The sequence below is a fragment of the Hypomesus transpacificus genome, chromosome 11, assembly GCF_021917145.1.
Source record: "Hypomesus transpacificus isolate Combined female chromosome 11, fHypTra1, whole genome shotgun sequence".
Lineage (NCBI taxonomy): Eukaryota > Metazoa > Chordata > Actinopteri > Osmeriformes > Osmeridae > Hypomesus > Hypomesus transpacificus.
In genome coordinates, this window is record NC_061070.1 from 13694531 (window position 1) to 13834661 (window position 140131).

Here is a 140131-nt window from a genome sequence, read left to right on the forward strand (position 1 = left end):
AGAAGTGTTCTTATTAGATGATCACACCGGCCCCTATAGCAGAAATCCTCTCTGCCTATTTCTGACTCTGGTGACATGGATGCAAGCTTTGCCAGGAACAAAAGAAGTGCTTTTGATGTCTCAATATCACTTCTTTTGGCCAGGGGACAGAACCATGGATCATTTTAATGTCTTGTGTACCGGAAGCTCAGGGCTGGAGATCAATGGGATAATGTCCCCCGGCCAACTCTGACATCTTTTCTCATCCACTGTCATCCTTGCTTTCTCATTTCCCTCAATAAGCCATGAGAAAATAGCAATATTAGTCTTCTAGAGCAGAATAATATGATTAAGGCTCTTGCTCACTCTCTACCATCCTTTTGGCTGTTCACAGTGAGCAGACTGAGGTAAACTGAATTAGCCCCAGCTGTTTTTTCCCTGCCTCTGGGGTCTGTCTAGACTGCTGAGGGCCTTTCATCCTAGACATCACTGTTTAGAACTTACTGTAGGTTAACCTCAGTTGAGAGCGGAGAGCGGTCGTACAGGTTGTGGCCTCACTGAAGTATAATTGTCACTGTGGCCACTGTTCCAAGATCAAATGTTAGCCTGTTGAAACAATCTGGAGATCTACATAAATCTGAGCTGTTGACAAATATGTCAAATACTGAGATTTTTCTGCTGAAGCAAATGTCAAACGTCAGAAATATGCAATATTACAGAACAGAACAAAACTTAGGAAATACACCTGGCCATGCAACTATAATCACCAGGGGTGTGTTTGGGCCAAACAAAAGTAGGAACAGTGGTATTTCTGGTCACCCCCACCCAAACGAGAAAAAAACGGTCCATCTTCAGGGTAGATAACACTTTTACATGTTACAGTTATAAACACGAAAGGAAAGGTCCAAAAGCAGGTCTGCAAAAAAGGTTGACAACATACTATATGGGCCCCTCCCCCACCCCCTCTCTCACTACAAATACATATGTCTTGTGTGTCATGTGAGTGCTATTTGTCTTATGTTTACAATCATAAAAATTACAGTTTGAATTGCCCCCAAAATACATAACGGAAGAGTGGCGGCGTCCCAGGCAACCGCCTAGGATGTCTCTGCCTTGAAACACCCCTGAAGAGGAATTGGAGTTCATGATAAGACTGTTGGGCAGATGAAAGTTGTAATTTCTCTGTGCCTCTTAACTCAGTCAGAGAAGTCATCATCATCTCAGTGGGACGTCAGAGTCCCTGCGTCCCCCGTGGTGACGTGCGGCGAGTGGTGTTTGGCGTGGGGACAAGAGCGAGAAGCAGAAGGTCACAAGCGTTGTCACTTCAAATATGTCATTTAATACTTTGTCAGTTGGTAATCCCACGCAATCTTGCACATCTTCTGTTATTTGTTGAGAGCGAGCTGGGGATCGGAGGCGGTTTAGGGGGCGTCAAGGCGGGAAAAAGGTGTAGGCCCTCTCAGTCATCAGGAAATGACATTTTTAGAGCCTGTTAAAAGCTTGATTAGTAAGATTTGACATTTCACAAGGGAAAGCTGTCTCTGACAACTTGTACTCAATGGAGTTAACATGAAATGTGAGAGAATGTGAAAGATAAGGAAGGATTCAAAGACAGACAGAAACAGATATGGCTGAGATGAGAGAGATGGAGAGACCAAGACAAAGAAAAAGTGAAAAAATTGTATAACTACTTGATGTCTGTGTCTATGTCTGTCTCATCTGATTATAGCCTTGGACAACAGCGTCTGCGTACCTGAACTTCAAATGATGATGGGCAGGAGAATGCTCATGCAGTCTGAAATCTGTCTGAGAGGCTCCAGGCAGGAAATATACACTGCAGATTCAGATACACTGCTAAGAATAGAGTGGGCGGAAACCTACATTCTCCATGTCCCCTGTCCTGATCTGAGCATTCATGTGAGTGAATGAGAAGTGCTCTGAGAAAGAACACCAAACGAAGTGGGACAGGAACAAGCATAGGGCTAGGCTGACAATTAAGGATGCCTTGGGACTCAATCTGTGATAACATCCATGTCTGCTCTACACTAGAGCTAATCAGTTGCAGGAGTCATCACAGAGATTGACACAATGAGAGCCATACCAAAAATAACTGATCATTCTGGAAATAATTTGTGAGTGCAAGAATTGTCCTTCTGGTTAAAGCTGTCTTCTTCAGCCTAGTTCTGAGAATGGACAAAATGAAGGCCATAGGTTTTATACAGCTCTACTAAATGACAGACCTGTCTATATTCAACAAAATATACGCACGTTGGTCTAAAACTCGCATGTTGATGAGTTGTCTATTTTAACCATACATCTACGTCTATGTTAGTTCTATGAAACCTGGGAAACACCGTTTCCCAGGCCCTTCCTGGTGCATTTTGGCTTGCCTCCAAGGCACCAGGTAAATGAAAAGTGTGAAATGAGGTAGTGCACCTACGCCAACAAATCTGTCAGGTCGCAGTGAGGGTTGGATGGTTCGCTTTTTCTTCAGAACAACACAATAACATCTACAGTAATTCATTACCAACATAACCATATTCACTAGTTGCACCAAAAGCGCAGTCTTCAGCAAATGTATCTAAAAAAGGTAGTTGAAAAGTGCTAGGGATAGTGTGTAAATATGTATGTACCGTTTAAACTGTTGTGATTTCAGACTTTTACAGAACTGTCTCAGCAGATTGAAGTACTTTTCTACCCTGGTCAAGTGTGTCAGATTTACAAGGTCTGATTTTGAGTAACTTTTACATCATTCACAAGCTTGGAATAATTCAATAATTTATTAGGTATAGCAATGAATATCTGCATAGTTTTCATGTAAATCTTATTTATGTTGTTTTTTTAGCAGTTATTCTGTTTGTTTTGTTTGCAGATTCCAAAAGTTGCAGAGATTGTTTTAGATTTAACAGCTATTCTTCTTGAATGTGTTACATCAGCCAATACAATTAAATTTGCTTTTTTGAGAAATGTGCTTATTGTTGTGTTTTGTCTTGCACATCAAAAGGAGGAACTCTACAATAGTTCTCAGACCCACAGGCTTACAGGAGAGTTATTCTATATTAGTGTACGTTAAAACAGTTGTCATTTAAAATGTTCTGTGGTTAGACAGCAGGACAACCAGACCGACTGTGTCTGCTGGACCAGACACTGAGGGTTAAGAAGGGGGTCAGGGAGAGCTTGAGGGTGCAGGTTAGCACAGCCACCCCCCATGTGGTGCAGAGTGGAGGGCAATGATGGGATGTTGTGCAGCAGATGGTGACTCCTCCTCCACTTTCCCTCCCTTCTTTTCTCTCCCTTTTCTTTTTTCCCCACCTGTGGAGGCGGATGATTCCTCCGCTTCTCTCCGCCCACTTCAGGGACAAGTACGCGGGTCATTTGTCAATGTCGCTTTTAGGGGTCGTCCACATCTTGTCACCCTGGGAGTGTCCCAAAGTCACCCGATGTTCCTACATTTGAATGGGTAGATCAAGCTCAAGTTCTTTCTATGATCGACTCATCTTGAACAGATGACAGGCATGTCCTACAGGCAACTGGAGGCTGTGACAAGGCCCCAGAGGAGACATTCCTCAAGACAGTCACTCCACACCAAGCACCTCAACACATTCTCCTCTCTCTCCTTTCTCTCTCTCCTTCTCTCCTCCTTTGTTCCGCAGCCTGCAGTCATGTATCGGTTCCACTTTTCTCTCCGGGTGAGTAGACGTAGTGACAGGCCTTGAGAGGGAAGGATACACAGTGTCCTTATTCTGTCACCCTCTCGTATGGCTTTGACTGGCCCCCGACACATGCATTCTACCCAGCGCTGCACATCCAATAAATCACTGTCCTCTCCCACAACATAGCAAAAGTTTAGTCAAGGAGATGGAAAATGATCAGCCTTCACTGGGATCTATTTCTGTCCATGCGGTTGCCTCTTTGAGTGCAGGGACGAGCAAGATGAAAGAGACGTTTAGACAGGAAGGGATGCCAGCATCCCTCATTCAGAGATAGGATCATGGCTAGTGCATGTCCTCCCCAGAGTTGACTGTCTTCCTGAATGGGTTGCTCATTAATCTGCACAGCACTTGCTTTCAATGCAGACTGCCCAGCTATCATCGCCTTCCTCAATCACCCCCTTAATCTCCCCAAGTGACAAATGGATGGAGCGGTACGAGGGCTTCTCATCATTTTAAGAAGGGATGTTACAGAGATCACAGGCTCGTTAAAAGGTCAGGAGAAGGGTTACCACTAAAGAGATTAGAGAGGGCCTGGCCAGGCACCCACCATCAACCTGTCAATACAAAGTTTGGTTGCAGTGATGGATATTGGTGAGTTAATAGAATGGGTGTCAGAATTGCATTATTGAACACTGCTGGTGGAAACTGACTGAGCGCAAACTGGGGCTGTGAAATGATTGCTTAGGTGTAAATGGAAACTGATTGGATCGCAGAATGCAATCTTTTTGTCAACATATGAAGCATTTTTATGCAGATATTTTTGAAGCACTTCATTTCTCTATATATATATCTACAGTAAATATGTATATGCTGTATGTTTATTTTCATTTTACTAATTCACACATGGAAGTTCAGGCAAGAATATGTAAAGGGATACGTTTCAAATATTTTATGTTTCCAAATCCCAAATCCTGTTATCGGGAAAGTATTTGTATAATAGTGAGCACATTTGGAAAGATACATGAATAAATTAATGCCTGATGAAAAATTTCAAAGGCTTAAAGTTTTGGTGAGATTTAGTATTATTTAAATAAATATACAATTAAATAAATATACAAGCTAAGACCTGTCACTCTGAACCCTGTCTCCTCGAGCCTGCATGTAAAACTGATTTTGTGAATAACTTAAGTTTACGATCAAGTCAGACTCCAGCCACTATATGTTGATTCAGTTGTCCACAATCATTCCTTGTAACTCTGTGTAAAGACGTTTTAGAGCATAATTAACACTCAGTTCACACTTCCTCGTAATTTTGTTTATTGAGTTTCAAACATATTCTAATAAAAGGTAACAGCCCATTTTACTTCGAGGCTGCTGAAAGCTTTTCCTGAGAAGCCGTGTATATGAATAAAATGACAGTAATATATTTTCAGTGTCATATCTGTCCAGCCAACCATTTCCATCCTCCCAACGTACTCCATTGTTACAGTAAGTTAAAAGTTCATCGTTGTTTAAAGATGATGTAATGTAGTGACCCAGGCCATGAAGACAAGCCAGCTCTAGTTCCAGTACTCTGATCACTTGGAAGGGCCAGCCAGGCCAGTAGGTTGAGAGAGAGAGAGACACAGAGAGAGAGAGAGAGAGAGAGAGAGAGAGAGAGAGACAGTGGGCAAGAGTGAGAGGGAAAGTGGGAGACAGAGTGGGAAAGGGAGAGGCCCTCGGGTCGAGTCCTCAAAGTGCCTGGGTTGCTCTACTTAAAGATCTTTAAATAGGGTGATTCACTAGGATGGCTGAACACTGGCCATCTATCTCTGCTCTTTCTGAGGTATCCTGGGAAGGCCCTGCTGGGGCAGAGCACCATGGGAAAGTGGGCTAGAGTGAGGTGTCGACTGGGCAACTTCTGTGGTGACTGTCTGACTGTAATCCCTGCAGGGAAGTCTGTTTGACCCAACAGCCGAGAGGTCTTCAACAATTGTAAATGCTACACTATGATCACAATTAAATGATCTATTACCTTTGTATTTGTACTTGAGCTTTCTGTGTACTTGAGCTGTCGGTGGCCCCTTTCCCAGAAAAATGCTGCCGTTTCACTGATTAACCTTTTATTTAGGATTGCCGGGCCAGGGAAAAGGATTCACGGCGACAAGACGGAGAAGGCTGTAGCTGGCGGTAGCTAACTGATCTCCAGCTGACGTGGGCCTCAGATGGAGGCTAAACTGTGATGTTGAATGCTGCTCTTCTGTTCCGCAGCTCATTACGCGCCTCTCAATTCCCAGGATGTTTGGCTCCAGTTCACGCGGAGCACTTTGCTGCCAGGAGGAGGGTGATTACAAACGATTTGCTCGACATGTCTTTCTCTCTCTCTCTCTCTCTCTCTCTCTCTCTCTCTCTCTCTCTCTCTCTCTCTCTCTCTCTCTCTCTCTCTCTCTCTCTCTCTCCCTCTCTCTCTCTCTCTCTCTCTCTCTCTCTCGTACTCTCACTCACACCCTTTTACCTTGCAGACACCAAATCCAATCTCCTCGTTGATTTGACTGTGTGTCATATACTTTCATCATACATGATATGATGCTAATATAAAGGTATGGTAAAATAGAAGTAGACTATGCACAAATTATTAGAAATAGTTTACTTCTGGTAACACGCCACACGGCAAGCCGGGCGGAAAGCACAGCATTTCCAACAAGAAAGCCCATGACAAAATAAAGCATCAGTGGTGAAGCGCAGCAACAGAGCCGGAGCAGAGAAGAACATCTATATGTGTAAGCTTTGGTGTGTGTTGTGCTGTATGGATTCCAGTGAGACAGAGAGGTGTTTATGCATTTCTCTGCCAGGGCGCGATGTACTCCAAACCAAGGTGGGCAAATATGTCCTCCTCAGTCTTTGCTGGTAGGAACTCTTTCTGTAAGAAGAGATTTTTGTAAATGTTATACTTTAAGTTTACATTACTGTAACTATCATGCAGCTACACAGCAACAACAATGGTAATAAGATTGTAGGTACATGGGAATTGTTGTGTAATCAAATTATGTTAAGTATTAGTGGTATAAATTATTACAAAAGAGTAAGAAGGTTGTGTTTTGTCAAGGTGAACATTATAGGGCTAGTTTAAAACAATATCCTTCCACAACTGTAGACATTGCGTGACCATCCAGGATTATGTGCCAACAGTCCTCTCTCTTCCAGTCGTTTGAATCCTGACCTTCAACTGAGTAACTACCCTCTATTCTCCCTGACATACCACTATAAGTCGCCTGTCAGAGGACAGCACGTGACAGGTAACATCTCCATAGGAACACCACAACGACAATGCTGACTCACCTTGAGAGTTTGAAAGCCTACAGATAGAGAGAGGGAGGGAGGGAGGGAGAGAGAGACAGAGAGAGAGAGAGAGAGAGAGAGAGAGAGAGAGAGAGAGAGAGAGAGAGAGAGAGAGAGAGAGAGAGAGAGAGAGAGAGAGAGAGAGAGAGAGAGAGAGAGAGAGAGAGAGAGAGAGAGAGAGAGAGAGATAGAGAGAGAGAGAGAGAGAGAGAGGGGCCGAAAGAGAGCTATAGTTCTGACACATCCTGCCCTGAAGTCCTAAACTCGAGCTGACAGACGGAAATGAGGGGAGAGGGAAAAAACAGGCCAGCTAGAAGTGGACGCTAACCCAACCTAACTGGTGGGAGAGGAGAAGCACTCTGAGGCATGTGTCCCGCTATGCTAGTTTGTTGTTCCCAATGCAAACGACAAGAGAGATGTTACAATTTGGTTTGAGGCCCAGGGTGCAAGCTGGGTAAAGGCAGCCAGGACCAGTCCAGGTCTGGCCTCATTAAATATCATGAGATATTGGACGTGAAAAAATGGACGTGAAAATTCACGTCCATTTTTCTCAGTCATTCAGGATGGAGGCACACAGGAGCATCACACAGACAGCACACGCGCACACACACACTGGCAGGAATTGTGTGATTGCTTCTCTGCAGGATAACCTTGCTCCCTCTCTCATAAAGAACAGTACATAGAAAACGCCCCCACAGTTACATTGCATCAAAGTGTGACATCGCCTCTTTCTCCACAACACTCAAATCCCTGAACCCAGTCGCATCCAGCCACTCAAAACACAAATAAACCTTGCCACACAGACTGCAGGGACCAATGAAGTGGCTATATGTAAAAAACAAGCTTTTAGGAGCCAGACCGGCTGGGGTGATTATATACAGTACAGCAGCCTGCCAAGCTAGAAGGCTTTGGCTAACAGGACACCGGCTCAGAGTCTACTGGTCAAAAGGCTCAGAGAAAAGCTCCCAGATCCTGCTAACAGAAAGACCAAAGAGCTCAAGCCACAATCAGCGCTTGACTTTGGCCAATTTAGCCATTGTTCCGGATCAGACACTAAGCCTTCTCAGTGACGTGTCCACTCTCTCCAATCTACCTCAATGCCTCCCTCCCTCCTCCCAGGGGCTCTCTGCTTTACTTACTGACAGTAGAGCACAGCAGACCAACTCAGAGATTAGACCCTGAAACCTTCCACTGCACCACTGAGAATACCAAACGCCGTCCAGTAGTGCTGGAGACAGGTAAAGCTTCCTTTCTTTCGGTTCGGCCGGATCCAGGACCAGTGTGTCATGTTTGAAATGTTGCTTTACACTCCATGGTGCAGTCAAAACAATTTCTACTAACAGTTTCAAAAAGTGGAATATTTTCTTTGTGGAATATAGCTAAAGTGCTTTTGTGTGAGGTGTGTCACAACACTTTAAGCCCCACTCAGAGAACATTTGTCACGCAAAGCCAGGGCCTAAGCATGGGCAATTACAATTAGCTCCATCATCACCAGAGCTCTAAAGGTACTGCACTCAACATCTGACTGAGTCAGTCAAGCTCCGATCAGGAGTGCTTGCTTGGTCCAAAAGCAGAATCCTGTGCATTAGTGTGTGTATGTGAGTGAGCTTGTGTCCTTGTCTCAATAAACTGCTAATCAGATGTGTGTTTCCTCTGCCCTCTCAGTAATTACAGGCCTGCTGGCGGTGAACACATACATTAGCCCGTCAGAAGCATCTGGCCAGGCTCTGCTCTTTGTCACCCTCTTCCCAGCACACAGCCCGTTGCTGACGGATGGGACTGATGGAAATGGCTGGCTGCCACCGGCACCTACATGTGACTCCATGTGTGCGTGTGTGTGCGTGCGTGTGTGTGTGTTTGCACAGTATTTGTCTCACAAGCGCTGGTTGCCACAAACAGAAGTATGCAAAAGCCCAGTGTGAAAGAAACACAAATGTAAACAAAGTATTTTGTAGGTAAATTAACATGACAGAAAGCTAAATGCGCTTCAGGGGATCAGGAACACTGTCCAAACTGTGAGTCAGTTTAGATGTTGGTCACTTCTTAGCTATATTTTCTGTCTTTGAAGCGCTGGCAGAGAGCAGCATGTATCAAGGACGCAGTTGTTTGTGGTGTGACAGAGGTTTGACAGCCAATGATTCAGCACTGAATGAGAGAGAGAGAGTATCCTAATATCATGAAATGGCTGTAAGCAATAACTTCATGCCAAAAATGGGATGCAGCTTTGAAACGAGACTTAACATTCAGCACAATTTGGCTCAGAAAAATGAATGTCTCCTTATTCAATTCATGCTGAGGGCTGAACACCATGCTTGTCTCAAGGAAAGCAAAACAACCAGCATGAACCACCAATTATTTTGCTGTGGCCTCAGTTATCAAATCATCACGGATGCACACAGTTCACTATACTGCCCCAAACCTCCCTTCTCTCCTTGGACAACTATCTTCTTGCTGTCAGCTGGAAGATGCTAGCCTGACTGCAAAGAGAGGTATAAATCCAAAGAAATCTTTTGATTGTCTCTAAGTTAATCTATCTTTATTGCAGCACAGGAAAGGGCTGACAGGGGCAGAAAAGTAGAAGTCGATGAGGCTGCTGTGTCTTCCTCCTGAAATTCTCCGCCCCCACACACCTCCCCCTCGCTCTGCAAGTCTACACCGGACAGCAGCAGCAGAGAGAGAGAGAGATACAGAGATACAGAGAGAGAGAGAGAGAGAGAGAGAGAGAGAGAGAGAGAGAGAGAGTACACGGACACCTCACCAATCAAGCCAGCAATTAGCACAAGCACCATAAAGCACCATCACCCATAAAAAGCCTATTGAGCTGAATGTGATTTTCATTCCCTGGAACTCTTGGCCTGCTAATCAGCTGCTCCGCTGGCCAGTCAGGAGGAGCCAAGCAATCAAGATCTCCCATCACCACCGTCAGAAAGCCACCATTACATTCTGATCCCTTGATTTTTTATCTCTTTGTTTCATCTGCAGTTTATCCCAATGTATTCATAAGCGTAAACATTAGCACACTAACATTAGTTGCTGATTAGGGTTCCCAAAGATAGTCAGACAGCTTTTTAGGGCAGTGTTTACAATGGTCTCAATCATGACAAGCTTTTCGTTCATTGGTATGGAATACTAAAACACTGCCAGAAGACATACATTGAGTGACGTAGATATTCAGCTGGTTCCGCATGGAACATTTCTAATTGATGCTCAAAATATCAGTATGTTGCAACTGGCATCCACCCTGCCAAATTGCATTTTCCAGCTTTTTCTTTCCCATCTTGAGCAAAGAGATTGCTAGAGTTCTCAGACATTTTCAAAATATCTATGAAGTTCTGTGAGGCATTAGAATGTGCTAGCGTTGTGTGAAGCTCTTCTCTTTATCTAATGAGCCTGGGATTTCTGCCGGCGCTCAGTATGGTATAGGCCCAAACAGAGCAGCCCTCTATAGATAACAATAAATTAAGTTTCTCAGCTCCGACGAAGCCCGTAAATAATTAATTGGTTTGTACTAACAAGGCTGGTTTTGCATGACCACGGTTTTGCCTTCCGCACCGTGTGATCAGATGCTGCTGCATCAGCAACACCCTTCTCAATTAAAACAACAAAACTGCAAAATATGAGCTTTGAATGGAAGCTGAATATCACATTTTTCTTTCCATAAGTGGGGAGGCTCACTTCGATGGTTGTTCATACATTAGCATTCCACACGTACAGTACATTCGTAAAAGTTTTGCCTTGTACAAATGAACTTTCGTATCTTGGTGTGTTTGTGGGAGCTGCCTATGGATGTTTACATTGCTTAGGCATTTTTCTTCACATCCTCCTCCTGGCAGGATTAATCTTTTCACACAGAGGGTTTGGTTGTGGGTCTGGGAAATAGATGCGCGGGGTTATGTGTGAGACCACAGGAACAGGGCTCAGGTACCTCAATGAATGTTCAGTGGGCTTTCCTATTAATAAATCATGAGGCCACCTGAAATGGGAAGCTTAGACGGTCGGCTTCATGGGCCACCACGACCGCCATATCAATTAATGCTACATGACAGGCAGACAGGCCTAACACCGGGGCTCTGGTAGAAACCTCTGCCATTCACTTGCATCAATAATGGAGCACAATCCGTCTCCAGAGAAAAAGACAGACGCCCTACTCCCCTCTCCCCTCCTCCCTTCCCCTCTCCCTGTCTCGATCTCTCTCTCTCTTTCTTCCTTTATCTCTGTTTATCTTTCTTCTTTTCACTTTCTCCCTTTCTCTCTCTCTCTTCTTGGCCCCTCTCTGTGTTTCTCTCACCCTCCCTCTTCATTTTGTTCTTTTCCTACACAGTTTAGAACCCCAACTCATTTTATCCTTTTGATAATTCCATAGGAAAAGATTGCAGGTTGCAGATTTCGGAGGGATAATAGCTTGGTTTTGAATTCAGTTTTTTCAAGTCACAAAAAACATTGGTGCAATTGCTTCTAAAAATACCCTTCTCTCCCAGGAAAGAGTGATAATGGGCCCTGTGTGGGCGGATGGGAGGATATGAAGGAGGAGGGGTAGGTGAGGAAAGGGGGCGATGGTGAGAGAGGTTGCACAGAGAGAGGCGAGAGAGAGAGAGAGAGAGAGAGAGAGAGAGAGAGAGAGAGAGAGAGAGCGTGAGAGCGTGAGAGCGACAGACAGAAAGAAACTTTCAGCACGGTGGCCAGATGCTATTACTTAGATTGGTGTTAAAAAACACCAGTGACAAAATTACAGTCAATCAGTTTACACTACCTACCATGCGTTGATGCTGTTTCCTACATTATGAGTTTACACTGCATGTGTTAATGTTTTCCCCTCATCTCTGTATTCTCCACTGTATGAGAGAGTATGGTATAGTATATCTGTGACTAGGCTTATCAGAATCTACCTGAATAACCATTGTATCTCTCTCTGTCTCTCTCTTTCTCTTTGTCATTTTCATTCTCTATCTCTTTCTCTTTCTATGACAACTCTGTCCCAGAGCTTAGCCCTCTCTCTTCGCTCCTTGCAGCCTCTCACAATCTACTCTACAGTGTTTCACCCTGCCCCCCTCTCCTCTCTGATTATACACCGTCCACTCCAACACCTACCCCCAACCCTCGTACCATTCCTATTACACCACCCCTAATTGTTTCTCTGACCTCTAAAGAGAAAAGAGCCAATCACACACTGCAATTGTAACCAGGGAAAAGAGTGTCCATATTTGTATTGTTCCCCTGTCACCAGGGCTGTCATTTCATTGGTGGAAGGCGACAGAAGGCTCCATGTTCAAGGAGATGTAGGAGGATGAAAGGCATTGTAGGAAGATGATTGTGAGGGGATGTGAAGATAAAGAGCCTGACAATCATCACATAATAGATACATATCTGGGCATGCTTTGTGACCATGGAACACTTTAATTTGTTCAAAAATGGCATCTCTTGTGGATATAGGAAATTGTTTCACTGTCTTCATGCATGCATAAGTACTTCATGCGCATGTCGTTTTCTTAAAAGTACTGACATCTAAAGTAATGCTCAAATTGATCTGGAACCATAAACATCCTATGACTCCAATCCACATCAAACTGTACCGATACTTCTATTTACCTCTTCACGGTAGTTCAAACCTAGTTTCAGCTGTCTGCGCAAATCCCTCCCAGTCCCTCTCGCAGAGTCCCAGCTTTGTGACTCGTCAAAACCAAGGGATAGACCAAAGAACACGTCCAGCCTGGTGTGTGATCAAAGCAAATCCCTTACATAGGAAAGTCCTTGAACCAGTCCTGACTGACAGTGAGCTGAAACATACACATTTTTGCTGTGAACAGTCTCTTGTCTTTTGAATTGCAATGTCCCAGTTCTAAGAAGGAGAGCGAAAGGGTTCTAAACAGTCTTGGGACGAGGGTCTGTTGCCAGGCAGATGCACATTGAGACACAGTGCCAATTCAGCAGCCTGTTCCTCATAAGTAGCTATCTAAAGGTGGGGGGCAAAAGTAGAGCTTTAAGAGACTAAGGCAAGAGATTCCACTAGCTAGACTGTGTGTGTATGTGCGCGTGTTTGTTTGTGTGTGTGTGTGTGTGTGTTGTTTATGTCTTTACTGGAGCTAATGTATGTGTCCATATCCACTGTACCCTGATCTTGTACAAACTAAACATTTGAGTATCATTATCAAAGCAGCCTGAAAACAGACCACACACTGAGCTCTAATGACTAGCTTACTGTTCATAGAGTACCCACTAAAACCCACCACTTCTGCAATAATCAATGACGATTCATGTTGTAATCCTTTTAGTGTGCTTAATGAAATGGTGCATATCACTGGCACAATGTGTCACAACACTGTAGTCCTGGGGAGAGCAAAGGATGTCCCTGACATCATGTCTCACATGTAGGGATTCCAATGAATCACCATTCTGAAGCATGGTAAAATACAGGGGAATGTCAAAGGGCAGATATTTGTATTCATGTGTGTGTGTGTGTGTGTTTGTGTGTGTGTGTGTGTGTGTGTGAGAGAGAGAGTTTGTTGCACAATTGTGCGCGTGTTTGCTGACCTGCCTTTCTCCACTCAGAGTTTGCTACTCGTCTGGCTTTCTGATGAAGTTCTGCAGAGCTCTATTCAGCAACAAAGAGAGACAGCTTCCTGTGTAATCGCTATCTGCAAGTCTCTTCTTCCTACAGGCACCTTTTCAGGGGAATTATGCACATGAGATATTCAATGTCAACACCCTGAAAAGAAAGCTATGGAGGCAACTCCCACTTAGAAATGTATCACAGCCTTCTAAGCTCATCCGTTGAAAAAGCTTAAGCTCCATTCATTCACTTCAACGTATTGGAATTCAGGGGAACAGATATCCCAGGATACCAAAAAGAGATGGAAACAAGTCGCAACCTCTCCTCCTCATCCCTGTTGGTAAACGCTAGAGCAACGCTGGAGAAATGCAAGAGGAACGCCCGCGCTCCGCAGCTCTGACAGCTCCCAGCATGCATTAGAGGACAAAGACCCCATCCTCTACGACCCACCTGTCTGTCTGGCACAGCTTGAAGGGGTGTGTTTGTTTATCCATGTGTGCCTGTTTCTGTTTGTGCAAATGCAAGCGTGCGCGCCTCTTTATGTATTTCTTTGGCTGTCCACATCCGCGCACGTGCACTTTTTGAGAGCGCTCGTGCGCACGCGTGCATGTGTGCGCGTGTGTGCGTGCATGTGTGTGACACCCTGAGGGCCGCTGTGCCACCAACCGCTAAATTAAACCTCTCCTCCCTTTTCTCTCCTTCCAGGGAAGGACTCCCTTCCAGGCACTTCTCATCCTCCCTGCAAACACTGCCTCCCCGCACCAGCTGGGGAGCGTTCACAAACGCCAATCCCCAAAGCCCAGTGCAATTGCCCCGTTATTGTCCACTCATCCGCTGCTCAGAGGATGGAGGGTGGAAGGAGTAGGAGGAGGGGGAGGAAGAAGAGGAGGAGGGGGAGGAGGAGGGGGGGTGGAGAGGGAGGAACAGAGGGAAACAGGACAAGTTGTGAACATTGCACTCTCTACAACAGGCAGCTCCCAAACAGTTTGTCTCCAGAGCACTGGAAAATGAAGACGAAATGATCACTGGAAAGTGAGCATGCAGTACATCCTCTGTCAGTACATGCTGTACTGTCTAGACAGATTATTTATACCAGCAAAAGTCTGAAGTAATCACACCAGAATCACTAGCAGCACTAGCAGCAATTCAGCTCCAGAGGTCCAGAGTGGAGAGCTGGAGCTGGGTAGCACTCCAGACAGGTGTTGAGATGTGGTGGTTCCTCTGCTCCAGAGCCCCAACCAGGACATCCACACCCCCAGCCCTCTGACCAGCACCTCATTAATCACACTGTTACATATGGCTTTGAGTAATTACCCTCTGTGTGACACATACTGCTGCACACACACACACGCACACACACACACACAAAACCGCAACAGACTTTATACACACCCCAGTACACGTCCACACACAGTCACATGTAGCAACACAAAATTGGAGGCAAAATGCATTCCCGTTCAATGCAAAATCACATTACCAGAAACACATTTGAGTGGGACAGACTATTGTATTGTGCCATGCACAATGGTACGATGCAAGTCTACTGGCGCAAACACATCTTCACTCACATACACAGACACACACACACGTACACACACACACAACGGCAGGGAATTTCAAGGGTAGAGATGCTTTGTTTTGGAAGGTGTTGGACAGGTCATGGAGCCCTCCTGCTTGGGGAGAGAGTCAGTCTGTCTGTGCCTGATGAAATCCTCCGCCTGTCCTCATTCATCAAACCCACCACACATATTAATTATCACACACCTTCAGCCTAACAGTAGAGGACACACACAAGCACGCACACACGCATGTGCACACGTTCATCTTGCACTAACGCTTTTACACACAGACACACACACACACAAATACACAAAGGCACATGCACACACCACATCCAACAGATATATACAACAGAGTGCATGCGCTCACTGACATCACATTGGGTGGATATTCACACTGCAAAATGGCTTCACAGCTATGGTATGTGTGTATCATGATGATGACGTCCTTCCTCCAAGTCATTAGTTGCTTCACTTCCTGTTTACCTGTAAGTCGAAGACAATTTCCCTGAGCTCCAACTTATTGGTAATTGGGATCAAATCGTTAGAGATAATTTAGCTTTAATCTTTTTGGAGCCTTTCATAATAACATGGATGAGCCATGCGTTTAGCGAGAGCTCTCTGAAGCACATTACTGGATTTAAGTCCACCTAATGATCATCTGGTCCACCTATGTCCTGTGGTGGAGACAAGTGCCCTAATCAAACGACAATTTCCATCTGCGACTTTGCCCCCGTCTCCTTCACACCAGTCACACGTAGAGCGCGGACTCTCTTGAAAAAGACTGGTCAATTAGAACATCCGCAGATGATAAAAGGGTGGTCATCTCTCCCGTTAATGAGGGTTTTGCTGCCTAGTGGGGCTGGACTAAGAAGGCCCTCCTCCCCAGCCGGCTGCAGAGAACAGAGGGAATAGTCAACGATCTGTACCGGGGGTGGCAGTGACAGAGACAGTTAATTGATCTTCATTACCTTAATTATGGCTGTAATGTCATGGCGAAACTGAGAAACAGGTCACACTGTTGAATGATTCTGTCTGCACGCAGCCTTTTAAACTAGCTGGCGACCTTGAAACCAGCACGCATATATCTGACGGAGTCCAAGGGAGATTAAGTGAGGCAGGTTGGGTATAGGAAAGTGTGTGAGGGTAGTTGAAAAAAGTGTGTGCGTGTGAGTGCGTGTGTGGTGTGTTGGGATGCTTGCCCATTGTGGCGTTAACATCTCAATGAATCGAAAAGTTTCCCACCAACTTAACCAACAACAAACATAAGTGTGTGTGTGTATATGAATGTGTGAGCATGTGTGTGTGTGAGAGGAAGCGAGAGACTGTGTGCGTGATGTGACCGAACTGTCGTCGTGTGCACGGATCACTGCACCGTCAGCGCGCAGTCTCTCTGCCCTTGTGTTTGAATAAACAACGTCTCCTGTGGCATCTCCTGTATAATATCTGTCAGGGAGCTGCCCGCCCTGGCATCTCCACGCCCTGACCCCTGTCCCCCGGGAGGGGGGGGGGGGGGGGCTGACAGGGAAGCGCTGGTTACGGGGCGTCCCCCTGTCGGTCAGCCTGGTGACACGCCTGGCGCCTTTGTCCTGCTCCTCACCCTGCTCACACTGCCTGCCTCCCTAGCCCCGACCACGGAAGGAGGACACTGCAGGGCTCTGGGAGAGAGGGCTGAATAGCCTACTAGCCTGCTAGCCTGCTAGCCTGCTAGCCTGCTAGCCTGCTAGCCTGCTAGTCTGCTAGTCTGGGATGCAGGCTGTCATCTTGGAATCTTGTTTTATGGGGAGGCTTCGACTTGCTTTGTGCACATCAGAAACGGTACAGAAGAACATTTCTTAGAAGTTTCTGTCTTTGTGGAAACGAGCAGGAATAAATGAAGAGGCATCATCACAACCTTCTCTTTCATCTGCACCTTGGAGTGTTCTGTCATAGCACTTCAGTTACAGGAGATAATTATAGTATTTACAGGACAAGAACACGACATGATGTAAAGTGAACCTGAAGTGTTCATAAACTTCACTAATGGTCTCATCACGTATCATAAATCCAGACGTCAAAGTCCTGTCCAATCCAACAGTGTGCACAATGTAGGACTTAAAGAGCTCTTTCTTTGTTATTCTATGTTCATGATAGATTATTTGGCAGGCACTCTCCAAATAAATGTTGTCACTATTCTATATAGTATAATTAGTTCTAGAATTAGTTCTTGGTGTTACCAAGAGAAATTCCGTAACTCTGCATGTGCAAATGTAGGGCTCATTGGATATCAGGATTAATGAGACGTGCCATGAATTGATTTATATAGCTTTATCTTCACCTTTTTATTTCACCTGTTGGGTGAAACGAAGACGCTTGATTTCATTTGGAAATGTGTAAATGAACTCTGTGCATCCCCGAGCAATTAACTTCCCCTTAACACGCCACCTGCATCTGATATTGAAACAGTTAGATGGATTTGATTCACTTAGCTGATGTGTCTTTATTGCTTTTCCTGTCCACTGTGTATCTGTATGTGTGCACGCGTGGGAGCTAGTGTGTGTGCAGTTCAAGTGTGTGTGAAGTGCGTGTGTGTGTGAGAGAGAGAGCATGTACTGTCTGGAAGTGTGAGTTTCCATTTGTTTGTGCGTACACTAAATTATCCTCTCTCGCAGTGCTGTAATTAAAAATGTTGCCCTTGCACCAATATCAAGTTTCTGTTCACTCAGAGAGGAAGCACATATTGCATAAAATAAGTCAAGATAATGTGTGTGTGTATTCCCAGCCCTAACACTGCAGTGTAATCCCTCCAATAGCTGTAAGGACAAGGCTGTGCTGTAATTCACCTGCTAGATTCATAAACACGCAGTCTAGAGAAAGGCACTGGAGATAATCCCACCTGAAACTGCAACTGTTCGAATCACAACTTGCCTTTTTACCCAGCACAAAGTCAAGATGGCTTTTTCCATTGCCCTCTGTTTCTCTGCCTTGTCTCTCTCTCACCCATTTTCTCACGTTCAAAATATATATATTTTAAATAATTTTAAGGTTTAGTGCACTTATTAAACTATTGCTCAAAATAATTTAGTGATTACAATTTGGTGTGTGTAGAGGGGGAGCACTCAAAATCCACTCTCTAAACAGTCCATAAACATCCACATTATACACAGAAACCCACATACACACACACAAACACACAAACGTAAACAAAACCAACACCAGAAAAGGTTATTTTCCAGTAGGCTAATATAGAGTAAAATAATCCCAAACCGCCCTGCCATACCCCAGTGATACCGAACATAATATTGAATGTGTTGCCTGCATAGGAACAAAGCTTGATTATAAGAAATGAATGTACCACATATATTGTAAATGTCTTGGTCTGAATATAGTAACTGTGTGGTACAGTACCTTGGTCTTGTCATACAGAGCATGGTTATCAAGAAGCATGTTCCTCTCCAGCCGAGCAAACCTCCTCAGGTCTCTCTCAAACTGCTGCAACGGAACAAAGAACCAACGGTCAGTTTAGCAACTGTCAACTGATTTGACTTTTCAGCCCACATTCGTTTTTTCTCCTCCCCACCCCAGTGGAAGACCCCCTCCTACCCTTGAACCTCTCCAGCCAAGAAGGGCAAAGGCGTAGCGGTCTGCAGGTGGGGCTACCAGGTCCACCCTGACCGCTCTCCAGCCGCGGGTGTCCCCCGAGTCCTTCTGCACGCCACCATCGACCTGCCCGGCCTCCAAGCGCAGGATCAGGAAGCACTTCTGGAAGTGGTCCATGGCCTCAAACCTGCGACAGGGTAGCTTGGTCATGTCGAAGGTGGATGGCTGGTAGTCTGAGTAGAGGAGGATGCCCTGTGGAGAGGAAGAGAGAATCAGAGGGGCAGGGACAAACCACCACATAGTCTCTTTGTGAGCACGCATTACATTTGCGACACAGTATTTGGCTAAAACATTTAGCATTGGGTACTATTGATAAGGTGGCGTGATAGCGTACACTATTTTAGTCCTGCAACAATGCAGTTGAATACTAAATAGGTTATTTGAGCATTCGTCCGTCTTGAGCTTGTGTGCAAGTGTCTTGTTCTTTCACATTTCTAAATGTAGAGGAGACTGAATAATCAGTTTGAAGAAGACTTCTTTAAATTGTCAAGTCTAATTTCAGCCTTGAGCTGTGAACGTCTGCTACAGTGTACCCTCCCAGCTGATAGACTCTACTCTAGCTAAATGACAACCTCCCAGTCTCCCTTCGTGGGGGGGCAATCACATTCACTGGTAAAGGGTCCCACTTCATGTGCAATGAAAATCACTTCCAAGTGAGACATCAGTGTGTTCAACAGGGAAAAAAGCGATGGTGTGTGTGTGTGTGTGTGTGTGTGTGTGTGAGAGAGAGAGAGAGAGAGAGAGAGAGAGAGAGAGAGAGAGAAAGACATGTCGAGCAAATCGTTTGTAATCACCCTCCTCCTGGCAGCAAAGTGCTCCGCGTGAACTGGAGCCAAACATCCTGGGAATTGAGAGGCGCGTAATGAGCTGCGGAACAGAAGAGCAGCATTCAACATCACAGTTTAGCCTCCATCTGAGGCCCACGTCAGCTGGAGATCAGTTAGCTACCGCCAGCTACAGCCTTCTCCGTCTTGTCGCCGTGAATCCTTTTCCCTGGCCCGGCAATCCTAAATAAAAGGTTAATCAGTGAAACGGCAGCATTTTTCTGGGAAAGGGGCCACCGACAGCTCAGAGAGAATCTGTGGATTGATTTCCTCTGGGTATTTGCCTGGCTGATTATTCAGCACCACAATCCCGAACCGTTAAAGCGATTAACATTACAAATTGTCAGTTTAATTCCAGCTCCCACCATAATTGTTGGGGTACTGCCCTCCTCTGCTGACCATAAATTGGACTATCTCTCCTTAAAGAGCAATCATTTGTAAGAAAGTGCAGCCTTAACCACTTCTCCTGTCTGATGGGACAAGGGGGTTAATCATGAAACATTAAACACCGTTAACAGGTACCAGCCAGTCGTGTCCATTCCCCTCTCTGGAACTTGTCAGAGAAAGACTGATTCCCCAAAGGCAAGGGGAGGAGAGGTGACGATGGAGTCATTAACTGAGGACAGTGGTGAGACTGAGTGACATGTGGGAAGCGCTCTGTGGGAAGTTCCAACCTCGACCGTTTTACGCCACAAAGCTCAGCTCATAAGGTTTGCCAGCTTGTCTTCAGAACTGAGACCCAAATCCCTGATGTCGCACGTCCCCCACCCCGGAAACCCTCTCCTGTCTGCAATTACAGCTAACCGCTCATGTCCCACCTGGATAGGCAGAGATGATGTGGTACTTCAACTCACACCATCACTCTGTATTGACCCCTGTCTTTTTCAGTGGTTACAGTTCAAGGGCACTGATATTGTCAGCTTTACTACACTGCAAAGAAAATACTTCAATTCTAATGACACACTAATGTTACTGATACTCTTAAACAATATCTTTTGTCTTTATCTGATGAGTTGTGCACGACTCACTCTTTCTGATGTTGTTAATGTGGGTCACTTGTTATTTGGGGGAATCGTTTTGGAGCATTTCTGGCTGAGCAGTTCCTGGCTCTAGCCTTGAATCCTGAGGATGCAGTGAGCCTGGAGGATTAATGAGTTAGCGACAGTTTTTACAGTCCATTAAGTGTCTGAGCATGGACGCCCTTCATTGGATGAGGCCTGCCGCCGTCTCACAAATCCACCGTAAAAAGGAGGATGTCTCAAAGTTTTCGTTTCAGCAGTGCCGAGGGCTGTTTAAGCGAACGATGTGGCGTAATCGTCTCCTACGCAGCAGGTAATGTCAGCGAGCATCTGAGAGCAAGCTTATTCCACCAGAACTGTTTACAGAAGGAATTACAGAGGCGGACACCAGCTAGATAATCTTTTTCCAGGGTTTGTCTGTGAGAGAAACACACACACTGAGACACACACACACACAGGCAATGGAGGCAACTTGCCAAAAAGGTCAGCCGTCAACTTTTTCTTCTTAAAAGTGTGACTGTCAAACAGGAGATGAAGAACGGTCCCACGACCACCTGTCTCAGAGGACAAAAGGAATGACGGTGGAGGCTCAGTGATCTAATGTCACATTGGCTGCGACTCAGAGCCAGAGACTTCAAACCCTGCCTTCAAGTTCCAAATTAGCGTGCGTTAGCAGGGTGTGTTTGAACTGTGCTTTTCCTTTGATTCAGAGCTTTGCCCAAGTGGTCGAAACTGATTGCTGAAATTAAAGCGAAGCATTTTTGTGAAAAGCGCGTGTTCTGTTTTTTAACCATCCGCTGCAGTTCAGACGTGACATTGGATCTCATCAAACAACATGACAACAGTATGTAGTCTGTCATCCCCTAGCCTGTTTGGGCTTGGCTCTTTCACTGGCTCAGTGATTTATCCACAGGGCAAACCTTGGATGTCTTACTGCTTTAGGTTTATGTTTATAGGTTCATGCGTTTGAAACCTCATTACATTCCTAAGGCATATCCTCTTCTATAAGTCTGATGTGGAAGGCACTGCATGAGGAAAAAACACTATTATGTGATACTATAATAAAATTGCACATGAGAAGGTACTCTGTCAACAGTGGATGGCAACAGGCATTAATCTAGTGAGTGTCTATGATTGGTGGAAGTTAGATATGGCATATCCCTCTCAGGCTCTGGGTTGCTGTTCCCAGGGCAAAACCGAATCTCATCCGTCTACCGCAGGAAAGAGGGTGGTTGACCTTGCTTGTGCCCCCAAGTAATGCTTTCATAACCAGCAGGGGTATAAAAAAAAATGATGAGGCCCGTTTTTACAAGGACATTTCCAGATGGATGTATTTTTACCTCCCTCCAGGCAGTACAGAAAGAAAAAGCGGCCAGTGATATTAGGCCTGGATGAAGACACGCGGGCCCCTAGGGGCCTGATCGCAGATGACAAGGTTACAAGACTTAGAGTCAACCTCTGCTACATCCACTCAATCACTGGCTTCTGTGTGGCTATCCCAGTGGGCCTCTCAAATTTCCAAGCTCCTCCCCCAATTCTAATTCCTCCAGGACAATGAACCCCAGTCTCATCAAGCCGACCACCCACCCACCTCCCAGGATGGAGCATCCATCAACCCTGAAGCCTGCCCTCCCCTTCCCCCTGGCCCACACGATGCCAATCCCCATGCTTTCCATTCGCCAAGCCTACAACAACACTGCCAACCCGCCCTCCACCTTAACAACCCTACCCACTCTCTTCCAATCTTACCCCCTCCACACCCTGCCGGCCGGCCCATCCACCCGAGCCCTCGGCCGCCCAGTAGAAAATAGGGACCAGAAGAGGCTGTAAGCTGTCGAAGCAGGGCTGCGTTAACAGTGAAGGTAATTATCAGCAGGGTGGACCTCTGAAGGGAGCAGAGCCAGTGGGTGGGGGGGAACCGGGATGACGGAGAGGGCCCCCGCAGCCAGACATGACTGCTGTGCTCATCATCAAACACTTGTCTGCTACCAACCCCCCACCTCAGTGAGGGTCTCGAAGGGAGGTGGTGGTGCCAAATGAACGCCCCACCACTCTCTCTCTCTCTCTCTTTCTCTCTCTCTCTGTCTTTCTCATTCCTCTGTTGTTCACTCTCTCCATCGTTCACCATCCTCCGCAGCTCTCCTTCTCCGAAACCCTCCTCTTGCACACATGGACACACCTGCTTCCTCTCTCTCTCTCTCTCTCTCTCTCTCTCTCTCTCTCTCTCTCTCTCTCTCTCTCTCTCTCTCTCTCTTTCTCTCTCTTTATATCCATTCTCGCTTTCTGAATTCCATTAATGTGTCTCTAACTGTCCCTCGTTCTTCATTTATGTTCAGACGTTTTCTAAATATGAACACATATCTTTTTCCACAAAGTGTTCCTTCAAATATTCTTCTGGGATATTCAGGTCAGTCACCCAAGCTCCTTTCATCTCCCCACTTAAAAAAAAGACCGGTATGCTTCTCCATATTCCAAGTCCTGAATATTGGAAAGTGTCCTACTGCTTTCATTACTTAATATAATATGAGTCCTCAAGTGTTCTTTTCACCTCTGTGTCCCAATCTCACACAAAAATCCTTCTTTGTGGTGCAGCCTTTAGTCCTCAGCTCTATCCTAGTTACTCACACAAGGATCATTTGGATTCTACTCTGTATTCTCTGCATTGGATACATATCCATATGAATGAGTGGCTTTAAACTTACTTTCTGCTTCAGTCTGTCCATGACATTGAGTAGTAGACCCTCCTCTTTGTCAGTGTCAGGTGTTGTCAACAGGAAGTCCACATCATGGCCGTAGTCCTTTCCCCTGAGGACAGAGATGAACCTACTTTAACCCACTAGGATACGATTCCACAAGGATGTATTTAGTCACAGTGGTTGACTGTTAATACAGTAAAATGGCAGACTGGCCATTAAGAGCATTGAGCATTCTAATGACTTTGACTTTTTTTCATTCTTCAAACAAGCTATTTGTCCCGCATCGTTAATTTCTTTAAGCTCTCTTTTTGTTGCCTCAGCTGTCACAGCCTTCACTTTTTAGGAGGATCATCATTTTCCTCTTGGATGAGCATAATAAAGAACATTCACACGGAGCACGAGTGAGAACCGAAAATGTATCGGGTCTCTGTCAGCAGAACCAGAGCAATGGAGAACTGGAGATCGACATGAGTGATTATCTCATACAAAAATGTAGACCCTTGCAGAAAAGGTCTGCTCTGGCATGATGTGCTTATCTAACATGCTTTAAAGTTTTAGCTCTGATGTAGGATGTCCTTGAATTGTAGACAATAGGGAAATGTATTGTTCCTACGTTGACCCGAACTCCCCCAAGTCCTCAGATAACCTGTTGAGATCAGTACTGGAGGTCCTGTTTTATTGGGACTCTGTGGAAAATGCCGAATCCTGGGAACCTGCTAGTCTCTGGCTCAGAAGGCTTCAGCCGCAAGGCCAGTTCACCAGACATGAAAGAGAACAAAGTACACTGATACAAAGACGACCTGTGACTGTTGAATTTGCCCCTCAAAGGGTTCTAGTCTGGTTATTATCCCAGGTTCTGATTCAGTGCATTAGAGGGCCGGCCTCCCTCTCTGAACCTGGGCCTAGGTGGATCTAGCTAACCCGGCTGCTGGCTGCCAAAAGCACTGAGGCGAGGATACAGTTGATTCAACCTGATCGGCCTACTTTGATCAACCGCAGCGCAAATCATGCAGTCATAAGCGTTGTTCTCATGGTTAGGGACACAGCAAAACGATGACAAATAGGTCTGGCGTGAAAACAAATTCGATTTTTTATGCCATGAGGATCCTTGTTTGATTTTGCCTGTCGTCCATTCCACTATGAAATTGGGGGGAGGGATTGAGGAGAAATATAAATGGTGACAGATGGAGAAGCTTCTAAACGTCAGTGGACTGAGAGTGCAACAACAGCCATTGATAAAAGCTCCACAAAAGATGCTAAAGCTAACACTAAGACTCTGATGTAGGTGTTGTATTCGTTTCCTAGTTTGATTTGTCCTTCAAGAACTGTTTAATACATCCTTTTATCTATTCTGCTGCTCTGTTACTGAAGTCCTTGAGTTAGAATGCATGGTCACAACTAAAATATTCTTCTTCCCACTGAGAGACGCAAAGCACTGCATAAATGTGTGTCGTGAATATATCCATAGCCAAAGGGGAGAACTGATCAGCATAAATTCAGTTTACCTACAATAAACTCCCACAACACCAAAGTTTACTCCGAGATGATGTGCTCTCTCTTGAGTTCATCAGGTGACAAAGGATCAGTCACACCAAGGAGAACAGCTTCTTCGGACACAACCAGAGTGTTTTTTTAGAGCCTCTTGTCTATTCAGATGCTTCCTCTAAATCAACCCAGTCAGCAAAAAAGGAGATGACAGCATGTCAGACTTTTTCTCTCATGCAAAGAGATGTTTTGGGGGTTTTTTGCTCTAAGGGTGCACAACACAATGTTTTTATTTAGCTTCCTCTCTCCAATCTCCAACCTCAGAAAACTCCAGAAATACTACTGTGGATTTCTTGGAGTTCAATCTTCTGGACTTTTACCCTGCTGTACCCAGACATGTCGGCTTTGTTCCATTTCTCAAATAGCGACTTCCTACCAAGTTTCAGAGCCATCTCCATGTCATCTCATTTGTGCAAAGCTGTATTTACCGGCATAGCGTGAGGAGAAATTGTCAATGATTTATTGTTTCAGTGCAGAACATATGAAATATAGATGAATATTTACAGGTTTCAGATGACGGATGATGGATGAATAATATAAGACAAAATTGTCTTGCTATGCTTTCAATTGTATAAAGAACATTTTGAAATAGGGCATCTTGTTTCTGGAAATATGGACAAAACTATTTAAGTGCCTACTACCTTGTTGTTTCAAGATTTTATGGAATTTGATGTGTCCTACTCCTGCCCTCCATTTCCCTCTCAAACAATATCAGCATTCTCAAGGCTGTCACCCAAGCAAGGAAAGGTAAAGTAATGTCTTGTAATGAAAAAAAATTGCTGAGTGTAGAAATACGTTGACTAAAAAGAGACTGTGGGAAATGAGAGTAGAGAACACTGTGACATGACGGCCATGATTTGAAGCAAAGAAACACAGCAGTCCATTGACACCTCATGGTCCTTTCACACTCTGAAGTGGCAGAAGCTGCTTCCCCTCCTGCCTATCTATTTTTAATCCCACTACCAAACTGCTCTGAGCCTTGTCACCCGCCTTTCACAGCAGCTGTCCTTTCAATAAGGCTAATGTCACAGGCATCAACAAATCCTTGATACGCTTTTTTAAAGAAGTGGGATGGTTGATAAAGTTTACAGGAAGGCAGCTGACTTGAAGAAACTTCTAGGATGGCAAGTTACTGCTTCTCTGTCTGCTGTAAGGAGAATTTACTTTTTCCTAAGGCATGTTAAAGCTATATTTACACATGAAAGGTGCTTTTAAGATATTTCTCGCTTTAAGCAAAACCTTCTAGCCTAACTGGGAAAATTTCAAACCTCTTAGGAACGTTTTTACAAAATGCTGTTTTGATTTTGAAAAAGGAAAGAAAAAAGGTTTAGATATAAGTTTTGAATGACATTAATTGAAGCATACATCATCATCAAATATTACACGTTTAAAAACACTTGTAATGAGAGCGTACACTGCAGTAATCTAAGTGCTTCAGCAACCTTCTAAATCTCATGGGTTCAATGATTATTACAGACTTGGGTCAATTCACTCTGAGATCATCTCCATAGCAACATACTCCAGATGCAAATCAGTCTTTGTTTAAGGCTCAGTAAATGTGCACCACATCATATCAGATTAATTCATGTTTCTCTATCTTTGTGTGGGAAGACATGATCTCTCACCACACAACAATCCTCTATCCATAAATCATGTACAGCAGCACACATTCCAGTACGGTTGTCAAAAATCTGCGCCCATTTTAAATCACTTTTCTCACGTCTCACTTTGCCTTCTCACTTCTCTCTCTCCTTTGTTTTGCGAATGTGTTATTTACACAATGTCCAGCTCATCATGTGAGCTTGGAGTGGGTGCGTCTTCCAAGTGTTTGTAGAAAACGATGCACAGTAAAGCGGAGGGAAATTTTTCACACAGACGTACTTGACAAACTTATATAATTAGCACATCCTTGTCCCTCTACGTTTCCCCTTATAAATATACTGCAGTGTTTTGATAATTGTCGGAAGTGTCAAACAAAGTAACAACAAGGGGTTGTGATGTTTAAAAGACAGGAAGCAGCAGGACTGCACCCCCCCAAAGGGAAACAGAACGCACTTTCTTACCAGCAGACGGCTCCTGAATTATTAACCTCACAGCCATCGGTAACGGCTCCATCTTTATAACACCATAGAGCCGTGTGGCTCATGCTTAAAACTCAGGCGCAAAGCACCCCACATAAAAAGCACCCAACAAATAAAGAAGGCATGATAACAAACAACTTCTGTTAGCTGCTTTACTACGGCAACCATGGTGAAAATGACATTGTAACATTGCATCTGTGAGTTTCAGCTGCTCACTATAATTGCTTCCTTGGATGTCAAAGTTTACTGTACTACGCACAGGTTTATTTCTTGCAACAAATGTATGAAAGTCTATAAGAGGGCTGTCTCTACAATGCATCTGCTCAACTGTCAGGACATCCAGAAGAGACTGGAAAGTATCTTAGGGCAGAGTTGATTACACTTTCAAATTTGTTTAGACTAATTTGCTTAGTAACAAACTCGAGAGGCCTGCAAGAGCCTTTCTTCAGCTCGCCCACTCACAAATCATCATCACACATTTGTGTTCTCTCACACACTCTTACTTTCACCTGAGTGTGCATCCACATACATGCAGGGCCATTAGAAACAGCGAGGGGATGTACCAAAGGATTGTGGGGAAGCTCACAAGACTAATCAGTGCAATTAGCTTGTGTTTGCATGGCTGCAGCTAAATACAACACTTGTAATGCTCTGGTTTGATGAAACTTAGGATATAGGGAATGCCAGGCTAAAGTCCGTAAAGCAATCAAGTCTTGTACAGTACCTGCTAAAGCCACCTGTCAGAGCCAAGATGCTGTCTGATGCTATTCCACGGACAGTTTCCTCAATGATGATCCCCAGGGCTTGAGCCTCTGCCTTACTGACAGGCCTGGAGATGTCTTTATAATACAGGAAGCCTGGAGGCAGAAGACCATTATTAGACTATGAGCTGGCTGTCAATCACAGTCATTTGCATTTGCACTGGCCATTGGGGAAGTTAGCCAGTTAGCATAATGTACAGTATAACCATGGTAGGTATGTGCTTATACTAAATACAGTACAATATTGTATTTTACAGTGTGACAGTATGTGTACAGAATTGCAAACCTCAGTTTATTTTCTACCATGACACCATCCACACTGTTTTACCTTAGCGTATACAAAAATAAGCCCTTCATTCTACTTGTATGGCTTTTCCACTATGATGACAGGGCTGATCCTCCACATTCCTCAGTACCTCCTCCACTACAATGTTGACTCTCTTGGAGGATTAAGTGACAGTGACACCTTAGTCAGTAATCTAGCAGTTCACCCTCTACTGGGCCCTGTCAACCTGTAATCCAATTGTGCTCTGTATTCTTTTTCAAGGGGAATCACCAGGGGTCATCTTTTGGTAAACATGTACTTCCTCTCTCTCAACTCCGCAGGTAGTTTTGAGGACTTTCTTTTCACATCCCTACCGCACAACAACACCTGCTTCTGAGCTTCTGATGAAATTCTACTTGCGTGTAACAACAACCCCCATAGAGCTGTTTGGCATGGTTCCATAGTGCCTAAGGAATAATAGGTGGGCACTGTCTTTCTACTCCAATCTGAAGAGCATATGTTACGGTCCAGAAGACTGCAAAACCTCCCCCAAGGAAAGAAGAACAGAAGACACGGTGACATTTCTCCATGTTGCCTCAATAATGTGACAAACAAATCCTAACTCTGAGATTGAGAGTCAGGACACCCGCTTGCTCTTTACGCTGATGGGCCTTCTGTCTCCAGTTGATGGATGAGCGTGTTGCCTGAATCCCATGACAAGCTTTACCCTTTCTTTATTTTGGTCTTGTCCAATCCCCTTGGTGATGCTTCACTGTGTTAGCTTCCTTACTGCCACCACCTCTCATCACACAGACAAGATATACAAGCAACTGGGGAGTCAGAGCACCTAAGAGGCACTACCAGTAAAAGAAGAGGCCGTGGCTGAAACTCATTTGCAGCCAATGACTTGGAACTGCTGCCATGATTGTCTAATCATTGCTGACATTTATTGAGAGAGAAGTTTCCTGCTTGTGTGGTTACCAGCTCTCTGCATCCTGTTCAAGTGAAGGTCCGGCTGGGCCAGAACTTCCTGGAAGGAGCGCCAGCCGGCACGGTACCACTTCTCTGCCGTCTTGGGTCCAACTCCAAACACACTGGTGAACAGCTAGAGGAGGAAAGAAAGGTCCATAGTCTAATGAGGGAGTCATATGGCTGAGCGGTTAGGGAATTGGGCTAGTAGTCAGACAGTTGCCGGTTCGATTCCAGGTTGTGCCAAATTATGTTGTGTCCTTGGGCAAGGCACTTCACTACTTGCCTCGGGGAATGTCCCTGTACTTACTTTAAGTCGCTCTGGCTCTGGTAAATGACTTAATGTAAATATAAATGTAATGAGAAACACAAAACAGCAGTGTTTCAGGGTTCTCTGGAAGGACATGTAAGCTATCGAAATAAGGAATAAAAACCTATGCAATGTCTTAATCACTCAGCAGTCTTGTTAAGTACACTTACCTTGAGTGTTGAATATCGTTCATCACTCAGTATCTCTTCCACTTTCAAGGAGCGGCCAAATGTAAGGACTTCCTGTGAATAAAAGATGGCACACTGTGGACCTTACCTCCACACTGCCTACTAAAATAATAGTTTATTTCCTACAATATCTGTTTCTATCGGGATCCCAGTGATAGATAACCCCCTTACATCAAGTGTTCCTCAGATGGTTATTTTGTTTCTATAACTCTCACATATCTCACCTTGGTTCAAGGCAGTGTCAAGTGTTAACAAAGCTTGGGGTGATATTTACAGCCATTAACCGACAGCCGCTTAGACTGTTTGTTTTTAAAGGGTATGGTTCCCTTCGTAATAGTCTCTTTCTCCTCTCCAGGGAGCACCGCTAATTTGTTTGTCATGTTTTAAGTGTCTCCATATTACATTTATCAGGAAGGTAAACACAGGCCACAAGAGACTGTTGGACAAGCGTTGCGATTTATCTTGTGTTTGTTTGCGTGGGGGTCAGTGGATGGGTGGGGGGCTGGGGGGGTTGAGGTTGTTTGAGGAATGTTTGGGTGGTTGCAATGGGAAAATGCTGAATACTAGGGAGAAAAAGTGCACCACATTTAATGCAGCTGTGATTGGTTTCACAGAGAATCCCATACGTCTGTGAAAGGTGAATTGAGCAGACGTTGTCCACATCAGTAGACCGACATTTACATTTACATTTACATTTATTCATTTAGCAGACGCTTTTGTCCAAAGCGACTTCCAAGAGAGAGCTTCACAAAGTGCATAGGTCACTGATAATAACAACAAGATAGCCCCACAGCATTGCGGGTAGTCAAAGACAAGAAGTACATATTGTGAACAACCAAAAAATAGTGCTAAAGGGAAGAGACCATAAGAGCATGTAGTTAAACAAGTTAAAATTACACAACATTGATCTCTAAGTGCAGGTGTACCTGTAGGAAAGCAATAAAAATAGGATTAACTAAAAAAGAAGAATACAACAGTTTAAATCAGCTACCACTAACCAACAAGAGCAACAGTCTAAGCAAGAGTCATTGTGACATGTTTCTTTCACTTTCACAGACAGTAAGCTTATGAGTTTCCTTCACTACCCGATGGTGCATCCACTCATTGGTTATCAACCCTCAAGCCATGATGGACCTTACTGCTCACACCACCTCTTTCCCGGAAGGGGAAGCATACTTCTTGAATCACACATTCACTCTAACATCCCTGCTCAAAATGCATTTTCTTTTTTTTCTTCTTCCCTCAGATGTTCACTCAACAATGGTCCCAGTTCTGTCTGTTGACTGCTTTCCTACTCACTTCAATGTCCATGGGTTTGTGTTTTTTTGTTTTTTACTTTTTCTCATTTTGGTTAAAAGCCATACTTCATATCACTCTTGTTTGTAGTTTAAGATTCCAAAGAGTGACTCTGAAAGCCTTATCGGGGCTTGTCACTGATTCCTTCTTGATGTGAATTTTAAAAGGAACGTTTCTTAAAATTCTGACTTCGTCCCAGACATTTATGAGGAGAAGGTTAAGTCCACATGACAGTCAGGCCACAGAGAGCTTACCTTGTTCTGCTAGTGTACTGTGGCTCTGAATTCCATCCAAGTAAACACTGGCTGACACCTTCCATGACAGCCTGCTATTTCTGCCCAGGGGTGTGTGAGAATGGGACTTGTGTTTACCAAGATGTGACAGTTGTTCTAGTGAAGGGCATTATGTGGACTGTGTGTGTGTATGTGTGTTTGAGTGTGTATGGGTGTATATACAGTATATGTATGTCTGTATGTGTTTTGTGTGAGTCTGCATGGACAGTACGTGTGTGTGCGCTTTGTGGTAGGGCTGACTTGCAGCGCATTGGGCACGCCCTCTTAAGGGTGGGGTGTATATATACGTCGTTCCCACCCAACTGAGTAAATTGTTTGAATTGTTTGGCGCTTGTTGCCCGTGGTTGTCTGTTGCCGGAGGAACACTGGTAGGTTTCATTTATCTGTTGTCAGGGGGATTACTATACAGATCACTTGTATCAGTTTGCTAGCTGTGGTGTAACACTTGTAAAAAGCGCTTGGTTAACGCAAACATTTAAATCTGTCACTGCAGCGACATAGGAAGATCTGATTGCAGACTATGGGTCGTGTTTGTGCTGGCGCATCGTCCTGTAAGTCGTAAGCATAGTTTCTGACTGTTTCAACCATGTAAAGTTTTCATTGTGAATATTATGTGCAAGTATTCATGTATTGTGTCTTATCCAGGAAATAGGGTGACCACTGTTTTCCCTTACCTTAATTTGTTTTCGTAATCATAGACTGTGAGAGCTACCAGCATATTTCTTTTAGATCGTTGTTTCCTTTTGTTTGTATGAATGTGTTATTTTTAGTTAACTGCCATCTGGGTGCTCCCAGCCTTTGGATATATTAGGCTGGTGTAACCATTGTGATTACCTCTGACATTGTGTTTAGATCCCCAAACACATTTGTGTGGAGTGTGTCTAAGTTTGTCATATCACGTTGTTCTGGATTCGGTGTTAGCCTACTTGCATTGAGTGTTTTGTGTGATTTGCAGTGTTATAATCCAGATCGTGTTGATTGATATTGGGGATTGGTTTGGTCAGACTGTGGGGTTACTGGTTACTCATAGCCTGTATAACCCGGTGGGGAACTACTTTGATGGCAGTGTGTGTATTATTGTTTGTAAACTTATTCATCAGTGACCAGATATTTATTAAATAAAACGTACTGTATTTTGCTACATCTGCCTCTGTATAGTCATTCATTTGATTAGCCTGCGTCCCGTGGACTTCATGATAAGTGACAGTCAGGGTTTGTTACAGCTTGTTAAAAAGAAGTGTGTTATTGAATGGCTTTCTGTGTATGTGTGCAATGTATTTGTGCGTTTGCTTGCTAGAGGTTACATCCAGGCTGTAACGAAGAGTGGTCTGAGCAGGCATTGACAGATGTGTGGATGTGGACTCACCTCTATGACAGCCCTGGTGTGTTCCCCCAGGCAGGGGAGGCCTTGCGTGGCCTTCAGACTGTCCACCCTCCAGGGCAGGCTCTTCAGGAGAGAGGAGGCCCTTTGGAATGCCAGGCAGCGGCCCTGACTCTCACTGAACTCGTAACTCTCTGCCAGCACCTCAAAGGCGTCCTAGAGGAGAGACAGAGAAGGAGGAAGGAATATAGACGGCAGAGAAAAAGCGAGACGAATGGAGGGTAGACAGAGGGGAGGGGCAGCACAATTAACAAAGCGTTGTTGAAGAAGATAAGATAGATTGTCAGTGGAGATAAAAGAAGAAAGAGATAGATAAGATCAGTGATTTAGACTGGATGCAAACAAAAAGAGAAGGGGGGAGGGAGGGAGGGAGGGAGGGAGCATGAATGAGAAAGAGGTGTGTTAGCTGTGCACTCACACATCAGATGCACTGACCCATGATGGCAGGCACACAGAAATCAGAGCACACAAACCTTCACTCTCTCTCTTCCCTCTCTCGTTCCATCTCCCTCTCTCTGGCTTCGGCACACGCGGGTGTCTTCCGGGTGATCGCACGAAAGGCACCAGAGAGGAACTCGTCATTTTCCACTTGTTCACAGTGGGCTCCCCTGGGGGAGGAGGGGGGTCACAGGAATGGACCTCCCCCACCCCCCAACACCCCCCCCCCCCCTTCTCCAAAGCAGCACAGTGGTTCAGCGAGAGAAAGGACAACTGTCAGGAGTTTTCTGTTTTGTTATTTTCAAAAGCTGTCTCCATGGCCTTCGGGGGAGAAGTAAGGCTTTTATGCATGAGCTGCCCCAGTGGACCTGCTGCTCAGGGATGGGATTCTGTCTGGCTCACTGCTACTGTACCTGGCTCTCTGAGGCATTGATACCACACACACAGCCAGGAGATGGCCAAGCACTGATACACGGAAGAGGTTCCTGTTTGATGCACAGATTGAGATTTGCATAATATGTAAATACCTGTGGGAGAGTTTGTGTATCTAGGATAGGGATAGCTCTAGGGTGAAGCTTAGCCCTACACTACCCTCGCAATGTAATAATACAAAACATGCTGGATGGAAGATCTAATTAAGGCAATATCAAAGCACCTCAGGCTGAAATGTTGACAGCTCACTTTACATTGGTTTCCCAAGGAACCGCCAGCTTCTAGTCTGGCAGGAGAGCTGAGCAGTTCTGTGTGTTTGTCCTTCCCTCTGTGGTTCTGTTCTGACATCCCTGGCACTGACCCACATCATGACCGGACCAGAGGAGCTTTGTCCAAACATGCTGTCTAGGGTCAGTGTGCCAGCCCTTAAACCCGGCCCTGCAAGAGAACCGCTGACCCGTTCACTACCCCTCGCAGTGAGAGCACAAACCCAAACGCATGCATCTGCTCGTACACACACACACATACAAATATGCACGTTCTGTTCATAAATGTATGCCCTCCTGCACACACACACACACACACACACACACACAGACACAGACACAGACACAGACACAGACACACACACACTTGCAGCTGTGGCCCCCCTCCCAGTGTGAGCTAACGAGGAGAAGCAAGCCCTTAATTGGCGAGGTGAGGGGGCACCCTCCAGCTGTGTGGGGATGCTCTGAAGCCTCGATCAGCCCGGAGGACGTACACCCAGCTAACCACTGGTCCAGACATCTCCTGCTAGAGCCACACCACAGTGGGAACCAGGTGGAACAGGCGTCGCAGGCTTGCGCTAATAGCTTAGCAGGTTGTCGCCAACTCGGTCCACCATGGAGTGCCACCCGTGGCTAGCGAAGACAGACGGCCCTGGAGCGTAGCAGCTAGCTCGCATGGGGTCCTGCGGTTCTACCGTCCTGTAGGACGCCATGTGCGCTCAGTCAGACAGTGATAAGGTAACCCAAACTCCCAGAGTGATGTGGCCCTTCCTCAAAACAGATGAGCTCCAGACCTGGGCCATGTCGTCTCCCACTCGGCGGTCGGCCTGTCAGCTGTCAACACTCTCCTCTTCCTGCAAAGAGCCGGGGCGAGCTCAGGGCACATTTGCATTCATCTCATTAATGAGTAATAAAGGTTGGTGGGGATGAGGATGCATGGAGTGTTGATGTGGCGTCCCAGTTTACCACCCACCGCCGTGCAATGTGTTTGAGGCCAAGAGTCAGTCATCGCTGAAGCCATCCTGACTAATTACACATGGGTGGATGTGGATGGGGGAGGAGGGAGCGTTCACTCAGAACAGGGTGTACTTGTTCATCTGCCAATTCAGTGCACCGCCATGATCCTACTGTATGACAAGCATGCTGTATGCACTCCAAACCAAAGTGCATTAGTTGTTCCTGATGTAAATCATGTATTTTATGCATGCACCATGCCTTTCATGAAAAGGTCTGGTGTCTCATCTCCTCTGTCGGATGTGCTGTACAGTAGAGGGTGGCTGCTTGCTGAAGCTGTGTGTTGTAGCTCGACAGAGTGATTGGATGGGATCGACGTGATTTAGCTGAAGATCAGTTTAGAACACGGGCATCAATTCATGCTAGTCTGTATCGATGTGCCGGACAAGCACCACACGTCTTGATGAAGGAAAACAGCTCTATATCTTAAGTCCTCTCTTTCTCTCTCTCTCTCTCTCTCTCTCTCTCTCTCTCTCTCTCTCTCTCTCTCTCTCTCTCTCTTTCTCTCTTTCTGTCTCTCTCTCTCCTTCTCTTTTCTTCTTTAACACTTCTCTTCCTTCCATCTTTTGCTCTTTCGCACCATTCCTCTCTCTCTCTTTCTCTTTCTCTCTCTCTCTTTCTTATCTCTCGGCGTCGCTCCACGCGGAGCCCTTTGTTTGCTCCTCCTAATGTTCGGCCCCGCAAGATGAGTAAGGATGACATCACCCCTGTCTGTGCCAGGGAGAATGAATAGCAAATCAGATCAAGGGTCGTTTTACAACGATCACCGATCAATAATCATGTAGTTCCTCGCTTCATTATGGCGATACCACCAGGAAGATCCTCTTTGGTTTGGAAATGGGTGCATCTCTGGAGACACATGGAACGGGATGAGTGTTGTTTCACTCAGTTGCAATAACCACAACAGCTAAACATCTCCATGGATGGTGTTATCTGCCTGGAGCTTCCCCTCATTCATTAGCGCCAAAGTAACACCAGAGGTCTTTGATGTAGAGAGAGGGATTATGATGAGTTAATGATATGACTGGGCTGGGTGATCACGGTGGTCATGCAGGGGAAAAGTATTGGAAATGGAGCACCCCCTTGTGTGTGTGTGTGTGTGTGTGTCGTACATGTGCAGTCGCCGACTCCAAAGTCATAATGAAACAGATGCCTCTGTAGACAGTGGGTAGGCTCTGCTTAATAACCCTTACAGGAAGTCATCACCAAGACACATCCTCCCACACAGACACACTGAAGGATTGATGTGATGTGTTTGGAACAGTCCCATGCAGTACACTAAATCCTCCAACGCTGGCAAGGCTACTGTAGTGATAATAGTGACAGCTCATTAAACATCCATTCCATCTTCTTCCCACAAGAAACGGAGTAAGTTTCTGTTAAGAAGGATGGTAAAGTTTGCAAGGTTTTTAGAGCCCCTTCCATCAGCTGACCATGGCAGTTGGATATTTCTCAAGGACTCAAAGTCAACCTTCCTGCAGAGGGCATTGGAGTGCCTCTTAGAAGCACAGCCAGATAACCTGCTCCCCCACAGGCTGTTGGAAAATGTGTGCAGCTCACCTCCATTCCCCCTCCCTCCACCCCCCCCCCCCCCCCTCCCTCAACCCCCCCCTCCCCCCTCACCGTGGCATGGCCACTCGCTGCCCGCGGGCCAGATGGCTGAGAGACAAATCCATCATTGTTTGTGAGGAACGTCACGTCCATTGCCCATCTCAGTGTTGCGTGCCAGTGCTCAGGGTCACAGCCCATGCCAGCCTGTGTGCCAGGCCTCGTGGGCACCACGACCGTGGGGCCGTCATTGTGGTCCGACCTGCAGATGCTGCTCATTTGGAGGATTCACATACCTGATGCTTTACAGCATTTCTGTGTGAAATGTTTCACACACCCCAGTTAGAGGAGAGCTGGTCACAATGGGTGCTCACTCACACCCTTGTTAGGGCAGAAGATGGATGTGTGTGTGTGTGTGTGTGTGTGTGTGTCTATGTGAGTGTGAGGGGTACATTTCTTACTGTGAAAATCTTGTTGTGGTTTTCCATTGTGGTCTTCCTCTGACATGCATACTGAGAGACTGGGGGCACAGCTGGTGGCAAAACATCTGTAAGTGTGGGCGACGTGTCCTGTGTGCAAAAGGAAAACCTTACTCAATATGATGGGACTCAGGTACATTCCAAATACATGTGCTACTGTACTTGGAAATACATGCCCACAGCTGTTCAGTGAGGATATCATTCAAAGTTCGAAACCTGATGGTTTGACAGAAGTATTTAAAAAGTCTTCAAAAGGTTGCATGCTATCTGTAGCTGATGACAGACAGTTTGCAGAAATGTCCCTGTTTTCCTGGGGTTAAAACTTCCAACTTCAAATGGAAGACAAAAAACCTTGTGCATGATTCTAACCTCGTGAAAAGGTCAGCATTGACTGAGAGGTGCGAAGTTGAATGGGGAGTTGAACTCTTCTTTCACCTTAATATTGACTGCAGTTTTATTTCATTGGTCCTGTATTAGGTATAATTCGCTTTTGGATGAAATAACACATCTTTCACACATTTGGAGGCCAATTTATGACTGCACCTTTGTACATTTGACCCATGGTGTTTCCCAGGCAATACACCAATGACACTCATCTCACAGTCTGCTGGCATTGAAATCCATTTCACTACCTAACCTGTAATATCAAGTATTCAACAACCCATAATCCAATTTGCTTCCTGGAAATTGCTTTCTCATTCCATGGAGAAATTACTCCCCGTTTGTAATGCATCAAACGGATTACAGATGTAATATTAATGTTCTCTCAGACAATTAAACACCACAATAGAACATTCTGTCTCTGAAAATGGCACATGGAATGTTCCGGGTGCCAGGTTAAACAGAAGAGGAAGATGAGAAGCTAATGTCACCTGTAATAACACACCCTGCTGTGTTGATGGAAATAAATTTAAAGTAGGTGATAAGGGTGTTATACAATATTGCAAAGGGTTGGCACCTTCCGTACCTCTTGGCTAAATCAACCATAAAGAATTAAAAAATCTCATTATTTATTCTCAGCCAGAGGCCTTTCTCTCCCACTTTTAAAGGAGGGATTCAACACATTTAAAATTATATCATGGTACTATTTCACATTTTATGCCAATCATGACAGAAAATTACAGAGTTTTTTTTGGTACTTTTCCACCCTAGTGCTGCAGTGGTTGATTTGTATTGTGGATTGTGAGTCCAATGAGGTAAGCTGCTCCTCTTCAGTATGCAGGGGCAGTTTGAGACGGGCCTGCTCCAGATGGTCCTAGCTGTTATGGCGTATGGCATGGACTGTGTGAAGGTAAGAATCCGTGGAGCTTTGAGCTCTAAAGCAACTCCATGGAAGACAGCTCCACATGTTCCCTAAGGCCTTCCTCCTCTTTCCCTTTCTCTGCAGTTTGACTCAAGGGACAGCTAGTTTTAACTTCCATTTTGTATTCACACTATAGCCACTATGCTCCACAAACACTGTCTCCACAGGGACAGCTGGGCCATCTGTGTAGAAGCAAAACTGGATGAGTGATGCAGGACCCTCTCCTGGCCCCGGCCCACTCCTTTGACGAACCGCCGGGACAGAATCGCCTGTCTGCTCAGGTTAATGCTATTCACACTGGCGCAGAGGTGTGCTCACGCAGGTTAATGAAATCCAGGCAGGGCCACTGAGCAGGGTCAGGGGTCACAGGGGCATCATCTCTCCTACAGGGGGCACTGTGATGTCAGCAGCTCTAAACAGAAGATTGATGACAGCCATCTCACCGAGACACATGGTCTTTTGGCTGAGACCGTCTCTCTAAACTCGCAGCCATTCCCTCGGCAGTATCTCATTCTGTCTTCTCACATTCTCCTGTCTCACTCCTCATATTCCACTTCACTTAAGCAAAACAGGTTGTCTGCAAGTGGTGGCTTAATGGAAATATTACATTTCAATGGGTTTAATACTTTATATTCTCCCTCAGTCACATGTGGCCTAGGAATATTTATGAGCTGCATTTTGGATGTTAAGGAAAGCCGCTGGGGAGAGTGAGAGAAAACCCTGTGTGGGTATTATTGTATCTCTACACAAGCCTCTTAAATAGATTTATAACTCATAAAAACTATCTATTGGAAGCGCGGCCGACGTAAATGCCACGGTGTATTGCCTTGTTCACTCCGGAGAGAGAATACATCACTGTATAAGCAGTGAGACAGTCTTCCGGTTACCTTGGGCGATGGGTCGATAAACGTCAACATCGCATCGTTAGTTCCGAGGCTCTGCGACACAGCCACCAGAACCCCCTTTGCTGTGTTCCAGTTTTGCGTGTCATTTAGGGAAGCACCCTCGGCTGCCCACAGAAGGAACAGGGCAGCATGGGATACGGTTGAAGGGGGAGGGGGGGGGGGGGGTTGGTGCGGACACAGGATCCCACAACTCTGTTGACGGAGGGTCTTTGGACAGACTTTCAACGAGCACCACTGGAGACTATGAAAGACGAGAACCTTGTGTCTCCATTTCGCCCCGCAGAGATTGGATATTGACTGTCCATCTCCACTAAGCAGCATATTTCTCTCCTCTTGACCCATATGTTGAAGAGGTCCCCCTGGTGCCATCCAAGGGAAGCGTCAGTTAGCTGCCCTCTCTGAGCTCTGACATTGTGCTGACAGCTTTATTTGGCACATCCCAGCCAAACGGGGCGTCCTGTGGCTCCTGTATTGTGGCAATGTAAGCCAGAGGATCTCAGATATCTTCTCTCACCATGACACTGAACACTTGAAGCCCTCTTACAGATGTACACACACATTCACCTAATGAATGCACCAAAACATATATATCAAACATTTTCTTTGCCAACTTCTTCAATTATTTCACGGTTCCTCCTTCTCATATCCGAATTCTTTGTTATGGGTCTTGTGAGCCTAAACTATCTACCCAATCAACACTCACTTTAGCACTTTCCACATAAGCGGATATTACTCTTCTGCTGCATATTTACATCCAGCATAAGTGGTCATTTCATCCTATATCCAGCAACTCTCACAAAAAGAAAGATCCTGCTGGGTTTATAGCACCATCTACTGATCATTATACAGCCAGTTTTATGTTACGGTTCTTTTTCCAGGACATGCCTGTCTCCCACACACATGGACAAACACATGCTGAACACACACACACCTGACTGTGTCGACACTCATTGTGCACTCAGGTCCACTCACCTGAATGTGGTGTCGGATCTCCATGGTGACAGGTCTGCCCGCCTTCATGCTCTCCGTGAACCAGGCGATGTCTAGTACCTGCATCCTGGAGACATCCCTCAGGCCGTGACCTTTAAGCCACGCCCACAGCCCTGTGGCCCGGTTGTTCTCTGCCACCACATGGGTGACCTCATCACTGCACAGGAAGCAGAAAGAAAAGGTTAAAGGTCATTATCCGATGGATATTACTGACAAAATTCAAGATTTCTCCCAGTTTAGTCTGGATTTGGATGAAAAAGATGCAGTGAGATCAGCCATTCATTTTCACAGTTTCACAACACAGCACTTTTACCCTTTTTACCGCATCTGTGTGTGCAAAGAGATAAGACCTTTCATGCCTGTGTGTCTCCATAGTTCAGTCGTGTTGAACTAAGATATCAGAACTCCAGAGGAGGCCCTCTGAGGCTGCTGCACGGCTGGGTAGCACACACAACAGGCCCCCAGCAGCGCTCAGAGCCTCCCCCAGCTGTGTGTGAGTCGAGGCACAGCCAAACGCAAAGATCCAACCGGCATATCTCACTCATCTCTACAGAGACTCTACAGAAGCCTCTTATTCCTCACACACAGAAGACCCTCTGGTGTACCTCACTGTGGAAGCACTGTACCAATCAGAGCACCCGCCCATGAATTATTACCCACTCCATGGTCCTCCACTTCCTGTCTCCCGGTGAGGGTAGAACAGTGGAACGACTCTCAGGACATCCCAATAGGGAAGACCTCTCAGAGAACAGTGGCTAATTGGCCGAATCACTGGCGAGACTAATCTTATGTCTGCTTTGTGTTCAAGCCTGCGACAAGCATTTCACCAACCGCATTTAGACAAACATCCTTGCCACAAGATTTATCACAAAGAACTTCCACACGTAACTATTATTCATTGGTTGTTGTTACCTTGTTGACTATGACAATTTGGGACAGACGTTATTCACCGACACCATGCAGCCTGCTTTTCTGAACCTTCAAAAACTGTAACCGCTGAACACATGTTACACACGGAACTAGAATACACACACCATGCTTCTCAAACTGTAAGCCTAAAATTGTCTCTTTTCTATGAATGGCAACCAACAGTGAAAGTAAAAAAGGGTCTGGACATGTAAATGAGCCAGCATGCAGAGTTTCTCCAGACTCAAGGTTCCGGAAACAGTGAGACCCTGAGTCCAACACAGGGAGCAAGGACAAGCTAAAGTCAACAGGCTTCAGACAGGGAGAGCTGTGGAGAACTGGGCAAAGAGCTGTTCCAGTCTGTGTCCACTGTTCCCACCCCACTGAGTGAAGCAAGCTATAAATCAGAGTGAGTGTGTCTGTAACAACATCTAAAGTGCATTTGAGTGCTTGCTCAAGTGGGCATGTATGTGAGTGTGTGTGTGTGTGTGTGTCCGTGTGAGTGTGTGTGCGTGCGTGGGTTCTCGTGCCTGCATGCGCACACTCGACCATATGTTCAGGAGAGAGAGCCTCTCTTGTTTGTGTGGAAGAATGTGTTTATCCGGGGGTGTCATCAAGTTGCAGCTGATATCAAATTGTCTGCTTGCAGGATGTCAGTTTGAGGCGGCCACGCTCCACTTCCTGTGGTTGGTTTCAAACAATTGTATCAGGCCGAGTGTAACCGTAGGAGAGCTCAAGCTGTGTTTCTGGGAAGGCTGCCATCCCCAGGCTGGCATGCCGCCGGCAGCAGCCCCACAGCCTCCCCAACCCAAGCCTGGACCCCCCCCTCCCTCCCTCCCGGGTAGTCCCACCGGTGGGTCGCTACAGCTGGGTCTGTCCAGCAGAACTCAGAGAGCTGGGCAAGCTTAGTCCTGTATCATTTCGGTCCAGAAATTCACAGTGGATTCCTGTGAGACCCTGTTGAACAGGAGCACGATCAGCTGCCTCGGATGACCCTGAAGATGCAGGGTTACAGGGATGGAACCCCCCCACACACTCCCCCCTCCCCAAGCCTCTGCCTGCAAAGATGTTGTTACAGTATGTAAAGATATCTTTAAGATACCGAAATCAGGCATCCAATTAGATTTATTTTCCCTGGATATGTCAACGATCATTTGAAAAAGTCCCAAGATGAATGGGTAGAACATAAGAACATAATTCCAGGACCGCCAAGCATGGAATTGAAACTGATGTTTAATCGCTTAAATTGCTGGTCCTACCTGAGAACATCTTCCACTCGAAATCCCTTTGACCTGGCCAGACTGGACAGGAATGTCCTCCTGCTGCTGCCCATCTTCTTCTCCACTAGGTACAGCACTTCCTCCTTAAACTTCACTTGACCCTGACTCTGGGCGCCAAGCTCTGCAGGCCTCTGCCTCTTCCTTACAAGTTGTGATGATGAAGCTCGGAGCATGTCTCCAGATGAAGGGGAAACAGGAGCACTGTCGACCTGTAGGTTTTTCCCTCTTCTAATTGTGTCTGCTGTCATGCTCTACGTGTTTTTATATCCAGGAAAACACCCTCTGTGGTAAAACCACAGTTGTTGGTTTTCTCCAGTCTAGGACAGAATGACAGTTGGAATGAGGTCTGCGTGGTGCAGGAAAAACCACTGGCAACAGGTGTTAATGATTTGGTGTTCATCACATTTCAACTGCCAAAATAAAATGCCAACGATTAAATGTGGGATGATCTGAGGACAACTTAATGATATTTCAATAGTGACAGCCTACTGTGGATACAGCCTCTGTTATTGGAAGTCCATGGTTCCCCTTTGAGCAAAATCGAAATGAGAGAAAACTAATCAAAAGAAAACTTGACCTCTTATTGTAGCTCCAAGGAATCCCAATTCTGGACTTGGAGCGGAACCAGATATGAGGGAGAATCTGGGGTGCTGGTCACCTCAAAAGACCCTCACAGCTGTCTGAGCACGTCCAGTCCACCACCCCTCTGCCTGGATAATGTCCAGCCTGAGTCTTTGACCATCTGTTCCACCCCTTTAATTAAGCTTCTGATGGAAATCGTCCTCAGCCATCCCTGCAGATCTGATGGACCTATATAGAAGCTTTAGATCCATTGCCAATTAATAAAACCCGTTGGATAGATTGATGGTCAACATACAGTATGTACTGTCTGTTCTGTTCAGTTCTGAAGCTTCAAAAATGGTCCAGAGCCCTATGGAGAACCTGTGAGCTGTTCCCATCACCTAACTGATAACACAAATGAGAACTGAAAGAAACCACTTTCAAGATTGCTTCCTCTTCTACACAGCTAATTGGACAGGCATTACAACTTTCATGTGCAAACTAAAGGGCTATAAAATAATAAATGTATACTATGAGGTTACTTTTAATCACTCACTGGGTGTCAATGAGTCGTGACTACAGACTGTGTAATTCCTAACTTGAATGTCTGGAGAGTGTTTTTAACTTTGCAGTGGGTTCTCACACATGAACTGCTACAGAACCCTTGTACAAAGAAAATCTATTTGTCTAAGAGTCTGGGTGTATACCTCTTTGTGTGACAGAACATCATTCAGCCACTTTGCCGCTCTCAAAAGGATGATGCTGGGCGGTTAACTGATGTCACAGGCCAAACTCAGTCTAATTGCTTGGCCACTTCCACCCAATCGCTCAGCTGTGTGCCATGCTGGCCTCAGTCCAAATGGTGGTCTGATGAAATAGTGTACCGACACAAAGAAGGCACAGTCTACTACGTTCACCTACTACGTTCACCCCAGCTTTGACTCAGGTGTCAACTATGGCACCAGAATCCTCATTAACCTTATCTGAACTGTGTTGCCATCTAGCATGCTGTCTTTGCAATCAGCTGACACAGATGCAACTTGATCACTGAACAGGAGTCATTAGAAATATCCACATTGATACGGTTTGTCATGATATGGGATTGTAACACTGCACTGATCTGTGTGAACAGTATCTGAGGGTTATCTTCTGTTTCCTGTTCACATACATCATGATTGTTTTAGAGCCATGTTTGCCAACTAAAGTTAAATTAGGTTAGACCCTTCTAAAAGACAAGTGTGCAGACAGAATTGGTATTTAATAAATACATTTAAATGTTATTTTAGGGGAAGTTCTTGCTTCCTATTTTGTATTGAAATGTTTGTACCGAGAAATAGAAGAAGCATTAAGAAAGAGACACACAGTGACAGAGGTGGGTGAGAAAGACAGCTCACCTCTCATTGTGGTTAGCTTACATAGCTAAATAAAGTGAGCGGGTCAGACTCACTCTTCCTGTCCCAGACAGCTCAGCAGAGATACTGTACAGCCGCCTCTTCATAAACAAGAATGAACGTGCCAACCAGGAAGGAATGTGAGGGCTTGAGTCCAGCTCAGGTGTCCTTGTTGCTGTGTCAGGTGAGTGGGCCCAGGGTTCCGCTGTGTGGTAGTTCCTATGGAACTCAACATATTTTTTATTCATATTTTATTCTGGTATGTGCTCCATAGACAGACTTCTCCTGTATCACATAAAGAGTATGATTGCATGAAAACATGTTGTTTTTAGAATCAAATGGAAGACTGTGCCGTTACAATTAAAAGACTGAAAATTGATGGACGCAAACTATTGGTAAGTTGTTTTGTACACTGTTTTTCAGGAAAACATTCTTAGAAAATTTCCTCAACACAATTGTTAAACTGCAAACATTATTCGATAGCACAGGGCACATAATTATGGTTGACTTTTGGCCTTGTTATTCTAATGGTTTTGTTATTCTAATGCTATCAAAAAAAGACCAGAGATAATTCCCATGCGTTTTTTAGCCCAACATGCCCTCGGAAGGAACAAAATAATTGCAAGCTCCTAATGCTGGTTTTGGCCAGTGCTGCAGAACAAAACACAAATACTTATTCTTTTTCTACTGTCAATTAACTTTTTCTTCCAGAGTGTTGAGAGGGGTAGAGAGACCAATGATTTTGGTGCTGAGGTCCTCCCCAAACCCTCAGGATGTAGGCGTAGAGTAGACGCAGAGTCCCAGCGTATGGGGGTTGATTTTAGACAGCAGCGTCCCAGGTCCCACCACAGGGTCAAAGTGTGGACTCAGCAACCCTTTCTAGATGTGATTGGGACTTGGACAGACTCTCTTCAAAGCCATGTGAGAGCCAAGCGCCAAGGCCATGCAGAGTGAAGCTTCGAGGTATTCAGAAGGGTGGTTTTCAATATGCAGGACTGGTTGTGGGGCTTGGGGCTCTTGTGTCTCATTCAAAGAGCAGAAGAAACTGTCCATAAATAATTCATAGAGGGAGAGAGTCTATGAGGAGGCACTGGGGCGAAATACTTGATATTTAATTCAGTGTCAAAAGGCTAAATCAGATTTTAGGCCTATGCTTTTTTCCTTCCTGTAAGAGGATGAGTTGATCAAGCGTGTACCCTGCGTTGTGAAGCAGGTGATGGCTTTAATACCTAGGAGTCTGACTGATTAACAGATGTTTCAATAAAAAACTGCCAGTTAAAAAAGTTCACATCGCCAGAAGCCCACTCCATCTTTGTAACAGCGCACAGCAGTGTATGGTTCACTTGTTGAGAGAAGGAATTCATATTCTACAGTATTTACTGAACCATATTGTCTGTTAACACATTAAATAGACAGATGAGTGATCCTTAACAGTAACCTACATCCAAATATCTTTGCATTATTCAAATAAGGTTAACCATCTTAGGGTCAGGACAAGTAACATTTCACACCGACTCAGAGTAAGAACACAGGAAGACCATTAGGAACCTTTCTTTGAATAGAGGAAATAAATGAGAGAGAGCAAATGAGGACCGGGGACAATGAATTATGAATGTCAGGAAGAATACATTATTTAACAGGATTCAAAGCATATTTTATGTTAATCATTTTAGTTTGATTTCACCACGGAAGTCATGGCAACTGCCTCCTTTCAAAGTAAGTTGTGACAATGTACTGTAGACTGAAAAATACAGAGGGATGAGATACTAAAAAGTACTAGTTAACAATGACAATAATTACCCTGAGGTGGGGGACTATAAAGGAATATGAAACAAAGCAATGAAGGTCATTCAATTTGACTGTAAAATTAAAACGGAATGTTTTATATTTTTTGTGAATGTTTACTGTGGGTTGTTATGTGTCCATTGGAGATATGATGCCATCTAGTGTTGGAGGTGATACAGTCATATATTGCAACCATTTTTATCAACAACTAAAAATGTGTCCTGGTTTAGAATTGCATGTATCAAGTCATTTTGGGGGAATCTTTCAAAAACATTATTTTAGTTAACAGTTTATTTAATCTGTTTAAATTTGAACAGAATCTTTCCAACCATGACTTGAGCAGTTTCAGTCTTATCCACCAACCGTGAGTAACAATTTCTTCTGTCTCTTTTTTCTCTATTCTATCTTTTTTCCATTCGATTCACACGACTCTTACTGTGCGTTCTTCCAATCCTTGTTCTGGTTCCCCTTTGTATGGTTAATAATAAACCGTTGCAATAAGGAAGTTGCATAAGTATTTCAAATGAAAGCCTCTTACAGAGGGTGACAGTTTAGTATCGCAGGTGGATTAGTGGTTGTGTTGTTGTATTATGAGCTTTTTCTGTTTAATCTGATTGACCGGAGATTAGAACCTTCATCAGGAACTTTCTTGTTTTATCTGTGACTCATTGTACATTCTTCCTGCAACAACCATAGACCTGCAGATGTTTTATTCTGATAAACATAGTAGCATGAGTCATCTCCCAAGGTATGTGAAACACAAACACACATGTGACCAGGGGAACAATAAGACAGCATTTCAATTGTGAAACTGGTTCTTATAATCCTTAATGAAGTACATTGTCCATACGGTGTGCACAAGTGTCCTACTCATATAGTGATACAATGTTATGCTGGCCCTTTAAGATTTATAAAACATATTTTTTTTTTTTTTTTTTTTCAACACAATTGGAAATCTACTTCAAATGTACTGATTTTGTACAGTCACATACTTGACTGCTTCAATGTGTGTTAGTATAGAATGTTTGTAAGTACACTTTAAGCATCATGTTTTTTGCTGGGTTTTTTTACCTCACTTCTAGCTATAGCTTTATTGCTTTATAATGCTAAAATGTGGCCTATGTTTTGGTATACATACTATATGTACTATTGCCAGGTGGTTTGTCTTTTTGAACATTTGAGGACCTTTAAGGGTTGAGTTGGAAGTTTGTCATTTCTACATCTGCAATGCGAACACATACGAGTGGTTATCACTCCCCCGTTCAGATGTTTCTCATTCTCACTCGCTCAACTTGTTTCTCAAGAAGCATTTGTCATGGAGATGTGTTCACTGTGTCTTCTACTGTATCAGCAAAATAATGTTTTTTTTTTACAAAAACCTGTCCTACTTTACACCGCAAGACATTGTGCTCTATCCATGAAGCAAAAGCAAGCATGATGCAGGACTACTCTGTCTCTTGCAGATGTTCTACTATTTGAAGAGTAGCATGGGCTACTTTATGTAAATACTCTTGTTTGACTGCCATTCAAACAAGTCTCTAGTATCTATAGTGCTGTATAGCCACTTCATCAGATGACAGACTGTTCATCCCACACATGAGTGTAGGTGCAAGGTCAGCAGCTTTTTAAGAGCCGCAAGTGAGTAACACTTGGATGGAAAAACACATACAAATGTTGGTGTGCTCTGTGTGGTACAGTACAGTTTTCTGATCATCGGATCATGGCAGACTGAGAAGGACAGAGGGAAAAAAAAAGTGATTGTTGGTGTTTGTCTTCCCGTCCATTGTTAGTCAGGGGTGACAGAATTGGGTGTGTCCGGGTGGTAAGTCAGAGCAAACTGCCTGCTGAGTTCAATTAGATGTTACAGAATCTGTGGAGTAGAGTTTACATGAGGAGCTTGCATGGGCATCAGCCTTATTGAAATACAGTATGGAGATGTTAAGCAGACTAACTGTTCCTGCAAGTAAAAAATATCGGTAAGATCTATTAACTGATACTTATGCCAGAATAGTCATTTTAACTATTTTAATAGTTATTTCTGTGCTTATGGGATTTTAATGTTAATACTGTTTGAGTATTCATGTGTACATTATAAAATATGTTTCTTGTCAAAACATACAGTATTACATTGTACTTAGATTGACTGTTTGTTTCAACACAGATGAAATTGTTAGTTACACAAAAAGGTAAAGTAATAGGTGGGTGGCAGAGACTGTCTAAAGGGCGATGACAGTACACATTACATGTCTTAAACCTGTCCACTTGGCTACATCAAACACTTGTAATCATGTGTGTCTGCCTGTCTGTTTTGCGCACGTATTTTTGTCTCTTTTTTGTCTCTGCGCACGTATGTTCACAGAAACCCAACTTTACAATTATGAATAATATGACAAAGTAGGGAATTGTGTTTTACTTAATGTAGACACCAGTTATCTTTTTATCGGTTAACTGATATTGCAGATAAATACATTTCCAGATCTGCACAACATTTTATTACATATTTGACAATTATCACTTAAATGGCTCACGTTTGTGGATACCTTAGAAGGTTTATCATGTCACTTATGTTTTCTAGACAGCTTCAGAAGATGGTGCAGGACATCAAGAAGAACGATGGCAGTATTCTGGACAAATTTAAGAGGTCAGTCTCTATATATAGAAGTTCACATTTGTTGTGAACACATTGCTTAACATCATTTCTCCAATGCTCATCGTGACACATCACATGACACATTGTCTCCACTTCGGGGTATTTAGTGTCTTTGCAGTACTTCAAAAACCCTTTCTGCTAAACTTTTTGTCATGGAAAAAGGTAATTCCTCTTTCTTTAAATGTTTCATGAAGACACCTTGAATAAGGACCCTGTCTGAAAATAGACTAAATGAAAGTACTTCAACCATAAGTTTCCACTTAACTTCCCTTAAAGAGAAACCAATCATAAGTTATTGCATTACATTGGATGGTATTCTGACATAACAGGTAGTTGACTTCTTGCACACAATTTGATACTGTTACAGATTAAAAAGTAAACCTGCTCCAAAAGTACCTGCAAGAGACTATCCTGGTAAGAAGATTTTGGTTGGCACTTGGCACATACGTCGATGATTCATTGATCTTGAGTGTCAGTCTGCACAGAAAACACACAATCAACATTATTCAAATAGCTGATCTGTCAATGACCATGATCATCAGTACTTTGGGTCCAGAAGGTCGTTTTCCTCCCTCTGAAGTTGCACATTACACCTTTCACTACACAAGCAGTCTCTCGTTCACAGCTTGTTGGGCACTGAGTTTGTTGTCCATTATGGTGTAGCATGTTATGTAAAGTATGGATACAGCCTGCAAGGAGAGCGCAAACAACTACTAAGGGATGAGTATTCTCAATCAGGAAGACTGGCTAAACATAGCCAAACTTTATTGACATGTGTGTTTACAGGTGACCAAGATGACCACTGGTCTGATGATGAGTTTGTGAGTATTTACACAGGCTTTTAGACTATAGATCACATTCTCCATAACTGACATGACTATTCATTGAAACCTTGTGGATCACCTCACAGGAGAGTGACACGTACGAGGATCCACAGGAAGACCAAGATGACAGCTATGAGCCTCCTCCGATTCACAGGGTCTTCACCCCCAATCCCTCCAACACCTCCTTCCCAAACGAGCACTACCTCGGTCAGTACCTGTACACAATTAAAACCCCTCCAGCAGAAATGAAAGCTGTTTTTTATTGATAATAGTTTCCAATCTGATTTTCTTGATTTTGATAACTGAGATCTTAATGAATGGATCCCAAGAGTTTTAATGTAAAGTACCCTCTTCTCGTTATAAAGAAAATGCTATCTATTTAATTATTTTTTTAATGACCATAGTAGGTAGAAAATCAAGAAGAACTGAACCCAGTAACTCAAACTGACAGACACAGGGTAGTATTGTGTTATGCAAATGCTGATGTCCTGTTTCGACTTTTGCTTCTCTTTTTCAGACAGCTGCCACCGCAGGCCAAGTCCCTCACCCCGGAAGCCCACCGGCCCACAGAAGACCTCCAAACCCCTGCCGCCAAAGCCTCAGCAGGCAGACTGCGATCATGTAATTCTAACCTTTTTTTTGTTGAAAAGGTGTTGGGTAGCACACATGGAGTTTCTATAGCGCTGTGAGATGCTGCATATTTAGGAAACAGACAGTGACTTGAGGCTAACAAAATATTTGTTCCCTCTGTCTCCAGGAAGACAAATCAGAAAGTGAAGAAGACAATTATATTGAACCCACAGAGAAACCTGCAGCTCGTAAGCAATACAGACGAATGATCTATAGACAACAAAACTATACAGTATGCAGCACGTGCCTCACTGATCTCTAAATGCAAGTGAAGCAACTAATGTAATGTATTAATTAAACAGACACAATTCATCAAAGTTATGTAACACCAGGAACACGTGTCAGCCATGTGTTTTCACTTTTCACTTTCTAAATTTGACGTGGAACCTTTTATCAGAACCTCACATCCATGGAAGGACCAGAGCAGTGAGGAACAGTTCCTCTCCCAAGCCTCTTCCAGAGAAGCCAGACTCTGGTAGGTCTTAAACACAAAGCTGACCAGCTGCCTAAAACATCAGACAGTCTGAGTCACAAACAGTTTCTCAAAACTGTCTGTGGTGAGAAAGGGCTAACTGCTGAGCTGTGCTTGCTCCAACCCTAACTTGTGACGTTTAATTATGTTCCAGATGTGTATGAAGTCCCAGGCTTTGAGGTGAGTCTCTAATCCAGCAAAACCGATGGCTTCTTTAATCGTAGGGTGAATTGGTAGTAAGGTCTGTAGAATTGTTCCTGACTTCTCTTTTTTGGGGGCATTTGTAAAGGAAGACACTCCAACAGCAAGCAGGTCAGTTTTTGACATAAATATGTTCATAGTTGATTTGAACATTATGAATATTGATTTTCACAATGGCTTCATGAAGTTGACCGTCCGACACCTTAAGTTTGTTGTTTTGATGTTTGCTTTAGTAGACCCTCAGGTCTTAGAGCTCCTTCACAGACTCTACTACCGAAGGCCAGCCCCAGGTAATAAGGAAAATGAACAATAATGTCTAGACCAAGAGCTTTTACGGTGTTACAATAAATAACATGACTGTCTCCGCCTAGATTGCATATTAGGAAACCGCAACTGTTTCCCGCCAAAGTAAGTGTTTTGTTTGACAAATGAGAAATCTACAATGAGATGAGTATAAGTTTAAAAAAATATGTAAAAACATGAACTCAGCAAACCTGAATCCTGCAGAGGATTCATGTTTATTCTATGTCATTATCCAGGTACAGCAGCCAGAAAATGATGACTATGAAGTTTGTGACCGAGATGATGGTACGTGTAAACGTGTCCATTTGAATTACCAACATCTTGGAAGATGTTCTAAATGATTATTTAAATATTTCCACTTGGACTCCAGCCAATGTTCTATGTAAATCTCTTCTTTTTTTACCATGATGAGAAGCCAAAAGCAGAAGCTTGGTCATTTATGCCATCTAGTGGATGGCTGAGAAAGGGAATCATTTGAACCACATCAACAACAGGGTGTGATATACACTTATTACATGAACATATTTTCCTGTAGACGTTAAACCCAATGAAGAACCTACACGTGTTGCTCCAAAACCACTGCCCAGAGAGCCGTATGTATTCTTCACTTATAAATGACAAGATTCTACGGTTTGGAATGTTCAATACTAGAAATGTGATCTAATGAAGCCTGTCTGTTCTAGGCATGCTGCAAAACCCTCCATCTCAACAGTAGGTAACCATTAAGACCATGGATAATTAAAATTAATATTTCGTTCTAAATAAAATGAATCCATTTGGTTTGTTTGATGTTTACATTTACATTTAGTCATTTAGCAGACGCTCTTATCCAGAGCGACTTACAGTAATTACAGGGACATTCCCCCCGAGGCAAGTAGGGTGAAGTGCCTTGCCCAAGGACACAACGTCATTTGGCATGGCGGGAAATCGATCCGGCAACCTTCTGATTACTTGCCCGACTTCCTCACCGCTCAGCCATTTAACTCCTACTACATTAATGTTTATGTATGTTTATGAATTGCAGAAGCCATACTTACCACCCAGACAGCATGAAGGTAACTTGAGAGATGTAAAATCTAGGAGCTAATTTCTGAAATGATACTGTAAAACCTGTGATTATTCTACCTGCCATTTTGCTCAGTGTCAACACTTCCCATGAGAACCACTAGTCAAACACCCTCCACTGCATCACTGCCATCTGAATTCAAACGACCCAAGTGAGAAATCCTCCAAAATCAAGTCTGTCCACTGTGCTTGTGCCACACACAAATGAGATGACTAGCTTTGAACATTGTATTGTGTATTTACACACTATTTCCAGAATGCTTTGGCTTGGTAAATGTCATGCTGAGTGTGTTTTGTCTTCCCCAGGATTCCTCTGCCACAGCTGTTTAACTCCCCCAGTAAGTACAGACCTGAGGAGACAGGCATCACACTGACTCAGCAGGCTCCCAGTCACTGCCATAACCACTGCCTTTCTCAGAGACGCAATAAAGCTACTATATAGACCTACGTTTTTAACATAAATGCCCCATTCTTAAATAAAGTTGATTGTTTTGTCGTTGTACATGTTTTCTGATTCCCAGAACACAGGGTAAAGTTGCCAGAGGAAAAGGTTGCCAGAGGAAATGTGTCTATAACTGAAAATGGGTCAAAAGACGATGAGGTAATCAGAAACCGACTATATTTGAAAACAATTGATTTTGGGTGTTAGGTAACATGTCATGAGTGATGTCGGTGTCATGAGTGAATATCTGTTGAGCTGTTTAAGAGCATTTTTTTAGTGGAATGTTAGGTGGAGAACATTAGTGGACCAGAGTCTGAACCTTCTGTCATGTTGTTGTTTGTTCCAGGGGGCTGATGTCCTAAAGAAACCCTGGTACGCAAGTGCATGTGACCGCAAGAAAGCAGAGGATGCGTTGATTCGCTCTGATAAGGCAAGATTTCTTTTCCAGTGAATACTCAATCTGAGAATGGTGAAAGGTAGCCCAAAAAAATTGTATTGCAGTATTTCAGTGGATAAAAATGGCACTCTATAAAAGCTTATGTAGACGGGGTATTTTGTGTGTCAGGATGGGTCCTTCCTGGTGAGGAAGAGCTCTAGTCAGGACATCCAGCAACCCTACACACTGGTAGTGTTCTACAATAGTAGGGTCTACAACATCCCAATCCGTTACATCCAGGTGTCCCAGCAGTACGCTCTTGGGAGGGAGAAGAAAGGAGAAGAGGTATGTCATCACTGCACCGATATATAATAGGTGCTGGATTGGAGTACAATTCCTGCATTGAAAGATGTTGAAATATTGTGACTTTATCAGTGATCTTCCTCTCCATCTGTTCCCCAGCGTTTCAGCAGTGTCTCTCACATGATAGAGAACCATCAGAGGCATTCCCTGGTGCTGATTGACAGCCAGAGTAACAGCAAGGATTCCACCAAACTGAATTATGTGGTGAAGCCCTAGGCAGATGTTTAGTGCCATTGCTGAACAAACTGGACTCAATGCTTTGGAATGATTCTCTCCCCATCCACTGAGTATTTTATACATCTTAAATTAACAGTAATGAGAGTGGTGCTTCAAGATCCAAAGTTTATGGGATTCAACTAATAGACAATAAGTAGAAATGCAGTATTTTGCGTTAAATGAAAGTCTTAAGTGTTTTTTCAAAGTGGACACCAACACACATTAAGTGATCGTCATATCATTTGAATGTATTTATCTGTACAACATGAAATACTATGAGACGAGCCTGAACAAGATTAAAGCAGTCATTGTGTAAAAAGAAAAGGCCAGGCACTTGGTGAACTCAAATATTCTCTGGTCAAAACTGCACCTCCAACTCGACAATACTTGCTTTGAGAGATTGCACTGTGAGAGACAGATACATAGTCTAGATATTAAAGAAGATAAATGTGCTACATTAATTGTTTTGGATGCATCATCCCAAGGGACTTTACAGTAGGCCTGAGGAATCATAACAATTGACTCATCTGTATGAAGATTGTCATAGGCTGAATAAGGTGAGGCAACAGGAAATATTAACTGTCCCTTCTTAGCGCAATTACAAATCAAACTTATGATTATTTCAAGTCACAATTGTAATTTCCTTGAGAAAAATCACATTGTAGAGGATCTGTCTGCATTTAAAACCAGCTTTTATACAATAACTATACTCATCCAATGAAATTACAGACCAGAGTTAAGCTTTATAAAAAAGTATTCTTTGGACTGCTCCTGCTCCTATTGCAAGAATAACTTCCCCTGCCCCTCAACATATACCCCACATGAGTAATACTATACTAGAAACAAAAACATTTGGTATGTATTCAAATAAAAACTATTCAATGGCCAATCATCTGAATAGTACAGAAAAAGCCTATGGAATCCTATTTATACTTCTTCTTTGTGTAGCTTAGCAATACAGGAAACCAAAACAACTTTCCAAAACACATCTGTAACATATACACATAAAGACAAAGTATAGCCTACCCGTATACAATCCCTATATTTAATCCAATCTTGAACTCTGCGATAGAACCATATACAGTACAGTGTATGGGAGAGAATCCTCATGCTAGTTTACTGAAATCTACATATCATAGCTTTTAGACATAATACAAAGAAAGGGGTGTCCATCCCATAATAAGTTGATACTATAGCTGGGAACTTAGTCAAGGGGTAAACAACATGTCACAAAGATTTTATGTAGCCTATAAAATATCCTGAGTACGGCTCCATGCTGTCAGACCTCTTGTGGAGACTGAACTTATTTGTGGAATTGTCTGTATCATCACTCGAGAGGTTCCTTTGGTCCATCATCATGTTCACAACTATTCATCGTAGTGCAGGAGCACTACATCTCTCTGTCCAGTGTTGGTGACATTTTACGTTTCACAGCTCCGCCTCTTGCTTTCCATCAAATGTCTCTGACCATGACAGATCCACATCTCCTGGTTACTGAAGACCCTGCCACAAAACCAGCAATCGAACTTCAAAGGGGGATTGGTGTTATGGGAGTCTGCATCAACCACTTTGTATTTTTTCCTGCTCATCTTTTTCAGCTTCAGTTTTAGGATGAACCTCTCTTTAACTGTATTCTCTGGCAACATACATCGTTGAGAAGGGCTGCAGGACTTTGTTGAGTCACTTCCCCATGCCATCTCACAGTCCAGGGCTGATAGAGCTTTCAATGTTGATCGTGACAGCACCACCTTCTGGACCTCTCCTTGGTACCTGTGGACTACTTGCATGATATTGGTAACCTCAGGGATGTCTGTGTCTGGATGATTCAGCACTACCACTGGTTGGTCTTCATTTGGTCGCTTGATAAGTTGAGTCGGGGACAACGGCAGTAGCTTTAGAGTCCTCTCAGCATGTTTTGGGGCTGGCTTCCAATGGTGCATTGACACTAAGGCCTCCCGGCCTGGGCTTTGGCTTCTTGAGGTTTTGTTGGCTTTTGAGAATGGTTCGGGACAACCGTCTGAAGACGTCCCACTTGGTTTCTTTGCAGTGACCTTCTGCTCATTTGGTTGTGGCAAGGATACAGACATAGTTTCATGCAAGATGTGGCAAGGATCGTCTATCAAATGTGTTATACCTGTCAAAGGAAAGGTGATAGTACTTAAGTGTTTTTAAGTATTAGAAGAACAAAGGCCACATTCTACATACATGTGCAAAACATCTGTTTACTTACCCTTGGTCATGACAACCTGAGGTTGTGTGGTTAGTTCATGGTTTGATTTAGCTTCATCATTCCCATCCTGGTTACCTCTTATGTTCTTAGGACTCAAATTAGTGTTTTGAATCAGTGCATTCTCAACATGAGAATAAAGTTCACTGCGTTTTAAGGTATCTGAGGAAAACTTGGAATTGGTCTGGTTCTCAACTGCAACTAAACTGTTCAGGTTCACAGTGGTGCATCCTTCAGATGTGGTGTTGCCAACGTCTGTCTCAAAGGAAGGCAATCCCACCACTATTTCATGATGTGCCCTGTTTTCTGATGAGGACATAACACTGTGAACAAAATGGTTCTCGACATCCACCATTTTGAACCCCATGGCATTTGTAGTGCAATTGTGAGAAACTGAAGTCATATGTTGGGCCTCAAGGACACTGAAGTCACTCACGCTAAACTGACCAGGATTTGGGACTGGGCATTCCCTTTCTGTCAATTGGGATGAAGCTGTGAGGGCTTTTAAGATATTGAGTTGGTCAGCCTTGGTTTCTTTGGTCAATTTCAATCCACTCTTTTCTGTCAGTGCTCTGTGTAGAAATTGCTGTTTTTCCTCTAAAGTCATTTGGGGGTGGGAAAAACTGTGGTACTGTTCCAGCAAACTGCCCCCTACCACGAGGGAAGGACCTTGTGATGTCCACTGCATTTCCTTTACTGGGTCCTTCTTCAAAAATAGCTTTAGTCCTGGTGGTGGTTTATTTACTATCTTTGGTCTGAACGCCTTCCTCCTCCTACTCCTTTTCCTGTTAGCTAAATGTGTCTCATTGGTAGATTTTTCTTTCTCACTTGTCATCTTTGTCAACTTCAACTCCTCTGTCCTCTTTTCACAGATATTAGCATTCTGAGGTTCCTCAGGGTGTCGTCTCCTGTAGTCGCCATGTTCTTTTTGATCAAACCTCACTCTTTGATTCTCACCATCTTCCAGACTTTGATTGCACCCTGAAAACTCATTTTGAAAGAAGAGAGATCCGGGTGGGTTAGTGGGTTGGGTAAGATGGAGATCTAAATTAGGCTGGCATGTTTTTACGTGGGCTGTGGGACAGAAGACCTCAGAGCATGTTTCTGCAGGTAAAGTGTTTTGCTCTTCTAAAGGCATAACATTTAAAATAGTATCTCTTTTACCCTCCACCATTGTAAGCCCTATTGCCTCTGCACGATTCTGAGGCACATAAATCTTGTTTTTGACCATTAGGACAGTGAGATCATTGCTAGGATTAGATACAGGGCCGTTTTCGGACATTTGACATTGTGGAACATTTGAAAGTACAGTCTGAAGAGCTTTGGTCCACTTCTCAGTACCTGATTCTGCTACTACAGACCTCTCTAGAAAATGCCTGGACTCCTCCAAAGCTGTCCCTGGGTCAGATAGCTTGCAGTACTTATCCAAGAATTCTTTTCCAGGCAAAGATAGGCAGTCTTGTGACATCCAGCACATTTCCCTCGCTGCCTTTCTTGTCATTCTCTGCCTTGGTCTGGGAGTCGAGCCAATCATTGTCTCATTAATTTTTCTCATTCTTTGCTTGGATTTCTGACTTCTGTCTTCTCCATGGACAGTAGCAATATGCTTGGTGATAGTACAGTTTAGAGTTGATTCATAATCACAGAATGGACAACGGAGGGGTATTTTTGTTGCTTTGATAGGTTCTTTGCATATCATATCCGCATGACCTGACTGACCACCATTGTCACACATGGTCAAGCAATGTAGGTATATGTGCTCTAAAAATGCTCCCACATCACTTACAGAGAATTTGCACCTTTCACACAAGTACAGGCCTTTCACTTTGTGTTGCATATCCAAATGTGTAGTCAGCTCCGAAAGAGTCCGCTGCACATTGTCATTACATACGACGCAGCTGGCAAAAGTGTCCTTGTGGCCTAGAACGTGAACCTGAAGACAAGCGAGTTCATGTGTGTTAAATGTGCACATATCACAAGGAAAAACGGGTGTACTTGCTTGGTGCTTCAACTTAAAGTGTCCCAGTAAGCCTTTAGCACTAAATGTCTTGCTGTCCTCACACTCAGAGCACGTGAACCTGACAATATCTCCCATGGTGTTTATCCAACGTTTACTCTGTGTTGGCTTACAGGCAGATGTCATTTTCAATAAAGTCTGTTTCATGTGTTGTTCTCGATCCTCAGTTATCTTCATTGACTTGTGCTTATCTTCACTTTGCATAGTTGGGGGCTGATCAGCAGCCTTCCTGAGACGCAATCGATTGTGCCAGTTACTATCCTCTGCAGCAACTTTTTTTTTTTTTGCAGTATGGACACCACTTTCAATCCCGGTTGAATCCATGGCAATTGAGGCTCCTGTAACAAAAAAACTGGGTCGTCAACAAAAGTAACAAAAGTATGCAAGAAATATTATGTAAGAAAGGATTTCATTTAAAGTCCCATTTCATTTCAGCAATTCCACCTGTTGTTACAAGCCTACCTTGCAATGGGTGTTTAGGATAGTTAATTAATGATTTATTTCACTCAAATTGGATTTTAAACCAAATTCAGAAACATAAATACATGTTTAAAATTCCTACATTTTCAAAAGTATAATGTATCCTAAATGTATGTCTTAACAACTATAACAGCAAGGATTTAATGAATAGTGACACAAAATGGCAAATGAAATTTACTTTGTTTGCTCTGCTGCCATTTCTGTGTCGCTTGCGTGACCAAAACAAAGTGGTTATTGCCTTGAACTTAGAACAAACGCATTGTAGTTTATGTAAGTTTTCTAAATGGAATATACTACGTCACCCATATTACGAAACCTAATACCCATCGATTAAGTTAGCGTTATTATTTCGAATAACTGTAGTCCAGACATCACACTTAGTTGAATCGAATTAAATAGCCTACTGTAGGCGGATGAGCTTGATGTGAGAAAACAGCGCGTCAAACTATGCATGACACAAAGTTCGAGTTACATCGCAAATGAAATATGATTTCTCAAGAGATATCTAGTATGCATCCTACTTCAAAAGCATGCTTAAAACAATATTTCCACACTTTGTGGTATTACCTTTCCTTGGTGAGGAGCTTGACAGCTCAGCGAGTGGCAGCCATGATAGTTTCATCCGGGGATTACACTAAACTGTAATTCATCTGAGTGCCAGAAGAGACTGACTAGAGCGCATCACTGCATGTTCCCATGCCACAGAGAGACAACCAAAGTGGAATATGGGACTCTTACTATACAAATTGTATTTGCATAAATATTTTCTGGTAGAGGAAGAATGTGTTTGACAAATGTCATGTGACTGAATTCTTGAAAGTTCAAGCATGCATGCCTGGAAAAAACCTTCGAGGTGCAGTGGCCTGTATAGGCTTTTATATATTTTATTTTATAAAATCAGGTAGGCCTAGGCACTCAAAACCATAAACCCCGAGTGATAGGTGTCTAGAGTAACTTTATATGTAGGCTGTGTGCAATAAACTGTGTTATGTATTGACACTATTCCCTGAATATTGACAGAGATCTTTTCCGAGGCTATTACCAATCTGAACCACGTCTGATGGATCCCCTCCAGTGATTGGATGTATCTGGATTCTAAGGGGAGGTTCCCTTAGCAAGAACTAACAATATCGGGACGCTTTCAGGTTCTCCCTCTTTAACCTGTTTTAAACAATAAAACAATATTTAATGTCAATTTAAAGTGAATCCTACTCTAAGACCGTAGCTACATGTGCGACGTGGGTAAGTTGATATGTAATGGAGTTGTATTCAACCTTCCTAACTTCGGGGATTTTTTTCAATTTCGCCAGCCCTAGTGTAGGACATAATCCATTCTCTGGAAATCTGAATCTTGAAAATGTGAAAAAAAAACTTCCGTAGACTACTCATCCATGTTGTCAATGTCCTCCATTGTTGAATGTTAATTTTTTAAGTTTGACTTCAGCTGTTACGCCCAACAAATTGCATTTAATCAAATTAGGTGCCTATAGGTGCCTATAGCTTTATAGCTTGCGAGTAGCCAACCGAACTTTGAGATTCGCTTTGGCGTTCATTTATTGTTCATCAGAGATTCAGTTAAATGGAGCTTGAGGGGCAATGGTGGAAAGGACAACTTGCCGGTGACATTTACCAGGCTCTGCGATACAAAGTAAGTAAATATAATATAAGCTGTGATTAATACACAACTCAAATCAAAAACAAGCTTCTGACGATCTATGTATACATTGATTTCAGGAGCTGAAGTTGCCGTCTTACAAATGCCAATCCCCCCAGCTCAACCTCAGGCGCTATTTTGCTGACCTTATTGCCATCGTGAGCAACCGCTTCAGGCTGTGTCCAGCCGCTAGACACCTCGCTGTCTATTTACTCGACCTTTTCATGGATCGCTATGACATTACAGTGCAACAGCTTCATATGGTGGCACTCTCCTGTTTGCTTTTGGCTTGTAAGTTAGTTTGCCAGTCATTATCAAGAATACAGATTTCTATTTAAATGCAAACGCGACACCATTGCCTGTTTCTCATGTAGTAAACGCTCCCGCTTTTACTCTGCAGGTAAGTTTGAGGAGAGAGAAGACCGGGTGCCTAAGCTGGAGACGCTGAACAGCCTGGGCTGCATGAGCTCCATGAACCTGGTGCTGACCAAGCAGGGCCTCCTGCACATGGAGCTCCTCCTGCTGGAGACCTTCCAGTGGAACCTCTACCTGCCCACAGCCGCACACTTCATAGAGTACTGCCTGTCTATTGCAGTCTATGAGGGGGACCTCCATGATGGCTGGCCCATAGGCTGTCTGGAGAAGACTGTATCGTACATGGCCAAGTATGCAGACTACTTCCTGGAGGTCTCCTTACAAGGCAAGGGCTCCATTTCATGGGATTTATGTTTATGTGATTATATTTATACATATACACACATACACACAATAACTGAAAGGTTTTCAGAAAGGACGAAAATAAAAAACGTTTTGAAACTGACTAAGACACAATTGAAAAGTCTGTGGCTATTGTGTCCCCCCCCCCAGATCACGCGTTCCTGTGTTTTGCCCCATCGTTGGTGGCTGCAGGGTGTGTGGCTGCCTCCCGCATCATCCTCCGCCTGTCGCCCACCTGGCCTCAGCGCCTGCTGCGCCTCACTGCATTCACCTGGGAGAGCCTTGTCCCCTGCGTGGAGAAGCTACTCATGTGAGTCTACAAAACATGTTTTCAATACAGTAGTTTAGAATTTTGTGTGTACATTCATGCGATTTTAAGAGACGGAGCTAGTGTAACTACTTGGTGGTTTTGTGTTATGTTTTAGTGCACATGACAGTGATATGAAGGAGGCCACCAAGCAGAAGTGCCCACCGGCCGGTCAGCAGCCTGGTCAGACTGTGTACCACAATTCTGGCCAGACGGCCCCAGTGGCTCAGTACCTTCACCTGTCCAGTGTCCAGTACCCCCAGCAGACCCTCCAGCCTGTCCTCGCCCCAAGCCACGGCTCTGCCACCTACCTCAACCACTCAGCCAGCCTGCAGGGTCCTAATGCCCCTCCACATAGCCACCCCCAAACCATCTCTGCCACTCTGGACAGCAAGGCTAACATTCCTAACAGGGCCTACCAAGTCAATATGCACTATACATGTGCTGCTCCTTGCTTTGACAGATGACCAATATCCAAAAGGTCCCGGAAGAAGATGGCAGACAGGATGTAATCCTTTGTCATTCAAAAGGCGTGTTTTTAATTTCACATGATAGATATTTCACTTAGTTAAGCTGATTTCCAACTTGGATAACGTGTCATACACAATGTGCAATAATATTACTCTGCTGTATGCTGTTGCTAACCAGCTGGAGTTTTGTTCCTATCTAAAACAAGGTGACTGAGTTATACTAAGCACATGTGTTTTGGGCAGATGACAGACTGATCACTACAAATGCTGCAGTTACTGCAGCTGTATTTAGAACCAACATCAGTTCTATATCTATTGATGCCAAGTTACCTCAGTGTTGAACGTCCAGTGTATTATTAGACTTCCTCTGTGTCACTGTGACGAGTATTTATGGGAATATTTAGCAATTTTTTTCATGGTGGGATATGTACATGTTTTTGCACAATTTTGCATTATAAACCTTTGGTTTTTCTTTATTTATGAGCAGTGTAATTTTGACGTTAAATGAATAATTTTGTTTTCTGGTTGATTTAATGAAAGTTTCTTTCTGTGAGTGTGTCATGTTAACAACTTTAAAATCATAGAGATGTAGCCTCGTGAGTGCTGTGCACTTACAAGACCGTTTATTTTATTTTATAAAATGCAATTTGTCAGTGGTGCCTTGTGTCTTTTATTTTGACGTACTAACACCATCAGGCGAATGTCATATCTATGTGTGGCTCTGAAAGCGCACATTATGTTGGAAAAAAAATCTCCAAAAGCAGAGCTTTTTTAATATTTAGGAAATGTGAAAACAAGCACTGGACTCTTGGTGTTCCCATTTGGCTGGGGAGGGCTGAGACACCTGGCCTACCTCTTATTCTTGGATCAGTGGAATTACATTAGATACTGTAGATCCTGAGCTAAACTCAGATAACCTAGAGACTGTAGATCCTGAGCTAAGCTCAGTTAACCATTGTAGGTGATGATTTTCTGTAGTCCCTCACTGAGGATTATAGAAGGCACCGTGCTGGTGTTTCACCAGCGTAGCAAGGAAGATCCAAACCGACAGGATGTAGTTAGGGTATGGGTGGACGTAGATACCCAGGGCGAACTCTGTCCCAGGTATCTCTGTGCTGTGGATCCGTGTGTTGTACACTGCCTCTATCACTGAACCCATGTTCTGATAGGCCAGCTGGATAGGAAAGCCAGACACCTAAAAACACAAGGGATCGTTAGGAGATTCTTCTCAATGACCACCACTTAGTCTGACTGATCTTATTTAGGCCGTTTCCTCTTGCAGGGGTTTTGTCTTTGGTTTCAGCCTCATAACCTTGTAGTTCTGCATGCAGTCCAGCAGGTCGTCCATCTGGGTCTTTATGGAGGACGAGGAGGCAGGGAACCTCTCCAGATGGGGCAGGAGCATGGAGAGCTTGGCTGAGCAGTGGTGGCTCCAGCGTGTGGGGTGGGGTCTCCTCCAGTCCATCACACAGCTCTTTAGTTTAAGCTCCATCCTGGGGTGAGACGGGTCAGATGCACTATGTATTCCACAAGTAAGGGTTCATTCGTGCCACATTGTGACTGATGTTGACTTGGCAATCATTCTTTACCTTTTCTGAAGCTGCCAGACCAGGTCCACATTGGGTGGATGATACCTGATCTCTTGTGGCTGAAAATGATAGTGAGGTTCTATCAGGCAGTGTGTGTATACAAATATGTAAGTGTGCTTCAGGCCATCTATGTATTTATTGAATGAATGAACAGGTACATTAGGAAGGTGGTAGAGGACATAACCCATGTTGAATTTACCACAGAAGATGATTCCTGCTCCCAAGCAGTATTGAACAAAGGTCTCCATGTGGTGTTTTCTGAGGTGTCGAACGTAAGGACACCAGTGTTCACTGCCCGTCGGAAGTTGAACCACACCTGAAATACTTTTCAAAATCAGAACTTACAGAACAAGCGTTTTCACATGACAAAACACAGTTAAATGTCTATAGAGTTAAATAGAGAAATGGATGGTGTACACATTGTTGAAACGAGAAATGAGCAGTCTTGGTAGGTGTCTTACGTTTTCTCCATTGACTAAGCAGTCCACAGAGCGCAGGGGACAGAAGGAGTCTGAGGACTGGTAGTGTTTTCCATCTCTAGGGTTCCACAAGGTATAGCAAGCATGCTCCTTGGTAAGGACATAAGCTGTCTCCCCCTGAAAATGCAAGTTCTCTTTTGACATAAATCGAGAATCCTTCATCACAGTTATCACATGCTATACAATGTACAATGTGGTGCCTTTGTATTGTGTTTCCTAAAAACCTTGGAGCGTTCATCCTACAGGGTCATTGGATGTTGTATTGCATAACGATCAGATAAAGAAACTCGTTTGGTTACCTCCACGACTGATTTTCCCAAGACAAGCCATGCCTTAGTGTGGAGATGACAGAAGAAGTTGCACAGGAGCACAGCCAGACTGACATGGTTTCCTGTCACCCACTTCAGGCATTGCTGTCACAGAGACGCATGGGCACAAGATTAGAATAGGACTATAACTGAATAGATACAGAACATTCCAGAATGTTTCCAAACTGGTTTACCTCGGATGTGAACCACATGTCTCCACAGTCTCCAACATCAGAGGGGAACGGCAGGACAGGAATCAGGGACACAAAAGCTGCTACCCTCTTCTGAAATAAAGAAAATGTCATTTGATAGTTTTCATTCAAGGTATTTAGGCCATATGTGGATTGAGCACTTTCTGAACTTGAGTTGAACAATGTTGTGGTAGATCCTTACTAAAACAGACATGAGACTCCCTCCAGGGACATCCTGTAGTACTTCCTCTGGAAGAGGAAGTGGCCTGAAAAACCTGGTAGCCAGGACCAGTCTGCCCTCACTGCTCATCACCATGGTGATGACACGCTTCCTCCCTCCAGCTGCATCTCTGCACTGCTTCTCAAAGTCAAAGGTCCTGTCCAGCAGCCGGTCGTCCTCCTCAGTGGGAAACTGAAGATGGACACGATCAAGCAATAGTGTGGGAGAAGTTTGGAGACAAATAACATTTTATAATGACTGTACCTGCCAAAGTTGTCTCTGATCTTCATCCTATATGAGATGAGAACAAATATTTCATTAAAATATGAGGTGTATGTATGTACAATGTGCCCTTGTTTAGTTTCACATGCAAGCACGTTACTGTAACAATATCTTGCCTGTAGCCTGGTGGTGGTGTCTGAACAGAGCGAGACGGGTGGATCCAGGGCGATGAACACATCCAGGAAGCTGTTGTTTTCATCCATCTGGATCTGTGTACCGTCCTCATGAGGAAAATCCTCCTCTGGCCAGGTATAGCCCAGCAACATCACAGGATTACAAATTCTTAAGGTCTCACACACCTGTCCCAGTGCACAACAACAACATGTTTGGTTGGATATCGTGTTGTTGTCCACTCATTCCTGAAACAGTGGTTTGTGTGTGTGTTTGTGCGTGACCTTCGACTGCTGCAGTAGAGTTCTGAAGGGGATAGTGACTGAGCCCAGCCACTGTCTACCAGAGAAGCCCTGAGTGCCACAGCCCCTTAGTGTACTGCTCTGAAGTTGGATGGTATCGTGTACAGCAATGAAGGCAAAGACATGGGCACAGACAGAAAGACCAAGAGCTGTGATCAGAATAGAGCGATGTTACGCAACGTACTCCACAAAAGCACTCATGGGAAATCAACATGAAAGCTTTTTGTAAGTAGCTCAACTATGTGAGTCATTCCAAGTCTAGTCCTGTGAGCTTAGAAACTTTAGTACCTCGATGACTTGAAATGAAAGCTCATCAAACAGATTGATGACAATGTTGTCCAGTATTTTGGAGAGACCAGCTCGACTGTAGTCATTACCTTCGGATCTAAAAGAACATGTTGTTTGGGTTTTAACTGGATTACAATACATTACGTATAGATTAGTTATGGTACAGGGCTAGTACATAATGGTGTGTTATACTTCAACTGCAGAGAGAACTCTTCCCTCCAACAGGGGCTGGGTCCCTGCTCAACACGGCTCTCATAGGTCGTCTCCTGAAACCTAACCTCGACGAAGGGCTGAACCTGAGCCTGCCACAACCATAGAAGACGCTCATCTGATCCATGCCATCAACTGATCATGTGACAAACTGTCCATTATGTGCTTGAAGATAGGTGGTGCAAATGGCATCGAAGGGTTAATAATGAATAGGGTGTTGCTTTTTATAAAGTAATACATCTCACTCTTTAGAATCTTGTAAACACTGAACTATCTCGGTATCCTGCTGTCGTAACAGTCTGTATTACTTTAGAAACTCTTAAGGTGGGTTGTTTTACCTGTGACATCACCTTCTCTGTGTTGCGTCTGATGCTGTGACTACTGCTCGTCAGACCACAGCATGAGCTCCGTGCATGCATCTCCCTGAGGGGCAAAAGAACAGAATCACTCATACCTGGAGTCTCGGTCCAGGACTGCAGAAACGGAACAGAAGGTGGCTAATCACTTGAGGTGGGCTTGTAGCCGAACGGGGAGTCCCCTGGCGTTGTTGACTGCAATGTTCATGTTCAGGTTCCCATTTGTGACAGCGGAGGGGCTGGTTTTCTCACTCACTGCCCGCTTCGAGTTCAAAGGTCGTGCTCGTCGGAACATGTCCCAGTTGAAATCTCTAGTGGGGCGGACACTGACTGTGAGAACAAATATTGTGATCTTTAACAAAGGCTAGGACTAAGCCCCACTTGAGTGGTTGGGATGAGGGTTAGTACTCTGTGCTTCCTCAGCAGCTGTATATGGCGAGACATGATAAAGGGCCTTGACAGTCTCGATGCTCACATGGTTGAGTCTTCGGCCTGGTGCTCCTGGACAATATCAGAGAACTTGTATCTCCTCTTCAGGGTCAAAAACCTTTCTCTGGCTAATCTGAGTATCTTAAAAAGTCAGAACAGCCACGTGACAAATCATTTGAAATGGTAAAATGTAAGAAATCCACTAGCTCTGAGCACTAGCACTACCTTTTCCACGTTGCAGAGAGATTGTGTTCTCTGAGATGTTATATAATCTTCATCCACAACGGACGAATGAGAAGAACCATCGTATCCCTGTGTACATAGGTTTTTGAGTTACAAAAATGCAGGACATGTGACAATTCAGAGAAACAAGTTAAAACCAGTTAGACAAAGCAGCAACGCCAGCGTTAGGGTTGGTTACTTGGAGCATGTTCTCTGTGATGTCTCTGTCATGAAGAGGGACAAGCTTGGAGGACACAGTGCCCGGGGCACGACAGTTCCTGAGTTGCAGAAGACGGAAGCGTCTTGACTCGTCCAGCTGCTCCTCTGTGGTGAAATCAAACTCCTCCTCCAGGGGGCGAAGACGGAAGAAGCCCAGCTTTCTGTCTCTCAGATCACAGGCCTTCTGCTCCAGGACACAAGGACATGTTTCACTGTACCACCTGTGCTTCCTGTTTTCAGGCCTTAGAAGGTATTGTGAGAAGGACTTGCTTTGTGTCACCCACCTTGAGAAGTTCGGAGAGGACCGTGTTAGCAGGGTGGTTGGGGTCAAACTGCAGATTTCTGATCCACTGCAGACGACTCTCATCGTCATAGGCTGTCAGGGCCCTGCAAGCAACGGATCATTCTCAGAACTCTGGAGAGAGCACCAAGGAGGGGCAGGCCTGTGGTTGGAGTAAGAAAGGCCAACTTTGTGGTACACAGAATGGGATGTTGAAAGTCACCTGGTGCAGCTGGGTTGTGTTGATGTGACTGCAGGTGCCAAAGGGAAGCCAGTATCCCCCACAGCCCAGGAAACACTATACATCAGCTTACCAGATGTCAGGAGATACATCACAGGCTCATTCTCGTCTGGTTTGAATGGTAAATCTGCAAGAAGCCTCATTTCCTCAACACCTCATCGCAGTTGGCTTTACACTCACTAGCTTCTCTATTGCCTTCCTACAAGGTAGAGAAGAACTCACTGCTTCCCACGCCCTCGTAGTGAGACCTGACCACCTGGTCACTGCTGAACTCTGACCTCTCCACACAAGCACTGCTGGACACCATGTTCCTGTTTGGAACGGGAACAAACACCTTGGCCAAAAGAGTGCATTTACTCCTTATTGTCTCATAAATCTGAAAACAAGGAAGTTGGAACATTGTTGAGCTTCTTTTACAATACGCCTGTCAGCTGATTCCACATAAATATCCTTCTGATACCTCCAGGGTGATGTTTTCTGGGTTTGTGCATGTCTGCAAGTTGAACATTTGTTTGATGTCCACTTTGAAGTCATTATTTAACACTGCTATCTCAGAGGTGGACACGTGCTTTCCGTTGTAGAAGATTCTGATTGATATTCTATGGTGCTGCAGCTTATTTCTCCTCTCTTTTTCATCACTGGAAAGTGGAAACACACAGTACAGTAAGAGATGCACATGTATTAGCTAACACCAAAGCTTTCTTACTGAACTGGTAAGAAACAAATCAATAGGATTTATAGCTTGGCTTTCCCACCAGGGACATCTTGAGGTAGGAGTGATCACAGCAGTCCTGGTAACAACAGGAATCAGGCCTGAGTGCTCGGGTCTCTGACTAACAAAAGCCTGCACTCGTGGGAGCTGTCGTTCCTCATTCTGAGTCATCTGGAGCTCTTGACACAGGATTTGCTCCTTGAATGTTACGTTTTCATCTGTATAGACCAATGGCTGGAAGTGGATGTTTATGCACAATTGCAGTAACTCAGCAACCAAGACACACAAACAGCACACTACTATGACAAACATGTTATGTAGATTTGTATTACCCTGTCGGTGTCTCCCCCTCCGTGGGCTGAACTGTTAATGCACCTGGGTTTCTCTCTGTTCAGAAGAAAGATTCAAAGATACGCCACCGTTATAGGGTTTCCTTCTGACGTGAGCATCTTCTACTTCTACCACCATGGTAGTACATCCAAACAGGAAGGCGTGTACCTGTGCATCTTTAGTTTCACAGTTGTGCTAACAAAGCCCTTCTTGTCCCTGAGGGCCTTGATGCATTTCCAAGCCTCCATCATGTTCCTCACCAGGGCAAGGTCTGTCTGCCTCTCTTTGTTAAAAGCAACACTGGTCTTTCTATAGAGTGAAAGAGAATTGCCAAAGCAAAATGTCAACAGACAAATTTAATTTGAAAAATCGAAACATATCGGTTCACATAAAATGCCGTCTCACCTTAATTCCTTTCTTAATTTCTTCAGTTTTGAGGGGGGAGCTGGAGTTTCATTTCTTTGTCTCAAAGCTATTTCTGACTTCTTTAGTCCCCCTAGCTAACAGTGTGAGGAAGAAAAGTAATGATATACTCTATAATCAATAAGTAATTAAACTTTGAAGTTAACGATTTCCCTAGATGAATGAACATCATGAACAATGATGCACCTTATCCTGCAGGGAGGTAGCGGTGTCCATTATCTCACGAGCTTGGTAATGCTCATAGAGATCCAACAGGCGTTGGGCAAATACATGTTCAGTGCTGAACAGGGGATGGTGGGTGAAAACCAGTTCAAAGAGGTTGATGTCAAGCTGCCACATTCCTTTGCACCCCTCAGGACTGATGGTTGACACTGTGTTTGTCACAGGCTGTCCAGAAGCATGGTGTTACATCCTTTTGTGACACACTTTCACCACATCCTTGATCATACAAAAAATCTAATGCTGTTCTATGACAGAGCTGCAACCATGAAAAGCCTCACTTTAATGTACACAGTGCTTAGACCAGGAGACTGGCTTGGGAAAGGGTCATCTACTTTGCATCTCCAATGCTTTTGTATTGGTTCATGCAGAGCCAACATACAACCATTTTCTCCAAACCAACTCTGACCCTAAAGAAAAAGAACATATGTTATATTGACCTAAAGGAAATGTATATTGACAGAACAGAGTGCATTTCAACCTGTTTTATCATCAGGTCCCTACATACGGTAGATTCAGGACTGAACTACAATCCGGTAGCATGCACACTCTGCATTCCTGTGCTTATTTGAACCATTGTGTTATCTTCGGGTCATTGTGACCGTTCAGTCAATGTGACCCCCCACATGTTGCAACAACTTTGCCTCATACAAAAATAAAGTGAAGTGTTTTCTTTTAATGGTCATTGTGACCCGAACGCAGCACAAGGGTTTAGCGTTGCATAACATGGTTTCGTAATCATAATTCTAAAGAGAACCATGAAAAGGCAGCTCAAAATGAGATTATGGCCCAAATGCATTTTATGTAACATGTCAGTCCACCTTTGTAAAATGGATTTAAATGAACTGGAACATGAGTCGTTTTGTTGTTTACAAGACCTTTTCTTGCTGTATTAACCGATTCTCCATTTTATTCATCATCTTCCATGGCACCTGGGGCCTCGCACCCACATACAGGCCTTCATCCTCGAGGAAGCGGGGGTTTATATTCCCTGGTACAGTCCTCATCAAGCGGACTGCATTCACATGGATTTAGGTACACCTATCAGCCTGAGATCATTTACATTGCAAATACATTCCAAAACACACATCCCAATTCACAAAATGGGACAAAACTGTGACTATATATCACCTGGTGAATCACTAGGCACAAACAGCAGTGTTGTATCTACTTCAAGATTCACAACTTCACCAGGAACAAGAAGACTGGAAGACTCCCCCACTTCCTCAATATGGATGACACTATCACTTCCTGTCTTTGTCATAATTAGAAGGGTATACTTTACTGTTTGATGACTGGTCGCAATACTATGGCAGGGGTATCTCATAACCCAATTACAAAGTAGCAAAATGTGAAGTGTACATGTATGAGAGAAACTGAAAGTGCTGGTTATAACTGTAAGTTACCTTTTGTAATGTAGTGTGAGACTGTTTCTTTTTTGGTTTGTCAGGATCATAAGAGAAGAAGTGAAACGCTTCCTCCTCTGAGTATACCTAAAAAAAGAAAGAAGGCATGCCACGTTATGAGAACTAAACCTTTTGGTCAAACTTGTAACGCTAAGTTAAACAATACAACAACAGTACCTGCTTGGCTGTATTCATTGTCTTTGACACTTTTACTGCCACATGTTTAGTAGAATGGGTCACAAATTTGAACTCCAAACTATATAAAATCCCAATTGAACTGAAGTACTGTACCATAAACTTAAGCTTCCAGATGGAGTAGCCAGATAACGTTAGAAGTTCAAATTTGCTAGCTGCAGTTGTTAGCCTGTTGACAATTTGTTTGGCCTGTTAAATATGCTTAGTTAATTATAGGTAGCCTGGCTACCTAACTTCTGAAAACAAACCTGTTTATAGTTTTACCAGCTAGCTAGCTACCTGTGAAACGGGTACTATTTATGGTATTTGGCTGTATCGCAATACATTTTATCTTGCGCTAAAAGCTTAGCTAGCTGTACTTGCGCGGGCAAAGTGTATCTGTCGTTCGCGACCTTCGATGGCATGCGCTTCACATTTCAGCACCTGCACACCGTGGAGAGCGCCCACAGATTATTATGGTTCTGATCAAAATGCCAGCTTCTTGATCACCTTCTTGACCACCTGTAGTCACGGTGGAATTTACACATTTTAATCTATAAAGTCTAGAAAATGTATAAGGCATCTTAACATTAAAACGATATTATCTACTCATTAAGGACCATTAGCACATTATGACTTTACTTATTATATCCAAACGTTGTCCGTTACTTCATATTTTTACCACATTGCAATTTCAATTGCATAAATTCAATGTCACATTTGCTTTGTTTTGCAGAGGCTAGACTGAGTGATATGTAATGCAGGTTTTTTGGCCGTCTAAAAGTTTTGAGAGAAAAAAACTACTTCCTGTCAGCTTTTACTTCTTTACGGCTTCCTTTTTGAATGTGGACTTTGATTGGCTATTCTGATAGCTTCTAACCAATCAGCCGCCGCCTGCTATGGAGAAAGGAATAAATGCAAGATGGCTCCTCATATAAAATCAGCCTCCTGGGTTGCTCTTTGTGAACAACAAAATTTTTCTTTAATACTTATCAGATTAAAGTTCTTATCTGGGAGTAGTTCTGAAGGTTAATTCAAGCTTTAAAGTGATCTATGGTTGAAAATTGGCAATAAGTTGCACAAGAAGTTACTGAAGAAACAAGAGGGACTGCTTTGGACCATGAATTGGTGAACGCATTTAGGCTGAATCCGGGCGGCAAGACGCACCAGCAGGCCCTACATGGTTCTCCCTGTTGAATGCGGAACGCATAATAGCACATTTAAACTGAAAATTTTGTCATGGCCGTATCTCGGTAAGATTAACTTGTATGTTGATCAAAAATAAACTGCCGTTTTGCTTACATTGCTCGATCAATCGCATTGTGAGTGCCAACAGCTCGCTTGCTAGCGTAGCTAGCTACCATAATTTGTCTCGTACATGCCTTTGCCATGTTCTATGCTAGGTAGGGCCAGGGGTGCTACTCATGTTGTCATGGCTTCTTTACTAGCCAATAGCTAGTTACATTAGCTGCATGTAGTACTGTAAAGGCCATGCTCGTTGCGCTTTACATACCACTATATCAGCGCATTGTGAGTGAGCGGTCAGAAGGCAGATCTAGAAAGTTAAAACTGTATATTCGATTAATTATGATTATTAGGCTAGTTAGCTAGCTAGCAGGCATAGAGTAGCCTTGTGAAACATGTTTTTTTACTTCAGAGATCTTCTTATTAAACAACTTGTTTTCCGTAGCTATGATTTCATAGTGCATCGAAACGTAGAGTTTTCAGCGTTTGTGAAAATTGAAGAACCGGCGTTTGTATTGAAGTGGTGACCAGTGACGCTATGTAGGGGAACTGGGGACAGTCTCTGCACAGCCTTCACTAATCCGATCTATTTATAATTACAAACCTGACCGCTAATGACAAGTGATAACTAAGTAAGCCTAGATCCATTGATCCAGTAAGAGAGTTAGCACTAGGATAACTGTTCTGAGCTACCTCAATGTGTAGGGGGGTTTCACATTGCAGCAGAAGAGTAGGCTGTGCCGGATTGTGTTAAGCTATAGCATGAGGAACTGCCTTACTGAAAGCCATTCATTTTGTGGGGGAGTTTGTTGTTGTCAATATTGAGTTTGTTTTACTGCCGAGAGAATTCTTGGCCTTCCTATTTACTTTTTGTTATCAGAGTAGCAGTATGCACATCCTGTTCCATATTTAAAGTAGTCACGCCTGTTTTTAATGGAGCATACTTGATGCAGACAGAATTCATCCACAGGTTGAGGATAAAACATGTCTCATTTGTGACGGATGAAACAGTGTAGCGTTGTTACCTAATCCTCCTTTTCTCAACATTTTCGCTCATATTTTTCTCATCTCTTCCAAACTAAGGCTTGATCGTTTGTTCATCCTGTTGGACACGGGGACAACCCCAGTGACCAGAAAAGCTGCTGCCCAGCAGCTGGGAGATGTTGTCAAACTCCACCCACATGAACTTAACAATCTCTTGGCCAAGGTGAGTCGATACCGAGGTGTCAGCTCCACACATGCCCCTCCCATGATGCCTGCAGGCATCATACCCTCTTGCGTTCAATAAAGCGTTCTCCTTTTTTACTGTGTTGATCATAAAACTAAGCTAGCTTACTGTTTTTGAACAAATGGACTGGTTTGTTTTTCTGTGCTTTGTGCTGTCAGTCACACTATTATACATTCCCCAGCTTCCAGCATCTTTGACAGTTTTGTGTGCCAAAGGTCTTGATTTACCTGAGGAGTCCAAACTGGGATACACGCATTGCAGCAGGTCAGGCTGTGGAAGCCATAGTGAAGAACATCCCTGAGTGGAACCCAGCACCCAAACCCAAAGAAGGTGAGCCACAGGCCCTGGTCATATTAATTGCCATCCGTTCATATTCTGGACCAAAAGAAACAGAAAAAGCTTGATGTTCCGTTAACCATAATTTTTATTTTTTGGAACCAGTGAAAGGCTTTTATTTTAGTACCTAGGCCACAGGAGTAAGGAGTAGGTATGTACAAAAATAATAAAAAACTGTCTACTTCATCAACGAGTTGTTATACAACAAGGGTGCCAGTTGAATGCATGTGCGTAACAAGTGGGAGATGGTTTCGATGGTTACGAGGCACGAGGAGTGTGGAGGAGTAGGGAACCAGAGTTTGAAAAGGCTCCAAGTAAATTCTATCATTTGAGCAATTTGTTGGGGGGCACATTCCCAATGTAGCAATAAAACATTGTTAATAGAACATTTAAGGTCTTGCTGGAGTTGACCAGGAAGGTTGGTGTAAGCATGTCATAAGGCTCCATGAAGAAGCTGTTTTGATTCCAAAAGTTCATTGTCTTCTATATGGTGGTATGCATAAGCATACCAGTCCCATTACTCAGGTGATGGGAGGCAATGGCTGTTGATGAATGTTCTAAGTGCTCTGTGGGTATGCTCTCCTCTCCGATCGTTCTCCAGAGTCATGTGCAGACTTTTCCCCTGAAGACTCCTCGCCTGACCGCCTGAGTTTCTACCGGTTTGATATGTCCCGGCTGCTGAAGCACGGTGCCTCCCTGCTCGGCTCTGCTGGAGTTGAGTTTGAGGTCCAGGATGACAAGGCGGGTTAGTATCCGGCATGGATTTGAATAGAGGAGGAAGGATTTTGCCTTTTGTTCTCTCTTCTCTATTTGAATGCGAAATTGCTGCCTGTTGTCCTTTTGGCACTCCCTGCCCTTTGGTAATGACTTGTGGCCTATACTTTCTCAACCTCTAGAACTCAGTCTGTCTTACCTTCTTTCTGAACCAGTAAGGATGTCTGGTCCCACACACACAAGCATAGGGAAAACATTCGTACTTTTTATTTATTTCATACAAGACGGTACATGCATACAATGCAGAATACTACATGTAACCTACCAACATTTACCCATTAACACGTACGCGTACTTCCTAGACCTGGTGAGTTGTTCTGGTCCATAAATGCCCAGGCCTAAGCCTCCCATCCCGCCTGTCCTTAGGTGAGGTGGATCCTAAAGAGCGCCTGGCTCGCCAGCGGAAGCTGCTGCAGAGGAAGCTGGGGCTGGACATGGGCGCCGCGCTGGGCATGGACACGGAGGAGCTGTTTAACGACGAAGACCTGGAAGACACCTGCACAGCCAAGGCCCCGGGGGGCAAGGCGTCCGCCTGCTCCAGCTCACGGAACCACGTGGTGAGTCACCACTGGCATCCGGTGCTTTCTACAGCTGCCAATGAGGACCCGAGTGCTCCCGAGGAACATTTTAACACGCTTCACCTCATGTGGCACCATAGACAATTTTTTGGCTACTGCAGTCTTCCACTTTCACATAAATTAGTTTTGTGTCGGATTACAGAAATCACAAAATGGGTTGATCCTGAACATTATTCCCAGCACAAAGATTTTATTTGCTCTTGGGAGAAGCAGTGTAATGTTTTTGTCTGCTTGGTGGACCTTTATTTTGGCCAGCAAAGGTATGGAAAATGAGCGAGTGTCCAACTCTTCTGGGTTCGGTAGCCTGCCTGAAGATTAGTGTTGGTGTCCCACAGTGACTCCAGGTGTATTTAAACTGCCCTAGCGCGAGCTGAATTACCAGGCCACGTGGAAACAGGCGTGACCAGAGAGCAGCGAAGATGGAGAGATCCCCCCCCCCGCTGCTGTCTCTCTCTTTTGCTTAGGTGCCAAGTCAGGAGATGAACTAGCATGCGATGCTCTCGCTACTGTTGTCCTCTTCATGGCCCCTTAATTTCGTGCAGTCTTCTGATGTGAAATTCTGTCAGGTGAAAGGCGACGCAGAATGTCGCCCAGCTATTTTAGTGTGGTTTTTGCATCTCGTCTTATCAGCTCGACCAGATGTGAAGCCATAATGGCTGCCTTTGTCTTATCTGCTTCAGTGTGACGGGTGTGAACGTTGCTCATGCGCCATCTACCCAACGTGATGGGATCTTTAGTTGTAGCTTCTGTCTCCAAATTGGCAAAGCCAGAAACGGAACACGCCCAGTCTTTAGTCTTGCTCTGCTTTTTTTTTCTCTCTCTCCAGCCCATGCAAGCTGCAGAGTTGATCGACTCAGAGTTTCGACCTGGCATGAGCAACCGACAGAAAAACAAAGCCAAGCGGATGGCCAAGCTGGTTGCGAAGCAGCGCTCTAGAGACCTGGATCCCAACGAGAAAAGGTAGCTTCAGTTTTTAAAACGGCTTTCGAACACTTTTAGCTTCTTTCGTTTTGTATCAGCCCATTATGTTGATATAGTATTGATTATTTAAGGGTGTCATTAATGTACACCTTCCTCCCAACAGTAATGACAGTTTTGAGGGGGAACCTGAAGAGAAACGCAGGAAAACGACAAACGTTGTCATTGACCAACCGGCAACTGAGCACAAAGTCTTAATCGATAACGTTCCAGATAATTCCAGTCACTCCGATGAGGTAAGCTGCAATGAAAATCCGAGGACCCGCGAAGAACGCCCAATGGCAGAAATGTTTTAAATAACCTTCACATCTTTTAATAGTACACCTTGTACAAGTCTTCAAAGGAGCTGTGATATTTTATACCTTTATGCTTCATCTTTGCCAGTAATGCATAGCTAGCAGTAGCTTCAGCAACACAATCCCCTTTCAGGAAGTCACTTCAAATGTATTGCCTGCTTTGTTTGCAGACCCAGGAGTGGCCTCTGGAGAGCTTTTGTGATGAGCTGTGTAACGACCTCTTCAACCCCTCATGGGAGGTAAGAATCTGGGCCACCTTTTCAAAGTCCTCCTCAGTCCCTTCCAAACGCCAAAAGCCTAGGTTTCCCCTATCCATGACGAAGATCTCCAGGACTGCGGTGTTCGAGCGGACTGTGTGTTTGTGTGCAGGTTCGTCACGGCGCAGGCACGGGCCTCAGGGAGATACTGAAGAGTCAGGGTGCGGGAGGAGGCAAGCTGGTGGGCTGCACGGCCGAACAGGTAGGTTCCCCACGGAGACCCATAACCCCCCTCTCCCCCGTGTCAGAAGGTGTAACCTTTTGGACCCTTCCCCACCCAGATGTCGAGGCAGCACCAGGAGTGGCTGGAGGACCTGGTCATCCGGCTGCTCTGCGTCTTCGCCCTGGACCGCTTCGGAGACTTTGTGTCCGATGAGGTGAGCCTGTTCTCCACCCCTACGGAGAGGGGATTCACACCGGCTGAGGCTGGCTTGGCTTGGTATCTGATCCTCTCTCTTTTAGTTTCGTTCTCTCTCTCATTCTTGCTCGCCCGCCATTCCTCCGCTCAGGTGGTGGCTCCTGTCCGAGAGACCTGCGCCCAGACCCTGGGCGTGGCGCTGCGTCACATGACCGACGGCGGCGTGACCATGACGGTGGACATCCTGCTGAAGCTGCTGACGGAGGACCAGTGGGAGGTCCGCCACGGCGGCCTGCTGGGCATCAAGTACGCCCTGGCGGTGCGACAGGTACGACGCTCCGCCCTTCACACCGCCTGCGGGTGGTGGTGGTGGTTCATCAGCCTGCGTGAATCCAGAAGACGAGTCTGATCCCTGTTCTGTTCTGGTCTCCCTCCCAGGACCTGATTAAAGCTCTGCTCCCCCGCGTGCTCCCCGCCATCACCGAGGGCCTGCAGGACCTGGACGACGACGTCCGGGCCGTGGCCGCCGCCTCCCTCATCCCCGTGGTGGAGGGCTTGGTCCAGCTGCTGCCCAACAAGGTGTGTGTGTCCCTGCCCCCCGCCATCCTGTCACTACCTGCTGTAATGGTGCTGAGGTTCACTGGGGTTGAACCCCCCCCCCCGGAGACTCCAGAATGCTGTTCCTGAGTGTGTGTGTGTGCAGGTGCCCTTCATCGTGAACACCCTGTGGGACGCTCTCCTGGAGCTGGATGACCTGACCGCCTCCACCAACAGTATCATGACCCTGCTGTCCTCGCTGCTCACCTACCCTCAGGTCCGGCAGTGCAGGTCTGTGGCCGCACACGACACACTCGCACCACGCCTCTGGTCCAAGCTCTGTCGTGGACCACGTGTATGCAGGGTGCTGCCTCAAACATGGACCCAAAAGGGTTTATTCAGGCAGTCATCATTTGTTTCAGGCACAAGCCCTGTTCCATAGAACGTACAGATTTCTTGTTACATTTTAATACATTGCATTGCTTTTACTATGAATCATAGTAATCATCATCGCGAAGTTTAAACAATGTCCTGGCATGGGTTTGTCAGCGCATATCTCTCTCAGTAAGCTATGCCTTTTATGTAGTGGTAGAAGTAGCCCTGGTTGAAAACATGGCACACAGTGTTTGTACCTGCAAACGTCACTAAGTAGCACTGTTGCTGGTGGTTGTGTCCTCCAGCATGCAGCAGTCACTGACGGTGCTGGTGCCACGAGTCTGGCCCTTCCTGAGACACACCATCTCATCTGTCAGAAGGGCCGCACTGGAGACACTGTACACACTCCTATCAAAGGCTGACCAGGTGTGTGTGTGTGTGTGTGTGTGTGTGTGTGTGTGTGTGTGTGTGTGTGTGTGTGTGTGTGTGTGTGTGTGTGTGTGTGTGTGTGTGTGTGTGTGTGTGTGTGTGTGTGTGTGTGTGTGTGTGATGATGTGAGGGTAATATGCTTATGCTAATAGGTATAATGATACCAAGCATGGGTTTCTTTGTTTACACCCAAATTACTTAATGGGATAGTTCACCCCAAAAATACATATCTTATCACTATGGGTAAGAGGGTGAACTGTCCCTTTTAATGTATACATAGACTTGGTCTAATTAGGTGAGTTGGGCCTCACCTTTGTTCAGGTGGTGTGCGTGGAAGTTGTAGTTTCAGTCGGTGTTGTGTTGTGGTCTCCAGAGCTGTGCGCTGTGGCTCAACCCCATCCTGCAAGACATGCTGCGCCACATCTTCCAGTCCTGTATCCTGGAGAGCAATCAGGAGATCCTGGACCTCATCCAGAAGGTGTCAGAACACACGCACACACACACATACCTACCTCACAGGTTGTTAGAGATTGTTCAGGCTCCAGGAACACCTTGATTGTAATGCAGTGTGTGTGTGTGTTGCAGGTGTGGACAGCTCTGCTCCGCCAGGCCCCCCAGCAGTATGTGGTGGCAGCCAGCTGTCCCTGGATGGGAGCCTGGCTGTGTCTCATGATGCAGGCGGCCCACATCCCCATAGACCTCAACATGCTGCTGGAAGTCAAGGCTCGCTCCAAGGTCAACATTCCCACAGCCATGTTGACTAATGATCAGAGCAACAAAAACGATCGCTCATGCTTTTCATGACGTATTCAAATCGAATCGAGGTCAGATATTGAACCCCTGGATATTTCCTCGGGTGTGATAGGAGAAGGCTGGAGTGAAGGCCCGCCAGGGAGTGTGTCAGGTGAAGGAGGCGGTCCAGGAGTACATCGCGGGGGCGGAGACTGTGGCGGAAGACCCCCTGACGAGGGACTACGTGGTGACGAGGGCTCGCCTCATGGCTGCCAGGTTAGTGTCTCCTTCACCACCCACCCTGCTCACACACTGTTAACATCTCTCAATGGGGTCTGGCAGAAGCCACAGCATAGTTTGGATGGCTATTGAGTTCACTGTTCGGTTGAACTAGCTTGACTCCAAGGGGGTTACCTCAATTCAATGCATCACCACTCTCTCTCTCTCTCTCACTCTCTCTCTGTGTGTCTCTCTCTCCCTCTCTCTCTCCCTCTCTGTGTGGGCAGGCTGCTGGGGGGGCTGTGCCAGTGCATCTCTGACCCGCAGCTCAACGCGTCCTCCCAGGAGATCCGCCCTGCCGAGTCTCTGGGCCAGCTGCTGCTCTTCCACCTCAACTCCAAGTCTGCCCTGCAGCGCATCGCCGTGGCCCTGGTGCTGTGTGAGTGGGCCGCTCTGCACAAGGTGAAGCCCAGCCCCGCAGGCTCATCGCCTTTCACTTTTGTGTACCTTTTTGTTTTTTCATATTTGGCTGTTCTTTGGTAAGAAACAAACACTTTGTGTGTACTGGAGCTTGTGAAGCTCGGTTTTGAGGAGATTGGCAATTCAGTTTTGATTCCACATTACTGTTATTGTGGAATGACCCAAACACGTAATTGTTCCTTTTTTCGGTCATTCCACCACCGTTGGATTCACTCCTTCTGTGTCTCCCAGGAGTGCCAGGTGGTGTCTGCCATGGTGCAGCCACGCCTGCTGGCCATCCTATCAGAGCAGCTGTACTACGATGAGATCGCCATCCCCTTCACGCGCATGCAGAACGAGTGCAAGCAGCTCATCAGCCTGCTGGCCGACGCCCACATTGACGTGGGCGAGCGGCTCAACTGCAGCGTGTTCACCATCGACCAGGCCAACGAGCTGGTGAGGAGGGCAGACACACACACACACACACACATACACATACTCAATCATCGCCCCAGTCATGCATGTGCCAGTGTTTTTCCGCTGAGTCAAATGAGGTGGGGGCTGAGGCTTTGTTAGCATGGCAGATGCTCCTTGTGTCAATGTTGACTATCTGCTCCCACCTTTGCCACTCTCATCTGGTTGGCTGAACACACCAAGGGAACAGCTGCTGATAGTTATTGATGGTCCCCAGGGCTGGCAAAACAGTTCACATGAATGTAATTACAGGTAACCAGTGTTTCCCACAGACTCAAAAAATTTTTTTAACACTATTTAGGCTAAAACACGCAACGTATTTGTTTAGCTGCATTTCCTTTCCCTGCTCTCCCTCCGTCTCTCTGTCACTCACGCGTCTCTCTCGCATACGCACACAGTCACAACGTCGGCACACGTTTGCAACGATGCGTACCTACGCCGTTCTAGTAAGACAGACAGCTATATCAGCGAGCTTTCAGCATTAGTGCCGTAGCTAAAGGTCTAGGAAAGTTGAGGCTACTTTTCGCTAGGTACCTACGGACATGTTTTAATCTGCTAGACAAGTGGGTTCCCCTTTGTTCTTTTGGTGAGCAGTCTCAGGAGCCATACTTACCCGGCGTCAGGGAGCCAACCAGTTAAATTGCTTAATAATCTGTGGGAAACACTGGTAACGCTTCCCAAATCACTAATGTCTTCCAGTAACTGGTTCATCCGACAATCGATGCTGCACGTGCATGCTGAATGTGCCCTCACGCAAGCATGGAAGCACACTGTCCCACTTGCACACTTACTCACACTCTCTTTCCCACTCGCACTCTCTCTTTTTCTCTCCGCCACTCTCGTCTGTCACTCACACTCTCTCCCCCCTCACCTCCCCCAGGTGACCACCATCTTCAACGAGTCAACCGCGGGCCTCAACCTGCACTCCAAGCAGTGGCAGCCCCTGGACGGCAAGCGGCAGCAGGCCCAGGCCACGGTGGGCGAGACCAGCGCCGAGTGGCAGCAGCTGCACCTGCGGGTGCACATGTTTACCGCCTGCGCCCTGGTCAACCTCCGGGCGCTGCCCGACAAGCTCAACCCGCTGGTGCGGCCCCTGATGGAGGCGGCCAAGCGCGAGGAGAACACGCTGGTCCAGGGCTACGCCGCCTCCTTCATCGCCAAGCTGCTGCGGCAGTGCGCCGGGCGCCAGCCCTGCCCCAACCCCAAGATCCTCAAGAACCTGTGTGCCTCGGTGTGTGTCGACCCCCTGCTCACGCCCTCCTCCGCCTGCCCCGTGCCCGCCACCCTGGAGGCAGCCAAAGGTGAGGACCACACCCACACACACCTCATGGTCTCGTGTCCACAACAAATGATATTGTCTGTCTCTCCACATCCTGGACGTGTATGAAACACTTTCCGTAAAATCAGCTTAACTCGGTTTACCGTTTTATTTCCTCTTTCTCTTCCCTCCCCCCCCCCGACTGCTAGCTGGTGCCTCTGAAAAAGACTGCTCTCATCACATGGTGAACAAGACCAAAGGCATCATTACCTTGTACCGCCTCCAGAGGGCAGCCTTTGCCATCACTAGCAAGAGAGGCCCCGCCCCCAGGAACCCCAAGACCCCCACCACCGAACTCCCCCCCGGCAGTACAATCACCACGGAAACAGACGAGGTATGGGTCCTACATGAAGGGGGGGGGGGGATTTTTATAACGTTTGGCTTGTTGAAAGATGCTAACGATGTTCTGTGGGTGTCTTACTTCGTATTATTTCAGAGTAAGAAGCCGTTCTTGGTTCAGAGGAGAGGGGCCGAGTTCTCCTTGACGACGGTAGCCAGGCACTTTGGCCCCGAGCTGACCAGCTCCCTGCCCTACCTGTGGGAGACCATGGTGGGGCCTCTCAGGGCAGTGGTGGACGACAACCAAGGCATCGGTACGGCAGCCACCGAACCAAGTCCCAGTTGCACTGTCCCGAGGACTTGACTCAATTTCCCCCATCATAAAATCACGTGTGTGGTTATTGAACACTGTGTCCTGAGAGTTTAGAGTGTGTGTGTGTGTTCCAGATGTCCAGGGGCAGTTGGAGCGAGGAGATGCTGCCGCCCAGGAGCTGGTGAACTCTCTGCAGGTTCTAGAGGTCACTGCAGGGGCCATGGCTCTCCAACTCAAGCCCCTGGTCAGTTCTGCTTCTAGAACACTTCTCAGGGACCCTGAAAGGGTTATTTAGTTTGGAAGGGTTCTTTAGGGTCCATGATTTTAAGAGTGTCTAATAATAGGTTTTTAATGACTTGCCTGGTTAAATAAAAACATAAACTTGTCAGAAGCCCTGACCAGGTGACGCTAACGACCGTGTCTCCCCCTCGCCAGCTGCTGGAGCACCTGCCGCACCTGTTCACCTGCCTGCAGCATCCCTACACGGCCACGCGGCACCTGGCGGCGCGCTGCGTGGGTGTGCTCAGCAAGATCGCCACCCTGGAAACCATGAACCTGTTCCTGGAGCGCGTGCTGCCGTGGCTGGCCGACATCGAGGACTGCACCAAGCAGGAGGGCGCCATCGAGGCCATGGCCTGTATCCTCCCTGGTGTGTCTGTGTGGAGGCATGGGGTGGCTGGGTGGGTGGGTGGGGGGACGGGAGGTGAAGTAGGACTCCTTGACCCGGGCCCTCCCCAGGTGTGATGGAGCAGCTTGACGTGGACATCGTGCCCTACATCGTGCTGCTGGTGGTGCCCGTGCTGGGCAGGATGAGCGACCCCAGCGACAGCGTCCGCTTCATGGCCACGCAGTGCTTTGCCACGCTCATCCGTCTGCTGCCCCTAGAGGTAGACACACGCACACGCACTCTCGCTGCACGGTACTGTCACAAATCTTAACGCACATAGTTATGCTCCTACACTAACTGGGAAGTTGCCGTTCAGAGGAAGCTGTAGTGTTTCTACCAGAGGGCGGTGTTTCATGTGTTACATGCAGAAAATGGCAGGGAGGTGTGTGTGTGTGTGTGTGTAGGCGGGCATACCAGACCCTCCGGCGATGTCGGCTGATCTGATTCGTCAGAAGGCCAGAGAGCGCCACTTCCTGGAGCAGTTGCTAGATGCCAGGAAGTTGGAGAACTACAAGATCCCTGTCCCCATCAAGGCCGAACTCAGGAAGTATCAACAGGTCTGTACGGGGTGATGGAAACTGTTTGTGTGTGTGTGTGTGTGTCCAAATGCTTCTCAATGACATGACCCCCGGAGGTCGAAGACAAATGAGGCGCTTGCTTTTAACAAGTTAAATAACTCTGCCAGTGATTCAGCACTTATGTGCTCTTCCATCTTCTCCCTTATGGTTTTGCTGCCAGCCTTTACAAACTCGTTTCTGCTGTAAAGGCTAGAGCCAGGAAAAAAAGGTGGTGGTGGTGGTGGGGGGGGGGGGGGGGGGGGGGGGGGGGGGGGGGGGGGGGCTAGTGTACTGCTGACAGTACACCAAATGGCTTCTGGTCACAACAAATCTAAAGTAGTGGAATAGATGGGGGCTGTGCTGTGCTGGCTGCTTCTAGAGTTGGCAGCAGGCAGTGGGCTCTCTGGCTGGGCCTCCTGTCCATCTCTGTAATGGAGCTCTGGGAACAGGTTTAGACACTGGGCCCGCTCCCTCCTCATGGAGCCCAGCAGAGCTGCAGCGCTGTCAAGCTGGATGGGCCCCGACACGCCCTGCCCCCCCCCCCCCCCCAGGACGTGGGCGTGGGAGGGAATCTGCCGACACAGCACTCCCTTTCCAAGGAGACATGCATTAGCTTGATGTAAACGGTGATGTCAAACTGGATATCCCACCGCCGTCCCCACTGTCCTTGGGGCGTGACATGATTCCCTCGGCGTGGGGAGTCGTCCACATGAGGGCTGGGTGGCGTGGGGAGCGTGACGAGGCTGTCTGTGTCCTAGGACGGGGTCAACTGGCTGTCCTTCCTCAACAAGTACAAGCTGCATGGCATTCTGTGTGACGACATGGGCCTAGGCAAGACCCTGCAGTCCATCTGCATCCTGGCTGGAGACCACTATCTCAGGTACACCCCGGCACCGTACACACACACACACCTGCATTTCAACTACACACTGTCGGCGTATTGAATCAAATGTTCCTGTCATAAACACAATGTGTGTGTGTGTGTAGGACACAGGAGTATGCCAAGACCAAGGCGCCTGACAGCAATCCCCTGCCGTCCCTGGTGGTCTGCCCCCCCACGCTCACGGGCCACTGGGTAGATGAGGTGGGCAAGTTCTGCACTAGAGAGTTCCTCAACCCCCTGCACTACACCGGCCCCCCCACCGAGAGAGCCCGGTGAGACACGCACGCTGCTACTGCCTGGAAGTGGATTGGATGGGAGAGACCTGTTTTTAATGACCTTTTTGTTTTCATATTCAAGGTTGCAACACCAGGTGAAAAAGCATAACCTTATAGTAGCTTCTTACGATGTGGTAAGGAACGACATTGACTTTTTTAGGTATGTATATTTTCTTCATTATGATAAAAATAATTAAAGATATTCATTTATTTTGGGATACTGGAAGACTTTTGCATGTTGTATTTTCTTTGTGCGTTTCTAGGAATATCAAATTCAATTACTGTATCCTGGATGAGGGTCATGTGATCAAGAATGGGAAGACCAAGCTTTCCAAGGCCATCAAACAGCTGGCTGCCAACTTCCGGATCATTCTCTCGGGAACACCCATCCAGGTGGGAATAGTGGTTCATGTTGAACTTTGGTTTTTGTTGTACTTTTTTGTAGTTTAGATTTGATTATGTCTGCCCGTACACCAGCAGGACTGTATGTTAGTTTGTTTTTAGCATTTGGATCCTAATCTTTATTTAGGACCGCAATCCTCCTGAGGGCCGAGTCCTGCCTCAAATCAATGTTGGCTAATCTGTTTTCTTCTCTGCTCTAATTAGAAGATATACCACTGCATTACCCTCGGTGGCAGTGTGTAGGAAATGACTTTCCTCAGACAAAAGGCCTTTTGTGTGAGGTTCCTAAATGGCAAATACTGGAGGCGTGTTCCATCCTAAGAGATCCTTTCTAATCTTTAGAATGTAATTGGATGATGTGACCGATCTCCTTTCCAGAATAACGTTCTGGAGCTGTGGTCGCTCTTTGACTTCCTCATGCCCGGCTTCCTGGGTACCGAACGCCAGTTTGCCGCCCGTTACGGCAAGCCTATCCTGGCCAGCCGCGATGCCAAGAGTTCCTCTCGGGAGCAGGAAGCGGGTAAGATCTGAGAGCGAGTACTAGACTCGTGGTGGTGGTGGTGATGGTAGGAGTTGTCTACTAATAAGGGGAGCTTCTCCTGATGAGGTTGTTGGTAAATGCTGGTGTGCTCCTCCTCTCCTCAGGGGTTCTGGCCATGGAGGCTCTGCATCGCCAGGTGCTGCCCTTCCTCCTGAGGAGGATGAAGGAGGATGTGCTCCAGGACCTGCCCCCCAAGATCATCCAGGACTACTACTGTAACCTCAGCCCTCTGCAGGTAACACCCTCCTCCTCCCTCTTTGGGCTCTCCTTCCATCTACTCTTCTTCTTTCCTGTCCCCCCCTATCCAGTTTGCAACCCTAACCTAGCCCCTCTCTCTGTCTGTAGGTTCAGCTGTACGAAGACTTTGCCAAGTCACGAGCCAAGGTCAGTGTGGAGGACACCATATCCACAGCCTCGGTCGAAGAGGTGGAGAAGCCCAAGCTGAAGGCAACTGGACATGTCTTCCAGGTAAACACACACATAACTGCCCATTGCTGGTCTTTGGCCCATAGACACCTATATATTTTAATAAGGGAAAAATATATGTATTTACTTTGAGTTACTTTGGTTGACTTCTCCCCCTCTCCAGGCCCTGCAGTACCTGAGGAAGCTGTGTAACCACCCTGGCTTGGTCCTCACGCCCCAGCACCCCGAGTACAGACGCATCACAGACCAGCTGGCAGCTCAACACACCAGCCTCCGAGACATCCAGCACGCGCCCAAACTTTCTGCCCTCAAACAGGTACGGCACTGTCCTCCTCCTCCTGTCTGTGCTGACACACCATCTCACTTCAACCCCCCCCCCTCAAACCACACCAACCCTTACACATACAGTGCCCTCCAAAAGTATTGGAACAGTGAGGCCAATTCCTTTATTTTTGCTGTAGACTGAAAACATTTGGGCTTGACATCAAACGATGAATGTGAAACCAGAGATCAACGTTTCAGCTTTTATTTCCAGGTATTTACATCAGGATCTGATGCACAAATTAGAAAATATCACCTTTTTGTTCGAACCCACCCATTTGTCACGTGAGCAAAAGTATTGGAACATATGACTGACAGGTGTGTTTTGTTGCCCAGGTGTGTCCTATTACATACATTATTCAATCAATAAATACCACTGAATGTCTACACTCAGGTTCAGATTGGGTAAGATAGGTTTTGTCTATGCAGACTGTATTCAGAGGTGAAAACAACATGAAAACCGGAGCGCTGTCTTTGGGTGAAAAACAAGCAATTGTGAGTCTTAGAGAAGATGGAAAATCAATCAGAGACATTGCAGAAACATTGGCCATAGCCAGTACAACCATTTGGAATATCCTGAAGAAGAAGAAAACTACTGGTGTACTAAGTAACAGACGTCGAACAGGTAGACCAAGGAAAACATCAGCAGTTGATGACAGAAACATTGTGAGAGCTGTAAAGAAAGACCCTAAAACAACTGTTAGTGAGATCAGCAACAACCTCCAGATGGCAGGAGTGAAGGTATCACTATCTACTGTTCGCAGAAGACTTCATGAACAAAAGTACAAGGGCTACACCAGAAGATGCAAACCACTCATTAGCAAGAAGAATAGGAAGGCCAGGCTGGAATTTGCCAAAAATTACAGAGATGAACCTCAAAAATTCTGGGACAAAGTTTTATGGACTGATGAGACAAAGATTAACTTTTACCAAAGTGATGGAAAGGCTAAAGTTTGGAGAAAGAAAGGAACTGCTCATGATCCCAAACACACAAGCTCATCTGTGAAACACGGTGGAGGTAATGTCATGGCTTGGGCTTGCATGGCTTCTTCTAGGACGGGCTCATTAATCTTCATTGAGGATGTAACACATGATGGCAGCAGCAAAATGAACTCGGAAGTCTACAGAAACATTTTGTCTGCCAATTTAAGGAAAGATGCAACCAAACTGATTGGCAGAGCCTTCATCATGCAGCAAGATAACGACCCAAAACACACTGCCAAAACAACAAAGGAGTTCATCAGGGGCAAGAAATGGAAGGTATTAGACTGGCCAAGTCAATCTCCAGACTTAAACCCTATAGAGCATGCATTTTACCTGCTTAAGAGGAGACTGAAGGGAGGAACCCCACAAAACAAACAACAACTGAAAGAGGCTGCAGTGAAAGCCTGGGAAAGCATCAAAAAGGAAGAATGCAAAAGTTTGGTGACGTCAATGGGTCACAGACTTGCTGCAGTTATTGAAAGCAAAGGATTTGCAACTAAATATTAAGTCTTATTCACTTAAATATGTTTTAAGTATATCTGTTCCAATACTTTTGCTCACATGACAAATGGGTGGATTCAAACAAAATGTGATATTTTCTTAGTTGTGCATCAGATCCTGATGTAAATACCTGGAAATAAAAGCTGAAACGTTGATCTCTGGTCTCACGTTCATTATTTGATGTCAAGCCCAAATGTTTTCAGTCTACAGCAAAAATAAAGGAATTCGCCTCACTGTTCCAATACTTTTGGAGGGCACTGTACGTCACTTAGCAATGGCTTCTATCTTTTGGACAGTAGAGTGTCTAGTAGTGTAGGTGAGTTTTTTTTAATCATCCTAAAGACCAAATCTCTCTCCCACCGTTCCATCCTCCCAGTTGTTGCTGGACTGTGGGCTGGGGGCCGTGGCCTCGGCGGAGGGGGCTCCGGAGGTGGTGGTGGCCCAGCACCGGGTGCTGATCTTCTGCCAGCTGAAGAGCATGCTGGACATGGTGGAGCAGGACCTGCTGAAGCCCCAGCTGCCCAGCGTCACGTACCTGAGGCTGGACGGCAGCGTGCCCGCGGGCATGCGCCACGCCATCGTCTCCCGGTGAGGCTGGGTGGGAGTGAGACCCAGGAGGGCTTCTCGAGGGCTACTCACTGTTGAAAGCAATTTTTGTGCGCCATTTTGATGTCGGTTTTTCCCTACTTACTGTATATCTGAACTTATTAGATCTTTATCTTGTTCACTCCTCCCTTTCTCTCTCTCTCTCAGGTTCAACAATGACCCGTCCATAGACGTGTTGCTCCTCACCACGCATGTGGGAGGTCTGGGTCTGAACCTGACGGGCGCAGACACCGTGGTGTTTGTGGAGCACGACTGGAACCCCATGAGGGACCTGCAGGCCATGGACCGAGCCCACAGGATAGGACAGGTACCAGAGGATGGCCCAACACACACACACACACTTACCTTGTCTCATTAGGCTGTTCACACACTACTCAAGGGGATTCTGGGTATGAAATCTGCTTGTTTCAACAGTCTGTTCCCAAAATGTAATGTGTTAAAATGCATCAAAGATGTGTAGTGATTACTTAAAGCTGTGTGTGTGTGTGTGTGTGTGTGTGTGTGTGTGCGTGCGTGTCCTATAGAAACGTGTGGTGAATGTGTACCGACTGATTACGCGGGGCACATTGGAGGAGAAGATCATGGGTCTACAGAAGTTCAAGATGAGCATCGCCAACACGATCATCAGTCAGGAGAATGCCAGCCTACAGAGCATGGGAACAGACCAGCTCCTCAACCTGTTCACTCTTGACAAGGTCACTATTTAGATTTTATTATGTACGTTCTTACCAAATTCAGACACATTCCGTGTGTGTGTGTTCTAGTTCCTTCTCTAATGAATCACACTTTCTCCAGGGGGAGAAAGGGGAGAAGGGCGAGTCTTCGTCAACCTCAGCCAAGGCCTCCATGAAGTCTGTGTTGGACGGCCTGGGAGACTTGTGGGATCAGCAGCAGTACGACAACGAGTACGACCTGGACAGCTTCATGCACTCCCTCCAGTAACCCACACCATGGGGACTCGACAGGCTCTTTTTGGACTTTCATTGGATTCCCGTCACACACACACACTCAGCTTGGCTTCTTGTCTCTTGAACCTTCCCCTTCCAATCCCAGCCATGTTCAGTGTTGACCCAGCCCCCCCTATTCTTAACCCCGTCACCAGCCCCACAACCAGGTGTCTCCGGAGCTTGTTTTCCCCCTTTGGTGGGGAACATGGAGGTACTGGAGGGACTAGGTTCCAGCTGCAGCTACATGGAACACCTACATCCTGAACCTCAAAGAAACCGAAAGTCTTAAAAAGCCCTCCCACACCCACTTCTTGTCTGCTGGAAAACCATGTGTGTGTGATTGAAAGGGAAAGGGAATGCGTTGTGGTGAACCCACACAGCCCTGGGCTGTTTTGTAGCTGGCTACTGAATTGGGCTGTGGGTTATAGACATGCTACGACTACAATAATGGATGTCCCTCCCATCCTCTCTGGTGGTTGGCTCTACTCATCCCTGCCCACGCACAGTCACGTGACCCCCCCCACCCCACCCTCCCTCGTCACCACAGCGACATCTGATCACTGAAAGATACGTCTACAGAACCCTTGTGAGAAGTGGCCACTGCACCAAAGCAGCGTTACAGGGACTTCACCGTGGGGCCCAGCCAAACCCGGCACCTTAGACTCCTCGCTTCAAGTGTTTTAGGAAAAATGCAGACCTGTAAATATTTCAGTAATTGCTGCTTTTTGGTTAAACTGATTGAATTTGAATAAATTCTTCAGACCTTTCTGTTGTTTTTTGTTTGTAACAACCTCAATAACACCATCAAACATACTGTATTACTGCCAGTAGAGGGTGTGGTCCTGTACTAACTGGGATGGGTGTTGAATAACTAGCAGAGCAGAACACTGCTTACGTGTAACATCCTTGAATAAACTGTGTACTTTTCCAAAGCCATAAGTGTTAGTTCCAGGGTTATTCCTATAAGATTGAGGTGTTTGGGCTACACAGGAGGCACACCAGGTGTCCAATCTGGATGTCTAATGGTTTCACAGCGCTGCGTTGGCAGGTGAGGATGTGGACATCTGGTGTAGCTGTGCAGTGGGACTCGTAAGAGAACGTGACAGTGGTGCAAGATAACAGCTTGATGCATACAACGTCATATTATTGCATAGCACAGAAGTTTCATCTGACTTTGCCAATAGCAAGGTTTAACTTGCATGCAAATGTACCACACTACGGGGACTCATTCTCATCGCGTAAAGCTGTTCTCTCCAGATCTGATATGTTTGGATAGAAACGCATGCAGACATGCCCGGACACGTCCACCTCAGAGTCTTGAGGTAGAGTGGAATAAGGTCACATGGGAGGGGAAGAACTATCTGGAATGGAATCAAGCCAATAACGATTTTCTTTCACTGACATTCTGCAGTAACATATTTAAGTGTTCATATCAGTAATTACAATTGGCCTCAGGTGTTTCCTAATTAACCCGACTTGAGTTGTCAATCGACATGTATAAGAGGTAGAGTTCCTATCTCTACTTAGATGATCAGACACCCCACTCCAGACAGAGGGTACACAGAGATGAAAGGTGGAAAGGCCATGCAAAACACGACAATGTTTCACAGCGTCATACAACTACGTTTAATAAGATTTGCTTATTAGTACAGAAAAGGGGAAAGTAAGGTAGGAACTACAAACTTAAGCAGTAGTAAGCATTAGCAGCATAGAGCTCCATGTTATTTTTTTTATATCACAGTTATACTGCAAAGTCAGACAAGCAAGTCCAAGTCAACAATCTGAAAGCCTTGTCAAGATAGAACCAGTTATCAAATCAAATTACAAACCTAAAAATAAACACAGATAACATAAAAAGTACATCTTAAAAAGTGGTGGGTTGTCTGTGAAAAAAGAAATATTGAGCACTTTTTTCTTATATATCTATATGCATAGATATATATATACACACACACATATGTATATATACATATATATCCTGTTTTGAGATCACATGATGAAGAGGCCTACTGTTTACCTACCCAGAGAGAAACGTCCATGAAGCAATAAGTGAATATACAGTGTACTAGCCAAATCTAGTGTTACATGAAATAGAAGTATCTATACAGAAGATTATATGAAAATGGCCTCAATCACCAAACACGATCATCTTTCTATTGAACCTTTGCCCTCTATTTTGCACATTTACAGTTGCATGGGTTTTATTGGGTATAAAATGTTTACTTAGCAAAATAAAAAAGGGCAATAAATTAACAAATACTTAGTGGTATGGTATAATACTGACCCTCGAGAGAAAGCAACCATGAGATTAGTATAGGAGACGAGGAGTAGTAGAACACCACCTGTGAAAACGTGTATAAAAGGCAAGCTAGAAATAACATTCTCAGATAAGCATTTTAATTTTTCTTTTATCTCTTTTGGATGACCATGTTAGAAAGAGAGATTCCATGACATCATGTCGAGAGCATGTATCCATCAATAGAAGTGAGGGCACATGAGAAAATAGAGGGTTAGTGCGCATCTTGGCCAAATAGGTTTATAGGTTAGGGCATTTGTAAGCTAACCATGTCCATTATGTGGTTTTTATCTTATTAATTTTGTTGGTGGGGGGGGAAGGGGAGCGGGGGGTTTAACAGCAGGGGCAGAAAGCTCTAAATTAAAGAGTTTGACCAGTGCAGTTTTTCTGACTAAGGTCCACAAACACACCTCTATCCATTAAACTATGCAGTGATTCTGAACATTTACATTCATACTTAAATACAATCACACCAATCGACATGGCCAGATGTACCCACAGGGGCAAACCCACTATCACTAATTCAAAAGGGGGGAGGACATGCAACATGAGTGAATTATCTACAAGTTTGATATTTCCCATTGAAAGAAGTGTTGTGACATCTATCATGGTCATACAATGTAGTTTACTATACACATTGGGGTTGAAGTACTTAGTAGTAGTTGCAGAAACAGTAGGAGTGGCAAGTAGTGTTGTACAGCTTCCATAATATAACATACTGCATACCATTCTCCATACTGTCATTTTATTTTATTGCCCATTTATTTGTTTACATTGCCAATCACTTAACATTAATAACCAAATGCTTATGTGTTTTTTTTTCTCCTTAGATCATTGTCACACCAATGTAAGCAGCATCAGCGAGCTAACACATAAAGCTTTGCATTTCAAAAATCTAGACATTTTAGTAACAATATTACAAAGGTTTTTCAGCTTCAAAAAATAAGTGAACAAACAAAAAAATAAACTTTCTTAAAGAATTAGCATCATAAAATTAATTTATTCCAAGTAAAAATACAAAATAATATTAATGACATTGACCAGATATGAAAGTCTCCCCCACAAATAACTATTAATGGTTGAGAAATAAGTCTGTAAAGAAAATACGAAATAAAAATGAAAATATGTAAATATGTTTAAATTCTTTTCTTTTTTAGCAAAATCTCTTAAAAATAATGAAAAATCTCTCAGTACAAAGGCTACATTACTACTGGAAGGTACTAGCATGTAGAGTAGGTAAATACACAGTAGAAAATGATTTTAGTGAATCACAATGCTTGCAATGAAAATAATTCTGCAATAAAGATTTATGCCTCTTTTTCTTTTTTTCTTCTTTTTTACAAACAGTACAAACAGTATTGCACATTACAACAAAGAATCAAGGTTCCTAGCCTTAAAAAATGGGACTAATTCAAGTCTTGCGTGAATAGAAGGCCACCATTCAATTGATGCACCTTGGGGGCTTTCGGTCAAGTTACAGGTGAAACACTTGTATTTTTTGTTTTAAAAATAACATTCTTTTCTTTCCATCATCTGCTCAAGGACCTTCAAAAGTCTATTTTCAAACAATGTCAGGCTAACAAATCAGGGTATGTTGCTTTTACAAAACAAAAGGGAGCACATACTTTTAGGAAACATAAAAAAGTTTTCTTAAAAAAATAACATGAACAGAAGATTTCTTTCACAATTCTGGTCAGCATAGTAAATGATTGATTATAAATATACAAAACAAGGGAAGTATCTTCAGTTGTTTTCTCTGAGCACCTGATAGAGCAGATATTTCTATAGATCTCTTACTTGAGAACTTGTGTTTTCCTTGGGTCACTACCGCTTTTAGGGTTGTTTTGGGGCACCGTATTGCCACGGTGATCCGACCAGTGGGACACACACTAACCTCCTCTGTAATAAGGTAGACTCTGTACTTCAGCTAACTATATCATTATATTAAAGTTATAAAGCTCTAGCTCCTTCAGTTGATGTTTTTTCCAAAAATAAATCTTAAAATAAAAGCAAATAAGCATGATAAAAATAAAATCAACCATCTGTTAAATCATTTCTCTCGAATAATTAAATTAATATATATTTTTTTATCTGAATAAACTTACTTTGAAAATATCAATTTCTCTCCTAATATATTTCAAAATTGAGGTATTGCAAAACATCATGTCAGTCAGAAAGCACACTTCTCCTTTTTTCTTTTAACAAAAAAAATTGCTGACTGTTGAAAACTGTCCAGATACAAAGAGTAGTGCATAACAAAATGTCTATCATAGAGAAGGAACAAACATAGAAAACCCTTCTGGGCGGGGAAAGAAATTTCACAAAAAATACCCAGAATTCACTTTCATAGGGATACTTATTATTACTCATTGTTTGCCTCTTTGTAGTTTTTTTTTCTATAAGTAAAAAAAGTATCTTCTGTTTAGTTTTGATTAGTTTTCTTTTACCAGAAACAGTTTGCGACTAAAACCAAGAGAGTACGACTGCGGGGAGCCAGCACGGGACAATCACGGCACACAGAAAGGGGGACGACACGTCTACTCGCAATGATGTAGGAGGATCCAGATGGATTGTCCACAAAACTGCTAAAACCAGTGTAACTTAGCCCCCAACTCCATTGATTAAACCCGAGCCAACTCCAAATTCGACAGCCAATCCTAAGTTTGTAAGTGTTGCATTTAGATCTCTTAAATGCCCCCCTTTGCTCCCACCCTCCCACCCTATGCAGTAGCGTCGCAGCCCATTCAACTGCACCCCATATACCATAGGTTTTTAATAAAAAAATATGTCCACCATTTTAGCAGGTCATTTTTTCTACTTCAAGCTTTGCAGGAAAATCTGGATAAATATGGTAACCCAGCTAGCACACATGTTCTGGCAATGTTATTACAACTCCGTAGCCGTGTAGTGAGAACATTATGTGCAGGCTGAGGAGGAGCTCTGTTTTCTAAACCACAAGTCTCCAGTAGCTTTAATGTTGTCTTTGCTCTCTCATCACTGTCTTTCTTCCTTTTTGCAATGACCACACAGATGCAACGATCTACCTTCCACCTCGAGGCCTTGAGGGTCACATCAGCTTAGTTTCACCTGGGGTCTCTATGTGTTGGTGGTTGGTACAAGTTGAACAAGTGAGCTCTTTGGTTTTTTTGGGGGGGACACGAGCTTACGCTTTGTCAAAAGGTGGAGACAGCAGTTGTGTTTGTAGGTCAAGCTCACGTTATTCTGTTTTGCAATTCATGTGTTTGGGTCATACTTTGCGTCAGTGTGTGTATGTGTATGTGTGTGTGTGCATGTTGGTGAGTGTGAGAGGGTGTGTGTACTTGTTTGAATGTGAGTACAAGGTCGTATATACGTGTGTACACACTAGCTATGAAGTTTCACAGGACTTCTATGTCGGACATCAACAACAGTTAAAGCGAATCACAGTTCTAGGCATACTCAGACCTAACTACATACGGTATAAAAAATTGCACAATTATATTAACAATCACTGCAAAAGGTACTTCACCTATCAGAGTTTTAAATGGTATCCTACAATCTAATTGGATTGATTATAATAAGGTTGTTTTTTTCTCATCTGGTGGGTGTGTGTTAATCACCGCCTAGCGGTGCTGAGACTGTCTGCTAGCACTGCCCTGTGGCATCTCAGCCAATCCAGTGCTGCCAGACCATCTCACTGGAGGCGTCTTTTTCTTTTTACCAGTCTTCCCTGTTAATTCCAGTTCCGTGCTAGTTATACGTACATCTGTGTTGTGCAAACATGGGCAGAATTGAATAGTAGACATGATACTGAAAATCTATTGCATGCAGCAACCTGATTGAAATAAACATGCAGTTAGGGGCGAATCCCACCCCCCACCAAACTAGCCATCATATTCTAGGAGCGCCCCCTCCTCCTATGATAGCTTGTCATCCGTTAAAACTGGGTGCCATTATAGTTGTTTGAACACCTTAGCCTGAATAAAGTACTATGGTATCTGGTAATACCATGGGTTTAGCAGCAAAAGCTATTGCAGCATTACATTTACATAACACTAAAATAATGTTATTACAAAAATAAAGACCTAGGAATTATAAGCAAATAAATCTGATTGCGCTCATGAGGTTTTAATTACTAATATTTCAAAATGGAGAGCAAATATAGCCCATGTTATTTCAATCGGAGCTTCTATGGCCCACACTACTGGATAGTTGTTAAATCTTGCTACATCTTACGCCACCTATTGTATTTTTCAGTATGCATTAATTTATTTTGCCTTTGGTAATTATTCATACTAGGGGCAATATATTGTTGGAAAATAAGTGCATGCTCCTTTCACATGAAGCGTAATTATCTATATAGATAGATATAAAACAAAACAATATACTTTTTACAGATATATGTACTGTATAGTTTCATCTTGGGTCTTACAGACACACTAACCCACCCAGAATTTGAAAACAACCAGGTTTGGCTTACATACCAGCTCATGTGTGTATAGTGAGTTTTGTGCCAAAGTGCAAATTCTAAGCTGATAGACTTTCATGATTCATTTCCCCTCCTTATTTTCAAGGGTACACTAGACAAAATAGTTTAGAGCGGTGTGGTTTGAAAAAGAAATACCTATGTATTTGTTCCTATCCTTTTAGCTGTTGAAGAGGTGGGGGAGGAGGGAGCAGAGCGGATTGGTGGGTACAGGGGGTAGGGAGGTTCTCAGCGCTGTCCCTGGTCGTGGGGGGCAGGAGGGGGCGGTTTGGGGAGGTGACCAGGGCAGGGCTGGTCCTGGCCCCCTCAGCTCCAGCGGAAGGACACGTGTCGAGGGCGGTCCCCCCCTTCCTTCACCAGTGGCTTGTGGAACTCTCGACCAGCCCGGGAGTGAATGCTGGCCCAGCAGTACTCACAATAGTACTGCAGGCAAGTGACATTGGCACAGAAGAAGGGGGCAAACTTGCCTCCGCACCGCGCCCCCTGGCACTCGTCACACATCTGGTCATCCAGGACGTACGGCTTCACCTCCACCTGAGGTCAAAGGTGAAACAAAAAAATTATTTGTCTTCTCTTTATACTTTCAAGTTTTTTCCTCGCAACCAGGAGTCAACTTGCTATCAGGTCATGAAACGCGTTTGATCTTTCCTGCTGTATCGTTACATGGGCCGCTGTGCTTCACTGACCTATTAGTCCATTTTCCGCTAAGCACTTGGGAATCAAACCCATCGCCTTTCCAAACCAAAACCGAGCTCCAACACAGAGGCAGGCTCCTCCCACACAGAGGCAGGCTCCTCCCACACAGAGGCAGGCTCCTCCCACACAGAGGCAGGCTCCTCCCACACACGGGAGCACTGAACCTGACCATCAGCCGAGGATCAGAGCTGCGTAGTCATGGCGATGCCTTGGAGAGAGAGCGAGGGAGGAGGAGGAGGAGGGGGGGGTGCAGCTAGTGGAGGCGTCTCCTCCGTAGCGTGTCATGACAGTGTAATGACGGGCTATCAGACCCTGCATCAGCAGCTTCCTTCTCCACTTAGCTCAAGGGGAACAAACACCACCCCCAGAGCTCTACAGTCAAAAGCCCAGGTCAGGAGAGGACAAGGCCGGGACAGAGGAGCCACCAGCACACCTGGGCTGTTAACAGCCATCATCACCTCAGTGAAGAGCACAGAGGGGCTGGCCTCAGACAATAAGAGTCTCACTTGTTCCATCATTAAGAGCCATTTACAGTTAATGGAGTGATTGTGGTCCCGAAGGACGATTAAATATAAGTCCTGAGTTGGGGCACTGATAACAATGTAATAAGAAGAACGTTGAGTGCTTGCTCACTAAGAACCTGGGGGTGGTATTTGAGTAGCTCAGGGTTGTAGAGTGCATGATAGTGGAAAAGAGGGGTCCGTCTAGAGTAGCCTCTGGCCTCGCTGCCTCCCCCCTCCGCCCCCCCCACCCCCTCTTACTGGCCCCTCAGCCCCAGACCATTAAGGGTATCAGTAGAAAAAAATTCTCTCTTGCTCTTTGGCCCTCACACCATGGTTGTGGCTGGGGAATCAGGATAATGAGGCACTGCAATGCAGAGGAGATCTAATCTATAGGCCATTAAATGCCTCATTACTCAAGTCCACGTCCATGACATTTGCCATTATGGGAGAGCAGAACTAGGATCTGCAGTGTAGCGCCACAGAACCAAAGTTCTAGTCAGAGCGAGGCCTGTGGTGTGATGACAGCCAGGAGGAAGTGTGGACAGCCTGGCCAGACAGAGCCTAGGATCCCTGGCAGACGCCCAGTCTTGGTTGGTTACCGTCAGCCACGCACTGCTGCTGCAGCTATAGGCTAGATGGCCAAAGAAAAGCCAAAAATAGCCAGGCAGAAGTGGATATATACATGTATAGGAAACTCCTATAATTAACTAAGCCCACGTCTGCAACTTAAAACATCCGTCAGCCGTCCAAAAGCCAAAGGCTGCCGTGATTACATGGAGGACTGTTGGAGACCAGAGGCTCCCTGTGCTCCAGGCTTGGAGCTGGATGGTTGGGTGGAAACCACTAATGACTGTTGGATGGATGGATAGCGAGGCTCCACCAGAGGTTTCGATCTACAGCAGCCTGTAGGACCCAGCAGAGGATTCAGGGGAACCCTCTAGGGGACAGCCATTGAGAACACAGTGGCCTATGACCTCACTCACCCGTTTGTCAATGTCGTTGTGCTGCAGCTGAACGAATCGAGCGCTGATGGCAGCGATGTAGCTCTGCTGATTGGAGAAGGCCACACGGCCCGCCCCCTTGGGGTACTTGAGCTCTGGGTCAGTGTCAATGCCGGCGTAGCAGACTCCCCCATACAGCCTGTCCATGATCATGGCCAGCTCCACTAGGAAGGACAGAGGAAGGAAGGTCTACATGAAAGAGATGTGGAACTTTTTTTGTGTGATTGATGATTTCTATCATTGTCTGATTCATCATCATCTGATTATGGTCTTTCCCTGGTCATACTAGCTTAGCTCACGCCACAGGAAGTTCATCACCGAGCTTCTTGATGTTCTCGAGTTCATCATTGGGTTTCTTGAACAACACTGATTATGGCAAACAGCCTTTACGGTATGTGCTTGCCTCGTGCCAGACGTGCCTCAGTTTTCGAAAGCACAGGACAGGAAGGAGACATGCTTCCACCAATCTCTCACCTGCACGCAGAGGCCGGGGCACGCCCCCCACAAAGATGGTCTTGCGGGGGTCCAGGGGCTGAGAGCCGTCCATCACAAAGTCACTGTCACTCAGGTTCCAGGGGCGGATCTGGACCTGGGACCGGGGGAGTACATTTGTCATGAAACACGAGACAAAAATTCGACAGGAGTAACCCCCTCAAAAAGACTTGCATTCTATTCAATACATTTGAATGTGGCCAATAGGAGTTTAGAAAAACACAAAAAACTTGTGAAAAAGGGGGAGAAAAAAAAGACGGTTCTATGGTGGTTACTCACTGGCTTGTCCTTGATGGTGGGGCTTGACACACACAGGTAGAGCTTCCCGTCTTCTTCGATGCAGGCGTCTATCAGGGCCTGGACCGAGGTCTCCTCCTGGAACAGCAGGAAGGCATACCCTGGGACAAACAAGGGAGACACACAACAGAAACATCTCTCTTACAGTCGCTGCATTGTACGGGTTTTACAGTCAAGAACTCATGATCAAGCCTCAGCTTCTAAGCTTAGGGTCTCTTAGCGGGAATCGGGTTTTTTTCCATAGTCATCAGTCTTTACACTAACTGCACTGTGCGATTTTCCTGTTGTAAACTTGTGACTAGGCACGGGAATTAATTCCGGCCCAAAGTGTCCTCTCTTGACAGCCATAGAACTGCAGTCCCAAAGATCATCCATCTACTCCCCAGCCCTGGTTCATTTCCCAGCTCCCATAAGTCAGCTCAGCCCTTTCCACTTGAGCTGACACAGCTAAGACTGGCCCACCATTATAAAAAAGAGCCATGCAAAATTGATCAGGCTATACTCTCCAAATCTTTTTGAACGTTTGGGGCCTGGGGAGATTGCCTCCCGCGGACGGCTGAAGGAAGGACAAGGGAGATGGAGAGCACCTCGGCGTGCGTTATCAAACGCTGCATTATTCAGGAAGAGAGTTTGTCTGAGGTCATTCTGTCGGTTTGGGAGAGAAAGACTAAGTTAACTTATGGTGGTGTTACGTGTGGCTAATGAACTCAGCATACTGCCATTTTGGAGCCCCTTCATAAGTAGCAGGACAGGAAATTGTAATGTAGGGCAGGACAGGGTCAAATTGGGCAGGGTAGGTTGGATAGGAAAGTGCAGGACAAGACATGGTAGAGCACGGTAACAAGGCAGGCCAGGGCACAACAGGGCAAGGTAGGACAGGGCAGCCTGTGCAGGCTCACAGGACACATGGTGCAGAGGCCCCCGCTGTCTCTACCACGAGTCCCAGGCTCTGGTGTCAGCTGGGAACGGCTGCTTTAAGACACGCTCACACATACGACACTCGCCCTGCATTTAGACACGCACATGCACCCCGAGGCACACGCACACGCCGCTAGTGATGGAGGAGAAATGGGTAGAGCGGAATGTGCAACTGTCATGTGTTAAGAGTGAGCATTCCTGAGTCTAACTGCAGCAGATGAAGAGGGGAGGGGGAACTACTGACTCAGCAGACGCAGTCAACTGTGGTATGAGGGGATGTCTGTGTGTGTGTGTGTGTACAGAGAGAGACAGAGAGAGAGACAGAGACAGAGACAGAGAGAGAAGGGGGGGGGGGTGTAACGCAGGTGAGCATGCAAGCGTGTCTCTTTGGCTAACATCTTCCCGTTTTTCAGTGGGGCCTTGTCTTGGTCATCATCCCACCATGGTACAGCAGCCAAGACACCATTCAAGGAGTCCACACACACACACACACACACACACTTGAGCATGCACCTATTGTTGTCAGAAGGTGTACATTGTGTTTCTGGTGAGTCTCTCACACGCAGTCCTTTTTATGCACACACGTCAGAGTGACGTCACTTCCCTTTTCTCCCCCCTCACACACACACATACACCTTCCCATCGCTGCCTGCGTCAGGGCAGCGATGGGCAGTCACAGATCACACAGCCCCGGAGGTCAATGCTGTAGCTAGACATCAGTGACATGGCTGGTTAATCACGTCAGAGAGGGAGAACAAAACCGAGAGAACGAGACAGAGAGAGAGACAGAGAGAGAGACAGAGAGGCATAGAGAGAGAGACAGAGAGACAGAGAGACAGAGAGAGAGAGAGAGAGATACACACACAAAGAGACAGAGCAACACACTAACAAGGGTACAACGGGAATCACAGAGGAAAAGCACAGTAAACAGAGTACATCAAGCCTGTAATCGACTAAGTGGCTGAGCACACAGGCCTGTAAGCAGATGCACCATCCAGTGGAATGCACACTCGTCACTGTCCAAATGGCAATGTTCTTGCAGAGCACTAAGTCACTTAAGTCCAAAACCTGGACTGAAAACACCCAGTTCAGCCACACAGCAGTATAAATCACATCAACCACAACCCCTTAGGAACAATTTGTCTAAGTTTCCCTGACATTGGGTAACTTGGGTAAAAATGGCAAATCGGGATAATGGAAACAATGTGCAACTGTGCATCCCCACTCCCCCCCCCCCCTCCCTCCAGCAAACACAAGTATAGGCTTCCTCAGAGCCTGCCCGCTTCATTACATAAAGTTTGTCATCAGGGGGTGGGGTCATGTGGTCTTGAGCTCACATCCCCTCCTGAAAAAGACTGCAGTCTCAATAAGTAGGATGAAAAGGCAAACGGGAGCCAACAACACAGCTAGAGTAGGGAACAGCGTGTTCCATCCCAGGGCAGTAGAGAGAGAGGGGGGGAGGAAGGGGGAGGAAGGAGACTGGGAGGAAGTGGAGGAGGTGGACAGAGAGAGAGGGGAACACAGGACAAAGTAGAAAGAGAGAAACACCAACAAACAGCATGAATGACTGCAACAACAAAAAAAAAGAGCGACTCCAGAAAAGCAGCCTACGCAGATGGGAGAGCAGAGGAGACGGAGAGCAAAGGAGAGAGGGGCCGCACGAGGAGAGTGAGGGAGAGAGGGGCCGCACGAGGAGAGTGAGGGAGAGGGAAAAAAGTGGTGAGGGAGAGAAGAGCGTGGAGCTGGCACAGGGAGACAAGGGGCAGAGCTGGAGGTTAGAGAACTGGAGGAAGGGGCTAGCCTTAGCAGCTAAGTGAAGGAGGCAGTTCTTGGCTGTGGGTACTGGTACACCATGTTCCCTCTCAGAGTCAACTGTATGGGATTAACTTCTGTCACCTTCCACCAACTCCAAGGCTATCAAAACCAAATCTGAAAAGCACACACTCTGAGCTTACGTCAGAAACCATGCCATTCATTATGCAATGGTCCGTTACGCAGAGAACAAAATGGGTAAGGTTACTGGGCTACAGAGCAAGGCTGGTTCTATCCGCTCGCACACACACACATGCACACGGCTGGAGGGTTCTGGGACTCAGTCCATGCCCAGTACAGTGCTACTGAGCCTTCCTGTTTGTGTTCCTGTGTCTCCGTCAGCCTTGCGCAGTGCAGGGGCTTACACCCTGGGACGAGGAGAGCAGATCTGCAGTGGCTTGTGCCTCAGATCTCTAGAGCTTTGCTGCTGAGCTCCCTCCTTCTCGGAGGGGAGAAGGAAACCACACTGGCAGCGGCAGCGTTCTGCAGCATGAAGAATCCTGTTTACAGATTAAAACCTGAGTGGAGGACGGCCTCTATGGTTCCGTAGCCAAGAGTGACCTCACCGACTGTTTGCCTCACGAACGGCACAAAGAACGGCTTGGACTCACCGAGGAATGACACCGGTTACCTCAACCGCAATTAGGATACAACTTGACCCTTATTTATGACGCACGATGTCCAGGACTTTAGGTTTATCGAATAAACCAAACGTCTCTGCCATGTTCTCAACTCCATAGCTCTCTGAGGTCGACCTCGCTATTGTCGTCGCCATTGAACATGGTGCTGTTCCCTTAGATCCGGATTTAAACCCAGACAACAACACACAAAGTGTGACAATGTGGTACAGTGTCGTGTCTGTTGAAATGAACAGTGACGCGTCCTGATCAGGGCTAATCTTCTCAGGAAACACTCTCTCCTCATTTAGATCCCCGCATTACGCGAGGGAGAGAGGACCCTCGATTTAAACAAAGGACCGGGATTTCCAGGGACTATCTAGAATATCTAGGAACAGGTGGGATGATGATGAGGAGAAAGAGCTCCCAACATAGTGGAGCAAAAAACACACAAGCCAACATGCAAACGTCTCTAGTCTGGAAGCTGTCTGACAAGCAGACTCCCAGCCTGGCCACTGATGTGCAGTAGATCTTAATGAGAGGTAGGAGGAGGGATGAAACCCAGCAGACAAAACCACAGAGGGCCGTAATTCTGCCTCCAAATGTAAACAAAGGAGGGAGGGAGGGACAGAGGAGGGAGGAGGGGGAAGAAGAAGACACAAACATCTGCTTTTCTAAAACAAATATGGGGGCCTGAGGCATTAAAGCGTGACACGGTGAGAGGCAGCTGAGACAGAGAGAGATGAAATGAAGCCTCACTAATCATCTCAATCTGGAGGGGGGTCACTGGATCCTCCACAGCCGAGAGAGCTGTGAGCACAGAGGGAGCCAGACACGGGCGCTGGGACCCCCCCTGACCTCGGACCAGGCTGGTGCCCCTGGCCCTAGTGCCAGCCAGCCTGCCTGCCAGGGTAGGCCTAACCACAACCCCAATCAGAGGCAGATAAGCTCCCATCATTCAGGCTCCAGCATGAGGACACTTTAGGCTAAAAGCAGACGGTCTAAATCCTAGAAGTGCTTCCCCTCCACCACCTCCTCCCCCTCTCTACCTCCATGAGGCCACAGACAGAAATAGCTCGCTAGCTTTCGGAGCTCACCGCTGCCAGGGACGTCCAGACTGGACTAAAAGAGCAGGTGTGCTCAGGGGCTCCATGGTGACCAAGCCCATCCATCAGGGACGTCATGGGACAGGCACGCAAGCAGAGAGAGAGAGTGGGTGAGGGTCTGAGAGCGACGGGGTGGGGGTAGCCCTGGGACCAGGGGACCTAGGTAGAAACGATGCAGTGGCCCATGAACTGACCTCCCAGCTGCCAAGAGAGGATTGTGTCTGCCAGGTCACCAGCTGAGAGCCGACTGAAGACCTCGAGCTTGATGGAGCATGGCCTGGCCTGGGGAGCCACAGCATGACTCATCCATAAACTCAAAACAGAGTTTCATAATAGTATGGAGACACATAACTGCAGTTTAAGTACATGGCAGGATGGAAAAGTGACCAGCATCTTTCCATTTGGTCAGTCTGGAAGGACATTTAATAGGACGAGAGGAAGATGACCTCTTGATGTAAATCCCACATCTGCGAAGCACCAGCAACCGACCATGTGAGACACACACACACACATAATCATGTGCATATGGGTTCTCACAAACCTCTATGTCATTAGCGCTGAGAATGCTGCCATTGGGCGCCAGTCCAAACTCTGTTGCTAACGCTAATGTGCTGAGTTCACACTGCAGCATTAGCATTGCACAGTAAACATGAGTGTTCAGCACTTTCACTTGGCTTCCCACTTTCTACACAGGAAGAGAGTCTTTTATTAAAAGATGTTGGTGGTCGCACGGCACCACAAACCATGTGGGTGCTAACAACGAGAGGTGGTTTCCTTTCGGCTAACCAATGTTCTGCCCCTCCCTCCTCTAACCGTCCCCTTACAAGGCATCCTCCAGTCTTCTGACTCATTCCCCTAAAAGGATGCCACATTTTCCCTCTTGAGCTTTGGGTTTTGTGAAAAGAAGTGCCTCCACCACCCAACCCCACCCCCCAAATTATACAAATAAAACAAGGAAGCAAAAATATTGGAAGATGGAGGGAGGGAAATTGGCAGAGTTTTCTCAGCTTCTCCAGATGCAGCATATTACCATCTGCCTGAGGAATGCTAACTATTTCCAGCCAGGCTTTAATAGCTTCCCTAATATGACACAGAGCTGGGGCAAGTGTGGTCTAGCTAGGCCAGCTAGGGCTAGTCTAGAGTGGGCTAGCTGGGGCCAGATGGTCTAGGGTGGACTAGCTGGTCTAGGGGGGACTAGCTGGTCCAGCAGGTCTAGCAGGGGCAGCTGGTCGAGCAGGGGCTAGCTGGTCTAGGGTGGGCTAGCTGGTCTAGGGTGGACTAGCTGGTCTAGCAGGGGCTGTCTGGGGTCATGTGAGGCTCTGAGGCCAGAGGGCAGTGCCAGATGAAAGCTCTGCTCTGGACACCTGTCTAAATGAAAGTGAGGAGCGCGGGCCTGGAGACACTCACCCTCCCAAGGTATCCTCCAATCACACAAACACTCTCCACCACCTGGTCCCAGAGCTGCGGGCTCTGGAGGACCATGCGGGAGACCTAAGTGTGTGTGTGTGTGTCCTTGTCTGTGACTGTGCATGTATATCCCTGAGATAACTGCAGGAGGCTGTTTCAATAAGCAGACACCTCTGTGACCCACCCCGGGTGATACAGGAATTCTGGGTAACATGAACTCTAGTACACACAACTGGCTGTGAAAAACACCAGCACTCTGTTCTCTACTCTGTAGCTGTGGACTCTGAGCCGCCCATTAGATAAAAAGATGGACAAAGAGGGAAGTTTTACCTTTAGGTGGAAAGTATGACTTGCTCTCCGCTTTGTGGGGCCAATCCACCACCAGGTGCCCATAGCGACGGAAGCTGTTGGTGATCTCATCTGTTGAAATGGGGACACAGATAGGATTGGTTCATTTGGTCCTGAAAGAAATTCACCATGGCAACAATTCATTACGATACGCATGTCAAGCAGGCTGACTAGAAAATAGTCTATGCATACCCAGACAGTGCATGTCATTACTGCACTGCAGTTTCTATTTCAGCTGCGCTTTGCTCAACATGACTCCCTTCTTCTGGGCTCATTGTCCTATGGAGACTCATTAATATTTCAAGAGGCCATGGGGCAAGCATAGAGAGCATCGTTTTTTTTGTGTGTGCGTACGTCTCCCATGAATGCCACATTGAGCAAAGTCACCATTCCAGATCCCAAGTGTCCTTACCGCCTCAAGCATTCTTCCCACTGTGGGAACAACAACCATCACACATCTGCTGCCAGACTAGCAGCCTGCTCCCGGCCAGAAACCACCAGGGTCTAACCAGCCTACAGAGCCAGGGACCCAGTTCTCTCTCTGGGATACAAAACACACATGCCTCCCCCGCAGACAACAGAACCAGCAGAGCGGGCCTGCCGTCCCAGATCTGGCTTGCGATTGGTGGAGACGTACCTTCGTCGATGTCTGGGGGCAGGCCTCCGACGAACACCTTCCTGGAGTAGCGCTCCATCCTCTCGCCGTTCTGACAGCGCGTCGGGGAGTTCAGCCCGGGGGTCAGCGAAGGATCCCCGTGGCCATCGTCGAGGAAACCGTCCTCGAAGGGAAAGAGGGATGAGCGGCCTACGTCGGAGAAAGAAGAGAGAGGGAAGTCGGCGGGACAGTAGAGAGGAAGAGAGAGAGGGAACAAGGAAGGCAGGAGGTGGGTGGGGGGGGGGGGCAGATGGTATATGGGACAAAGGAAGAATCCACATCAAGTGTTATCACAGAGCCACAACAAACAATAGCCCACTTCTGTAACATGCTGCATAAGCCCTCCTTGTAATTCACATGGGGTATGTCCTCCTCACTGCCCCACCCCTAACCAGTCCGATCCAGTGTCTGTGTCGAAACCGTCAAATAACATAGAGTAGGAATAACAAGGGTATTCAATTCTTGGGGATAGGATGGAGGAACAGCGGGTGGAACTGGGGAGGGGTGTAGAGAGGACTGCTACAGGCCACAGCCCATGGAACCGTCGTGTTGAGATGGTGGTGCAGTGGTATGGATGTGGGAGGTGTACACGCCTCTAGGAGCCCATCTCCATAAGCTCAGTGTACTCGGTGAGCATAGTGTGTGTGTGTGTGCTAATGCAGGGCTAACCCAGTCTAAACATCCTTAAAAACGTTTAAATACAGGCACAACGTTGCAACACAAGTTGCAAACACCAACCACAGCTTTCCACGTTAACGATCGGCGGAATTAGTTGAACACTCCACAATCAGAGGCATGTCTACAACAGCAACCATTGCCATTCAAGACACGAATCATCCTTTCTGAGTCAGCATACTTCCGCAATCTTTGAAATGGTGGAAGGAACACTATAACCTGGGAGCCGTTTGAAAGATGATTGTTAGAAGTGATCTGGATTTGTTAGTTTGGATCATGTTATTCATTCAGTTGGGCACCAGCTATGCTTGTGAATACATGGCGGATCCACAAACAGTCACAGTGATGCCATACATGTCACAGGTAGCACAATGACTCAGAACAACAGAGAGAAAACAAAAGCTGTACAATTGATTTTGTTTTCCTCACGCTCATTAAGCAAAAAAATAAATTAATAATGAAAATCAAGATTAGGCAATTTTATCATCCCCAATCCCAGACCTTATTAAAGGCAATGATGAAAAAAACAAAAAAACAAAACAAAAGAAGCGTGTCAAATTAATATGATTTCATCCAATCAAGGCTGAGATGAAAGCAGATGGTGACATCCCATTAGGACCCCCGGGCTGGAGAGAGATGCCTGTGTGGCAAGCTAGCTTTAATGTTGATTGATCCCCTTTTCAGTATGACAAGCAGAAACCCAGAGAAGACTCCACACATTACCTCTTCTGCGGCCATAACTCCTGGCTGCTTGTGTTCACAAAAAGAGGGAGACAAAAAGGAGAGAGAGAGAGAGAGGGAGAAGGAGAGAGAAACAGAGGGGGAGAGGGGGGATGAGGAGAAAGAGACAGAGACATGGGTTTTGTGGGTAACACAAACCAGAAACATCACCAAGGCAACAGTGAAACCACAGACAACCACACCTAACCGGTCGGTCGGCAGTGGGGGAGTTATTATGGTCTGGCCTTGGCCAACAGTAAACCTGCAACACCTAACCTGGTAACAGGCTAGACTTGTGTAGGGAAGGCGAGGTTAGTGCAGAGAGGTCTGAAATATGTCCAAACATGACAGACTGTCTAGGCTGTAATCCAGCTAGATTATGTCATTGCCGTTAAAAAATGCCTAATAGATCACATATTCTCATGTGAATATTCATTACTATGATGGAGATCACACAATTGAATCTAAATGACAGAATGAAGGCTGCAGCAGCTCTTGCTGGTTAGTCATTATCATGGACTGGTGAAACATTAGAGCAATTCAGAGGAGAGGCCAGGCGTGAGTGGAAACTTCCCACAGGATAAGGAGGAATGGAGCGAGGAGGACTGACTGGCTGGCTGGCTGGCGGGCAGGACAGGGACAGCACTAAAAGGGGAACTGGAGAGTACAGTAGAGTGACAGTGCAGGCCAGATCCTGATCTAGACAGCAGGACAAAGGTCTCACCACCCATAGTGACAAGACAGACACCAACGTTCTCTCTAAGGACTGCATCCAAGTTGGGAAAAACGGTTTGTGTGCGTGGTCAACTCTTCCTAAATTAGATGAATAGAAGTCTCACAGTGCCTCAGACAGAGCACACAACAGGTAGAAGAGGATCCAATCCCTCCAGACAGCGGGGGGACCTCAGACTAATATACCCTTTACAGACTCTCTCATAGTCATGAGTCACAGTGCAGTCATCTCCTAAAACCAATATGTCTCTCTATTGTGCCCATGTTATTGTGTGCCTACCCCCTCCACCTCGGCTCTGGAAGGAGATATTGTCTCCAGAACTCTTCTCTCACTAGTTTTTCATTAAACCTCTCTCACCCAGCCAAGACCGGAGCGCCACAATGTTCCACACTCAGAGCTCTCTCTGTCACTCCTCGACGTAAACAAAGGCGCTTAGCAACGACAGGGATATGGTGGAACGCATGTTCTGTGAGAAGTGGTGGTTTGGTAAACTGTGTCGGTGGGGCCGGAGAGAGAGGGAGGGAGAGACAGAAAGGGGAAAGGGCAGTAACACCTCTAATGAGGTAGGGAAGACTTTAAAGAGTCAAATGGAGTCTCAGTGGTTCCTCAGGGCATGACGAGTGGATGTGCCCTGGCGGAGCCTGGCTTCAAAGCATCTGTCACACAGAGGAGGGGAAGGCAGGCCTGACTGGAAGATGTCTCCTGTCCCTCTCTGCAACACTTCAAAAGAGAATGTTACCACTGGATCCTCCTCGTCCATCTAAGCTACTTCAGACGGGTTTTTTCGAGACCGATGAGAGCAAAGGTTTCATTGCTGGCTCCATTCATTTGAGTCCAAGGCAGAGAGGAGGAAATAGGATCAACTGCATGAGCCCCCATCCCCAACCTCCGAAGCCTGGCTGTCTAAACCCATCACCAGCTACAAGCGGGAGGGCTTGCTCCAGCTGACTGCTGAGACGCTTGCAGCTCTGGGCCCCGGCATAGGCCCACTTTAACTGCCATAGAATGCGTTTCCCTTCGGGGCCCATGATGAAAAGACGAAACAGAGAGCTAAAATGTTCACGTTGCCGTCAAGCTGTGACAGCAGTGTAGGGAGCTCCAGGAGGGCTTGCTTTCTTATTAAGATGACAGATCCCCTGCTTCCTGTCCTCCTCTGCCTTTTGCTCTCGCCCTCCTCCCCTTGCTCTCTTCTTTTCTCTTCCTCTCACATCCATCCCTTTACTGGGAGACTTCACCAGGCAACTGAGGAGAACCAGAGCCCTACTTCCAGATGTGTGAGCTTTAACAGTCCCAAGCCTGAAGTTTACATTAGGCCGAAGGAGGAAGCCTATCCTCCACTCGCGGCCACTGGTGTGAGGGAAGGGGGGGGGGGGATGACACACTTCTTGAAATATGAATCTCAAGCTTAGGAGAAACACTTGCTTCTCTCGACTGGCCTCAACCTGAGGCTGCGCTAGGCTCAACCCCATGACCTCAGGAGCCGGGCAGAGTGTTTTCAGGTCTGTCCCGTGTCTCCATCTGCTAGCAAGGCCAAGGGGGAGGCTACTCTTACAGGTTGAGGGTATGATGTGGTATTCAGATGACTGTATGTCCCCCCCCCCTCTCTTGGGGTCTATGCTGGGTTTATCGTGTCAGGAGGGTAACACCTGGCAGGGGGCAGGAGCCCTAGCCTGGGTGGGCAACGGCCTCGTCACATCACTGCCTCGAATTTTAACGTCACTGTGCGGAACGTCATGTTCATTTTGTGTTTTATGGCACATCAATGGGTAATCATCAAGCAACACAGTAACATCAGTTGATTGTTGCGCTAGCGCTGAAATGAAACCTCCACACAGTGTATCCATTGATACTGAGGGGACACAAGGCATGTGGTGGTGGGGGGGTGGGGGAGAACAGAATAGTTTTTGAAGTCATACTCACTGTTCAATGGCATGATGTGGTCTGCTCCGGGGTGGTGAAAGTTGAGGCCCATGCGCCCTGGAGGAGAACAGCACACTGGAGATTAGACTCCTATCTGTTCAGCAGCTCGGCACAGTGCTCCACACTCACACCAAGCCCCTGTTCAAACACGTAGCATTGCCACATACTTTAACGAGACATAGAAACCCCAACGTGATGTTTTATCTAGAAGACCATACTGGGTGCGACTGGGGTGTTTGTTTTTGAAGTACGCTGCACAGCTGAGCTGAAACAGCCCCGTTCAAAGACATCCACAAACAGAAGGGTGACAAACAGAAGGGTGACAAACACGACGGAAACAGACACTTCTCTCTCCCTCTGTACCTCTCGCTCACACTCGCTCACGTGTCACAGGCATAAACAATGGAGGGCTTACAATACCAAGAATTTTACAAAGCAGCCATTCTGCTCTGGTGACAATGTTAGAGTGTCACAAGGCCCCGTCTGTGGTGCGCTGCTGTGTGTGTGTGTGTGTGTGTGGGGGGTGTGAGTGTGTGCCTGTCAGACATCACAGCCTATCACCCAGCCCAACCACAGTACACATGGTTATTAATGTTGTGCCAAGATCCTACAACAGTCAAACTGTCATGTCAACCGCCTAGACCAACACAGCGCCGTCAATGAGACGCACCCTCAAACCTTTCAAGTGCTTTTCCTTTCGACGTGCCTAAACTGGCTGGTTAGCCACACTCAAAACATAGACCTATCGTGAAGAAATGAGAAATGAGGCAAGCACTTGGAGTGGAGGATATTTTGACATCCATTACCCAACAAAGAATCTGAGAGGAACGACACGGCCCCTGAACTGGGTGCAGGTTTAAACCCAGAGCTTCAAGACCAGCTGCCATGGCCCAGCTCCTGGGGTCTCTCTACAGGGTTGGAGCACGGCAGAGCCTGGGGCTGCCATCTACATTTACCACTTTATTAATAGCACCATCAACTGTCACTGAGAGAGATGGAGTGGTTGTGAGGCAAGCTGGAATGACGTAAGCGAGGCGTCAAAAGTTTCAAAAGCAAGCCTCGGCTAAGAGAGGGCCGACGAGGGGCCGTCCAAGAGAGAAGGAAAGAGGTGGGAGGTGCTCCTATACCACACCTGCAACAGATTCATAGACGTTGATTTCCTCACTCTTTTCTGCCCATGCGGATCCATGAAAAGGGAGGTTTGGGCCAAATGCCACAAATGTGTGCGTCGAGGGCCAGAAATGTGCAAGTGGGTGGGCTTTTTGGGCCATAAGCATTTCAACATTCGTAATGCTCAAAACGGATGCAAACAGGTCCCAAACTGTTTAGTTGTCGTTCATCCTTACATGAGGAGTCAGCTACCACTGTTTCTCAATTAGCCTCTCTCAGACAATATCCTCATACTACTTTCTGTGGAGGTAATCACCCTTTTTGAAAGTTGCGAGTGTTGATTGTAAGCATTAACACAACCACCGCATTCTGTTCCAGCAGCCTGGCCGTATTAGGGGTGACAAAAGCTGTACACTGCTTGTAAATAACTGGGGTCCATAGTAAACCAGCCATTTTGGGGTTTGGGGGGGTCCAGTTGCCCCGCTAAAAGGCCTAAAATAGCTCTGGGACTGTGCCATCTGCTTCCCCAGTTGAGTGGTGTTGCCTTAGGACACTGCTCCTGTGACATTTACTCAACTAGGGCCTGGACTATTCTGGGCCCGTGTGTGATCACTGGGACAGGGGCCTGCCCGGCTCTAGAAAGACATGTCATCCGTTTCCTTGGGAACAAAGCCAGCTCGTCCCCAGACATCTTGTGAAGTGCTGACTGACCAGTGACCTCAGCCTAGCCTCCTGGCCTGGGCTGTAGAGTGGCAGGAAGACTGGGCTGGCAACTGACCTGAAGAACCCAGTGAATCCATCCATGGCCCAGACCAATAATAGGATCTGACTGGGATGTAGGCTAATGCTAGCAAAGACAGCGGAATGGGTTAAAGTTCCCTCCAGACTCTGCGCCTGTGCTTCACACCTGGAGCCCTGTCCAGCTCTACCATAGACACGTTCTCTCTCCTCTGTTCCACATTAGGGAGCACATTAAAGCTCCAATAACAGGGTTTGGAAAGCAGCAGAGCAGCAGTTATGAGGAGGGCAAAGCAAGCCAGCGGGGAGGTGTGGAAATATTAACCCTCTTGACAAAAACACCTCGAGGAAGAGGGAGTCTCACAGTCCAGCTGGCTACCATCAAGTGAAGCCTTCTTCTAAAACACCCACTACCAGGCAGAAGAAGACTCCTTCTGAAGAGACCAGTGGATGTAAAAAATGTTTTACTGGAAGTACAGACTGGGACAGGGGGACAGAGTACTGTCAGTCTGGCCTACTTCTTCGAATCATAACAGTTCCAGCTGTACCATAGGACACTGCACCAGATCACCACAGGGGGTTCAAAGTTTATTTAGCAATCCCAGCTGAACTGGTAATAACCTCTCTTTAGTTTGAACTAAGCCTTTTCTTTGTGTGGGCTCTTCACTTGTGTCTAGTGGTGGCTGGGCGTGTTCAACCTTTACCACTGCCAACAAACAGTTTTCCTTATCTCTTTAGGATGATTACACACTGTTTAAAGTACAGAAGTTTCCTCTCTTGTTGTTGAAGCTACAGTACTCTCAAACATGGGGGGTCAAGTCAAGCTCATTCGCTGACCAGCCAATCAACATGTTTGGAGTGTGACATTTCATCTCAGGTCAGGCTGCAGTGACCTCTTAGTGACCCCACGGCAATGAGTCCACACTGCTGGTTACCCCCCTACACACACACACACACTATCTGCTGACGTCAAAACTTATGACACCTTGAAGTTAACTTGAATAATGTTACTATCCATACTTGTTAGCATGACCAGCTCCTAACCAATGAGCCCGTGTGTACTCACTGGTGCATGTCTCTGACAAATAACCTTCCACAAGCAAGACCAGGGATAAACCTTGTCACATGAACAATCAACAGCTCTTTTCTCTTCCATAGATGCTTATTTGTACAAAGCTCAAGTCACTAGCATTGAAAGCAAATGCATGTTTTTACAGCTTAAAAACTGTTCCAACTCACATTGAGCTTCGCTGCTGGAATTAAATGGTAACTTAAACATGATTAAATGAATTGAAACACATGAAAGGCCTCATTATCTAAGCTTAAGTTGAGCAGAAAGCTATGAGACAATGGAATCTCTTTTCAACTGAGGGACTCAGTGACGTGTGTGTGATCATGTGAGAGAGACCAGCTGAGGGAGTGTGTGTGTGTTCCAGTGTTTAAAGGTCCAAACAAGGAGAGAGCTGAACTGGAGTCTATATAGTTCAGAGAGAAAAAAAAAAAAAAGGTAATTGTGTCATATAAGTGATAGTGTGCCAAGAGAGAGCATCGTGTGTCGAGTGTTGATGCAAAAGATTGAGACAACCTACATTTAAATTTGAATACAAGAGTGTGGGAAATGGAAGTGCTTTGCATGGAGTTTGGCCAACGATTTGCATTGTTAGGTGTACGAGAGAAGCTTATGAGTTTCTGGGTGGAGTATTGTCATTGTAGGCCCATTGATGTTTGGCCGGTTGTGGGCTGAGCAGTGTGTATGTGGGTGTGTGGCTGTGTGGCTGTGTGTATGTGGGTGTGTGTGTGTGAAGTATGAGGAGAACAGGATACACGTCTATGGGAGCTGGAGTCTATGATCCCCAGCCACATCTTTGACTGTGGCGACTTTGGTGATGACGGCTGCTGTCTGTCTGACTGCCAGTGTTTTCCCAAGCAGAGTGGAGGAACCTGTGTGTGTGTGTGTGTGTTTGTGTGTGTTGAGTGAGGCCTAACTCTTCACACGTGAGCTCAGCTGACCCATTTAGGAACTGCGTGCTTTCCCTTGTGCGGTGCTGAGAAAAGGGCCGTTTGTTTTGGACAACCCTGGCAGCGCTGCAGCTCCGCCCCCCCTTCACCCCACTCCCCCCAAACACCCCCTCTCACTCCCCTTCAAAACAGAGCGTAAATTCCCTGTGCATGCCATTCCGATCGGATTAATGAGCATTTGGGAGTTTGAGAGGATCACAAGAACAAAGTGACCCTCCCCCTTGGAAGGACTGGCCTACTCTTCGAAAGTCAAAAGAGGCAGTCTTGATTCAGCATCTCAATCAGACAGCGCTGTGTTCTCATTCACCCCCCACCCCCATGTGACCCTTTCCTTCTCAACACATCCAGCCGTGCTCTCACAGGAACACAAACGCTGCATCAAAAAAACGACTGACGCAGTCAGATCTACTTTCCTTAATAGAGGGGACACCTCATCAGGTCTCCAGGGTGAGGCTTTAGCTCTTTGTGAGTCCCTGTCTCTGGACTGTGGTTAGGGCTAGGGCTAGAGGACTATGTCTGGGACTGGAGCCGCACGCTGGGTGGATACTAGAGTGTGGCAGGCAGGAACAGACCAGTGACAGCCTGAGATGGCAGCATGCCTCTCTGGAGCCTCCGCATGCATTTACATGAGGAGGAGGAATGTAGATCCTTCTGGTCAGGAACAGGTCTCTCTCTGTCTGTCTGTCATTCTCTGTGCCCCCCCCCTCTCTCTTTCTCCCGAGCCTCCTCACTCTCTTCCTCTCTCTCCCAATGCTGATTAGAACTTAAAGGGGACATTTACAGGAGATTGGGGTCTCTCTCTCCCACTAGTGAGGTGGGATCCCTGCTAAGATGACCTTTTCGCTCACACAATGCTCTCTCAACATAAGATTAGAAAAACAGAATCAACGCATGAGAAAGCAACAGGCCCTATTCATAATATCCCCCCTCCACCACCCCTGTGTTTTCATTGTCTGGCAGGCGCAAAAACAACACTCGACCTGACGAGAGCCATTGGCCCAACAGGATCTGAAGCACTGGAGTTTTTACAATAGACATGTGACCTTCAGCAACAAAATATTATCTTAAGGAATTTGTCCATGGGACACACACTCGCTGGTCTTGGAGAACATGGAGAATGTTTGGTCCGTAGTTTAAGATGACATTAACGACCATGTAACTACTCAGCAATACCTACGGTAATGACATTGCAGTTACATAGGAACTGCTGCGTAGGTTTAGGGTTAGCATCTCTGAAGTGTTTGATTTGCAGCGTTTGACTCAATCTAGCACTGTTGTCAAAGGTGTCTTGCACAAGGTCACACAAATACTGACACACAGAACAAAACACGGGTGAACTACAAGTATGTGTACACCATCATGATTTGAAACACAAACACGTCTTTTTCTGATGTTTACAACGTGACAAACACCCAGCCAACAGAAGCAGCAGTGTCACTTGATTAAGGTAAGCAGAGAATGCAGAGAAGCAGCTTGCAAGACAGCCCATAATGACGCACAGACAAAACACACATTCTCACGCACAGATCAAACACTGTGCAAGATTTTGCAGGTAGGGCCAAGGTGTTAATTTTCTCGTGATTTAAAAATGGCTAAAAAGTTCATCTGTACTATAATTGGTAGAAAAGGCAAATAGAGCAAAAGAAAAAAAATGGATCAGAGATGATTCCCATGAAGCAAAAAACCCAAATAAGCGTGGATGTATGAATATTCCTAACCTGCAAAATGATTCCTCCATATAATATCAGCGATAGTCATTGGTGGGCCACCGGCCGGGTGGGGTTTACCTTTGTCATGGTCAGTCCTTATCATATCCATTAAGGAATTCTCCAAAGAGTGCAAGCTAAACGCATCAAAGGGCCGATTCCGGTCCTGTGAGAGATGGGAAGAAAGAAGTCAAAGGTTAGAGTTATCTCAACTGTTTGTCATAGGGAACAAGGGCACAAACCATTCCACTGCTGGAGTGTCACTTGACGAGATAGCAAGGTGATGACAGGGGTCCAACATAGGCGCCCCCTGTGACTCTGGGGGGTGACTGTGGTTTTAGTTGATGAATTTGTTTTCTGTCAGTGACCATGAGTATGCCTACAGCAGAGTATAATCAGAGACGAGGGGCTTTTGTGTAGTAACAAAATTGCCTTTAACAGTGGCTTCCATCACTTAAACTGTCGGGGATTTGCATTTCCGTTGACGGTTGAAATTTGGGTCTGTTACCTTGCTCAAACACAGAGGAAGACTGTCCCTGTCAGCAACTGACATGTAAAGACAACCCCCAGCAACTGTTATGTTCAGCAGCTAGACAGGCTATGCTAGAAAACCAGTTTGTAGTCAACAGAAATGAACGTGTTTTCTTTCTTTGTTTTGCCCAGGGGATTCTCATGTCCTTTTCTGAGCATTTCCACGGCTGTCCCTTGACACCTGTGAAATAAAGGTGTTCCAAGTTGAATAATGACTTTTTTGTAAATGAACCAAAGACTAAAAAACAGTTTGAGCTCGTTCCCAGTCTCTGTGTGTGTGTGTGTTTGTGTGTGTGTATGTCCTAGTTGGTTACCAGTACTGTGAGCACCATGCAGATATCCACCGAGGTTAGGTGGTTGACCAGCAATGTATCTGTGACCACCACCTATTCCTCTGCCTGTGTCTCATCTCTTCCACTGCAGTGGCCTCTATCCGACCTGGCAGACCAGGCAGCCCTGGGCCTGAGGACCCGGCAGCCCGGCCCTCAGACATCGAGTCAGAGCTCACTCACAACATGTATCGTATCAGGAGCATAGGTGCCAAAGGACCATTTGATCATCATTTTTCACCTGCGTTCATGAAAGAGGTTCAGCGCTTCCACATGCTTCAGTCCATTAAGTTGAAAGCCATTTGGAATCTGTTTGGTCTTGTGACTAGCATAGCCGCCCCTGACCCACTTCCAGTTTCAATATTGAACAAACCAATGGGTCAATGAGATCACACTCATGTTTTGAGTAGACCTCCATTATAATACCCTAAGTTGTGTTTGAGTGAATGAACAAGAAGCAGGCGATTGAGAAGGATTAAGCCTGTTACAGAGGGAGAGACAGAGAGAGCGAGAGTTCAGCTAGGCTAGGGGTTAGCCTTGGCAGCTGTGTCCTGTGTCCACTGACCTAGCTCCGGGCCACATTGTTTGCACACCAGGGCTATTGTGGCACATTCGGCTGAGCATTCAAAAGCGTTATTCCCCCCTCTCTAGATCCGGCACAGACGCACAGATAAAAATCTGCCCACTTGGTACAAACGGTAAACACTTAAAACGCTGAGCTTTTCGTTTCCCCACCCCTCCAATAGACACTGAGTGAGGGGGATGTTTCACTAGGGTGAAATGGCCTGAGGAGATCTATCCCTTTATTGCTCCCCAACCAGGAAACTCCTGTTACTGGATTTCCTGTCATATTAACACACTACATATGTCCAAGAGACACAGTATGTGGAATACAGAGCAGGTCATCCGTGCTCTTTGGCCACACTGCTCTCCAATCCATCCTGCTATGCCAAGGATGTGAGAGCGCATTTATGAGCAATATCAGTAGCCACATGATTGGAAACAGACCAAACATGAAAGTTATAGCTGACTTTTGCTCGGGGAGGTTTTTGAGCTATAAAAGGGTGACCACATGTCTACTCAACAAGGCAGGCCAACTAACTGGTAACAGGTTGGGGAGCAGACATCGGTTAATCATCTATAAGTATTCATCCCTAAAAAGATTTGGTCTTTTGCGCAAATTGTGCTTGTGTGAAATGGTCAGGTATGAAAGCAGCCTTGTCACAAAGAGGCTCCACTTTCTGACTTGTTAATGATCTAGACTGGATAGGGTACTGAGTCATGGTGGATAATGAAACGTAATTAGAAACACAGTTAAAATGAGATACAAACACTCGTCAACATGGGAAAAGTTCAGAATGACTGAACCCCTCTCACACCCATTGTAAAACCGGTGATGAAACATCTCTTTTAGGCTCTGTTTGACTGGAGAAGTAGTCAGTCAACTTCTTATCCCATCTGCATTGATATGATAACGATCTTTGAACAGCCCACCTAAGTGGGCCCCACCCCACCGACTATTCAAATTAGGATGTCTTTTCGGATTCTCATGTGACTTTGTTTTTAAGTTTTCACATGGAAACGTTAAGTTAAATTCCACACATTCCTGACCTTTACACAGCAGTTGGTTGTGAGCACATGCCAGGGTACCTGGGACTTAAATCCACCCCTCATTCACGTGACTAGCAAGGAATCTGCAGAGCATCTAAAGCTGCTGAATAACAGATACACCTGACACGAGTTGTCCAGCTGTCACTGACGGGCTGTTGTGATATTCAGTGACCCTGAAACCACTCCCCTATTTCTTCATTTCTCTATTCCTCTCTCAACCCAATGTTTCACATCAGCAAACGAGGTCCTTTGTACAGCCTGCCTTGAGACCCCTGACCTTATGTCCTAGTGATAACTACCTCAACGAGCTAGCTAAATAGAGAACCAAGAGATAGGGGCTCACAAAAGGAAACTGTGCAATAACTAATTTCAGTAAAGGGAGAAGGGGGGGGGGGGGTATAAGGAGAAGGAGGCAGTCTAGGTTATAGGGCTACGTTTCAAGCAGGCTGGAATTTCACCCTCTACCTAAGGCCGGGGTGCGTTGGCACATGTCGTCCCTTCTGTAGCAGTTCTTTGACTCACACCCCATTCCTCAGGGCTCTCTTTTGACTGGGTGAACAAACGCTGCCCTTCACAGAACTGAAAAGGTTGAAGATCTGCGTTGTACCACCTGGTCAGTGACACAACACTTGAAACAAACTATGCCTATTCTTCATAAAGTTCCATGTTAATGTATTTTCGATTAAATCTTTAAGTCTGTCAGTCTGTAATCAGATACTGAAATGTGCCAAAACAGGACCCTTATCTAATTACAGATTGGGTATCCCATGTGGTCAAGGCATTGCCTTTAAGAATGAGCTGACAGGTCAGTGTCTATGGCAAGTTACAAACCAGGAAACTGGGAGCAGTTGGAAATGGGTCTGGGTAAATTTAGTTAGTTAAAACAATGTAGGCTAACAAGAACAAATCACATTATTAAACATATTATTATTAAATATTATTAACAGTACAGCACAAATCTAAATTGAAACCGATAGGACCCACCCACTGATCTGGAACGAGCCTATTGCAAAGAGGCAGAGTGCCCTTTAAACAGCCCTGAGTGAGCTGGCAAAATACGGAGAAAATTTAACCATTTCATTTACCACGCAGACACTGCAGTCATTTACTTTTCAATCAAATGTCAAATGAATGTAGCATTCAGTTTCAAGAACTATCATAAATTTGACGATTGCCTATCAAACAATTTTACTCACGTATTTTTAGTGTTTATTGTATATGATTTTTGTAAGCAGGCCTATTTTGGAAGAAAAGATTCGCGTCACAATTTTCTATATAATAATATATACTATATTATAACCATGTGTAAATTCTATAATCAATTCATTCTTACAATGTCAACGACAAATTGATCGAGGCACTATCAGACACACAAAAATATATAGAATGTCATTATGAACACTCTACCAAACCTTCCACATATGCGACCATATTAATTGCGCTATTTTCAGTTATTAAAAATCAAACGTTTCAAATGAAGAATCGGTTCGACATGTACATTTGTTTCAGGTTACCTGAAAAGGCAGCAAATTGTTGCTGTTGTCCGTCCTAAAAGCGTTGTCTTCCATCCAGGATTTCGGGGTGAGGGGACCGGCTCTTGGGAACTTTGGGGGTGCTATAACGTTGCTAGAATAGGGCTTCTTCATGGGCGATATGGGGTTTAGGGAAGACGGCACTCCGACACCTACCCCTACGCCAACCCCGACGCCCACAGCTCTCCGCGGGTCCCTGCCTGCCTGGAGTCCGCTCCATGGATTGGAGGCAGTGCTCCAAGCGGCATTTTGGTGATTATTCCAAGCTGATGATGATGCGGGTGAAGATGAACCCTTGCTATTCATGATGGTCTGATGGCTATATGCGCTTCTCTGGGGAAACGGACCTTGGTTGGGACTAACAGGGGATCTTCTTTGCTGCGGTTGCTGGTGTTGCTGGGCTTGCTGCTGTTGATGCGGAGACTGTGCCAAGCCAACCTGAGGTGAGAAATTTCCTCCAAATACCGGATTGACGTGGTGGGGGAAGTTCTGGAAGAGCATCGTTCCGTTCACCGAGGGTATTCCTTGAAAAAAACTATCGTCCACGGCGTTCGTGGTTCCAGTGGACCAAGTGCTTCCAAATGAAGGGGACAGGGTGCCACCGGTTTCCTGCGGCTGATGAAAACTTAAACCGGGCAGGATCGGCGACTCCATCGGCAATTTTTCTTTATTGTTCAGCGCTTGAGATGCTTGGTTTGTCACAGTCGACGGACTCTCCTCTGATGAAGGGGGTTCAGATGAGGGGGTCGGGGTGGAGGGAGGGTCTACGTTGGTTGGATCTTGTTGCTGGTTAGGCTGGGCTTTGTTTTTGTCCATCAGTAAATCATCCTGCATGGTTTGCTGAGCTGAAACGGGGAAAAACAGAGACGAGTTATTATTTAGGATGTCATGTACGCTCGCCTGCCTGTTATAATGGGAGGAGAACTCGGAAAGGGGCATGTTACAGCTGCTGGGGCTAGCCAATTGCAAAGCGAATTCGTGGTCACCCATTTAGAAAAAATTCAAGACAACCGGTGTGATTCTAGGAATACACTTCCGCTAAAAGATCTTAATAGTTTCACTCGTTTTTACTCTTAAGATAAATCTTTTCTGAGATAGCGTAAATGCGGGTCTGCAGATATTCACCAATATTTCGCCACGTCTCGTTTTCCTTGACACAGGAACTCAGAACTGCAACGTGAAACTGATTCTTGTTCCTGTTTTTTTTCTTTTTCTAGGACCTCCCCTGTATCAATTTGCATATGTCAATAAATACAGCTGCGTCCTTCATCAAGGTTAAAGAGACACTCACACCTTGACCCACCCACCCCGACATACGCTTTCAAGACATCATATGTCGGAAGTCTGTGTGCATGCTGGATCACAGAATACTATTTTTCATGGAAAATACAATGATCACTATATCCTGCGACAATTACTGCTGCAGTGGGCTACGCGATGACGCACTTGTCAATGACAATGAACTAGTTTAGAACTATTAATTTGTCATAGATCCATCATTGCAGAGCCTCTGTCAAATGCAGCCCATGGTTTAAAGAATATAGCGATGACAGCTCCACCCTCAGTCATGAGGGCTGCAATATGCATTATTTGCAGCTTAGTTCATGTTAGCCTATCATTCTTTGCATGTATGCCCACACAATTTGGTAGAATATGATATTATCATCTAGTCAAATGTCGCTTTAGGTTTATAGCCTTTTTCTGACATTTTTTGCCTCAACTTTGATCATACGCATCTTTTGGTCTACAATATTGCCGTATCTTTCAACATCACATCAACTGCAATTAAACAGAGTAGGCCAATCAACTTCAAGGTGTCATATCAAAACATTAAATTAATTGAAGCTGTCGCATTTGAGTGACAACCAACCACATTTTCAAATACAAATTATGTGGTTCAAGTCTGTAGAGAGTGATACAGCACCCAGCAAAGTGCAAAATCAGGTTGGTGCAGCCTGTTAAGATATTTAGTTTCTACAAAACTTGTAGGCTAGGTGTGAGGTTGCTGTTTGGCAGTAGGCTAAAATCCTCTTGCACGGTATTCTGTGTCCAATTAATCCATGTTTCTCCTCGATGCTGCCTATTCAAGGTCATTAAAGTAATATATAGGCCTAAGGGTCAGTCGACAAATACAAGAAAATACAAATCTAAACCAAAATTGAGTCACATTACCCTTCGCATTGGTTACACAACACCCGATACATAGAGAAAGCTGAGAGAAACAACCTCCTAATCCACAACGGTGCAGCCTATTATCACATCCCCATACAAACACGACAATGGCATGCACTCCGAGTCACTTCTCTGTCTCAGAAGGAATTTCTTTTACCTTTATCGTTCACCTTTTCAGAGTCTGTAAAAAAAGGCTTTCTATTTGCCTCGTCTGGATTTAGATATGACAAATGAACTACCCTTGTGCCGAGAGTCAGCAGTTGCTTCAACAGCTGATTGACTGCGGCGCATGGATGATGCAGAAGAGGCTTTGGGAGTTGTAGTTTCTTTGCGCAACCCGTTCAGAATGCAAAGTTTAGTCTCATTGGCTACTAAAAGCCGGACACTGCCAGGATGAACATTTTATTCTAGAATATTCACTTGATGAAGTTGGCCTACTAACAATCATGGCATTTGTTCACTAAATGTAGTCCAACTCTTGTGTCCCTGCATTGTGCAAATTAGTAGGCTAAGCAAGATGGGTTACACCACCCAAAATCCATTCTTGTCAAGCATTCTTTACCGACGTTCCTTATTATGAACCTTTCTTTGCAGGTTACCATTATGCGATCACAATTTAAGAAACGGATTAATTGGAATCACGCATGCATTCGATATCCCTTAGAATGAACATGGTATTGGAAAACGCTTTGACTAATATATACAAGCAGGAATCCTACCGCAATAAGATGTGTTCTGTAGCCATATGTGTATCTTCATGATGCTCGTCCTCCAAAGAAGGCTTGGTGCCTTTTAGGTAGTTCCGTCAGAACGGTTTAGAACATTAGTTTGATATTTTTGGCCACATGAGGGAGGAAAATATATTTTCGAACTACATATCCCAAACACATTGCAAATGTGTGCGCTCTCCGCCGCTGACGGGTTTGTTATGGTTGGTGACGCAGTGCGCATCGCCAGGTCCTTTGCGTTACCTCAGAGACAGGCTGTCAAGCGGTCACACCGATGTAAAAAATACCCATGGCAATTAAGTGATTGCAAGATTCTACATTAACTCACATGACAGCAAAGTTACGGGTTAGTGTTGGATGTTGAAAAAGCAAGCTTCCTCATTATTTTGGTGAGCTTGCACACTTGCGTGTCGTTACAAAACAAAAGGCCTGATCTGCTGACCGACTTTAGCTAGCTAGCTTGCTAGGCCAAACACTGCAGCATAGCTGCTTGCTAGCTAGTTGGCTGGTAACTAGCTAAGTATTGTTGTTGGGTGCTTTCAAATTGCTTCGATTATGGCGGAACAGAACGCGACGGCAATGCAACAAAATTTGGACAGGTGAGTAACTTACTCGACGTAAGGAGTCTATAAAGTGCTAATGTTTAAACGCTTAATGGCCAGCTTAAAGCTTGCTAGCTTAGCTATCAAGCTAACAGCTACATGGCCCTGCTGTCTTACTCAATTATCAGCATCGCGGTGTCCATGAATATTGAGTCAAAAGTAAGTGGTTTGTGATTCGAAACCTAGCTAAATAATCAAAAACGTGGCCAGATTAATTTCACAAAGTGACACAATATTCATACTAAATTTGCTCACATTTGCAAAATGTTAGCCAGGCAGTTGTGTCTAATTGAATTGGGAAGCGGATGAGCATACTACAGTAGTAGTACTAGCTGTCTGTCTGGTGTGTTAGGGTGAGGGCGTGTCTCCTCTCCAAGGTCTCATCAATAACTTTTGACTGAATAAACACGACTGCACCAGCATCAGCCGATAATGTGGACCAAAGTAGGACTCGTATCAGTCTAGGGTTAAGTGTGTGTGTATCCGACTACTGTCAGCAAAGTCACACAGTCAATTTCTGTAGGAAACAACAACAAAAATATGTACTTCTTTTGAAGGTTGTCAGTATAGTCTACAAAGATGTACACTCCTTTAAAAAGTAACATAGCTTCTCCAGTTATTGAGAACAGGCAGATGTGGGCAAAATGATATTGGCCTAGACCTTGTTGGGAAAAACAAGTGCAATAGTTTTTTTCAATTTGAGATTTAACTAATTCAATTATCAACATTACATGGCTATTTAACATACAGCTAAGTGTTTATTTTTTATTATTAATATGGCTCATAATTTATTTTGAAATGCATAGTGCATAGCCTGTAGGCCAATTTGACTGTCATAAAAAGTAGATTAAAGTCATAAAGAGTAGGGTAAAGTCATAAAGAGTTATTGTAATAGAGTAGAGTCTTGTGTTTAACTTTCCATTACCACCCTGCTTTCTTGCTCTGAGCTGTGCAAGAAATGCCTAATCTTAAATGAGTAATCAAGTCGATTCCCTTGATTTTAGTTTGTTTTTAGCACCTCATTCTGAGTTGAGTATTGAGTGACCTCTGGTGAATAACATGACAGTGGTTGAGATCCAGCATTGAGTTATAGATCTCTTGTGGAGCAGGGCTGAACTGCCTGCTCTGACCCTGCTAACACAATATTTGTTTCATTCTGGATAGTATTTGGCAGAATATTCCCAGCTCTTGTCTGAGTGGTATAAAATAAATAAAAACTGCCTCAACAGTACCAAAGTGCGTTTGTGAGCAGTTTTTCTTGAATTAAATATTGGCATCAGAAAGCTCAAGCAGTCTAACCCTGTCACGTAACGCACCATTTTTCCTATTACTGTGTCAGAGATCGGAACTTAAACTATGTTTTAATTTGTTGTTGTGAGGTCCAAGAACTGAAAGGAACCCTGTGTGAGAAATGTACATCGGTGCTGCATGCACGTGGGGCACCGTGCAGAAGCAACAACCCTGACGTTGTTTGAAGAAACAGATAGCGGGAAGAAGTATATGCCATGTTTTTGGAAGGTTGTGTACTGGGCTCTATCAGTGACAAACACAAGGCTCCACAGGCTCTTATCTAGGCCTGCCACTAGCAGCTGACTCCCCCTGCAATGCAGTGTTTCAAGAATAGAGAAGGGAGACACGCTTTAATCCTGCCTGACCTTTTACTGGCTCACACAACCCCCCCCCCCCCCCCCTTTCCCGCCTCCTATTCTTGTCTGCATTTGGCCAGACTGTCTTTTATTTTAACCTATATTTCCATCTCTAATCCTATGGGCTTTTTCCAGCCCACACATTTTTATCCGACAGACACAAATGATTAGAACGTAGTGTAAAGTCAGTGCTACTAGGTGCCGTGTTTAAAGTGGGTGTGATGGGTATGTGGGAAAACACATTAGCACACTGGCATGAAATGCGATCCTTAACGTGTCTTGTGACTTTCTCAAGCAGAATAGAGGGGACAGGGGAGCTAGCCGGATCCCATCCACCAGCCAAACAGTCAAATATAGGAAAGACTCCACTTGGTGCAACAGGGTTAGTCAGACTGGAAACAAAAACCATATGGCAAGTCCCAGCCTGCTTTTTCCATACAGGTGTTAACAAATAACACGAGGCATGAAGTACTTATATATGCTACACTGTGTAGAAATGAACAAGGTTGTCATGGAGTAATGTGAAGCCCTCTGTGACATGCTTGCGTGTAAAAAGGGCTATACAAATAAATTTGATTTGATTTGATTTGATTTGATCCTAGATCCAGTCAGCAATTATGGAGTAACTGTCCTTAGCAATGTCTTACAATGTCATTGCACTTTAGCCGAGAGAGCCAAGCTGTTCATTTGCGTACTCATTTGTGAAAAATGAGTTTCAGCTGAGGCTTGTTTTGAGCCCGAGTGTATCTCACTGTTGTGGAGTGGATAATTTCTGTTTGTTGTGAACTTGAGGCAGACAGGGTCTGTTTGTTTTGGAGGAGAGGCAGACGTGCAGAAGCCCCCAGACCTTATCCTTTATTTGAAACCTTTGTGGGCTGGGATCCGGTGCTCCTGCTCTGTGCCTTTGTGCTGCGGAACCTCTAGTTTTCCCACAGTCACGTGACCACCGCAGACTGAAAGAGGCCTTTGTGGAATAGCTTAGGCCCTTAAAGGGTGAGGGCCTGACTTGTGAAACGATGAGAAAATAGCTGTGCCGTCGCACTCATCTCTGTACACAACGTCAATCACATCCTCTCTACCTCCCGGGATGTTCCACCCTACCCTGTTGTCTGGCTTTTGTCTTGCACCTATGAGGCGGAGACCACCAACCTGTAGGTGAAATGCTTTCTTGGCTCTCAAAATCCCCCAGATTTCTTCCCAGTGATTTTTGTTCATATACAAACACTTGTGTCCAATAGTAGCCTACTTCGGATGCTGTGCTGCAGCAGCATTTATGCAGTCCTGGCAGAGAGGGTTGAACTTGGAGGGTGTTCAAAACCAACCAAGCTTTATTGCACATAAATAAGACAATTAATACATGTCTTGCTTACCCTTGAGATTTTCTAAGAAGTCTCTCAGTGGATGGTCGGACAAAGTGCATTGTTGAAACAGCAAGACCTTACTCAATGTGCCTGTTTAACATAATTGATACACTGTAGGTCACCTTGCAGAAATGAGCTTCTGTAAAGCACTTCTCAATATGTGTAGATTAGTTATTTTCCTAGTAAAAAAAAAAACCCCCACTGAGCTAATTCAGAAGTACAAAAGCTGTTTTTAAATGCTGCTTGAGACATGTAGGACAGTCATGGTCTAACTAAACTATTGTTAAGCAGACAACTGTCTCTTGTTTCAAGTACAGGACTAAATGCCACCAACATTGAATTAGGGAATCCTTGTGCCTACCTGTATCTGTTTGGTACACGGCCTTACCTGCTTATGTGTGTATTTGGCTGAGAAGGGCCGAGGTGGGGGGTCGAGTTTCGTGGGGGGGGATAACGTTTCTCTGCTGTTGTATCGGGCGCTGTCATGCGGCGGGGCCAGGTTACGGCAACAGAATCTGGGAGAGCGCCCGCATCCGGCTTTGTTCTCCTGCCGCCGCCGCCGCGCTCCCGTGGAGACGTCTGTCCGCCGTTCCAATCAGCGTCTCATCGTCCCATTTCAACCCTCCCGTCTCTGTCCCCGCTTGCCCCTCAGCTCATGTTCAAGCGATCCCTTACCTTTCGGGGCCATTGTTTACGTTTGGACAGCTCAGGTTAGCCAGGCTATGCTAACGAATGTCCTCCGCTTGATTCCATGGTCTGATGATCAGGGAAAAAAGAGTGTCCGTACTTAAAACAGGAAATAAGCTGCTCCTCTATTTTGTCACCCCCTCAAAAGGAGGCTTGTTCTTCATGTGGTGTTTGCTGCCAACAGGCATCAAACCAAGTCATTTGAGATGTGTAGTGATGGGAAGAGACGATGGTAGAGGTCAGTATGGGGATGGTAAAGGGGGGGGGGGGGGTAAAGCTGCAAAGTCAATGCTTCTGTCTCAGTTTCTCCACACGGGCCGGCCCCATGTCCAGGTCACCTGAGCAGCTCGATCCCTGAGCTCTGGAGAGCCCTCCTGCAGTCTCATGGTTTATTCAGTTCTAGCTGCAGGATGGAAAATCAAGACGGGTACCTGATCGAGCGGGTGTGCAGGGCCCGTAACGGCCCTTCAGGGAGGCTAGGTGGCCCCCGCCACCATGCCCCCTGTGGCCCCCGTAGCAGAGCGCTCCCAGGGCTGAGGGGCATTGACAGAGACGCCCAGAGATTTGGCATTCATTATGCAGGTCTGGGAGAGGGCTAGGTTTAATTATACATGACGTATTATGGGATTCTCTTCAGCCATGTCTGATCTCATCTCAGCCTCCTCCTCCTGCCCACACAAGCCTGCGGGGGATGATGGACCAGGTCCAGTGTTGGAGAAGTGAGTGCATGGAGGATGTCCTAGAAGACTAGCACAACAAGACAAAGTAGCAAAGTACATCTCGATTTGAAGTGTCATTTTGTGTCTGGAGTTTGGGCTAATGCCTCCTTTTTCTTCCTACAGAGAAGTTTCTAGCTTGATGGATCGCTGCTACCCACTGTTACCAGGACAATGGGGGATCTTAGGATGATACTTGACACTCAAGCTGATGTAGGGTGATACTCTGTGGGATGAAATGCTGTTGGTAATAGCTCATTCATCTTTCTTCGAAGGGAAAAAAAACTCATGTGTTCCCTGTGGGTTCAACTGCCATGTGTTTTCATACAGACAGGAAGTAGAAGTCAGCTGTACGTGAGCCTGTCTGGTCAGAGAAGGTTTGCCTGGTTTTGTTACTTGGAGAGAGAGCTTCCAATTTCTTGCGTGCTGCTCAAATACTTGGAATGTAGGCAATAAGATCAAACTTTAGCCTGGTTTAATAAGCAGTATGAGAACTGTGGGATATATTTGGATACAGTTTCGATGCAGGTTAATGTTCCCATAAAATTTGTCATGAACGGCTAATCTTCCTCGACAGAGTGATTAGCCTGCATACTTATGGTACCGCCAAGATATGGCCATAACGTCCTAATCATGGCGCAGAACTCTCACAGATGTCATGATATCCGTGGAGACCTATACGAGCTGAAGACAACTGTCACCCTCTGTCACGTCATATTAATAGATGCCATGATTTTATTAGAGGTGGAGATTAATCATTGTTTCATTCAGCCGCTCAAATGCCAGCAGCTCAAGGTTCAGTGTAATTATGGAAATTGGAATGCAAATGTCATACAGACTGGACAGGCTGCAAATGGGCCTCAGCATCGATGGAACTTCCCATTGTCAGAGAGTGGGAGGCTGAAAATGGCAGCTTGGATGCAGTCGCTGTAGTTTATTGTCTCCGCTTTTTCTTTGGTAGTCAATATTTAGCTAGCACTCATTTAGCATTTAGCCCTGTAATATAGTTCTGATGTCCTTGTGCCCAGCCTCAGTGGAGATATGTGGTGTTTTTTGTAGACCCTCATTAGTATCTTAGCTACCCAACGACACACTCCGGGCATAGGGCCCACACCACAGATTGATTAAAACGGTATACTCATATTTCTACAAGGTCACGTTAGTAAGATATCTGGTATCTCCACAGAAGTTAAACTGAGACACTTGTAATTTACGGTGGTCTCATTCTGGCAACCAAACCAATATGTCATGTGAATTTGTCATGCAGGGAGTGTGTGTGATTAACTGGAGATCAGTCACTGCTCAGTGCAAGTCATGTCTACTAATGTCTCTACTTATTAGTGAGTGGCCAATATAAGGTAGGCTGTGTCTCACTGATATTGCTTAGGCTGCACCCATACCCCTTTCTCCTGGCCTGAATAGGCAGTCCTCTTTAAATGCTGTGTATGTGATGGTGTGTATGTGATGGTGTAGGAGGATGGGAGAGGAGTATAGGTTGATGAATGTCTCGTTATGGCATGCTCCCTGGCTGTGTGCGAGGGAGCGAGGGAGGGAGCGAGGGATGAAGGAGGGGGAGATATTAAATGATGGCTTGGCAACGGTTCAGGATACAACATCTGTCTGGATGTCACGCAGGCAGGCAAGCAGGGGAGGGAGTGTTGGAGAGAGGAGGAACAGCATCCGTCTCACTATCTCCGCCCTCCCTTGTTTTACTGCCTAGTAGTTCAGCTTCAGCTTCAGCATCCTATCAGCTGGGTGTACACTGCCACCAAGGTACAAAGAACACTTTCAAGGGGAAGTATGCAAAACAAGCTGGTCAAGTCATAGATTTCTGACCATTTAATCTGACCCGTTTGTTGGATCGAGACACAGAGGGAAATGGCCAGTCCAGGCTGTTGGTTTTGACACGTCTGACTCTGTAAGGAGTGCTTGATATTATTCGCTAGTGTGCTTTTTTTTTCTTTTTCTTGTTGCTATCGATCTTGTTTGATTTGTACACCGTCTCTGGCCAACAGCTTTTCTGTGTTGCTGCCAGCCACAGATATTCACTGTGGTGTCTCTCAGATGGGAGTCTTTTATGACTACCACCACTGTTGTCCTTCACACATGCCCCCAGCATGACCAGCCTGAGTCCTAGAACATGTTTAAGAGCTGACTGTAAAGCTGGCAGTCCACCTCCAGTGCTGCAGTCACCTTAAGGATGTGGCAGAAATCGGACATTTTGACGTTTCTCTTGCTCGCTGTCTCTCTCGGACAGCTTCTTAGGTTTCCGAGGTGAACACCCGGGGTGTTTTGCTCCGATAACCCTATCAAATAGAACATGTTTTATGAGGATTTCATGACAAACTTACTTTGAGAGCTCAGCCGTACTGCTTTTGAAAGCTTGTCTGCAACCTAAGGGGGAATTCAAGGTCCCGCTGATGTATGTTTGAATACACCCCCCCCCCCCCCCCCCCCCCCCCCCCTTCCTACTCTCTCTGCCTGCCACTCAGCTCAGAAGGGGAGGAGCTTCTGTAGGCTTTACTTCTCAGGCCAGGCCATCGTCATGTCCCATATGAGGGGAGTGGCTATGACGTGGCCCAGGCCGGTCTCTGCACTACCCTGGGAACAGCCGTTAATCATCCAGTGTGCTCACAGTAGCTTTGATGTTTACACAGGGGAAGGCCACGTAATCAGAATGCACATAAACCACAGGCATGCAAGAGTCCTGATCCATTTGACAAATTATTGCTTGATGAATATCTAATGATGGGGGCGGGGCTGAAAACAAACAAAGGATGTGTTTGAGCGTGTCGGTTGATGTGTGGATGAACTCTTTCCTGTCTGTTTTGCAGGAGCTGCTGGGTGTGCTTCGCCACGGACGAGGACGATCGCACGGCCGAATGGGTGCGTCCGTGCCGTTGCCGTGGCTCCACTAAGTGGGTGCATCAGGCGTGTCTGCAGCGCTGGGTGGACGAGAAGCAAAGGGGCAACAGTACGGCGCGCGTAGCCTGCCCCCAGTGCAACGCTGAGTACCTCATCGTCTTCCCCAAGCTGGGTACGACAGGGGAGGGGAGGGATGGAGGACTGCTTGATTAGTAAATATAGAACTAAAATGACCAAATAATGCTTCATAATTGTTTTAACTTCCTCTGTGGAGAATATTGATATAGGTTTGCTCCCTGTAATTGCCAGTTTGCTTGAGAGTGTACTAGAAAGAAATGAGACTGCTTTGAAGTCCATTTGCACACCATCAAGTAGCAATCACTCCTATTTCTACAGTAAGCACGCTTTACTGCCATAATGTCATAGCAACCCTTTTTCTCTTCTACTTTACAATATTAAAGCGGCGTTCAAGGGCAATTTCCCATGTAAACTGCACGTTCAAGTACTCCTGGGAGTACAGTCTTAACGGCTTCAGTCCGTCTTCATAATAACTGGAGAGTAGGAGCTGTGAGTCAAAACCAGGCAGCAGAGAGCCAATCACAACCCTCCTAAGCCATTCAGCCTGCCTTGACTCATAGCAGGTTTATTTACTGCAGTGCCAGTGTTGGGTGAAGTAAGTACACCCTTTCAGCTAGCAGAGGAATAGGAACAAGCCTGTGTGCCTGCCTATTATCTTGGCAGCTCCAAGCCTGCCTGGCAAAGGGGCAATTGAGAGTTGCTGCCTACTGTAATTATTCCAACGCGTCAGAGTGACGCGGACATGAATTGTTTCCAAACAGAGGCATTGAGTCACCCTGTAAGCACACCACCGTTCCTCTGACGACTACAACTTCTCTCCCTGCCTTGATCACTGTCTTGCCCTCTCTAACACGCTCTCTTTTCTCTTTCTCTTTTTTTCTCTTTCTTGTGTACTTTTTCTTTTATTTTTCTCTTTCCTACTATTTCCCTCTCTCTAGCTCGTTCCACTGCTTCTCTAATGACCGTAATCTCAGCTGTGACAGTGTCTGAAATCGTGTGTCGTTGTCGTTGTCAGAAATTCTGACAACGGTTCAGGAAATACCGCCTGTCACGCACATTTGTAGCACATCTAATTAGGATAGGCGAGCAGCCCTCAAGACTACAGCGAGGCCAAGAACGAGCGTCATTACCAGCTAAACGTTTTCTCCCCTCTCCTCGACATAGCCGGCATGCTAGAGTGGAGGTGCCACCTTGGAGCAGGTGGCGCCTGGCCACAAGACAATGAAGGGCAGCAGGAGGGCTGCAGGCCTGGTAAACAGGTCCAGGTTGTATTTATAGAGGACCTGGCTGTGCTCTCAGTCCCAGGGCTATAAGCAGCATGTTCTGCTCAGGGTGGACGGCAGGACACGCACTCCCCACAGCCCTGCCTGGGAAGACAAAGCCATAGGTCAAGCACAGGACTGTAAGCACAGGACAGGAAGCACTGACTCATTTGCCGTCCAAAGTTGAAGTGTACAGACACACAAGGTTGTCAGAGTGATTTTTGAGGGGTCGTTGGATAACCATTTGTTCAGATTGCCTATTTACGGTACTCGCTTCCCACCTCATTGAAGGACCTGGCTTACTGACAAAGCCAATATAACCTTTCCTCTACAGTGGTCTGGCTGAAGTATATACTATGAAATTTTACAATATACACAGCCTAGTATTTCAAATAGTATTTACTGTGACCACATGTAAGTGAAGATGATTTGGTTGGAGGGCAGGCGTTCAAATGTCATCAGTGCTTGTTTTAATCCCTTGGCTAGACCGGACAAGGTGACGGGTCAACTTCAATGGGAAGTTTCCACACTCCTATTTGTCTGTCAGGGAACGTTCTGCCTCATCTTCTTATTTTCCCATTATGGAAATGACTGTGCTGCGTATAGATTAGCCTAACTGCATTAGGGTAGCCTAGCGTAGCAGGGATGGCTGACTGAATAACCTTGTCGCTGCGTCTCCCCAGCGGCCCGCCGGTTCTTCTGGTTCTGATTGGGGTTGCGGAACAGTGCCTGGGAGGCCGTGGCCAGCTGTGAAATTGCGGCGTACATTTATCCAGTTTCCCCATCAGTCTGCGGGGCGTAACGAGCGTGGAAAACGTGAACTCCGCCTCAGTGTCTCCTGATTGTATCCCAGGTGTCCCTTGTCACACGCACACACACACACACACACACACACACACACACACTCGTGTCTAATCTCATCTTCCAGCAGCTACCATTTCCAAACCGCCTCTCGACAGACCACAATATTGATATGGTTTTGGGGTTAGTTGTTTTCTCAGCCAGCCTCTTCCAGCAGATGTAGCTGCCATGAAACATGTTTATTTTTCAGCCGCTCCTCTCACACAAGCACTCCAGAGTTTGTTTGTGTTTCTTTGTCTCCAAATAACTCTCGTGGTTTGACCAACCGCCATAGAACAATAGTCCCGAGGACCACGGTTTATTTTGAAAAGGGAAAAGCCTCTATCTGTCGCTAATGCGTGGAGAGAGGCTGCCCTTATACAGTCCTATTGGTAGGCCACCATCACTCATCATTTATTGAGGCTGGTAAACAAGTTAACCGAGGCTTTGGCAGGTTTACCGTCAGATGAAACGGTGTATAGAAGTCTCTGACAGCTCTGCACACTGCCATGTAGAGGTGGACTGCTGCGTGGGAAGACCTGTGCACCCAATCACTTAATGACTTCCTGTACCAGGCAGCCAACCAGACAGGTGGGTGTGCAATTGATGTCAGAGAGATGAGAGATGAACCTCCACATAAATCTCACAAATCACCTTGATGTCAGGAAAGGGGAGGGAGGAAGGGGCGTAGAGGGAGTTGGGGATGGAGGAGAGGAATAGATTGATACCCTCCATGTTTTGAAAATGAGATGGGGGGGGGGGGGGGGGCGGGCGGGAGCGGGAGATGAAGGAGAAAGAGACCATACTGCGAGGCTGCATCCCAGCGTTGCAGACATGGAGATGGGAAACCGAAGAGGGGCCCCTGTGATGCGGCAGACGCCGGCAGGCAGTCTGCCTCCTGTCCCCAAAGACGGGAGAGCTCCCCTGGGCATCGAGAGAGAGACAGAGAGGCTGCGCTGGGAGAACAAGCGCTCCCTTTTCAACCGTGTGCGCCCACAAACGGGTGGAGAGAGAGATAGAGAGATAGTGAGGTGAACGAGTGAGGGGAAATGAGGCCATGAAACGAGAGAGAGAGGGAAGGGGAGGTAGAGTGAACGGCTCATCTCATCGCCCAGTGGTGGAGGAAACAAAAGCAGGGGAAAGTAGAGGCTGGGCTGCTGATGAATCACTAAAACCCCCAGCGCCCAAAAATAGATGGGCACTCTCTCTCTTGGACAGCAGGCGACCAATCAGAGTGCTGATGATGGCATCACCTGGATCAGCATTCTGCCCAGCACCCCGTTCTCCTTTTGTTCTCCCAGCCTGCATCAGGGCCAGAATCTCCACTCAACTTTGCCTGAGGAGATTTTTGGAAACACACTGCAGCCCCTGAGTGGTAAAGCCTAATCCTAGAGGGATGTGACAGAAAAATGTGTTGCTCTAGATAGACAAGACAATGGCGTGCCTGATGGGGCATCCACTGCAGTTTGTCTAGCTAAGAGCGGTCTCTAATTTGGACCTGGATAACATTGGTCTTGCCGTATTGTCGTTACATAGCAGAATGTTTCTCCTTGAGAGGAGGAGTGCTTCACTTAGTCGGGCCACAGATCTTTTGAGCCGCGTCTGGGGTCTGGAGACATAGATATGCGTTAGTGCACTTGGAAGGGAAGAGAATGCTGCATTAGCACAATTGGGCTGTCTCCCTGCTGCAGTCGTCTGAGGCGAAGTGAAGCGTTGGGCCCTGCGTGGTGTACTTACACACTGGGGCGTTGACAAGATCGGAAAGAACCAATGAACTGTGTGGGCTTTCTCGGCGGCCACATTTTTCTCCCATTTCGCTTCTCAAGAAAAGGTTATCGAGGTTACAAGGCTTGTCTGGTGTGTTTTCGATGACTTTGATTACCCCTTTAGAAGGGGTGGTGCCTCCACAGCTTATTTATGAGGAGGACAGCCTTCCATGTGAGGGGGTAGTAAGGGGCCCTGCTGGAGCAGGGGGCTGGTGTCAGGAGTCCCAACGCCAGTTTAGAGCTGCAGGGGCGGGCAGTGGGCGAGGACAGGCTAGCTAGCTGGCTGGCTAGCTGTAGCTGTGGGTGAACACGTGTTGTGCAGTGGTGCGCCTATGGACACAGCAGAGATAATGTCGTCGTCGTCCCCCCTCCCTATCGTTTGGCTGTGGCTCTTTTCTCCTTCACTCTGCTGGAAGAGAAGGTGCACATGCCTGCCTGGCCTTCAAAGAGGAAGTGGCCCCCCTCTCCCCCCCTCCTCATTTTAATTATCTTAATTATGAAATCAAATGCCAAGGCTTGAAATGAATTGCTCAGCTTTTCCTTCTGCCAGCAGCCATTAAGGATGACCTAGTTCCCTCTGGTTGGAATCGCGTAATGCTTAGGCCGGGAGAAAGCGGAAGGGATTCCGACACTGTCATCAAAATATGCCAGATTAATGCTCTCAAGCGGTGCAAGATCAATCAGGTTGGCAAACACAGGTGCACTAAAGCAGAAACCTGGACAGACGACGTGCTGGCAGTATACTCGCACTACGCAAGTGGGGGTGGTATGTTCGGGACAACTTAGGAAATTAAATGTGCTCTGATGCCGGATCAGATGTCTCACACTCATTGTTCTAACTTATAAGACTGGCTTTCTATGCTTACTGGTTTCTGAGACTATTCAGTGAGGAAGTATTTATTTTGGCCGGAAACGCCAAACAGAAACAACATCCAAGAACAATTTTCATAGCTTTCTCCAAGGATAGAACATATACTACAGGCTTTCTGAAACCCTAAGCGTGTTAGAATTGGCAACATAGTTTGACCACTTGTGGCTTGCCTTTATAAATAATCACTTCATGGTGGTATGTTTATCCAAACATGTCATTAAAAATAGAATTTTTCCAGAATGCTCAAAGTGCCTGAAGTCTAAACCTCAGAATACCCTGGTCATCTAAGAATAACTTGAAAAATTACACTATTCCTTTTAGGATAGTGGGCTAAAGATCCCATTGCTCCCTCAAAAGGCAATTTGTATGCCAACTATCTGACTTCTGGGGTGAATTTTCTTAATGGGAGAAAGTGTCTCATTCTTTCTCTCCCCAGGTAGTAACAAGCAGTTTGGAGTGGACATTGCCAGGGTTGAATGTCTGTCACTGGGTTGAAGAAGGCCAGTAATGAGGTCCACTAGGGGGTATGGGCACCGCAAGCACCATGGTAGCGGGGTGCCATGGCAACGCTGTCACAATGTGCCTCGACAACAGTGCCACGTATTCAGTTTGTCCCCGAGGATATCTCTACCTCCCCTCACCTATCACAGCTGCAAATGGCACTGAACACAGATCTACGAGGACAATGTTACAGCAAATGAACTTCCAGATGCCCCTTATCTGTCTTTTTGAGGCAAACGGCTTAAGCCCAACAAGGGGGGGAAACATGAATACGCCAGACAGGAGAGATGGGTCCTCTGCCTCGGTCTGTCTGCCCTCAACAGTATGAGCTCCTGGGGCCAGTATTAATAGCATCTGGAGGGCTTGTATGAGGAAATCAGGTTGCCTTCCCGTAAATATTGCATGATTTCCCTGGAGTGGCCCTGGAATGCCGGAGAGGAGGAGGAGGAGGAGGCAGATGAGAACAGAGATGAAGAGGTCCCAGTAGTAAAGGAGAGGGTGCATATTTTGGGGGCAGTTTGAATATTGGTGTCAATGTGGACCACTGGGTTTCTGAGGTTTCTAATGATGCAGTCATTATATACACGTTTACAGGCAGTGAAGTCATACCATGGGGATTTGCCTCAAGGAAACTGGAGTCTGTAAGTCTTGTCTGAGCCAGGGTAGAACTGTGACTTTAATTGAAATGCCGTTGGTCCAGGGCAGTGAGAGGAGCACAGAGAAGGGAAGAAAAGTCATGTTTTCCTCTGTATCTCTGTCGCCACACATTCCTTAATGTTTCCCAGTCCAACCCAATGACTTGCTGTTTCTCTGAGAACTGTGGCATGCCGAAGGAAGTCAATTCTCTTGAGCATTTCCGCATGGTTGAGGTCACCTTCCTTGTTGTGCTTCAAGAATGTACGAGAAGTGTGTGCGCATGTGCACTGGCGTTTCCGCATTTCCACGTGTTTGTTTTGACATCGCCCTCGTTCCTCATTGTAGGCTAATTCAAGTGCTTCTTTGTTTTTTAGCATTGTTGCAAAGGTGAGGGTGGGGATTTGAGAGAACTGAACTGCCGTCTTATGACCCCTGCTGGACAGAGGCTCTCCCCATCCCTCCCCATCCCTCCCCGTACGCTTAGTACAGACCAGTAGTTCTGGCTTTCTCTGCAAGACGAATCTTTCTACCTCGGCTCAAAGCATACATGAGACAGGGAGGCCATTGTGAGGGGAATGACGCGGTGCGGAATGCAGGTCTGTGATGTGTGATCAGTTGATCTACTGAGTGGCAACACTCAGCAGGTTAGGCCATCCAGAGACGTCCTCCCCGGTATGCATGGAGCGCCCTTGCTTTGTGTTCCTGTCTGCAGCTCCAGCCCAGGTATGCCTGGGCGCGGTCCTGACCCGTGGTGTGTGTGTGTGCGTGCTCAGGTCCCGTGGTGTATGTTCTGGACCTGGCTGACAGGCTCATCTCCAAGGCCTGCCCCTTCGCCGCCGCCGGCATCATGGTGGGCTCCATCTACTGGACAGCTGTCACGTACGGGGCGGTCACTGTCATGCAGGTCAGACCACAGCCTCTCACACACACACACACACACACTCACACCTGAGGTTTTGACCCCCTTCAGTCAGCCTCTCTGTCATCCTGTCTGGCATCCAATACCAGTTCCTGTCTACATTTGAACTGAAGGAGTGGGTGAATTTAAGGGCCGTCCTCCCCCTCCTCTCCCTTCCCCTCCTAGGTGGTGGGCCACAAGGAAGGTCTGGATGTGATGGAGCGGGCGGACCCCCTGTTTCTGCTCATCGGCCTGCCCACCATCCCCGTCATGCTGATCCTAGGCAAGATGATCCGCTGGGAGGACTACGTGCTGCGCCTCTGGAGGAAGTACTCCAACAAGCTGCAGATCCTGGACAGGATCTTCCCAGGTCAGGACGCACCTTCACTCTGCCACCGGGAGCTCTGGGACACTGCCCACCCTGATGAGACCGCCGGGCGTTTCAGGGTCGGGACTATGTTTGAAAGCAGGATGGGATATGAGATATCCTTTAGGGGGAGCGCAGCTGTGATATTGTGGCGACGTTACATGAATGTTGCACCTGACCCCGCTGGGTCAACGTGTGTGTGTGTGTGTGTGTGTGTGGATGGACATCGGAGCAGGCTGGGGTGGTCTGCTGGCACTGGTGTGAAGGCTGGGAGGTCCGTTAGGGTTTTTCCACTGAGCTCATCATTAAAGCTAGTGATTGACGCTGGGGGGGAAACCAGACCCCCAGCCTCAGCCCGACCCTGCTGCAGCCTACTGGCTGTGCAGGCTCAGCTTGCGAGAGCAGGTGTGCTCCTCCACCCCCACTGGCCTGCCAGCTAGACACACACATGCACACACACAAACACACACTGGCACAGATAGAGTAGTCGACTGAATATATATATTTTTTTGTATCACTTTACAGACTTGTCATGGCCTGATGACAAAACTAAATAAAAACAGGAACAAAGCCACTCACACTAAAGCCCTCCTCCTCCACCCCATCCAGGGATTGGCTGTCCGGTGCCCCGAATCCCCGCGGAGGCCAGCCCCCTGGCGGACCACGTGTCGGCCACTAGGATCCTGTGTGGCGCCCTGGTCTTCCCCACCATCGCCACCATCGTTGGCAAGCTGATGTTCAGCAGCGTCAACTCGAACCTGCAGAGGACCATCCTGGTGAGGATGACACCACCGTACCCCTGTGTGCCAGTAGGATGTGCCTGTGTGTGCCCCCCTCCCCCATCACTGCCCAATTTTAATCTTTGTCATCTTTAAGGCCACCCTTTACTTTCCCTCATGTGAACCCTGAACCTTTCACTTTCTCACAGACACACACACACACACCTGAATGAGTGCTGACAGCCAGGTAACCAGAGAGGTATGACCTGTGTCAAATGACCTGCTCTGGACACTGGACATTCTGTCTTCTCTCTTCCACAATTCGCAGACAGACATACAGTCACGCAGGAACGTGCACACACACACACATCCATTTGCATTATCCCCATACCCCATTCTCCCACTCATACTAGCCAACAGTGAGGTAAAGTAGCCAACAGTGAGGTAAACTAGCGAACAGTGAGGTAAACTAGCCAACAGTGAGGTAAAGTAGCCAACAGTGAGGTAAAGTAGCCAACAGTGAGGTAAAGTAGCCAACAGTGAGGTAAAGTAGCCAACAGTGAGGTAAAGTAGCCAACAGTGAGGTAAAGTAGCCAACAGTGAGGTAAAGTAGCCAACAGTGAGGTAAAGTAGCCAACAGTGAGGTAAACTAGCCAGGAGAGGTAGGCTGTGTTGTTCTCAGGGGCTTATAGTATCCACCTCAGCTAAAGACAACATCAATGTAAAAACCCCTACTCCTTGTATTTGAATTGACTGAACTACTTGTGAAGAGTACTAACCGCTAATGTGCATGTGTGTGTTTTACCTGCAGGGAGGTATTGCCTTTGTGGCCATTAAGGGGGCGTTTAAGGTGTACTTCAAGCAGCAGCAGTACCTGAGGCAAGCCCATCGTAAGATCCTCAACTTCCCCGACCAGGAGGAGGCTTGAGGAGGAGGGGCTCTGGCTGGCAGGGGGAGCACATGACAGTGAACTATTGAGTAGGAAGACTGGACCATGGGCTAGGTGGTACCCTCTACCCCCCACAGCCTCCACACAGCCTCCCCTCAATTCTGCTCTGTGGACTCTTCAATCCACGCTGCCGCCAACAATCTCATTACTGTGCTGTTGTTTTTTTTTTTTTTTTTTTTTTTTTTATAAAACTCTCAAAGCTTCACAAGGAGTAAACAGACGGACTATGAAGACTTTATCTTAAGAATGTGTGTGTGCAGCGTTGCGCTCATTGACAAAACACACTCTCATGCACACAAGCTTTCATTTCCCTTGAATGTGATGTTGTTTTGTCACTGCAGTGGTGGAGTGGCAAGTTCGGAGCGGTTGTATTTTAAGAGGCAATTTAATATGTGGCACGTGTAATTTAGAAAGTTTTGTAGTTATCAAAGATTGTTTTATAATGTACATTTTTGCCGTTTTGAAATTACCTTTGCCAATGTAAAGGGTGTTATTTTCAGGAATAGTGTTTTCTTGTATGTATGAAATGTATTTTCTTTTTTTTTTTTTCAAGTCATTAATAATTATAAAAATGTCACTTAAGGATAATTGAAATGGGTTGAAATCACAGTGAACCATATAGCTCAAAGCTCTCATAACCTGACTCTTTACTTCCTCTAGAATAGTCCTATAATACATCATACGTCATATATAATAAGTATCAATACTTAATCACTTACTAAAGTGCAAACCTGATAAGTAAAAAGGTGTAAGTAAACTGTATCATGTTGAAATATTAATGAGGAGGGTCTTTTTTCACACAATATGCCTTGAAGTGTCTCTTTAGCTTTATATCTCATTTTGTTGACATGTCCCTTTTAATACTCTTTATAATACCTCAGTAGTCCCTTATTACAGACGGCTCACTGGCTTTTGTCCTATAAATCACCCTTATGGCTGTGTCAAGTGTGTCTGTCAGTCTAATCAGGAGCTCTGAGAGGCTGCATGGAGGTCTGCATTGGTACTTGGTGGTGGAAGACATGCTTCTGAGGAAAGAAAACAGAAAGCTTGGTAGCACTGACATCAGCTCCATAACCCTTCATAGATTGTGAAGGTCTTGGGTGTTACGACTCCTTTGAAAACCTAGTCCACTCATGAGGCGTTGCCTTTTTATTCAAGATATAAAGACTTTAGTAGAGGATATGTTGTCCAGATGATGACATTTTGGTTTAAGGACTCTGTATGAGATGTCACCTGGTGAACACTAACGTTTGTGCGTCATTCATCTCACCTTAACTGACATTCACTTTAACAACTCACATGTTCAGTGATATACTGTAGTACTGCCTCTTTATAGTTATTCCTGAATTTGAAAGGCTTGCCATAAACCAACAAACCACTTGAATATCTATTGTGCACATCTCTAAGCTGTGCCTGGTAGACAGATGAACTAGTCCAAAGGTCTGCAAATAGGATCAGCTTGGCTTCTCAACTACACAAACCCATGAAAGAAAGTCAAGTATGCCAAAAGAATGACATTGAAGTTGTATAAATGTGTTGTACAGACATTGCTTGGGAATTTACAGTTTCATGGTCGATTGTCAATAAATGTATTTTTTCAAATCTTAATGTGGGTGTACTGTGTTGCACAAATATAGTCCAAGGTTTCAAAATATTGCTATTGCTAGATCTCATGTGATGGGTTTTACCCATTCAACCTCAATGTGTGTCCTTTAAGGTAAATTACTTTCTTGAATGAACGAGTCAATGATGATGGATATTTATGTTCATAGCTCATCCATAGTCATTTATTAATCATAGACACACATGACAAAATAACCATCTATATACTGGGATACATGTGCAGCAAACCCACCCAAACTCAATATGTCAGTTCCCAATGAAAAGTAAAAAAGAAAAAACACAAAAC

The 140131-nt window shown here is 45.8% G+C and overlaps 9 protein-coding genes across 30 annotated transcripts in view; 4 read left to right on the top strand and 5 right to left on the bottom strand.

The window, feature by feature from the left end:
* Window positions 1-6079: 6079 nt before the first annotated feature.
* On the bottom strand, window positions 6080-42139 carry dntt (deoxynucleotidyltransferase, terminal). Of its 2 annotated transcripts, XM_047030102.1 has the most exons (11): window positions 41864-42139; window positions 39681-39855; window positions 36483-36590; window positions 32309-32479; window positions 29336-29407; window positions 28868-28991; window positions 27585-27717; window positions 23241-23343; window positions 18639-18887; window positions 18444-18527; window positions 6081-6531 (listed from the first exon to the last, which is right to left on the bottom strand). In XM_047030102.1, exons 1-11 carry the CDS (start codon window positions 42130-42132, stop codon window positions 6445-6447), a joined length of 1575 nt encoding a protein of 524 aa, XP_046886058.1. In that variant the 5' UTR covers window positions 42133-42139; the 3' UTR covers window positions 6081-6444. The 2 variants fall into 2 exon arrangements, with proteins under 2 accessions (XP_046886059.1, XP_046886058.1); XM_047030103.1 differs by lacking the exon at window positions 29336-29407 and having other exon boundaries at window positions 6080-6531.
* Window positions 42140-43847: 1708 nt separating this feature from the next.
* Window positions 43848-53483, top strand: blnk (B cell linker). 7 transcript variants are annotated; one of them, XM_047029484.1, is made up of 24 exons: window positions 43848-44020; window positions 44169-44231; window positions 45939-45985; window positions 48197-48262; window positions 48639-48685; window positions 49058-49092; window positions 49182-49302; window positions 49613-49716; window positions 49853-49913; window positions 50123-50200; window positions 50352-50377; window positions 50487-50509; window positions 50632-50688; window positions 50770-50806; window positions 50938-50986; window positions 51237-51294; window positions 51385-51412; window positions 51726-51756; window positions 51843-51918; window positions 52073-52104; window positions 52288-52367; window positions 52555-52638; window positions 52774-52929; window positions 53047-53483. In XM_047029484.1, the coding sequence occupies exons 1-24, from the start codon at window positions 43952-43954 to the stop codon at window positions 53161-53163; spliced, it is 1545 nt and encodes a 514-aa protein (XP_046885440.1). In that variant the 5' UTR covers window positions 43848-43951; the 3' UTR covers window positions 53164-53483. The 7 variants fall into 7 exon arrangements, with proteins under 7 accessions (XP_046885440.1, XP_046885441.1, XP_046885442.1 ...); XM_047029485.1 differs by having other exon boundaries at window positions 50635-50688; XM_047029486.1 differs by lacking the exons at window positions 43848-44020; window positions 44169-44231 and adding an exon at window positions 45429-45552.
* On the bottom strand, window positions 53276-58538 carry LOC124473804. 2 transcript variants are annotated; one of them, XM_047029483.1, is made up of 4 exons: window positions 58455-58538; window positions 56752-57745; window positions 55394-56371; window positions 53276-55297 (listed from the first exon to the last, which is right to left on the bottom strand). In XM_047029483.1, exons 3-4 carry the CDS (start codon window positions 56223-56225, stop codon window positions 54585-54587), a joined length of 1545 nt encoding a protein of 514 aa, XP_046885439.1. In that variant the 5' UTR covers window positions 56226-56371; window positions 56752-57745; window positions 58455-58538; the 3' UTR covers window positions 53276-54584. The 2 variants fall into 2 exon arrangements, with proteins under 2 accessions (XP_046885439.1, XP_046885438.1); XM_047029482.1 differs by having other exon boundaries at window positions 55394-57745.
* Window positions 58539-59018: 480 nt separating this feature from the next.
* Window positions 59019-61662, top strand: ccnj (cyclin J). Its single transcript, XM_047029062.1, has 6 exons — window positions 59019-59129; window positions 59455-59535; window positions 59622-59832; window positions 59942-60241; window positions 60409-60568; window positions 60684-61662. Exons 2-6 carry the CDS (start codon window positions 59467-59469, stop codon window positions 61030-61032), a joined length of 1089 nt encoding a protein of 362 aa, XP_046885018.1. The 5' UTR covers window positions 59019-59129; window positions 59455-59466; the 3' UTR covers window positions 61033-61662.
* Window positions 61663-61804: 142 nt separating this feature from the next.
* LOC124473531 (coiled-coil and C2 domain-containing protein 2A-like) lies at window positions 61805-70101 on the bottom strand. Its single transcript, XM_047029061.1, has 30 exons — window positions 70030-70101; window positions 69853-69939; window positions 68728-68856; window positions 68414-68614; window positions 68210-68304; window positions 67973-68113; window positions 67807-67861; window positions 67518-67708; window positions 67223-67400; window positions 66985-67138; window positions 66745-66889; window positions 66526-66628; window positions 66222-66425; window positions 66026-66112; window positions 65847-65941; window positions 65521-65682; window positions 65354-65438; window positions 64998-65107; window positions 64806-64902; window positions 64500-64598; window positions 64221-64403; window positions 64087-64113; window positions 63805-64014; window positions 63606-63695; window positions 63403-63516; window positions 63086-63220; window positions 62824-62940; window positions 62625-62683; window positions 62348-62528; window positions 61805-62230 (listed from the first exon to the last, which is right to left on the bottom strand). Exons 1-30 carry the CDS (start codon window positions 70045-70047, stop codon window positions 62018-62020), a joined length of 3765 nt encoding a protein of 1254 aa, XP_046885017.1. The 5' UTR covers window positions 70048-70101; the 3' UTR covers window positions 61805-62017.
* Window positions 70102-70940: 839 nt separating this feature from the next.
* btaf1 (BTAF1 RNA polymerase II, B-TFIID transcription factor-associated) lies at window positions 70941-89087 on the top strand. The gene is made up of 38 exons (XM_047029060.1): window positions 70941-71279; window positions 72355-72478; window positions 72715-72829; window positions 73437-73580; window positions 73976-74166; window positions 75014-75147; window positions 75272-75401; window positions 75632-75700; window positions 75831-75920; window positions 76000-76095; window positions 76228-76404; window positions 76515-76655; window positions 76780-76904; window positions 77294-77414; window positions 77791-77895; window positions 78003-78152; window positions 78283-78425; window positions 78656-78830; window positions 79080-79283; window positions 80182-80602; window positions 80769-80953; window positions 81056-81212; window positions 81346-81455; window positions 81647-81848; window positions 81950-82098; window positions 82283-82435; window positions 83194-83315; window positions 83423-83590; window positions 83676-83753; window positions 83857-83986; window positions 84374-84515; window positions 84641-84771; window positions 84882-85004; window positions 85126-85278; window positions 87145-87356; window positions 87522-87681; window positions 87899-88069; window positions 88170-89087. Exons 1-38 carry the CDS (start codon window positions 71266-71268, stop codon window positions 88314-88316), a joined length of 5562 nt encoding a protein of 1853 aa, XP_046885016.1. The 5' UTR covers window positions 70941-71265; the 3' UTR covers window positions 88317-89087.
* Window positions 89088-91343: 2256 nt separating this feature from the next.
* On the bottom strand, window positions 91344-120987 carry cpeb3 (cytoplasmic polyadenylation element binding protein 3). 12 transcript variants are annotated; one of them, XM_047029583.1, is made up of 11 exons: window positions 120888-120987; window positions 118541-119403; window positions 114568-114721; window positions 108983-109057; window positions 106333-106359; window positions 104917-105084; window positions 104262-104351; window positions 98054-98172; window positions 97757-97871; window positions 97265-97446; window positions 91344-95616 (listed from the first exon to the last, which is right to left on the bottom strand). In XM_047029583.1, the coding sequence occupies exons 2-11, from the start codon at window positions 119390-119392 to the stop codon at window positions 95389-95391; spliced, it is 2010 nt and encodes a 669-aa protein (XP_046885539.1). In that variant the 5' UTR covers window positions 119393-119403; window positions 120888-120987; the 3' UTR covers window positions 91344-95388. The 12 variants fall into 12 exon arrangements, with proteins under 12 accessions (XP_046885539.1, XP_046885540.1, XP_046885529.1 ...); XM_047029584.1 differs by lacking the exon at window positions 120888-120987 and adding an exon at window positions 119684-119777; XM_047029573.1 differs by lacking the exon at window positions 120888-120987 and having other exon boundaries at window positions 118541-119600.
* A 689-nt stretch (window positions 120988-121676) lies between these two features.
* On the top strand, window positions 121677-138407 carry march5 (membrane-associated ring finger (C3HC4) 5). The gene is made up of 6 exons (XM_047029586.1): window positions 121677-122057; window positions 129305-129507; window positions 136063-136193; window positions 136374-136557; window positions 137164-137330; window positions 138085-138407. The coding sequence occupies exons 1-6, from the start codon at window positions 122014-122016 to the stop codon at window positions 138199-138201; spliced, it is 846 nt and encodes a 281-aa protein (XP_046885542.1). The 5' UTR covers window positions 121677-122013; the 3' UTR covers window positions 138202-138407.
* Window positions 138408-139981: 1574 nt separating this feature from the next.
* ide (insulin-degrading enzyme) overlaps window positions 139982-140131 on the bottom strand; it is a 20163-nt gene continuing 20013 nt past the window's right edge. For all 3 annotated transcript variants that reach the window (XM_047029049.1, XM_047029048.1, XM_047029050.1), the window contains exon 25: window positions 139982-140131. This exon is cut by the window's right edge and continues 2262 nt beyond it. The gene's annotated coding sequence lies outside the window, so the exon portion shown is untranslated.

Coding starts and splice junctions, on each gene's coding strand:
- btaf1 (XM_047029060.1), top strand. Junction 76,096..76,227: donor GAGACTTTGTGTCCGATGAG/GTGAGCCTGTTC, acceptor TCCTCCGCTCAG/GTGGTGGCTCCTGTCCGAGA. Junction 88,070..88,169: donor ACCTGTTCACTCTTGACAAG/GTCACTATTTAG, acceptor CACTTTCTCCAG/GGGGAGAAAGGGGAGAAGGG.
- march5 (XM_047029586.1), top strand. CDS start 122,014: ATGGCGGAACAGAACGCGACGGCAATGCAACAAAATTTGGACAG. Junction 122,058..129,304: donor ATGCAACAAAATTTGGACAG/GTGAGTAACTTA, acceptor TCTGTTTTGCAG/GAGCTGCTGGGTGTGCTTCG. Junction 136,558..137,163: donor CCTGGACAGGATCTTCCCAG/GTCAGGACGCAC, acceptor CACCCCATCCAG/GGATTGGCTGTCCGGTGCCC.
- LOC124473804 (XM_047029482.1), bottom strand. CDS start 58,509: ATGAAACTATCATGGCTGCCACTCGCTGAGCTGTCAAGCTCCTCACCA. Junction 57,746..58,454: donor AAGCTCCTCACCAAGGAAAG/GTAATACCACAA, acceptor TTTTTGTTACAG/GAGCCTCAATTGCCATGGAT. Junction 55,298..55,393: donor TCAGGTTGTCATGACCAAGG/GTAAGTAAACAG, acceptor TTCCTTTGACAG/GTATAACACATTTGATAGAC.
- LOC124473531 (XM_047029061.1), bottom strand. Junction 64,599..64,805: donor TTTCATTTCAAGTCATCGAG/GTACTAAAGTTT, acceptor ATCCAACTTCAG/AGCAGTACACTAAGGGGCTG. Junction 62,941..63,085: donor GCTTAGTCAATGGAGAAAAC/GTAAGACACCTA, acceptor AAAGTATTTCAG/GTGTGGTTCAACTTCCGACG.
- ccnj (XM_047029062.1), top strand. CDS start 59,467: ATGGAGCTTGAGGGGCAATGGTGGAAAGGACAACTTGCCGGTGACATT. Junction 59,833..59,941: donor CTCCTGTTTGCTTTTGGCTT/GTAAGTTAGTTT, acceptor TTTACTCTGCAG/GTAAGTTTGAGGAGAGAGAA. Junction 60,242..60,408: donor CCTGGAGGTCTCCTTACAAG/GCAAGGGCTCCA, acceptor CCCCCCCCCCAG/ATCACGCGTTCCTGTGTTTT.
- blnk (XM_047029484.1), top strand. CDS start 43,952: ATGAACGTGCCAACCAGGAAGGAATGTGAGGGCTTGAGTCCAGCTCAG. Junction 51,757..51,842: donor ACCACCCAGACAGCATGAAG/GTAACTTGAGAG, acceptor CATTTTGCTCAG/TGTCAACACTTCCCATGAGA. Junction 51,919..52,072: donor TCTGAATTCAAACGACCCAA/GTGAGAAATCCT, acceptor TGTCTTCCCCAG/GATTCCTCTGCCACAGCTGT.
- dntt (XM_047030102.1), bottom strand. CDS start 42,132: ATGACAGCAGACACAATTAGAAGAGGGAAAAACCTACAGGTCGACAGT. Junction 27,718..28,867: donor GAACAGGATGCAGAGAGCTG/GTAACCACACAA, acceptor TTCTGCCTCCAG/GCTTCCTGTATTATAAAGAC. Junction 18,528..18,638: donor TTGGCTGGAGAGGTTCAAGG/GTAGGAGGGGGT, acceptor GTTCCGTTGCAG/CAGTTTGAGAGAGACCTGAG.
- cpeb3 (XM_047029573.1), bottom strand. CDS start 119,548: ATGGGTGACCACGAATTCGCTTTGCAATTGGCTAGCCCCAGCAGCTGT. Junction 109,058..114,567: donor ATGGAGGAATCATTTTGCAG/GTTAGGAATATT, acceptor TCTAATCTCCAG/TGTGCTGTTCTCCTCCAGGG. Junction 105,085..106,332: donor GAGTTATGGCCGCAGAAGAG/GTAATGTGTGGA, acceptor TCTCCGACGTAG/GCCGCTCATCCCTCTTTCCC.